Source organism: Schistocerca serialis, chromosome 2 (assembly GCF_023864345.2).
Source record: "Schistocerca serialis cubense isolate TAMUIC-IGC-003099 chromosome 2, iqSchSeri2.2, whole genome shotgun sequence".
Classification (NCBI taxonomy): Eukaryota; Metazoa; Arthropoda; class Insecta; order Orthoptera; family Acrididae; genus Schistocerca; species Schistocerca serialis.
Window position 1 is genome coordinate 484,893,971 of NC_064639.1, and position 139,131 is coordinate 485,033,101.

Here is a 139,131-nt window from a genome sequence, read left to right on the forward strand (position 1 = left end):
TTTATTATTATTTATTATGTAATTTTGTGAATTTTGCTATCAAGCACCTTTGTAACTTACAACAAGTTTGCAAGCCACTTTCAATGTAATATTCACTGAAAGTAAATGAAGACGGCTTTAAATAGGATTATGGATGAACGAGCTAAGATGAGCAATGTAAAAAGCGAGAGTAAAAAAAAAAACAGTAGTTCAAAAGAAGTAGTTTCAAACACACAATGGATCAACGTCTTATGGGAGACTATTGAGATTCACGGCATTGTATGAAGTGTGGACGACAATAGAGCTGAAGTCGAGTGTATGCAGCAAATAAAAAAATTCTAGAAGTGATTTGAACAAAATACATTCTAGATTATAAATTATACTATACTAAGGAGAGGATAACCATGCAAAACTTGTCAAAAGGGGCTTACAGTCGGTCAAAATACATTCTAGATTTTAAATTATGCTATATTAAGGAGAGGATTAACCCTGAAAAACTTGTCAAAAGGGGCTTACAATCGGTCAAAATACATTCTAGATTATAAATTATGCTACACACATCAAAAGAAGTTCTGCATCACACTGGTTCCGAGAGTTCCGGAACCTGTACAGAAAATTGGAATAGAGATCAAAATAAACATAATTTCCGCCATTTCTACGCTTGTGAAAACCACACATTGCATGTTGTACCACCACACAGCGAAAACTTCAGAGGTGATGGCCTAGATTGCTGTACATAGCGGTACCTATATTACCCAGTAGCACGTCATCTTATATTGATGGATGCCCGTATTCGTCGCGACATGCCATCCACAAGTTTATCAAGGCTCTGTTGGTCCCGATTGCGCGCGGGATAAGGCGAGCGGTCTCAGGCGCTGCAGTCATTGACTGTGCGGCTGGTCCCAGTGGAGGTTCGAGTCCTCCCTCGGGCATGGGTGTGTGTGTGTTTGTCCTTAGGATGATTTAGGTTAAATAGTGTGTAAGCTTTGGGACTGATGACCTTAAAGTTAAGTCCCATAAGATTTGACACACATTTAAACATTTGGTTCCGACTGCCCCACTCCTCAACGGGGATTCGGCGTAGGTCCCTCAGAGTGGTTGGTGGTTTACGTGATCCATAAACAGCCCTTTTCAATCTATCCCAGGCGTTAATGTCTGGAGAACATGCTGACAACTTTAGTCGAGTGATGTCGTTATCGCCGGCCAGAGTGGCCGAGCGGTTCTAGGCGCTACATTCTGGAGCCACGCGACCGCAACGGTCGCAGGTTCGAATCCTGCCTCAGGCATGGATGTGTGTGATGTCCTTAGGTTAGTTAGGTTTAAGTAGTTTTAAGTTCTAGGGGACTGATGACCACAGATGTTAAGTCCCATACTGCTCAGAGCCATTTGAACCCTTTTGAACCAATCCTGATCGGTGCATTCGGCATGTTGTTGGACCCATATGTAACGCGCTGCATGATGTCGTGGTCGCAAAGATGAATCTTGCCATGGAGTGAAGTTGCGCATCTTGCAGCCTATTGCGCACAGTCTGAGTCGTAACACGACGTTCTCTGTCTGCACGAAAAGTATTATTCAACATGATGGCGTTGCTGTCAGGGTTCCTCCGAGCAATAATCCGTAGGTATCAGTCATCCACTACGGTAATAGCCCTTGGGCGGCTGAGCGAGGTTTGTCATCGACAGTTTCTGTCTCTCTGTATCTCCTCCATGTCCGAACAACATCGCTTTGGTTCACTCCTAGACGCCTGGACACGTCCCTTGTTGAGAGCCTTTCCCATCACAAAGTAACAATGCGGACTCGTTCGAACTGCGGTATAGAACCGTCTAGGCATGGTTGAACTACGGACAACATGAACCGTGTACCTCCTTCCTGGTGGAATGACTGGAACCGATGAGCTCAAAAAAATGGCTCTGAGCACTATGGGACTTAACTTCTAAGGTCATCAGTCCCCTAGAACTTAGAACTACTTAAACCTAACTAACCTAAGGACATCACACACATCCATGCCGGAGGCAGGATTCGAACCTGCGACCGTAGCAGTATCGCGGTTCCAGACTGTGGCGCCCACAACCGCTCGGCCACCCCGGCCGGCGAGACAGTAATGTTTATCCGGTCACATTTCTTCTATAAATTGTTAAACCGAACAACGAGGCGTTGCATATACACTCCTGGAAATTGAAATAAGAACGCCGTGAATTCATTGTCCCAGGAAGGGGAAACTTTATTGACACATTCCTGGGGTCAGATACATCACATGATCACACTGACAGAACCACAGGCACATAGACACAGGCAACAGAGCATGCACAATGTCGGCACTAGTACAGTGTATATCCACCTTTCGCAGCAATGCAGGCTGCTATTCTCCCATGGAGACGATCGTAGAGATGCTGGATGTAGTCCTGTGGAACGGCTTGCCATGCCATTTCCACCTGGCGCCTCAGTTGGACCAGCGTTCGTGCTGGACGTGCAGACCGCGTGAGACAACGCTTCATCCAGTCCCAAACATGCTCAATGGGGGACAGATCCGGAGATCTTGCTGGCCAGGGTAGTTGACGTACACCTTCTAGAGCACGTTGGGTGGCACGGGATACATGCGGACGTGCATTGTCAAGTTGGAACAGCAAGTTCCCTTGCCGGTCTAGGAATGGTAGATCGATGGGTTCGATGACGGTTAGGATGTACCGTGCACTATTCAGTGTCCCCTCGACGATCACCAGTGGTGTACGGCCAGTGTAGGAGATCACTCCCCACACCATGATGCCGGGTGTTGGCCCTGTGTGCCTCGGTCGTATGCAGTCCTGATTGTGGCGCTCACCTGCACGTCGCCAAACACGTATACGACCATCACTGGCACCAAGGCAGAAGCGACTCTCATCGCTGAAGACGACACGTCTCCATTCATCCCTCCATTCACGACTGTCGCGACACCACTGGAGGCGGGCTGCACGATGTTGGGGCGTGAGCGGAAGACGGCCTAACGGTGTGCGGGACCGTAGCCCAGCTTCATGGAGACGGTTGCGAATGGTCCTCGCCGATACCCCATGAGCAACAGTGTCCCTAATTTGCTGGGAAGTGGCGGTGCGGTCCCCTACGGCACTGTGTAGGATCCTACGGTCTTGGCGTGCATCCGTGCGTCGCTGCGGTCCGGTCCCAGGTCGACGGGCACGTGCACCTTCCGCCGACCACTGGCGACAACATCGATGTACTGTGGAGACCTCACGCCCCACGTGTTGAGCAATTCGGCGGTACGTCCACCCGGCCTCCCGCATGCCCACTATATGCCCTCGCTCAAAGTCCGTCAACTGCACATACGGTTCACGTCCACGCTGTCGCGGCATGCTACCAGTGTTAAAGACCGCGATGGAGCTCCGTATGCCACGGCAAACTGGCTGACACTGACGGCGGCGGTGCACAAATGCTGCGCAGCTAGCGCCATTCGACGGCCAACACCGCGGTTCCTGGTGTGTCCGCTGTGCCGTGCGTGTGATCATTGCTTGTACAGCCCTCTCGCAGTGTCCGGAGCAAGTATGGTGGGTCTGACACACCGGTGTCAATGTGTTCTTTTTTCCATTTCCAGGAGTGTACATTAACGTGATAGTTGTCAGGGCCACAAAGAGCAAGAAAGAGAAATCTAAATGTATCGACAGTTCCAGGCTCTAGAATCACTCTTATTCAAGTTCCCCGATTCGCTCTGAAAAAATGTGCTTCACAGGACTTTTGTAAAGCTATTTCTTTGTTGCTACTTAATTCTTGAAGGCAAAAGTACGCGTAACCTGACTCCAGGACCCAGGCAGGTTTCACGCTGAGCTTAGGCCAACCGACAATTTGCATTTGCTTTTTAAGAGTCGTAATTCGTTCCGATGCATGTCTGGCCCTCCAAGGAAGATGCATGCAACATATATATATATATATATATATATATATATATATATATATATATATATATATATAAAAAGATGAGGTGACTTGCCAAACGAAAGCGCTGGCAGGTCGATAGACACACAAACAAACACAAACATACACACAAAATTCAAGCTTCCGCAACAAACTGTTGTCTCATCAGGAAAGAGGGAAGGAGAGGGGAAGACGAAAGGAAGTGGGTTTTAAGGGAGAGGGTAAGGAGTCATTCCAATCCCGGGAGCGGAAAGACTTACCTTAGGGGGAAAAAAGGACAGGTATACACTCGCACACACGCACATATCCATCCACACATACAGACACAAGCAGACATATTTAAAGACAAAGAGTTTGGGCAGAGATGTCAGTCGAGGCAGAAGTGTAGAGGCAAAGAAGTTGTTGAAAGACAGGTGAGGTATGAGTGGCGGCAACTTGAAATTAGCGGAGATTGAGGCCTGGCAGATGACGAGAAGAGAGGATATACTGAAGGGCAAGTTCCCATCTCCGGAGTTCGGATAGGTTGGTGTTGGTGGGAAGTATCCAGATAACCCGGACGGTGTAACACTGTGCCAAGATGTGCTGGCTGTGCACCAAGGCATGTTTAGCCACAGGGTGATCCTCATTACCAACAAACACTGTCTGCCTGTGTCCATTCATGCGAATGGACAGTTTGTTGCTGGTCATTCCCACATAGAATGCATCACAGTGTAGGCAGGTCAGTTGGTAAATCACGTGGGTGCTTTCACACGTGGCTCTGCCTTTGATTGTGTACACCTTCCGGGTTACAGGACTGGAGTAGGTGGTGGTGGGAGGGTGCATGGGACAGGTTTTGCATCGGGGGCGGTTACAAGGATAGGAGCCAGAGGGTAGGGAAGGTGGTTTGGGGATTTCATAGGGATGAACTAACAGGTTACGAAGGTTAGGTGGACGGCGGAAAGACACTCTTGGCGGAGTGGGGAGGATTTCATGAAGGATGGATCTCATTTCAGGGCAGGATTTGAGGAAGTCGTATCCCTGCTGGAGAGCCACATTCAGAGTCTGGTCCAGTCCCGGGAAGTATCCTGTCACAAGTGGGGCACTTTTGTGGTTCTTCTGTGGGGGATTCTGGGTTTGAGGGGACGAGGAAGTGGCTCTGGTTATTTGCTTCTGTACCAGGTCGGGAGGGAGTTGCAGGATGCGAAAGCTGTTTTCAGGTTGTTGGTGTAATGATTCAGGGATTCCGGACTGGAGCAGATTCGTTTGCCACGAAGACCTAGGCTGTAGGGAAGGGACCGTTTGATGTGGAATGGGTGGCAGCTGTCATAATGGAGGTACTGTTGCTTGTTGGTGGGTTTGATGTGGACGGACGTGTGAAGTTGGCCATTGGACAGGTGGAGGTCAACGTCAAGGAAAGTGGCATGGGATTTGGAGTAGGACTCTTCTAGTCATCCGCCAGGCCTCAATCTCCGCTAATTTCAAGTTGCCGCCACTCATACCTCACCTGTCTTTCAACAACTTCTTTGCCTCTACACTTCTGCCTCGACTGACATCTCTGCCCAAACTCTTTGTCTTTAAATATGTCTGCTTGTGTCTGTATGTGTGGATGGATATGTGCGTGTGTGCGAGTGTATACCTGTCCTTTTTTCCCCCTAAGGTAAGTCTTTCCGCTCCCGGGATTGGAATGACTCCTTACCCTCTCCCTTAAAACCCACTTCCTTTCGTCTTCCCCTCTCCTTCCCTCTTTCCTGATGAGACAACTGTTTGTTGCGGAAGCTTGAATTTTGTGTGTATGTTTGTGTTTGTTTGTGTGTCTTATCGACCTGCCAGCGCTTTCGTTTGGTAAGTCACCTCACCTTTTTTTTATGTAATTTTTCCCACGTGGAATGTTTCCTTCTTATATATATATATATATATAAAGTAGCCTTCTGGACGTGCCCATACAGCCATCTCAAAATGTGTTTCGACAATTCAGAATATTCATTAGGGCCAAACCATACACTGGTACAAGACTACACATGTGTAGAGTTATCATGTGGCACCATGCCGGCAATTTTCGCGTCAGTTAAGACGGTACGAAGATATAGATAACAGAACATCCCGTTCTCGAGTGGAGAAAGTCTCCGATCCGGCAGGGAATCGAACCCGGGCTTCCTTGGTTAGCAGTCTGTTGCGCTCACCCCACAACTGTTGAGGCGCACTTACGTGTAATTTTCATGACTTTTCTTTGTACGTTTTTCGGCCGTAGGACTGGATAGTCTGGTATGCACTTAATATGCCTTTCATAAAACTTCCTGGCACATTAAAACTGTGTGCCCGACCCAGACTCGAACTCGGGACCTTTGCCTTTCGCAGGCAAGTGCTCTACCATCTGAGCTACCGAACCACGACTCCGCCCGGTCCTCACAGCTTTACTTCTGCCAGTACCTCGTCTCCTACCTTCTAACACACAGTTTTAATCTGCCAGGAAGTGTCATATCAGCTCACACTCCGCTGCAGAGTGAAAATCTCATTCTGGATGCCTTTCATAGTCTCAGACTATCCATTGCCTACGTTTTTATACAATCATCGAACCTTCCAGCTCGTCCATGTCAGTTAAAACTAGAACAGCAGTAAACCCCACGATCCCGCAGTACCATTTCAGGCACTGTCTAGAATAAATGCAGTGAGTAGCGATCGTGAAGTGGCAAGTGAACTGTTTACTTATAAAATAAGAAAAACGCTACTGGCAGAATTAATGTTCCGAGGGTCGTAAACTGTACCTCAGTTAGAGCATTCTACATCTGCGTCTACATCCATACTCCGCAAGCCACCTGACGGTGCGTGGCGGAGGGCACCTTGAGTACTTCTATCGGTTCTCCCTTCTATTCTAGTCTCGTATTATTCGTGGAAAGAAAGATTGTCGGTATGACTCTGTGTGGGCTCCAATCTCTCTGATTTTATCCTCATGGTCTCTTCGCGAGATATACGTAGGAGGGAGCAATATACTGCTTCACTCCTCGGTGAAGGTATGTTCTCGAAACTTTAACAAAAGCCCGTACCGATCTACTGAACGTCTCTCTTGCAGAGTCTTCCACTGGAGTTTATCTATCATCTCCGTAACGCTTTCGCGATTCTAAATGATCCTGTAACGAAGCGCGCTGCTCTCCGTTGGATCTTCTCTATCTCTTCTATCAACCGTATCTGGTACGGATCCCACACTGCTGAGCAGTATTCAAGCAGTGGGCGAACAAGTGTACTGTAACCTACTTCCTTTGTTTTCGGATTGCATTTCCTTAGGATTCTTCAAATGAATCTCATTATGGCATCTGCTTTACCAATGATCAACTTTATATGGTCATTCCATTTTAAATCACTCCTAATGCGTATTCCCAGATAATTTATGGAATTAACTGCTTCCAGTTGCTGACCTGCTATATTGTAGCTACATGATAAGGGATCTTTCTTTCTATGTATCCGCAGGACATTACACTTGTCTGCATTGAGATTCAATTGCCATTCCCTGCAGCATTCGTCAATTCGCTGCAGATCCTCCTGCATTTCAGTGCAATTTTCCATTGTTACATCCTCTCGATATACCACGGCATCAACCGCAAAAAGCCTCAGTGAACTTCCGATGTCGTCCACAAGGTCATTTATGTATATTGTGAATAGCTCCCCTGCGGCACACCTGAAATCACTCTTACTTCGGAAGATTTCTCTCCATTGAGAATGACATGCTGCGTTCTGTTATCTAGGAACTCTTCAATCCAGTCACACAATTGGTCTGATAGTCCATATGCTCTTACTTTGTTCATTAAACGACTGTGGAGAACTGTATCGAACGCCTTGCGGAAGTCAAGAAACACGGCATCTACCTGTGAACCCGTGTCTATGGCCCTCTGAGTCTCGTGGACGAATAGCGCGGGCTGGATTTCACACGATCGTCTTTTTCGAAACCCATACTGATTCCTACAGAGCAGATTTCTAGTCTCCAAAAAAGTCATTATACTCGAACATAATACGTGTTCCAAAATTCTACAACTGATCGACGTTAGAGATATAGGTCTATAGTTCTGCACATCTGTTCGACGTCCCTTCTTGAAAACGGGGATGATCTGTGCCCTTTTCCAATCCTTTGGAACGCTACGCTCTTGTAGAGACCTACGGTACACCGCTGCAAGAAGGGGGGCAAGTTCCTTCGCGTACTCTGTGTAAAATCGAACTGGTATCCCATCATGTCCAGCGGCCTTTCCTCTTTTGAACGATTTTAATTGTTTCTCTATCCCTCTGTCGTCTATTTCGATATCTACCATTTTGTCATCTGTACGACAATTTAGAGAAGGAACTACAGTGCAGTCTTCCTCTGTGAAACAGCTTTGGAAAAAGACGTTTAGTAATTCGGCCTTTAGTCTGTCATCCTCTGTTTCAGTACCATTTTGGTCACAGAGTGTCTGGACATATTGTTTTGATCCACCTACCGCTTTGACATAAGACCAAAATTTCTTAGGATTTTCTGCCAAGTCAGTACGTATAATTTTACTTTCGAGTTCGTTGAACGCCTCTCGTATAGCCCCCCTCACACTACATTTCGCTTCGCGTAATTTTTGTTTATCTGCAAGGCTTTGGCTATTTTTATGTTTGCTGTGAAGTTGCCACGAGCCGCAAGATTTCGGCTTCGAGCCCCTTTCTGGCACACTGTTGTAACTGTTGTAACGTGGAGTGGGCTAGAGAAGCGAACAGTTCCCCGCTGGAGAAGAGTCGGCAGTCCTCTGCATGAATGGCAGGGAGGACTTGCAGGGACTTGCGTGAGCCTCTGGCTGCTATCGCGGGTGGCCTGTGGACCCTGCATCGCCGATATCAGAGGAGACGCAGCGCCGTCACGGCGTAGTTCTCTGTGCGCCTCTCGAGCAGACACAAGACATGCTCGGAATCGTCGGGGCCCTCTGGGTGAGTAGGCTATGCAGTCTCGACATCTATTTCTCCGCTCTGCACCGTCTGCTGTTTCAGACTTAAGACCCCACGCCTAAAAGTCACCGTTCATCTACCAGGAGCTGTGTTGTCGTCTGTTTATTGCGCCCTTTGCACTACAGCTCCTACAAGCGGAAATCGAAATGTGCCATGTTTTCTTCACAAAAAAATGGTTCAAATGGCTCTGAGCACTATGGGACTTAACATCTGAGGTCATCAGTCCCCTAGAACTTAGAACTACTTAAACCTAACTAACCTAAGGACATCAACACATCCATACCCGAGGCAGGATTCGAACCTGCGACCGTAGCGGTCGCGCGGTTCCAGACTGACGCGCCTGGAACCGCTCGGCCACACCGGCCGGCTTTTCTTCACAAAACGCGTCTTCAGTGTTGTGTTCTTGGTAATCTTGTAAGCCACTAGACTTGACGCAGGTGTCAAACCACCGAGAAAGTCTTTCAAACATGCGTTAGTAGATGGTGCAAGGTATTGGTGTGAAGCTATGCTTCCCTATGCAATGGCAAACTTTAAAAGATATGAGAACTGGTTTTTGTTGACTACAGTTCTACTAGTTAAAAGCCTGTACTATATTTCTGTACTTGTATTATCATAGAAAAAACGTAATGCATGAGTATTAATGGCATTTGGAACGAAAACTTTCTTCCTGCTATTATTATTATTAACTGACGAGGAGGTATTGAATAGAATTGGGGAGAAGAGGAGTTTGTGGCACAACTTGACTAGAAGAAGGGATCGGTTGGTAGGACATGTTCTGAGGCATCAAGGGATCACCAATTTAGTACTGGAGGGCAGCGTGGAGGGTAAAAATCGTAGAGGGAGACCAAGAGATGAGTACACTAAGCAGATTCAGAAGGATGTAGGCTGCAGTAGGTACTGGGAGATGAAGAAGCTTGCACAGGATAGAGTAGCATGGAGAGATGCATCAAACCAGTCTCAGGACTGAGGACCGCAACAACAACATTATTATCTTCTTTCCTTTCTCAGACCTTAGGTCTGGTTAAAAATGGAAAGTGACGCGGACCTTGATCAAGCGTGACTTCCTTTTAATTGTACGGTATATGTTACATTGCATTTAAGAACTTTCGGGTAATTGAACATGTATCAATAACTACTGATTTCTGTAGTTGTATATACAAGTTTGGATGTAGCTGTATTGCGTTGATGTATTGGTGGATATTGTGTGGTATGACTCCTGTACTTGATAGTATAATTGGTATAATGTCAAATTTATCCTGATGCCACATGTCCTTGACTTCCTCAGCCAGTTGGATGTATTTTTCAATTTTTTCTCCTGTTTTCTTCTGTATATTTGTTGTATTGAGTATGGATATTTCGATTAGTTGTGTTGATTTCTTCTTTTTATTGGTGAGAATGATGTCCGGTTTGTTATGTGGTGTTGTTTTATCTGTTATAATGGTTCTGTTCCATTATTATTATTATTATTATTATTTGAGATCGTGGCCCTGTACAGAATTCTTTCAAAGATGAAAACAGCAATCAACAACTGGTTATAATACATTTATTTATCCTAATAGCACTGTTATCGATGTCGAGCCGGTAGCTTCATTTTCAGGAGGCTGTTCACGTTTAGATTAATTGTTGGAAAAACACACAACAACTAATGTTACCAACAACAGTTGTGGCCGAGAGGTTCTAAGCGCTTCAGTCCAGGACCGCGCGACTGCTACGGTCGCAGGTTCGATTCCTGCCTCGGGCATGAATGTGTGTGATGTCCTTAGGTTAGTTAGGTTTAAGTAGTTGTAAGTTCTGGGCGACTGATGATCTCAGATGTTAAGTCCCATAGAGCTCAGAGCCATCAACCTGCAAAGTCTTTCTTATTGGCAGTTAGATCCAGTTTCCTGAGATGGGATTTAGAGAGTTCTCAATAACGTATTTATTTACTAATTTGTCTCATTATTCCTTGTGGTGATGCAGTGAGCAGCATAGTTCTGTGCCATCATAATAGCTTCTCAGTTTTTTTGATGCAAATCTATTACGTTCAAAGATACATTGTTTTTTTTTCAAAAAAATGGGTCAAATGGCTCTGAGCACTATGGGACTTAAAATCTGAGGTCATCAGTCCCCTAGAACTTAGAACTAGTTAAACCTAACTAACCTAAGGACATCACACACATCCATGCCCGAGGCAGGATTCGAGCCTGCAACCGTAGCGCTCGCGCGGTTCCAGACTGTAGCGCGTAGAACCGCTCGGCCACCTAGGCCGCCATTGTTTTTTCATTCTCCTGGCAAATATCAGCTCTGGCACTTACGAAACAATATCCTTTCTCACTCTAGAATTTTTTTCCCCGCATTTCCAATAACTATGTGGATGCCAGTGTTGTTCGGCCTGCTGCTTGTACTGGTGAATACAGTGTTCGTAAAATTGAGCTACAAACTGCATGTAGCTGTCGCATAGTTGATAGTTATTTGAGCAGGAACTGTTTTCGGAGACGAACCGTTTCTGTGGTTCAGGAAGGGACATAAGGCACAGAAATGAGACTAGATTATACTAGATGAAAGAAAGATAGCCGTTTTACTGTGACTCTTGTAAATGTTACTTCTGCAAACAACTGTCTAACGAGGCAATAGTTCTCAGTGCTAGGGTAGACACGAAACATACAGTACTCATCTACATCTATCTATATTCAGCAAGTTACCTTTACGATGTGTGATGCAGGGTACTTTGTATACCACTATTCTCCTCCTCTTTTCCTGTCCCAGTCGCGAATGGTGGGTAGGAAGACCTCAGAATGAGCTTGAATTGGTGTCACTTCCTAGAGAGGAAGAACTCTTCGGTTTCTTTTACTATTGAGTCTGCTCCTGTTTGGAAGATACGTAAGTCGCTGTTGATCTTTTCATTACTTTCGTTTAAGCCTTGTTCGTCTTCAACGCATTTTCTGTGTGAATTATCCGGACCATTGATTCAGCAAGAAATCTACGTCCGCCCTACTTTCTACCACAATAGCTAGACCGTTTAGAATCCTAAGAATTGCTATCTCTTCCTCATGCACTTTTACTTCTCTTATGAAATTCACTGTCATTTTCTTCATTACCATATCAGTGTACGAACTGAAGAATAGATGTGATAAGTTCCTGTCGCTCCTTGCATCTTTTTTTTAACAGATCCTTGTCTTTCTCCATCTTGCTCTTTTATTAATGTCGCGGCTTTTGGAGGAGCGTAATCCCGGCTCCATTACACTTTCCCTCTTTCCCTGAACCATTAGCGAATACTGCGTACGAGAACGACTGTCGATAAGCCTGTTCACAACCACGAATTTATATGTTTTTTTCGTCCTGGGACTATCACAATAACGTACCTTGAAGGGAGTAATGTTTCTTAACTTCTTGGAACGTACGCTAAGGGGATTTTCACTGTAAAATACATCTCTCCATGACGTACTACACTTTCTTGTAGCCACTAGAAGTTGATGGTGTGTCAGTAACGCACTAGCGCCTTCTAAGTCAGCCACCCTGACGAAACGCTTTGTTCTTCCTTAGATTTTCTCTATTTCCTCGGTGAAACATATGTGGTAAGAATCCCACACTTCAGAGCAATGCTCAAGAGTCGATCGAGCTTTCCAAGCTAATTTCTTCGTGGATGAATTTCATATCTTTCCGATTCTTTCACTGAAGCTCCCTCTGGAAATTGCTTCCCTACAACTATTTTTATGCTTCGGATCCATAAGCATACATATCAAACGACGTCGACTGTTTCCACTTCTTGATTGCCCATCTTATCTCTTCACGCAATCTTCTTTCGCTAATGCTCCACCTACTGTTGCACTACTGCTACAGAGGATAATATTGGCAACAAATGTAATAAACACCACAGTCACAGTAAATTACCATCGCTCTTTCACTCGGCAGATGCAAGACAGGGAAAAACTTTGTATCACTTGTTAGTTCATGTGGTGCGCGATCGGTGCTTTTTAGAATACAGATCTTTTATCAAAATATTTTCCCGGCGATCTTTGCACGTCTCTGTATTTTGTGAGAGGAACTGGGAAACATTCTACACAGCCTTTAACATTTTGATGTTCGGATAATAAGTTGCCGTCTCTTTAATCTAAGAATAGATGATGAATGCAGCTAGCCGCTATCTCTGTGTAATCTCTTGTCTGTATAGACGTGTATCTGTTGTCTTTAAGATCCCTTCACCTCCACTCATAAGTCTATACAGTAAAGTAAGGCCCTCCCAGTTCTTGGCTGATCCGTGATAAGACAGGCGAAAAATTAGACTAATGGAGGATTCTTAGTATTATCTCTATTTTCAACCGCTCTCTCTCTTTCTCTCCTTTATCTATGTATAGTTTTTAATATAAGATTTCATTACGTAATATAGTGATAAAAAGAATCAGCCAAATAGAATTTTTGGTGGAGTCCTTCGTCTTGGTAATCAGCGGCTGGCTTGCTGTAAGAGATCTTTACATTTATTATTACTATTAAACACTGCAGTCAGTCGGGAAAATCAATCGTTTGGACAATTTGTTCCTTTTACGAAAGATTGTGAATTCCATATGTGTACGAAGCCTTTTTGGACGATTTAACAAAGACTCAGTGATTGCAGGCTCTCTTCGACACAGCTGAAACTTCCCCACTAATTACTGGGTCAACGTGATCAACAAATGATTCAGAAAAAACTCATTCGTTCATTCACTCCAGAACAAAAAAGTCACAAACCTTATTTATGGAGGAAATCGTGTATTAAATTCATCTCCATTACATGTCCAGATCTCCGGTGATTCCACGCCTTAATTATTTTCCTTTTACAATCTCTTTCTCTTCAAAACAAATGTTAATTGGCTCGCTTTAGCGAGAAGAAAAGCAGAATACGTATCTCTCAGAAACATGCCAATCCCTCAACAGATACTCCAGAAACTGTCCTAGTTACCCTCTAACAACCATGGAGAATGCATATATGCATCTCTGTTATTTCAAAGAATAAATGCACTAGAAAATACTTTGGCGTCGACGAGTTATCGCCGCATATATTACAAGAAAATCAGATCAGATAACTTTTCCAAAGTGAATGAATGTGTATGGTTTGATTGAAAATGATTAATTGGTGCGTGGTAGAGGGTATTTGCTGTGGGGACATTACAAGCCCTGCGGAATACTTCGATGTGGATACCCGAAAATGTTTCATGAACAGTAGGAGTCATCGATAAAAGGTTTTCGCCATATGAAAAAATGGTTCAAATGGCTCTGAGCACTATGGGACTCAACTTCTGAGGTCATAAGTTCCCTAGAACTTAGAACTACTTAAACCTAACTAACGTAAGGACATCACACACATCTACGCCCGAGGCAGGATTCGAACCTGCGACCGTAGCAGTCTCGCGGTTCCAGACTGCAGCGCCTAGAACCGCACGGCCACTCCGGCCGGCTCGCCATATGATAAACCGCAAATGAGCGAGTATTATTCTTCATGATTAGTACTCCCAGTTTCATTTATCGTGATACTGAAGCAACTGTGACCTGCTTTGTTTATAATGGAATGACGCAGTTTTTTGATCACCTCTCAGTTTCTCGCTGAAATAGGAATACGGCAATGTACAACTGCACCGGCATTACACTCCACATGTCACCCTATGGTGTTCGGTGGAGAGTACTTGGGTAATGCTGTCAGTCTCCCCATGACTACCCGCCTCCCATAACCCCCCTCCACCCCTCTAACTTGTTCCATTTGCGATTGGTGGACGGGAAGGCCGACTGTCGGTGCACCCCCGTAAACTCAAAATTCTGTGATTTTCCTGTCGTGGTCATTTTGCGAGTTCTGTGTCGAATGAAGTAATACACTACGTGATCAAAAGTATCCGGACACCTGGCTGAAAGTGACTTGTGACTTACAAGTTCGTGGCGCCCTCCATCGGTAATGCTGGAATTCAGTATGGTGTTGGTCCACCCTTAGCCTCGAAGACAGCTTCACTCATGCAGGCATACGTTCAATCAGGTGCTGGAAGGTTTCTTGGGAAATGGCAGCCCATTCTTCACGGAGTGCTGCACTGACGAGAGGTATCGATTACGGTCGGTGAGGCCTGGCACAAAGTCGGCGTTCCAAAACATCCCAAAGGTGTTCTATAGGGTTCAGGTCAGGACTCTGTGCAGGTGAGTCCATTACAGCGATGTTATTGTCGTGTAACCACTGTGCCACAGGCCGTGCATTGTGCAATCGCCATTCCCCAATTGCTCTTAAACAGTGGGAAGCAAGAAGGTGCTTAAAGCAGCAATGTAGGCCTGTGCTGTGATAGTGCCGCGCAAAACAACAAGGTATGCGAGCCCCCTCCATTAAAAAACACGATCACACCATAATACCACCGCCTCCGAATTGTGCGGTCGGCACTACACACGCTGGCAGACGACGTTCACCGCATTCGCCATACACACACTCTGCCATCGGATCGCCACACTGTGTACCGTGATTCGTCACTACACACAACGTTTTTCCACTGTTCAATCGTCCAATGTTTACGCTCCTCACACCAAGCGAGGCGTCGTATGGCATTTACCGGCGTGATGTGTGGTTTATGAGCCGCCGCTCGATCAAGTTTTCTCATCTCCCGCCTAACTGTCACAGTACTTGCAGTGGATCCTGATGCAGTTCGGAATTCCTGTGTGATGGTCTGGATAGATTTCTGCCTATTGCACATTACAACCCTCTTCAACTGTCGTCAGTCTCTGACAGTCAACAGACGAGCTTGGCCTGTACGCTTTTGTGCTGTACGTGTCCCTTCACGTCTCCATTTCACTATCACATCGGAAGCAGTGGGCCTAGGGATGTTTAAGAGTGTGGAAATCTCGCGTACAAACATGTGACACAAGTGACAACCAATCACCTGACCACGTTTGAAGTCCGTGAGTTCCGCGGAGTGTCCTATTCTGCTCTCTCACGATATCTAATAACTACTGAGGTCGCTGATATGGAGTACCTGGCAGTAGGTGAAAATGAAAAACGTATGTCTTTGGAAGGTCCGGATACTTTTGATCACATAGTGTATGTTGCTTGACTCTTCTTGAAAAACAATATTTGTTGGTATTCGCTGTCAAATTTTCCCAAATACAGCCAGGAAATGTTCTAAATGTGAGGCTAAATATTTCGATGCTGTACCTGTATAGTTCCAGGCCCGTCCAGCTGTTTAAACCTCCATTTCGGCAGAAATCGATCTCAATTTAGCACAATTGCCGACCATAACCGCGAGAAGCTCTACAGTGAACACTGACGCGTTATATCAAGTTCTTTGAGTATCTGTCTGGATCAAAAGGTACCAGTGTTAAACATACAAGGCAAGAGTTAGTGACCAATTTACCTACCAAATCTCATTTTTATGCTGTGGACCATCATCAGGTCTCGGATAAGCCAAGTATAAATAAAGGAATAACAAAAAAGTAAACCATGGCATAAAATTTTCCCATTTGAATTTAACATAAACCCGCCTTCTATACCATTAGCCAGGAGCACACGTGTAGCTAGAACAGCCATGGATGAACTGAACCGGCATCTGCCTGGAGAGATTTAGGAACACTGGGGCATACTTCCGTACATGCGGCTGCTCACGAGCTCTAGCCGTTACTTTTGCTGCGGCATCTTTGTCAATACTTCAACATGAAACAAACAGATGAAAGCAGTGTCTACAAAGAGGAATGACGCACTATCAAGTATTTTGACACAGATGCTAGTGAGAAACTCGTTTATTCGTTTATAATTCGTTTTTATGATACACGGTATGGGGAATGGACTAAAGTTTCGTTAACAGTTATATGTAAACAAATACAGTGCCCCTGACGATGTTATTCTTTGCATCAGTAACACGAAGGGGGTCAGAGTTTTGATCTTACTTGGCTACACACTTACGGTACTCTGAAACTAACTAGGTCGTGCACAATGTACACTGACAGAAGCTCTTAAATTCTGAAATATTTTACGCACCTGTAATACTTAAAAGGCATCATGATCATGATCTCACTGATTCAGAAAGGGTCCTTCCAGTTATCTTCATGTTACACGGTCACCTCCTTGTTGTCTTACCAGTTTAATGGTTCAAATGGCTCTGAGCACTATGGGACTCAACTGCTGTGGTCATCAGTCCCCTAGAACTTAGAACTAATTAAACCTAACTAACCTAAAGACACCACACACATCCATGCCCGAGGCAGGATTCGAACCTGCGACCGTAACAGTCGCACGGTTCCGGATTGCGCGCCTAGAGCCGCGAGACCACCGCGGCCGGCTACCAGTTTAATGATATCGTCTACTGGGTGTTGTGTGATGTCGTTAGGCTTAAGTAGTTCTAAGTTCTAGGGGGACTGATGACCATAGATGTTAAGTCCCATAGAGCTCAGAGCCATTTTTTGATATCGTCTACCCATACTTATTTAACATATTGTCAGACACCATCGTATCACATGGAATCCAGAAAAAGATCCTGTATTACAATTTCGGCAGGTATGTCTAATTACATACCGTACACTTCCCCATTTCAAGTTATTTATTACAAAGCGTAAATATTACCGAATATTTATTTTAGGAGGTCATGGTTGCAAAAAGCTAACATGAATTATTTATGGGAGAACGGACGATTTCCTTGCAAGTATCACGTTCAAGATCTTGTGCAGAAGCTGGGTATTGGTGTCTTCACTACGAAAAGCTTATGTTCTCCACTGCGTCTGACAATGAAATCGTAGGTTTGTTTGCTTTGCTTAATTTCGCTATATTGTCTCCTACGATTTCATACTTCGTATCAACTCTCTGCGTTAGTCAATCAGAGCGATGCGCGGTTCCAGTTCGCGGGTTTCATGCACGTCGTTGTTCAGATGTCTCGGAATTCTGACGAGGCCGATCTGTACGGGAATGCAGATTCTCTCGGGGAATTTCTTTCATTAAATCTTCTCGGGTTATCAGCCGAGTCGTGGTGTCACAACGTTTCGACGAATTACCTAAACGTCTAGTAGGAAATTCGTCGAAACCTTACGGCAACACGACTGACTCGACTGATAACCCGAGAAGATTTAATCTGCCATTCTTGTACATATGTTTCATTGCGGGATTTGTTGTTGACAATATTGACTCCTTGAGAAAATAATGACACATTCGTTCAGTGGATACTAGACGGAAAAAATAGTTGCACCTGGATAACGTTCTTTAAGTTGAGATGCTTCCTTGTGGCGCACTGCTTCTAGTTTGTACAGGAGCTCACAATAGTTGAGAACTTCTCTCTATAATGTGCTGTTTACTCGTAAATTATCTCAGAAATGTTGTTTGCGTTTATTACAATGGGCGATCAAAAAGTTTCTGTTTGAGGGCGGTGCTGAAGGGTATACGTAACACAGTGCGATTCCGACACAGGTATATACGCATTGATATGCAGGCATGTGGTTAGTGTGACCTTCGAACGGAAACTTTTTAATCACCACTTAGATTTCTTTAGCTTACGAATTTTCTAATCGGCGTTGTTCAAACTATATACTGATCAGTGTCACGTTCAAAGAGCTTTGGCTCGCAATGATTCTACGGAACCCGATACTCCAAAAATATTATTAATATATATGTATGTGTGTATATGTGTGTGTTTGTTCCATATCTCCCACTAAACCAATGGATGGATTCCAGTCAAACTTGGAATAGAAATCCTTTGCTGTCAGGCAACATCGCTGTGGGGTAAGAAACACCTAGTTGTAGTTCAGGAAATATGACGTCATAAACACTGAGATGCGTGAAAAAAACAATGAAGCATCATACAGGAAGTTTTAATAGAGTTATTCTTTACTACTAAGACATTCATACACTTGAGTCAACTTAAGGAAATCCCTGACAGCCTGCAGCGCTTTAGATACCTTTCAACTGTGAAGCGCAAACGGTTGCAGGCGAAAACAATCGCCAATACAGCCATGAAGATGTGTTGCCGTAGAGAGATTTACGAAACGCCGTTGTAGACACGCGAAGCAGCTGCGCCAAGTGTACAGAAACTGTACGGGATGTTACACTAGAAACATACTTATTTTTTTGTTTTCGTTTCTAATAGAAAATTGGCAAAAGGAATATCTGGATAATGCCGGGTTTGTCAGCTAATTAGCTAATAATGTCGACCTCGGGGAAGATCGGTTCCGGAGAAATGTAAAATACGAGAGAGAATATTGGCCATAAAAATTATCTTTGAAACTAGGCCGAAGAAAGACAAGCCTACATTTACAGCATTTGTAGATTTATAGGGAGCAGTTAGAGCGACTGGCGCATCCACAACGGGTCAAACACCATCACCGTCATCCAGATGGTGCAAACTCTGATGATGATCCGTAATTAAAAGGCCGAAACCTGTCAGAAGTTAATACCGGATGCGATCAAAACTGCTTTTAAGTAATTTTTGACGATCTTGACTGGAATATACTTTTCGACATTCTGAAGGAAGCACGGGAAAATACAGGTTACGAATGGTTATTTACAACAGGCTGCACTTGTGAAAGTGAAAGGCCATGAAACGGAAGCAGGAGTTGTGATGAGGTGTAACAGGGTTTAGCCTATTCTCCTATGTCATTCAACCTATCCTCCACAGAAATGAATATTCGATGCTGACTGCTCAGTTGGCTTCGAATGTACGACTCTGTCGTAATTGGCAAGGTGCCAGGGCGTTTTAAAATCATTCATCCGATTTCTCAGATTATTACTTCTAAATGAATTACGATATAAACTTGGAGTAAAATTCAACTTTAACGAAGAACTAGGAATGATTTATTTTCAAAAGAACTATTGGACCTTACACGGGTATATCTTTTACAGGCCTTTTTAATATTTTATGCAACTACGTTTAGGATCAAAGTTTTCATTTACCTTTCTCCAAATGTTTGACATACCCATGTTTAACCGGACGCACGGCAAAATTCAAATTATAATCAAACACTTTCCACACTTTTGCGATTAGGTTGCAACGTGTGTGTTTCGTCGCCTAGAAAAGAACTGATTAAAGCACGGAAGCTACAGGCCAATGAAAGTCACTATCGTCCAGTAATGGAACTATCTGTTCAGTAATGGAGACATAAATGAGAGGCAGAAGTTTCCTAACTTATCATTCACAATAAAGCAGCCCCTAGACGAGCAAAGGACTTGCTGTAGGGCACGTCAAAAGAACAAACGTTCACACAAATAATAATGTCTTCAGCATAAAGACCACTTCCTAAACGAATTAACATGAATCACTGTAACAAAGAAGCTAAGCATGGGTTAAGAATGCAGTCACAGTAACAGACGTGAGACAATAGAGCTTACCACACTACACGTCGATCTGCAGCGCCGATATCTCGTGGTGCAAATATAAAGACGGCACAGACGCAACCATCGTAGTTGCAGCGTTTTCCGTAATTATAAACATCGGAATAACCAATGACTGGTTACCACAAAAGACTGATCCCAGGGTAATTGAAGGCAACACTTGCCATAAAATGGTGGTAACTGGTGCACGATGAACCTCGCGACGTTGACGCCTTTAGTAACTGCAACGGAATGGTGCCGAGAGCTACTCTCCGGACTATATAAAGACCCGGTCGACGAACTACAGTGCATATCCACGGTATACGAAAAGGTCGTTGTAGCCAACCTAACAGAATTTGGAGGTTTAACCGTTTGCGCTGTTCTGGCCGACTGGAGCGGCCGAGTTCTTGCCTTCAAGTTGGTCACCCCGAACTGCCACGCTCAGAACGCGAGAGACATGCCTCCATCACCGCCTGGCCTCAACAACGATTCGAAAGGCCAGAGAAATAAGCTGGGTTCGTCACGTTGAGCATTACTATACTAAATAAACGAGGAATGTTAAAAATTATCCTGTCACCTCCAACGTATGAACGTCTATGTAGACAATATCTAGGTAGTGTCTGTGGACTTGGGAAAAATTGGTTTATTAGTATAAACTGAGTAATTAAGATTGACGACTTTTTAATTAATTGACGGACCTGTCTCTGTTTGATATCAGTTTACTCGGATTTTTATTGGCAGTTCGAATCTATGATAAGAATTTAAGGATAAATTTTATTACTCTCTGTTCCTTTGTGGTAGGTACTGGACTGGATAGGCGCTGTGGCCTCTTCATGTGACAAAGTCACTGCGTTACAATGTTTTGCGAATTATTCTTGTTACGTGGCGTCGCAGTACAGTCTAAATTGCTGGAAGAGGAGACATAATGATAGAGTATTTCACAAACGTATGCGAAACAAAATCACATGTCTTGAGATCAAGCGGCTTGGAGGCAAGTGCGTAGCGCGGGATCCGTCCTCTGTCCTCACATGGGACGAGAAAGCGTTCCTGGATGAGTAACACGCCGAGTTTTGTAACACCACAACGTGCAGTTTCACATCCGACAGCCTTTGACGAGCGGATGAAAAAGACAAGTCATATTATAGCTTCGAGGAAAGGAACCTGGTCAATGAGACATAAGATATACTCGTAGTTCTACGTCAAAGCATAACTTGGGAGATGCCATACCATATTTCATCGTTTTCAGATGAAGCCCGTATTTGGTAGGTTTAAGTTATGTGGTTAAAGAATATTCGTATTTAGTTATTCTGGCGTCACTGTTTGCGTGTTATGAAAGTATGATGTCTCAAGGTAACGACACGTTGAAGATTTCTCAAAAAAGGTTTTTAGTGATTAAATGTCAATAAAATATTGACGATTAAACCTTACAGAGATTGTTATACAAAAGAATTGTTAATATGTTACATAACTGCAGTGCAGTGTAGAGCATAAATGCGCGGAATTTGACATCATGTGTGGCTGGTTCGTGTTCTGCTTTACCCAGTTTTTTTTCATTCACCTTCACGTTTTCCACAAGTTTCTGGGAGTTTCTTATTGATTTAATGTAAGTATGTTCTGTAAAACTGGTTGTTATGAAAATATAAGAGCGCTCCCTTCAGGAGTAGAATACTCACGCTAATGGCGCCATTGGCACAGGATAATAGGGTGCCGGCCGGTGTGGCCGAGCGGTTCTAGGCGCTACAGTCTGGGACCTCGCTACCGCTACGGTCGCAGTTTCCAATCCTGCCTCGGGCATGCATGTGTGTGATGTCCTTAGGTCAGTTAGGTTTAAGTAGTTCTAAGTTCTAGGGGACTGATGACCTCAGTAGTTAAGTCCCATAGTGCCCAGTGCCATTTGAACCATTTGATAATACGGTGACCGATTGGTACAGAATGGCTCGACAGCGCCAGTAGACGGAGCATTAACTTTCTCCCTCAGGAGTTCGTTCGATGTTGTGAACATGTAAGGGAAAATGGACCGATGAATTTCAAGACTGCTTTGTAGATCACTGCATGATTCTATCATAGTTTAGCATTTATTTAGTCATTCAAAAACTGTTTTAGATGTTAGGATAGGTAATTCGTTTATAAATATTGTGCCCAATCTTTCTCTCTGTCTCTGTCTGTTTTTCTCGCACATTCAACTGAATTACAGAAAATGTAACAGTAATATTACAGCAAATACACTCCTGGAAATGGAAAAAAGAACACATTGACACCGGTGTGTCAGACCCACCATACTTGCTCCGGACACTGCGAGAGGGCTGTACAAGCAATGATCACACGCACGGCACAGCGGACACACCAGGAACCGCGGTGTTGGCCGTCGAATGGCGCTAGCTGCGCAGCATTTGTGCACCGCCGCCGTCAGTGTCAGCCAGTTTGCCGTGGCATACGGAGCTCCATCGCGGTCTTTAACACTGGTAGCATGCCGCGACAGCGTGGACGTGAACCGTATGTGCAGTTGACGGACTTTGAGCGAGGGCGTATAGTGGGCATGCGGGAGGCCGGGTGGACGTACCGCCGAATTGCTCAACACGTGGGGCGTGAAGTCTCCACAGTACATCGATGTTGTCGCCAGTGGTCGGCGGAAGGTGCACGTGCCCGTCGACCTGGGACCGGACCGCAGCGACGCACGGATGCACGCCAAGACCGTAGGATCCTACGCAGTGCCGTAGGGGACCGCACCGCCACTTCCCAGCAAATTAGGGACACTGTTGCTCCTGGGGTATCGGCGAGGACCATTCGCAACCGTCTCCATGAAGCTGGGCTACGGTCCCGCACACCGTTAGGCCGTCTTCCGCTCACGCCCCAACATCGTGCAGCCCGCCTCCAGTGGTGTCGCGACAGGCGTGAATGGAGGGACGAATGGAGACGTGTCGTCTTCAGCGATGAGAGTCGCTTCTGCCTTGGTGCCAATGATGGTCGTATGCGTGTTTGGCGCCGTGCAGGTGAGCGCCACAATCAGGACTGCATACGACCGAGGCACACAGGGCCAATACCTGGCATCATGGTGTGGGGAGCGATCTCCTACACTGGCCGTACACCACTGGTGATCGTCGAGGGGACACTGAATAGTGCACGGTACATCCAAACCGTCATCGAACCCATCGTTCTACCATTCCTAGACCGGCAAGGGAACTTGCTGTTCCAACAGGACAATGCACGTCCGCATGTATCCCGTGCCACCCAACGTGCTCTAGAAGGTGTAAGTCAACTACCCTGGCCAGCAAGATCTCCGGATCTGTCCCCCATTGAGCATGTTTGGGACTGGATGAAGCGTCGTCTCACGCGGTCTGCACGTCCAGCACGAACGCTGGTCCAACTGAGGCGCCAGGTGGAAATGGCATGGCAAGCCGTTCCACAGGACTACATCCAGCATCTCTACGATCGTCTCCATGGGAGAATAGCAGCCTGCATTGCTGCGAAAGGTGGATATACACTGTACTAGTGCCGATATTGTGCATGCTCTGTTGCCTGTGTCTATGTGCCTGTGGTTCTGTCAGTGTGATCATGTGATGTATCTGACCCCAGGAATGTGTCAATAAAGTTTCCCCTTCCTGGGACAATGAATTCACGGTGTTCTGATTTCAATTTCCAGGAGTGTAAATGATTTTGCTGGCTTTATCTAGAAGAGGGCGCGCACCAGTTGCAATAGGATATTTTGCACTTTATTGTTTAAATTATTGTATTTCACACGATGTAAAAATTGTACTACTGAATAGAAGTAGTGATCAAGTAAGAATGACCTTACGAGTTTTACTAAAAAGTAAGAAGGACCAACTAATTTTTATGTGGAAGACTATCTAAAATATGAATCGCACTATTTGTAATGGAGCGTTTATGATCTTGCGTCCTTACTGACTGGATATGGAACTTTCTTTTTGAATTATAACATATTCATAGATATTGAAGTTTTTATTCATACATACTGCGGACACAGCAAGATGAACAGCAGATGGACAAGCGAAGAAATGTGTCTTTTAGTAGAACAAACGCAGAAACGCCGGAGAATGCCGCGGTTACAAATCACGATGGGGAGCAAGTTCCGTGTCATGCACTAGCTCGTTTCTGAGCGTGCGCCGATCACGATGCAAACCTCGTCTGGCGTGCTTAAAGAAGAGATACACGTCCCGTGTGATCCATCGCTGAGGCAGTGAGGAGGTTCTGTGACGTACTCTCGACGAAAATCACGCTGCTCTATTGTTACTGAACTGAACCTGTTGAAACCAGGAATGCAGAGTGCATTTTTCTGCTGTGTTTTTGCCATTTCGACTCTGCACATACTGGGTAATAAATGAGCAGCTGAACTTGCTATACGAGGACGGCCCCTACCGGGAATCACATGAACTGGCAACTTAAAACTGACGCCAATGTAAATTTTTATTTTCGATGCGTGAGCTAAATTTTACTGAACGATTCTGTCTCCATTTATGTATACGATTCATTCATGCGAAATCAGACGACTCTTTTTGAAATAACTTGAACATCTCTGTTCCTTTCTCAACTCCTCGTTCGACACCAATGGTCACCACCACTACAATAGCCTTGTGGTTGCTGACTCCGACCTCCACGTTCACTAAATCGAAAAATTCGAGTGTGTTCACTGCCAGCATATCCAATACGTTTCCTTCGCGGATTGGCTGTCTCTCTATGCTCTAAATAATTATAGGAAGATACACAGGCATGCAGAACTTAAGTACACAAGACTTCTTCCTGCCAAGTAACATAGCTCTATGAAACTTGGACCATATATAGGAAGAGCTTTACAGTATAGTACACAAGGTTACTGAAACATAAACGTAATGAGACGAACAGAAATGATACTGTCATTCAAAGACAATAATTACACTGAAGTCACTGCAGTTAATGATGGTCCCCTGAACATTACATAAGGCGGAACACAGTTATTAATAGGGTGTGTGAACACCACGGATGGCAATGCATGCTCTGCAATGTACTCCCATGCTGGTCACAAGGTAGGTACGGAGTTACTGGGTTGGGTGTTCGATTTGTCCATCAGTATGGTTGACAACTGCTGAGTGGTCGTGGGTCGTGTGAATGGCTTGCAGTTCGTCTTCCCAATGCATCCCACACGTTTTCCATAACATTTCAGCCGGTGGAACTGACAGGCCAGTCCAATAGCCGAATATCCTCTAATTACGGCAACTCCTCCACTTGCGCTGTTCAGTGCGGTTGCGTATTCTCAGCCTTAGAACCGAAGCCTGGGCCGAGTTCACCCCTAACCAGACGCATAAACAAAATGAGTACTAAAAAAGACTCCGCCCGAGAAGGTAACAAAGGCTCAACGGCACCGACCGGCCGCCGCGCCATCCTCAGTCCATAGGTGTCACTGGATGCGGATATGGAGAGGCATGTGGTGAGCACATCGCTCTTCCGGCCGAATGTCAACACAAGACCGAAGCCGCTACTTCTCAATCAGGTAGCTCCTTAGTTTGCCTCACAGGGGCTGAGTGCACCCCGCTTGCCATCAGCGCTTGGCAGACCGGATCGTTCACACATCCAAGTGCTAGCCCAGCCCGACAGCTCTTAACTTCGGTGATCTGAAGGGAACTGGTGTTCCCACTGCGGCAAAGCCGTTACTGGAAAATGAGTACGGTGTCACAATAATGCTGACCGATGAGTGAACAGTGTTCAAAGGTTAATTCAGTACATCTGTGCAACATAGTGCCACCTGACACCATAACACTGGGACCATCAAAACTATTATGTTCGACAACGTTGGAGGTACCCTCCTACAACGAGAGGTGGGTACATCTAAAGCATCCAAAAAATGTCGAACATGATCGTTTTGGTCGTCCAGGTGTTACAGTATAGGAAGGCATAATTCTTCATTTGCATACTGACCTTCAAATCTTGAACAGATACATTCACAACCCATTGTTGCCACTATTGTATATCGTCTGGTTCCTTAAATCGACTGCAAACCTTAATGAATGGAAAAGGTTTGTACACAGTAAATACTGTCGACATTTGCACCATTGTGCACTATTTTCAGAGCAGTACAGATAAAAAGCTAACTGGGACTCACAAAGTAATTATCTGAATGGGACGGAAATAGGTAGATTTGATGTACATATAGAGACAGACAAATAATCTAAATTTCAGAAAGTTTGGTTGATTTATTCAAGAGGAAGAACTTCACAAGTTGGGCAAGTCAGTAATGTGTTGGTCCACCTCTGGCGTTATGCAAGCAGTTATCAGTTTGACATACAGTTGTTGGATGTCCTCGTGAGGGATACTGTGCCAAATTCTGTCCAACTGGTGCGTTAGGTCGTCAAAATCCCGAGATGTTTAGAGCCCTGCACACTGTCAAAGGCTTTCTCCATTCAAGGTGCAAGGTACCCTCTGCCATGCACCGTATAGTGGCTTGCGGAGAACGTATGTAGGTAATACAATGTAAGCTTTCACGGCTGCCATTCCTCTCCGACTGTGTGAAACATCTTCAACCTTCCTCTTTTCTGTTAAAATTATTACGTTATTTATAAATCTCAATAGCCTCTCTATGCGTAACCGCAGATAATGCGATGATTTTGGCATGACACTCGTCTCAGAGAATTTTATGAGGTTCAGTCAAATGAAACCTGGTCAGCGCGTCTAACTTTCACCAACTTTTTGCCACATGGAGTAACCAGTGGTTCCCGAAAATCAATCCTTTCCAGACCCAGGCAATCATTGTAGGTCGTACCACTCGCTCCTTCCGGCTCCTTGATTTCTCCCTTACCATCTGCCCCCGTCCTATCCGCCTCTCACTCACCCTCACCTACCTTGGCCTCACCATTGACCATCACCTCACCTGTATCCCTCATCTCCGTACTATCCAATCCAAAGCCCACTCCTCTCTGGTCGGACATGGGGGTTGAACCCGTCTACCATCCTCCACACCTACAAATCCTTAATCCGCCCCATCCTCTGTTATGCCAGTTCAAAAATGGTTCAAATGGCTCTGAGTACTATGGGACTTAACATCTGTGGTCATCAGTCCCCTAGAACTTAGAACTACTTAAACCTAACTAACCTATGGACATCACACACGTCCATGCCCGAGGCAGGATTCGAACCTGCGACCGTAGCAGTCGCGCGGTTCCGGACTGAGCGCCTAGAACCGCTAGACCACCGCGGCCGGCTGTTATGCCAGTCCCGCCTGGATATCCACCCCCCCCCCCAAATTCCATAAGTCCCTCCAGATCCTCGAGTGCCATGCACTCCGCCTCGTCTTCCGTATCTTCCGTCCCCCGCGTGGATCCTCTATGACCTGACTCCTTTCCCCCATATGCTCCTGTTCCTCGAACATATTCGCATACTCTACACCTCCCGCCACCTTGATCCCCCTCATCCCCTGGTTGCTCCTCACCTCTCCAACACCTGTCCTCTTCCGCACCTTCTCTACACCCTTCATCTCCTTTCCCAAGCTGGCTTCTGCCAACTCTCCCTCCCAGATGATGCCCTCTCTCCCTCCATTTATCCCTCCTATCAACTCTGATCCTCATCTCCCCCTCCTTTTCTCTGTCCTTTCCCTGGGCTCCCTCTCCCCCCTTCCATCCTGTTTTTTCCCCACCTACCATCTCTCTGCCTCTCTTCTCGCCCCCCCGGCCCCGAGTCCTTTCGCATTCCCCTCCTCTGCCTGTCCCCACTCCCTCTCGCGCCTGCCCAACCCCCCCCCCCTCTTGTGAGTCCTCGTCCTCCGTCGGCTCCTTCCCCCCTCCCCCCACTTCGTTTTTCCTCACCTTCCCCCTTTTCTTACCCATCATCTGTCGAGGTTCCCCCCATGTGCCCTCGGCTGTGGTGTGTCATATTTGTGGCAACTTTTTAGAGCAGTGTTCAAGTGAGTGTTCAGTGTTGTGTATCTCTACAAAGTGTTGCGAACAGAAATCATGCTGTCGCTGGGTGTGATTTTTATATCTCTTGTGAACAGAAACCAGGCTGTCACCGTGTTTTTTAATTGTCTGTCTATTATTTTACCTGTCTGCTTCCTGTGTATTTTATTAACATCGCCAACCCTTTGTTCTATGTTTTAAGTTCCACAATTTTCCCGCATTTTACCATGTAAGTCACCGATTTTATCGCCTGCTTTAATTATTTATTATCTTCATTTTTAAAAAAACAAATTCTTATGGCTGAAGAGCGGCGTACTAAGCTGCTGGCAGTCTGCCCCCTTCGGGGGGAATCGAATCTTAATAAAGGAAAAAAAGAATGCATCTAACTTTGCCTTTCACGTAAGGTGGCACCATGTAACTGCGGGTGTCATGGCGCCATCTATTGGTAGAGAGACTGACGCGTGTGCACCGTTTAATGTTGCATAGCGCCAGTGTGGTTTCACGCCGAAGAGTAGGTGGTTACAAAAGTTATCGTCCACTATCGAACATGCAGGAGAGTAAGCAGGGACAACGAGCAGTGATTCGATTCATAGCATGTAAGCTTTCACGGCCGGCGTCTTCATTATTCGATTTTTGTCGGCGGAGGGAGTTGGGGGCAGTGCAATGTATCGATGGACGAGCTTCACAAGATCTTAGACGAGCCATGAAGTCGAAACGCCGAGGCATGTTGTCCAATGGCGTGATCCTCCTTCATGATAATGACCACCCATACACGGCCAATGCCGTGAAGACGACATTGCAGCAGTTTCGGTGGGAAACTTTGGAAGATCCACCGTAGAGTCCCGACCTTTCACCGTGTGACTTTCATGTGTTTGGACCTCTAAAGCAAACTATTCGCCGACATCGATTCGCAATGGACGACGAAGTGTGTGACTGTGTCCAGGCCTGGATCCGACAGCAGCCTACTAGCTTCTTCAAGAATGGAATCGACCGGCTAGTGTCGCAATGGGATAAATGTGCCAACAGTTTTGGCGACTATTTTTGAGTTTGTGTACTGTCTATAACTACATTTTTGAATTAATAAAATCACTACCGTTACTTTACACTAGTGACCGGGTTTCATTTGAATGCCCCTTATATTTCATGATCACCCTGTTGGTAAAGATGTTTCGCTGCGGCCGATTTAACCTTATGTCCCAGGCGGCAATTCTTCTTGTGTTAGCTAGGCGGCTGCTAACACTTCTTTTTGTGATACCAACACAAACCAGCCAGCAACTACAAGGAATTTTATACACAACCCGTATTTGGTGTAGAAACTACCTTCAGACCCACCAGGAAGACAAAGGAATGTTTAATATCGGTAAAAGATAACATGACATCCTTTGGTTACACCTTTCAATCGAGAATGTTGGCGTTACCAGAGATAATCTCGTAGCCGACGTCACTTGATGGACTGTGGTGCCCTCTACACTGCCCATGTATTCGAGGCTCTCTCGAGTCGTGATTGCAGTTAGCCACTTTACCTCTGAAGATATCTCTCGCAGTTGGAAAGTTTTAAGTGATGTACTTCTGTATATGCAGGCGTACATATCGATGTAGTCATCTAAATATCTGTAAAATTGTTTAGAGTAGGATTAAAAAGCGGAAACCTCCCACTTCAAGAGGTTATTGGGTGACCCATTGCGATAACTGAGGTAACGTGAGCTCTTAGCTCGGGTTAAGGACATCGTACGATAGTTTGTAGCCCGAGGGGTGGTGACCCTAGAGCTGGAGGTATGGACTGTTTTAATATTCTGGAAGACAAATGGCGACTTGTAAGAATCTATAAAAAAGATCCAGTGCCGACCCTAGTTACAACCTGCTTAACATCAACTTTTAAATCATTATCCATATACAGTATATTTTTTTCCTTTCCCTGTGAGTTAGGGGGGAGGAAGGGAGGGGGGCGCCCTTGCCTCCGGGTGTGAGGGCCCCTGTCGCCACTGTCTCCTCTGCCCGAGAAGTGTCCCGTGGCAGATGCGTCAGGCGCTAAAGCTCAGCCACCGTGGCAGTTGCGATAACCCCACCCTTGCTGACTGAAGCTCCAGGGCTCGGTCGCCGTCTGCCTCCGTCTCAGAAACACTTGATCGGTCCAACTGCTTAGGCTATGAGGCACGAAGTCCATCAAGTGCTTGCTTCGAAACAGTTTTCAGTAAACAAGCAATGAAGGTTGTCTTTTCGGACGTACTCATAGGGAGTGTTTCGCAGATGAACCCAAACATTATGATCACTGTCCACCGGCAGATATAACGGTGCCTCGTGCGATTGCGGGTACATGACACGATAAAGAAAGCACACAAGTGGAACAGAGATGAACGGGGAAACATTCTAGCGGCAAAACGGTCCGCAAACAGGGAAAATGATATCAGTGACTTTGACAGATGGCAAAGTGCCACGGTCCGGACTACAGGAACGAGCGTTTCAACAACGGCGAAGCGAGTCGACTGTTCGCGTGCTGCTCTGGTGCGCATCTGTGAAACGTATTTGAAGGTCGGAATCCACGCCTGAGTACCGAATGTGGATGTCCGAGGCTTGCCTGCTGTGTAAAGCAGAATAGGTGGTCAGCTGTGGCAGGTCGACGGTACATTACAGTGCTGGTGCAGGCACTAGGGTTTCAGAGCACGCCTTTCAGCGAACGCTGCTGAATATGGGACACCGCAGCAGGCGACCCTTAACTGTTCCCATGCTGAACTGACAACATCGTCAGTTACGATTGCAGTGGTCACGGGGTCATCGAAAAACGACTTCCCTTGTTGTGCCAGGTCAATGGTCGTGTCCGAATACGCCCTCATCTAGACGGACACGGACGCAGGCCAGTGGGGGTAGTACGATGCTATGGGGAACATTCACCTGGCGTTTCCCGACGGACTGGCCTCTTTCAGCAGGATAACTGCCCTTGTCACGAGGCGAGAATCGTTCTACAGTTGCTTGAGAAGCGTGCTAGTGAAATGACGCTGATGTCTTGATCACCAAATTCGGCTGATCTTTACCCGACTGACAACATCTGGGACACCATCGGGCACCAGCTTCGCGCCCACAAACCATCGGCCACATACCTGTAGAAACCTACCAGGAACTTCTCGAATGCAAGCTTGCAGATTCACGACTGTCCTGCGTTCCACAAATGGACCGACACGTTGTTGAGCAGGTGCTCGTAATGTTTTGACTCATCGCTGTATAGGGTCGTTAGTGTGAATAACGTCGCAAGCACCATGAAGCTGTTGTCAGATGATGCCGTTGTATACAGGGTCAACGCGAGTCAATGGCAGAACTTCTCTGGTTTTTCTGGCATGTTTTCTGTGTATTTTCGTACAAGCGACCCTAGTCTCGGATGGCTTGTTGCAGATTAATAATATTTTCATGATTTATATGCTTAGATACTGAAGTTTGCTTCTGTGAAAATACCTCCACAACAGTTAAAAGTCTGTAATGATATGTAATCATCAAAACGTACAGCGCAAAACACAGAGTATTCCAACAATCTCAGGCGCATAAGTAGTATCATGTGGTTGTCGTCACTGTTGTAAGAGCTCACCATCGCATCTTTGTGCAGCTTTTCTATTGCATTCAGTGAACCCTTACGCGAGGTGCACATCGGCCAGTTCTTCACTTTAATGGCCGGCCGCGGTGGTCTAGCGGTTCTAGGCGCGCAGTCCGGCACCGCGCGACTGCTACGGTCGCAGGTTCGAATCCTGCCTCGGGCATGGATGTGTGTGGTGTCCTTAGGTTAGTTAGGTTTAAGTAGTTCTAAGTTCTAGGGGACTGATGACCTCATATGTTAAGTCCCATAGTGCTCAGAGCCATTTTTATGCACCTTATACATACATAAAAAATAAGCAAGCACTGTAAATGACCATCTTGATATTTTCAACAAACAGGAATTATCTACAGAAAAATTCTTTTATTCTGTAGAACATCGGTATGCGCTGATTATACAGGACAAGCTGAAACTGCATAACGGGTTGTGATTCGAACATGGTCTCTAAGAGTTTCCTCTGTTTCACTGTGGATGTGAAGATCTCTGCTTCCAAAAATAGCTCAATGATCGAGACTATACGTCATTTCACTCTACACTTCAATTTTGAAGCTAATCTGCACGTTGCCCGAACAACGCATGTACGCCGAAAAACACATATTTTCCGAAATCTGACTTTGTTGAAGAACGTGTTGTTTGACAGCATAACATAGAGTATGCCACAGTGCTTCAACAATCCACATGCATTGTTGTATGCAATGGCTGCTCTGTTGGTAGCAGCTTCTTCTAAATATGCACTTCAACGTCTACATGTATACCCATACTCCGTAAACACTGCGAAGCGCATGGCGTAGGTTACTTGCCAACGTACCATGCATTAGGTATCTTCCCGTTCATTTGTGTCTGGAGCGCGCCAAGAATGCCGCTGTGTAATTACCTCTGTGTGCATTGTAATTAGTCTCCGTGCTCCCAACCGAAACCATGAGGGTATACAGTGAATAAAATTCTTCTGGGTTTTTTAGGGCGCATTGTCATCTGTAAAATTCCGACGTTTCGGCGACTGTTACAAGGCGCCTTTTCGTAGCAACAACAAAATAAAAGACATTCTGTGCTCGACGAAAGACACAATTGACAATTTTCATGCTGCCGGAGTTATGAGATCGGGTGCGAATGTGGACGTGTATGTGGGTGAGACTGGGCGTCCAATAAGCACAAGGTAAACTGAACACGAGAAATATATCCGCCTCAAAAAATACAACAAATCAGCGGTGGCAGAACATCAGGAACAGTGCAGGATGAAGATCAAATTTCGAGAAGCCCGCGCACTGGCGAAACAGCCGTTTAGTTCGAGGAGGAAGATTCGAGTGACTATAGAAATAGCCAAGCGACCCGGCAATATGAATAGAGAAGATGGGTACCGACTTCCAGCGTCTTGGCTGCCAGCTGTGACAGGTTTGCGGAAGGACAGCTCTCGCAAAGCAACGGGCGCGCGGTTGGCCACAGCGGTGGAGGGTACACAGAGTGCTGACGCGCCCTAGTCGATACTAGGCAGTTAGTAAACATCGCTACGCTGCAGTCGCCGCTCAGTCTTATTCGCAGATTTCCACCAATGGCAAGCTATAAAGGAAACTCCAATGGAAAATGCCCATTTCCGCTGAACTCCTAATACCATTCCTCCTCACCCTCACATCCAATGACAGCATTCCTCCATAGCATATAAATATCCAAACTAGTGCTCATTCAGCAGTTAGCTATACACCCTGATGAAGGCGCCCTGCAACAGTCGCCGAAACGTCGGAAATTTACAGATGACAATGCGGCCTCAAACACAGAAGAATTTTATTGACTTTGACAACGGTCGCGGAAGCCTACGTTTACATTACCGGTCTAGTCCTAGATTCCCTAAGTACTACTGGTTCGGAAAAATTTGTACGTAGGCTCTCTGGGGATACCTGTCAATCTTCGAAGGTCCACCATTTCAGGTTTTTGAGTATTTTCGTACAGCTTTCCCGTAGCTCAAACAAACCTGTGAACTTTTGTGTTGCCCTTCGTAGTTTACGTTCAGTATCTTCTATGCGTCGCATACATTTGACATTTGACACATTTGACATAAGACATCAGCGTGAGTGCACTATCGTGCTCTTCAAACCAAGCCCGCATCTCGTGGTCGTGCGGTAGCGTTCTCGCTTCCCACGCCCGGGTTCCCGGGTTAGATTCCCGGCGGGGTCAGGGATTTTCTCTGCTTCGTAATGGCTGGGTGTTGTGTGCTGTCCTTAGGTTAGTTAGGTTTAAGTAGTTCTAAGTTCTAGGGGACTGATGACCATAGATGTTAAGTCCCATAGTGATCAGAGCCTTTTGAACCATTTTTTCTTCAAACCAATATAACAGGGTTCTGGCCTTATAACAGTTACAATTATCCTGCTGGAAAATGCCACTGCCGTCGGAGAAGACGTCAGGTGGTCAACAATAAAGTTTACATAATCCTGAGCTGGCGTGGTGCCACCGATTACCACCACAGGTCTCATGCAGCCCCAGATAGATGTCTCCAGTATTACCCTCACCAGTCTGAGTCCGTGACAATGAGTTTTTCGAGCAGCTGTTTGCATGACAACAACCACGACCTGGTGCAACATGAAATGTGATGTATCCGACCAAGCGACTCGTTTACATTGATCTACAGCCCAATTGATCCCACGCCCGATGCAGTCGCAGTTGACGAAGTCGCTGAGTCAGCGTGGTAACACAAAGGGCTCGTTTGCTGTGGGGCCCCATATTCAACAATGTAGGCTGAACGATGTGCTCTGAAACACTTGTAAGCATGTATGAGTATTGTACTCTGTCGTCACACCTGCCACAGACCGCCGCGTATCCTGTTCTACAGCGTGGACAAGCGTCCGATCTCCACACTTTGTCGTGAGGTGCGGACGTCCAACACATTGTCGCCTGCTCGTGGTGTCACCATTCTCCAAGCACTGCAGGGTTACGACAGTAGCACGTAAACAGCAGATCAGACTGAAAGTTTCAGATATGTTTGTACGCAGACCCTATGCCACAGCAGTCTGCTCTTTGACAGAGTCGATTGTGTTCCGCCGGCCCAAGTGGCCGTGCGGTTCTAGGCGCTGCAGTCTGGAATTGCGAGACCTCTACGGTCGCAGGTTCGAATCCTGCCTCAGGCATAGATGTGTGTGATGTCCTTAGGTTAGTTAGGTCTAACTAGTTCTAAGTTCTAGGAGACTAATGACCTCAGAAGTTAAGTCCCATAGCGCTCAGAGCCATTTGAACCATTTTGATTGTGTTCCGGCGTAACGACCAGTGCCGGCAGGACGATCAAGAACGGAAGAGCAGAGAGGGTTGTGAGACGATGTCAGCCAATAGTACGCTGACGAACCCCTCTCTAGGACGACACCGAGACAGGAGCGGCCTCAACACGAAGAGAATACAAGTGCCGCGCCGCCTAGCCGCAGCGGAGTGGAAGACGAACCGTCATACAAACGCTACAGCAGTGACTTATGAACTGTATTACTTTGGTTGCATTGAAATTGTATATACCGAAGGACACTGATTATTTGCATGTCGCCATTTGCTTACGATCCACCTTTGTGAGTAAGCAAAGTTAAGTATTGTCAATTTAACTTACTGCAATAAACTCCATTAATACGATTTGCTTGAATAGTTGTCTAGCGATCCGAGAAAACAGCTTCCTAAGCACCCTACATTAGACGAGTGGGCACATCTCAATAGATTGTGTCAGTCGAATACGCTATTTGCGACCCATATCGCCGCTGGCTTGATTCACCGTTCATCTCTGCTCCACTTGCATGTTTTCCTTACCGCGTCACGTGCCCGCAACTCCACGAGGCGGCATTCAGTCCCACGATGGGCAGTAGTCATAAAGGTTTAGCATGTCAGTGTACCTCTGCACATGAGTGGATTTTTAGAAGTATGTTTCACATGTCGTCCCACGCTATGAACAATGCGCAACAGCGAATTGTCAGAAGAGAGTACATGTTCTGAGTTTCCTGGAGGTACACTCGAGTTGCGGTAAAATTAAGAGCCCGGCCAGGAGAAGTCCACTAGGATCAGCCATATGTAATTTCAGAAAGAAATTTCTGAGAATGTACGTTTGCAGTACAACACTGTACGGTAGTGAAACATAAACTTAGGGAAAACCGGAACAGAAGAGAGTCGAAGCGTTTGAGATGTCGTGCCACAGAAGAATGTCGAATGGTAGGTGTATTAATAAGGTACCGGTAAGGAATGAAGAGGTTCTCCGCCGGACCGAGGGGGAAAGGAATATATGGAAAACACTGGCAAGAAGAAGGGACAGGATCGGATGACGTCTGTTTAAGGTATCAGGGGATAACTTCCATGGTACTAGAGGAACTTGTAGAGGTTGAAAACTGTAGAGGAAGACAGAGATTGGAATACGTCCAGCAAATAATTGAGGATGTAGATTTCAAGTGCTACTGAGACGAAAAGGTTGGCACAGGAGAGAAATTCGTGACGGGCCACATGACTCAAAAAAATTAACAAGTGCATCACAGTGTGAGAATGAAATGATGCGGTACTTAGAAAAGTACTCCAAAGTTGAAGTATGCGAAGGAGTAGGATTATTATAGGCAAATAGTCTAAGCTGTGCGCTGTTTCGTCGTGAAAATCTGACGATATATGGAGCAAATGCAGTGTCCCTTCCAATCAAACTAAACTCCGTCGGAACAGGCCTTGGAAGGCTCAACGGTACCGACCGGCCGCCGTGTCATCCTCAGCCCACAGGCGTCACTGGATGCGGATATTGAGGGGCATGTGGTCAGCACACCACTCTCCCGGCCGTATGTCAGTTTACGAGACGGGAGCCCCTATTCCTCAATCAAGTAGCTCCTTAGTTTGCCTCACAAGGACTGAGTGCACCGTGCTTGCCATCAGCGCTCAGCAGACCGGATGGTCACCCATCCAAGGGGTCGCCCTGCCCGACAACGCTTAAATTCGGTAATCTGATGGGAACTGGTGTTACCACTTCGGCAAGGCCATAATGTCCCGTCCAGCCGTAGTGAAATGGTTTCAACAATTCGACCAAGGTCACACAGACATGGGTCATGCTCATAAGGAAGGAAGGCCATCGGCATCGACCAACGACGACAATATCAAGGGGATCGAGGAGGTGATTCAGACTTTCCGACATGACGACGTTCACACGTCGGTTCTTGAATGGCTCCTCTGTCCAGGCACTGTCGTTCACTTAGGTGAGACAGGTACTTGGCCCAACCATCCTCAATCCGATAGCAACCCAACCGACAGACCGTCAGCAGACCAATGCTCAAGGTGATTTCCGCTCCACACTTGCACCAAGGTTCCGCTCCGCACTTGCACCAAAATTCCAACGATGGTTACAGCAGAGACTGAGGGACCAAACAAGAACGGATCCCAGACAACCCATAAGGCGTGGACGACCCGAAAACCCACGTCGTTTAACCAAACGACCGACTAACTGAGAAGCAGTACGCCGACAACACTTAAATAAATTTGTTCGTGAAAATCACATGAACTACACACAGCCCCACGAACATCTGCACGAGGACTAGACGATGCTCACGGCAATGACTGTGCAATAACGGGGACAAACCACGAGTCGGCGCACACAGCCAACCCTGAAGCAATCGCCGGCCAAATACACGTCGTCTAACAAGACGACCGACCAACGGTGAACCATGATTAGTAATGTGGAATACATTTCGGCGGGATAATTTTTACTGTGCAGGCTGCAGGTACATGGTTGTCTTTCACCTACTAAGATGTGATTGCAAAGTGTCTGATCAGTCTGCCTTCCCCACGACTCAACAACGTAAAGAATTTTTTTCTTTCCCTGTGTACGGCAGAATGATATATTTTAAAAACTCTTCGTGCAGCACTGTAATGAACTTCTCTAATTTCGCCCAGGTCTCTTTAATTTATGAGTCAAGTCGTCAAATCTTTTTTGAAAAATCCAGCCAAATTAGTCGTATGGTTATTGCATCCATATGAAAAAGTAATGAAATATCTTTCCTCAAACTGTTATAATACAGTGTGCTGTGAAGGAATATCAATCTTGTTCGAATCAGTTTTCACTTCTTGTTCCTTAACGGATTTATTATACATTGATTGGTATTGGCAATCGGTTAGATAGGTATTAATTACATAATCGAGGTTAAAATTAGAGATGAGTACTTTTGTGTGTGTCTGTTATCCTTCCATAGGTGCTAATATTTCGTCCATCGTCGAATTTCTGAGCTGTCCAAATATTTCTGGTTTTAACTACGAACCTCAAACAGAATACATATTTGGAGAAAGTGTGATGTATCGACTTTTTTGTTAATGAAATTGTTACGACGAAAATATCTTTCCACTCCCTTAAGTATCTGAATAATTACTTTTATCTCATCATACATTTCTTCAATATCTTCGTCATCTGCAGAGCTAGTTGGCACATAAACTTATACTACTTTGGTGGGAGGGGGCTTCGTGTCTGTCTTGGCTACGATGATGCGTCTAGTATGCTGTTCATAGTAGCTTACCAGCATTCCTATTTTCTAATTCATTATTAAGCCTACTCCTGCAATACACCTTTTTGATTTTGTGTTTGTAGTCTCTATTCACCTGACCAGAAGTCCTGTTCCTCCTGCCGTGGAACTTCAGTAAGTCCCCCTATATCTGATTTCAACCTGTCCATTTCTCTTTTTGAATTTTCTAACCTAGCGGCCCGATGAAGGGAAGCCACATTCCGCACTCCGATCCGTAGAACCGCAGTTTTGTTTCTCCTGACACCGACATCCTCCTGAGTATGAAACTTCCTGGCAGATTAAAACTGTGTGCCCGACCGAGACTCGAGCTCGGGACCTTTGCCTTTCGCGGGCAAGTGCCCTTCCAACTGAGCTACCGAAGCACGACTCACGCCCGTTACTCACAGCTTTACTTCTGCCAATACCTCGTCTCACACCTTCCAAGCTCTACAGAAGCTCTTCTGCGAACCATGTCTCCGCAATATCCTTTCTTTCAGGAGTGCTAGTTCTGCATGGTTCGCAGGAGAGCTTCTGTAAAGTTTGGAAGGTAGGAGACGAGGTACTGGCAGAAGTAAAGCTGTGAGTACCGGGCGTGAGTCGTGCTTCGGTAGCTCAGTTGGAAGGGCACTTGCCCGCGAAAGGCAAAGGTCCCGAGTTCGAGTCTCGGTCGGGCCCACAGTTATAATCTGCCAGGAATTTTCATATCAGCGCACACTCCGCTGCAGAGTAAAAATCTCATTCTGGAAACATCCTCCTGAGTAGTCCCCGCCCGGAGACGCGAATAGGGGACTGTTTCACCTTCCGAATATTTTACCGAAGAGGAAGTCATTAACATTTAACCATACAGTAGAGCTGCATGCCCTCAGGAAAAATTACGTCTGTTGTTTCCCCGTGCTTTCAGCCGTTCGCAGTACGAATACAGCAAGGCCCTTTGCGTTGATGCTGCAGGGCCAGATCAGTCAATGACCCAGACTGTTACCGCTGCAACTACTGAAAAGGCTCCTGCCTATTTTCAGGAACCATACGTTTGACTGACCTCTTCACAGACTCCCCGCCGTTGTGTTTGCACCTACGGTACGGTTATCTGTATCGCTGAGGCACGCAAACCTTCTCACCATCGGCATCATATTTAATGATATTCACTACGATGAAATGAAAAAAAGGTAAACAGGTATGAGTTAAATCCGTTCTGCCAGCTTGGTAGCCGAGATCCTTAGCCTCCACATTACACTAGCTCGATCTGAACGTATTTACCGTTATACTTACAGGAGGTACACGTAAAACTTCAACGTCGATTTTCTCGGAAACTGGGGGCTGTCGTATGAACAGCCACTAGCAAGCACTCGGGACAGGTCCCTCTCCAACATATCTAAGACTCGTCATAATCCGTGATAAACTGGTCTGATAATCCCCTTGCGAGCCCCACACATTCGTAGTTACATTGGCGACTTTCTGCTCTATTCCATTCGGGTGCTGAGGGGGTTTCTGGAGAATACCATCGCTAGTGTTCCAAAGTTTCTCGTTTAAGATTCCTTAATATCTCTGTTACAATTTCGTAACGTTTTACGATCCTCGTAGTGCATCTCTGAATTCGTTCCATGTCTGACGTCATTCTTACTTGATAGAGGCTACGAACGCTGAGACAGCAAAAGCAGGAAGAGACAAATGTGGGACGCCAAGGGCAACTACGCAGTCATGTGAACTTTTATCTCGGAATAGAACGACGACGAGCGTCGGGTCGGGAGCTGTGTCCGCGCTCCGATTACGCTACAAGTTTGAGTTAGCTGACGTCCGCCAACTGCGGCCTTTCGGCCATCTGTCTGCGTGTGCCATGATAGCGCCTTATAGAAACAGAGACACTGCGTGTGAGACTGCAGTACGTGTAGCTAGGAGGAAGAGGTTGAAGGAGAATCAAGTTTACGAACGAAGAATGAAGAACTGAAACTGCCGTGGTGTTGTCAAAGGTATCTTCCATTCAGATGTCACACTACGTATAATTTACCACGAAAATCCCTCATCATACTTTCCTGGAGTATGCAAGCACGCTTAGACGTCTATTTACACTAGACCTCACGGAAAGGAATGTTACGTTAAAACATGTCACAATGAATTTGAAAGCCGGCCGATGTGGCCAAGCGGTTCTAGGCGCTTCATTCTGGAACCGCGCTGCTGCTACGGCCGCAGGTTCGAATCCTGCCTCAGGCATGGATGTGTGTGATGTCCTTAGGTTAGTTAGGTTTAAGTAGTTCTAAGTCTAGGGGACTGATGGCAGATGTTAAGTCCCATAGTGCTCAGAGACATTTGAACCATTTGAATTTGAAATGGCTGCATGCACACAGACCATGAACGGAACGGGAAGGAAGAGCGCTGAACTTTAACATAAAAGAATCTCGGGAAGAAAGTTTTCACGCTGAGTTCGGTTGGGGTGAAAATAACATCTGCTAACACAGCAAGTTAAGCTTTTTTCGCTACACTCACTTACGTCGTACTAGTGGATTTTGTGCTTTTGTATCTCCCTAATCTCTATTTTATTGTTGGCTTTGTTTTCGTGTCACTTTGTGCGAAGGTTCCGCGAGAGTTTTGTAAATCTTTGCCGTTAGCGTTATTCCTCAAAAGACCGAGCGAGGTGTCGCTCACTGGATTCACAATCGGGAGGACGACAATTCAAAGCCATGTCTGGACATCGAGATTAATATTTTCCGTGATTTTCCTAAATCGCTCCAGGCAAATGTCAGGATGGTTCCTTTGAAAGGGCACGGCCGATTTCCTTCTCCGTTCTTGAAACATTCAGAGCTTGTGCTGGGTCTCTAATGACACCGATGCCGGCGGGACGTTAAACCACAATTTCCCTTTCTTCTTCTTTAAAAGAAGCTAAATTTCTGAAATCAAAACGCTATTGAGATTTTACAATACCTGGACAAAGAGAAAACCCAAATAGTACAGAAATAAGAACATAAATTAATGAAACAATTTTCTTTAAAAACGTTTTTAACGATGAAAAATCAGCTCTACTGATGGAGAAAAACGCAGTTGTTTGCGGCTTTAATACTCAGAATAAACACAATGGACAGAGTAAAAAGGGTGCATGTAATGCCTTTTAAATATTAAATTATGTTGGGGAAGGCGGGGCAAGATGGGGAAGCTAACTTTAAACCATTACAAAAGGATCAAAAATGAACAAATTCAAGTAGGTTTGATTATCATTTCTTTACTTAATCATTGAATTACAATAGCATGCAAAGAAACCTGCAAACTTGTTACGTTTAGTTAGAAATATCTCTATTTGAAACATAAACTACCAATTCCCCGTCTTGCACCATATGCGGGGTAAGATGGGGAACTAACATGAATTCATCTCTAAAGCTTAAATAAGGACTGGAATAACGATATCATGTGACGATAAGGTTTCGAAACATGGTTCTGCTAATTGTAGAATCAGCTTTACGTTTTATTTAGGCCTCTTACATTTACGTAGTACACAAGTGTGGACAGCCTCGTCATCATCACTTTCTATCCCTGCACAAGTGTCGTGGGCCCAGCGTCCGCAGCTAATACACTGTAACCAGCCTCCTCCAGAGAAGTCATAGCAGTATAAACATTCTTCACTCTCTTTCTCGTTGTTATTCGACCTCAGTTTATTATCCCTTGAGCATGAAGGGGTGGTTAAGACGTCAGTAACGTTCGTCACTTTTTCGTTGTCATTATGTCCTTTTGGTGGTATTCCAGGTTTATTAAACGTCTTTGAGAAGAGTTTTCGTTTACATGCAGCACGTTTGGGGACTCCTTTTCGTTTAATTTCTTCAGATATTTCACTCCTATAAGGAGATTCGGTTAAAACAATGGGTTTTCCACGCCTGTTAGATGGTTTCCTTTAGGTTTTTTTATCCACCTTTGGAATAGCTAACACCATTTCAGGGCTGGTAACCTGAAAGTTAGACGAAACAGAGGCTTGATCGTCAGTTGTTAATTGTTCAGGTGTTTTACGTCTTGACAACATCTCTGGTATTTGGTCTTTCGTTTCTGTAACTTCAGAAGTGTGAGCTTGTTGAATGTCTGTAGTTGAACAGGGAAGGTAATCACTTTCCTGAAACACATTTCTGTTTACGGGCCAAATGCCTGTTTTCCGAAACCCGTTCACTGCTGTGGACATTGTAGCTGAATGAATGAAGGCTTTGCCGAATAAACTTCAACGTATAATTTACGTGTTCAAAACCCGCAGCGAGGTAAACACATGAGACGATAAGAAAGTAATGGTTGGACAAATAGTAGGGGCAAGACGGGGAAGCTCCCCATCTTGCCCCACCCCGTCTTGCCCCCTACCATGCTGTCAGGTTATGTTACGCCTACATGAACACTATTTAGTGAACATAGACTACTGACACAGCAGTTCACTGTTAATAAGACGTACTGTTCAGTGTTATATATACAGTCTGGACAAATGTTCACTAAACACATGTTTTAGGACCTCGAAAGGTGTAAGGTATATAGATCAGGAACAGCAGAGGTCCCAGGACGCTTCCCTGGGGAACACCTGATATCACTTCAGTTTTACTCGATGATTTGCCGTCTATTACTACGAACTGCGACCTTCCTGACAGGAAATAACGAATCCAGTCGCACAACTGAGACGATACCCCATAGGCCCGCAGCTTGATTAGAAGTCGCTTGTGAGGAACGGTGTCAAAAGCTTTCCGGAAATCTAGAAATACGGAATCAACTTGAGATCCCATGTCGATAGCGGCCATTAATTCGTGCGAATAAAGAGCTAGCTGCGTTGCACAAGAACGATGTTTTCTGAAACCATGCTGATTACGTATCAATAGATCGTTCCCTTCGAGGTGATTCATAATGTTTGAATACGGTATATGCTCCAAAACCCTACTGCAAACCGACGTCAATGATATAGGTCTGTAGTTCGATGGATTACTCCTACTACCCTTCTTAAACACTGGTGCGACCTGCGCAATTTTCCAATCTGTAGGTACAGATCTATCGGTGAGCGAGCGGTTGTATACGATTACTAAGTAGGGAGCTATTGTATCAGCGTACTCTGAAAGGAACCTAGTCGGTATACTATCTGGACCTGAAGACTGGCCCGTATCAAGCGATTTGAGTTGCTTCGCAACCCCTAATGTATCTACTTCTAAGAAACTCATGCTAGCAGCTGTTCGTGTTTCAAATACTGAAGTATTCCATTCGTCTTCCCTGGTGAAGGAATTTCGGAAAACTGCGTTCAATAACTCCGCTTTAGCGGCACAGTCGTCGGTAACAATACCATCGGCACTGCGCAGCGAAGGTATTGACTGCGTCTTGCCGCTTGTGTACTTTACATACGACCAGAATTTCTTCGGATTTTCTACCAAATTTGGAGACAATGTTTCGTTGTGGAACCTATTAAAGGCATCTCGCATTGAAGTCCGTGCCAAATTTCGCGCGTCTGTAAATTTTAGCCAATCTTCGGGATTTCTTGTTCTTCTGAACTTCGCATGCTTTTTCCGTTGCCTCTGCAACAGCGTTCGGACCTGTTTTGTGTACCATGGGGGATCAGTTCCATCTCTTACCAGTTTATGAGGTATGAATCTCTCAATTGCTGTTGCTACTATATCTTTGAATTTGAGCCACATCTCGTCTACATTTGCATAGTCAGTTCGGAAGGAATGGAGATTGTCTCTTTGGAAGGCTTATAGTGACACTTTATCCGCTTTTTTAAATAAAATTAGTTTGCGTTTGTTTCTGGTGGATTTGGAAGAAACGGTATTGAGCCTAGCTACAACGACCTTGTGATCACTAACCCCTGTATCAGTCATGATTCTCTCTATCAGCTCTGGATTGTTTGTGGCTAAAAGGTCAAGTGTGTTTGCGCAACCATTTACAATTCGCGTGGGTTCGTGGACTAACTGTTCGAAATAATTTTCGGAAAAAGCATTTAGGACAATCTCGGAAGATGTTTGATGCCTACCACCGGTTTTGAACAAGTATTTTTGCCAACATATCGAGGGAAGGTTGAAGTCCCCACCAACTATAACCGTATGAGTGGGGTATTTATTTGTTACGAGACTCAAATTTTCTCTGAACTGTTCAGCAACTATATCATCGGAGTCTGGGGGTCGGTAGAAGGAGCCAATTATTAACTTAGTTAGGCTGTTAAGTATAACCTCCACCCATACCAATTCGCATGGAGTATCTACTTCGACTTCACTACAAGATAAACCACTACTGACAGACACAAACACTCCACCACCAATTCTGCCTAATCTATCTTTCCTGAACACCGTCTGAGACTTCGTAAAAATTTCTGCAGAACTTATTTCAGGCTTTAGCCAGCTTTCTGTACCTATAACGACTTCAGCTTCTGTGCTTTCTATTAGCGCTTGAAGCTCAGGGACTTTCCCAGCACAACTACAACAATTTACAACCACAATTCCGACTGTTCCTTGATCCAAGCACGTCCTGTATTTGTCATGCACCCTTTGAGATTGCAATCCACCCCGTACCTTCCCGAGGCCTTCTAACCTAAAAAACCGCCCAGTCTACGCCACACAGCCTCCGCTACCTGTGTAGCCGCCAGCTGAGAGTGGTGAACCCCTGGCCTATTCAGCGGAACCCGAAACCCCACCACCCTACGCCGCAAGTCAAGGAATCTGCAGCCAACACGGTCGCAAAACCGTCTGAGCCTCTGATTCAGACCCTCCACCCGGCTCTGTACCAAAGGTCCGCAGTCGGTTCTGTCAACGATGCTGCAGATGGTGAGCTCTGCCTTCATCTCGTAAGCAAGACCGGCAGCCTTCACCAAATCAGATAGCCGCTGGAATCCAGAGAGAATTTCCTCAGATCCAAAGCGACACACGTCATTAGTGCCGACATGTGCCACCACCTGCAGCTGGCTGCACCCTGTGCTCTTCATGGCATCCGGAAGGACCCTTTCCACATCAGGAATGACTCCATCCGGAATGCTCACGGAGTGCACACTGGATTTCTTCCCCTCCTTAGCCGCCATATCCCTAAGGGGCCCCACTACGCGCCTAACATTGGAGCTCCCAACTACCAATAAGCCCACCCTCTGTGATTGCCCGGACCTTGAAGGCTGAGAATCATCCTCTGAAACAGGGCAGGCAGCTGCATCTGGCTCAGCCAGAGACAGTGGCTGAAACCTGTTTGTCAGACGCACCGGGGAGGCTTTCTGATCAGCCTCCGGGGACGTCTTTCGCTACCTGCCACACCTTGGAACGACCTCCCAATCAACCACAGGCGAGGGCTCAGCCCCACTGCGGGCAGCAACCGGGGCAACCACAGCGGCAGACTGATCTGGGGACAGATGGGACGAGGTTGACATCCCCGTGATACCCAAGTCCGCCTCCCCACAGTGGTGCCCATTGGCAACAGCCTCAAGCTGCGCGACCGAAGTCAGCGCCGCTTGCAGCTGTGAGCGAAGGGATGCCAACTCAGCCCTCACCCGAACACAGCAATCACAGTCCCTGTCCATTCTAATCGATGTTGAACAACAGTTACTGAAACACGAGTCCGTGCCTAGATAATGCAAGGGAAACACGCAATGAATGTATTAACTAACCGGTGCAAATGCCTAAGTGCAGCACTCTCTAAAGAATGGGCTGGCATTCCCCAGGAAACCTTCCAGCACCTGATTGAATGTATGCCTGCGAGAGTGGAAGCTGTCATTAAGGATAAGGGTGGGCCAACACCATATCGAATTCCAGCATTACCGATCGAGGGCGCCACGAACTTGTAAGTCATTTTCAGCCAGGTGTCGGGATACTTTTGATCAAGTAAGGAGGAAACTGAAAATTTAACAGTCCATTCGTAATTTACAATAAAAATGGAGTAGCTGATCTGTTACCTTAGTCTACATAATATCCCTTTATTTGCTTGTAGCTTTTGGAACGGACAAATTAGCAAGAAAGGTAGAGTTCTTCAATCTGTTTTCACCCTTTAGGACTGACTGTTCGCAATGCCACAATAGTGGTACAATCCTTGATTACAGCTTGTTTTTTGAACAGAGTTTCAGAAAATTAGTTACAGTAGGAGAGTACTGGTGTTTTTTGTGGTATTCAACTGCTTATGACTTTTCTAGAAAATCTGCTAACGGTGGACGGACTAAGTTTTCTGTTAATTACTCCCCTTTTATGAGAGCGATTGGACTTGAATTCACGATTTTATTTTTGATGTTTTCTCTCTTCCTCCTCCAGAAACTCTTCATCCTCTCAGAATGTTCTCTCTTCCGTTCGTCTGTCTATTTTTTACCATGTTGTTCCGTTGTTCTTTGCTCGAACTTCACATTCATCATTTTACTCCTGCACTCGTTGCTGTTTTCGAGATTTTCTATGTTGATCTGTTGCGTGCCCCTCTGGGTCTGGACCTCTTTTAGCCAATCCGTGCTGCTTTTACTCTTTGTTATGCTGTCGTGTAGTTTCTTTGCTCTCCTGGTGTTCTGCATCCGGTAGATGTGTGTGTAGAACTTTATTCGGCGTTTCCTGATTTCTTCGGTTATTTTGTTGGTCCTTTGATAGAGTTAGTACCGAGGTCTTTCATCCAAATGCCGTTTTTGTTGATTGCTCCGTAAATTTTTCTAAAAATTTTTCGTTCCTGTTTTTCCATTTTCGCTAATTTTGGAGTGACTGCCAATTACCATTGTTTCAGCTGCGTATGTTGCTTCTGGAAGAATCACAGTTTTGTAGTGTCTCTATTTTGCGTCTGTCGAAATGTATTGCTTGTTCTAGTAACCCCATGTTAATTTATATGCCTTTCGCGGCTTGCTGATCCTTTGTTCATTGGCGATTCTGTTTAGCCCTCATGATCGTATAGTTTCGCCAAGGTATTTAAAGTGGCTGACTTGCACCGTGTTTCGTGATTATCGGGGTTTTCTCATACGAAATTTGCAATCCAGTTTTCTGTGAAATTTCGTGTAGTTTTTCAACTGCGTGAATCGCTTCTGTCCTGTTGTTTGTGATAATCACAGTATCGTCCGCGAAGGCAAGGCATTGTATTTTAGTACTGCTTTTTATTGGTTTTATTACCCGTTTCCTATTATTTGCCTATTTAATTTAATATTTAGATTGTCTTTTTAAACTGAGGGGTCAAACTTTTTCAGTCTTTGTCCGATTTCTACGATTATTATAGGAAATAAATTGCTTTTATTACCCGTTTCCTATTATTTGCCTATTTAATTTAATATTTCGATTCTATATGTCTTTAAACTGAGGGAGTCAAACTTTTTCAGTCTTTGTCCGATTTCTACGTTTATTACAGGAAATAACAGCAATAAAAATCCGAAAATCGGTCATTTCCAAAACTGGTTATTTCGAGTGCTTTTAGCACTCAGATTAAACTGGCGTTGAAAAAAAAATCGAAGACTGATTGTTTCAGCCATAACCGCCATCCCTAAGGGGATCGTCTTGCATTCGCGGCATACGATGTGGAGTTTATCTTTTCTCTTCCGAACAGAACCACGAGCTTCCATACAGCTCTCTGCCACGCCTACCGCTTTAAGCTTGAGCGTCCGCATGCGCTTTGGACATTGTTGTACGATAGCAAGAAGTGTTGTTGTGGCAACTTGTTTGGCTATGGAGATCCCACTTCTAAATTGCCTGCTAAAGTGTGTAATGAATCATGCTGTGGAACAACCTGGTTCAACATCGTTTTTTTTTTTTTACCATCAGGAAAACTTCAAAATTATGTTTGTTCGGCATGCAGAAGCGACAAATAATTAACCAGCTTCGAGAAAATAAGACGTCACTGAAGCCAATGTGGGAGGTGTTGAAAGGACAAAGGACGTCTGACAAATGGGAAGTCGACTAGAAAAGCTTTCCGTGGTCCACTGGACATTTCCAAAATACTGAGAAGGAAGTAGTAGCATTTTTGCGCGAGAAACGTAAAGAAGGAATAGCAGTTTCCCGCGATGTCATACGAAATAAACCACGTGATTTGGCACAGGAACGCGGTGCCTATTTAAAGCCAGCTCTACTTGGTGTACAAGGATGATGCAACGCAATGGACTAGTGCTGCCATGTCGAATGTCCCTTGCTTAGAGTCTTCCGGCATCGTCCACATACGAGGTCGTTGGTCGAGTATAAACGACACGTGTATAAACTACACGTGTATAAACGGCATGTTATAAGACTGAGAAAAGAGCGTGCTTACCTTAAGAGGCATTCGGAAACGCTGACGAGACTCCTGTTTACTGACTCCTGTGATCCTACATCATCGTCAATAGTAAAATTATACCAAAGGCAAAGCTACCACCTGGTATCGATTTCGTTGCAACGGAAAAGGATGGCCATCCAATGAGTTGGTTATAGATTGGCTCCTTACAGTCTGGAGGAGGGGGCCAGGTGCTCTTCTTAAGAATGGTGCGATGTTGATCCCTGATGCTCTCAATAGGCGTCTGACAACCGGCACTGAAGGCAGAAATTTTGAAATTAAACACAAATCTTGTCGTCATTTCGGGAAGCATGGCTTCGCAACTACAAAGGGGTTGGGGGTTGTTTGGAGGAGGAGACCAGACAGCGAGGTCATCGGTCTCATCGGATTAGGGAAGGATGGGGAAGGAAGTCAGCCGTGCCCTTTCAAAGGAACCATCCCGGCATTTACCTGGAGGCATTTAGGGAAATCACAGAAAACCTAGATCAGGATGGCCGGACGCGGGATTGAACCGCCGTCCTTCCGAATCCGAGTCCAGTGACTACAAGGGTTAGATATGGTGGTGAATAAGCTAAGTAAAGGCCATCTGAATCAGCTGTACGGCAATTGGTTACTTCATTGCCATCAAACCCTGACCCCTGGCGGAAAGCTGATGAAGGCTTCGGTATCTCTAATTGCGGAATGGATCAACACTGCTTGGACACACATATACAGTGCATCAGTTGTGAACAGCTTAAAGAGGTACTGTTTGGAAAATGAGTTAGATAGGAGCGAAGACGCTCTGCCGGCCGGGTTGGCCGAGTGGTTCTAGGCGCTACAATATGGAACCGCGTGACCGCTACGGTCGCCGGTTCGAATCCTGCCTCGGGCATAGATGTGCATGACGTCCTTAAGTTAGTTAGGTTTAAGTAGTTCTAAGTTATAGGGGACTGATGACCTCAGCAGTTAAGTCCCATAGTGCTCAGAGCCATTTGAACAATCTAAAGACGATCTATTATGGGAAGAAACGACAGATAAGTGTGACAGAGGCAGTGACATTGCAGTTTCTGTGGACCATTCTCGTGAGGAGGACTAAGTGGCATCTGTACCTTTATCTGATTTTATTTTATGCGCACTGGAACTTTTAATGTCTCCGTCAGGTACCTGTAGTGTGGTAACCATCTTTATATTTTCAAAATAAACCTAGTATATGTATACATGTTTTTCTGTAATCTCTTGTTGAACAGTGGAAGGGGTGGAGTGGGGGTTCGTCTTGTATTCGGAGTCATCTTAGATTCGGAGGTATACGGTACTTGACTTACCGCGTCACATGGCCGTAAAGCCACTAGGCGTCATACAATATAGAGGTGAGTAGCTGTCATAAAGTGGTTTATGTTTCATAGTACATGTAGTTCCTACATAAAGTGTTTTTGCGCGAATCCTGAAACACAATTAATATCGCAATAAATTTTTGGAGACTCGCTCTGGACTAAACTTCAGCATCAGCTGGTGGCACTAAGGCAGGTATCGCACCCTGGTCCCTGGTGACAGATAGGTAAGGACCATATCTGGGTGGCACAGGAATTCCATGCAATAAAACAGTTTTGGCGATTTGTCCATAGGAAAGAAGATTTCTACTTCCGTGCCTCACGCTGGTTGTTAGTGAGGACATCCACAGGGCTGTGTGAATCTGACCGACATGTGGGAGCCTATCAGCTGCCTACTCGACCTCACTAGCCTTAAGACGCAGTAATCATCTTTGACAGGGCATGAAATTTTTCGCAGAGGCTATGAAATACGACGAGCCATATCGCAGCTAGCGGATAACTGTGGCAGTAGCCGCTAGACACATGACTTGAAGGCCGCCCAAATGATAAGCAAAAGGCCGCTTCGTAAACATCTCCAATGTTTGTGCTTGTTATTCGTCTCTGTGTCAACGTGACGAAAATATTTATCACTTTAATTTCCCCGAATTTTCAGTGAACGCTGTTCAGATACACTATGTGATTAAAAGTATCCGGACACCTGGCTGAAAATGATTTACAAGTTCGTGGCACACTCCATCAGTAAGATGTTGGCTCAAATGGTTCAAATGGCTCTGAGCACTATGCGACTTAACTTCTGAGGGCATAAGTCTCCTAGAACTTAGAACTAATTAAACCTAACTAACCTAAGGACATCACACACATCCATGCCCGAGGCAGGGTTCGAACCTGCGATCGTAGCGGTCGCTCAGCTCCAGGCTGCAGCGCCTAGAACCGCACGGCCACTCCGGCCGGATGTTGGCTCACCCGTAGCCATGATGACAACTTCCACTCTCACAGACATACATTCAATCAGGTGCTGGAAGGTTTCTTGGGGAATGGCAGCCCATTCTTTACGGAGTGCTGCACTGAGGAGAGGTACCGATGTCGGTCGGTGAGGCCTGGCACAAAGTCGGCGTTCCAAATCATTCCAAAGGTGTTCTGTAGGATTCAGATCAGGACTCTGTGCAGGCCAGTCCATTACAGAGATGTTATTGTCGCGTAACCAGTCCGCCACAGGCCGTGCATTACGAACAAGTAATCGATCGTGTTGAAAGATCCAGTCGCTATCCCCAAATTGCTCTTCAACAGTGGGAAGAAAGAAAGTGCTTAAGACAGCAAGTAGGCCTGTGCTGTGATAGTACCACGCAAAACAAGAAGGGGTGCAAGCCCCCTCCATCAAAAACACGACCACACCATAACACCAACGCCTCCAAATTTTATTGTTGGCACTACACACTCTGGCAGATGACGTTCAACGGGCATTCGCCATACACACACTCTGCCGATCGCCACACTGTGTACCGTGATTCGTCACTACACACAACGTTTTTCCACTGTTGAATCGCCAATGTTTACGCTTCTTACACTAAGCGAGGCGTCGTTTGGCATTTACCGACGTGATGAGTGGTTTATGAGCAGCCGCTTGACCATAAAATCCAAGTTTTCTCATCTTCCGCCTAACTGTCGTAGTACTTGCAGTGGATTCTGATGCAGTTCGGAATTCCTGTGTGATGGTCTGGATAGATGTCCACCTATTACACATTACAACCCTCTTCAACTGCCAGCGGTCTGTGTCAGTCATCAGACGAGTTGGATCTGTACGCTATTGTGCTGTACGTGTCCCTTCATGTTTCCACTTGACTATCACATCGGAAACAGTGGACCTAGGGATGTTTAGGAGTGTGGAAATCTGGCGTACAGACGTATGACACAAGTGCCCCAATCACCTGACCGTTTTCGAAGTCCGTGAGTTCTCCGGAGCACCATATTCTGCTCTCTCACGATATGTAATGATGACTGATGTCTCTGATATGGAGTACCTGGTGGTAGGCGGCACAATGCACCTAATATGAAAAACGTATGTTTTTGGGGGTGTCCGGTTACTTTAGATCACACAATGTACTTCGATTGATCCAAAGGTTCTGCTTTACTGCTCCACAGATTTCTCACCAATCACAGCGATGCGATCAACATTGAGTTAAACGAACATTACTTGTGTGCACGATGCTAGAAATTCCAGATACTTTTTCGTCGTTGGAGATGCCTCGCTAATTACGAAGCAATAGAGATGAAATTCCGGTATTTATCAAACTAAACTCACCAAACAACAGTATGTTTTCAGAAGCTGTTCTTTTATTTACACGACTAGTTTTGGCATCTCATTAATGCCATCTTTAGGCCCCTATGCCCTCCATGTATAGAGAATCGGATACATCAATGCATCCATAACCAGAGCCATCAATACCTGGATTCCGTGAATTTTTTGTGGAGTGTGTACTTCGAAGTTGTTGTCGAGTCTTCGAAGTATACACTCCACAAAAAACTGACAGAATCCAGATATTGATGGCTCCAGCTATGCATGCATCATGCAACGATGGCTTTATGATACGTATATATCTTTACTTGGTTAACCTAGTAACTTATTCCTAAATTTTTGAAATCACCGTAATACAACTAAAAGTTTTTTTCTGAAATGGAGTAGTTTCTCCCCATGTTTTTTAAATGTCCTACTTGTGAAGGCAACTGAATGGTGCACTTTAACCCTGTCTATTTCTTTTTCTTGTAATACGTGGACTCCCAATCCAAAATCACTGCTATCAGTTGTAGGAAAAAAGGGGTGGATGTGTCAGATCCGTGTAATTTGTCACTGTTAACTAACTGTGTTTTGATGTCATCAAATGCAGAACGACATTCGTCGTCCCATTTCCAGACACCATTCTTTTTAAGCAATCTATTGAGACATAGTGCATTTAATGCTTAATTCTTTAGCCTTCTCTACTTTGCTCTTAACTTGTCCATACTAAGAGTATCTACCAAAAGGATCATCATAGCACTCTTTCTCTTCCTCATAATAACCTGAAGCACAAGCTTCTTCCATCCCCTAGATCTGGTTACTGGTAGCATTACTTAACATTAACATTTCTAGAGCAATTGCCCGTGAAAGGCAAAGGTCCCGAGTTCGAGTCTCGGTCTGGCACACAGTTTTAATCTGCCAGGAAGTTTCATTAACATTTCTGTTTCCCCTGAAATTCCAGTTTTTGCGTCAGTAAATGTAATCCTTTACGACCCATTTAAATTGAACCTTAGCTTTTGTTATCCAGTTTCTTTCTTTCTTTCTCTCTCGGGCCTTTGTCCCGCTCCAACGCAGGGCCGGCTTTGTTATGACGGATTTGGCAGTGTTAATTGCAGAGGGTGGCCGGATGCCTTTCCTGCCGCTGCCCCAAACCCCCCACGACAGAAGTAGTGTACCCCAGCTGTCTGCATCTAGTGTAAGTCATGAAATAGTGCAAACGTTTTCAAATGTCTGTGAGTCTGTAACTGAGGCGGAACTGGGGGACCAGCCCGGTGTTCACCTAGCGGGATGTGGAAAACTGCCTAAAAACCACATCCAGGCTGGCCGGCATACCGGCCCTCGTCTTTAATCCGCCGACGGATTCAATCCGGGTCCGGCGCGCCTACCCAAGTCCAGGAAGGAGCGCGTTAGTGCTCTCGGCTACCCTGGTGGGTTAACTTTTGTTATCCAGTCTATACCTAATATTAGATATTCATTCAGGTCTTGCAACAATAGGCACCCTTGTGTGAACTCTATCCCATTAATTATTTTAAATCATAGAAGAACCTGTTTGGTAATTATAGTTTACTGTTTCTCCCTGTCACACCCTTTGGCTTAACCCCAGTTACAGGGAATTCAGTAAAATTGACAATCTCTTTTGTTTTATCTCTCAGTTTCCTAGAGATCCCAAAAGTCGGACTCCCAATATCTGTCAGGCAGTTACGTTTAAAGTTATACAATTGGACATGTATATATGGGCTCCCTTGAATTTCATTGTTATGTATATTTTACCTTTTATATAATAAGACCTCCTCAATCTCCCTGAAACACATATCTTCCTCATTTTCAATGGGGGCACTACTTTCAATACAGTTTCAACTCTGATATTGCAGTTGAATTTAACATATGCTTTACAATTATCTTTACTTTCTGGTCTAAACTCCTGATGAATTACATCCACTATCCCTTCTTCCTCACTATGTTTTACAGATTTATCAAAATACTCTGTAGCAAGCTTCTCTGATCTGTCCTTAACTAATTCCTCTCTTTTGACTTTATCTGAACACTTGGACACTATCTGGAACGATTGGATTATTATGTACATTCCTATCAGTACCTACATCATCATCATCACCAACATTATCAAGACCAATAATGGCACTCCCATTATCATACATATCACTACCTTTTATTTCCTCCTAAATCATCCTATCTAATTTTTCATCTAGCAAATCATCATCACTAACAGCTTCAAAAACATACGTACATATCACTAACTTTTATTACCAATCAAATCATTCCATCTAATTTTTCATATAGCAAATCATCGTCATCACTAATAGCTTCAAAAACATCACCGTCTTTATACACATCATGAGTGTCACTAAACATATAATTAATATCATAAATTTTATGCTAATTAAGTACATGACGTACTTTTTCATCACAATTTATGTCAGCTAACAAAGGTTCACAAAAATTCTTAAAATTTACATCATTTAATAAATTCTTAAGACTATATTCATAACATTGAGTACTTTCAGAGCTATCATTATTCAAAACACTTTTTCTGTTGCTTTCATCATGGTGGCTGCTTAGCCACTCTATTATGATTGCGCCTGGGTTCCCTATACTCTTTTCTCTGCCTATCATTCGTTTCACAGGCCGTATCCTGTTTGTCAACACAACTAAGAAATTGGTCTGTTGAATCGTCTGGCTAATAGACTAGACCCCATTGAACTTTTTGTGGTAAATGTCTTTTTAAAGCATCAATATGTATTAATTCATCTAGAGGTTTGTCCAGATGTACCACTGTTCTAATGGCTCTTCATATAAGTTTTTCTCAGTATCATTGCCTTCCCTAAAACATGAACCATCTAAAAACACTGTCTTAATTCTTACCTGTTTTGTGTCAGATTAGAATTTGCTTAAAAAAGCTTTTTCAAAAGTCATATCTTTTTGGACGTGTTGATTTGTCCAGGAAAGTGCTCTACCATCCAGAATTTTTTTGACGTGATATTTTCAATCCACAGCATGGATCGTGTTCTCACTAGGTTTATTTTTCTTCAGCCTGTCTTGAGGGTAGGTCGTAGAGACAGTGTTACCTGGCGTGTTCTTATATTTCTTGGGAACTCAAGCTAAACTACCTCGAGGCCAGCTTCTAATTTTTTTTTTTTTGTTCTGCTGTAAATAATTCGTGTCAATATTTTCCAGCAAAGTCTTATTAAAGTTATGGTTCAGTACTATTCATACCTGTCAACAGCTGCCTTATTGGAACTGGAATTATTACATTATTCCTGATGTATGTTACACACCAAGTGGAATAATTTTATCATGGTTGGGTGTCCCAAGGATCTCAATAACACTGAAGGAATGTCGTCTTCAGTCCAGGGGCCTTTTTCAGCTTGGGACTCTCAGCGCTCTATCAAATTTTTCTAACAAACTCATATCTCAAATCTCATTTTAACCTATTTGCTCTTCTCTTTGTACAATATTGTTCCTCATGGTTGTTCCCCTTATACTGACCCTCCACATATTTTCTTTCCACCATTCAACTTTCCCTTCTTTAATTTGTATTGACTTGCCGCCACCTGAGCTCTTGATATTTATACTGCTGCTTCTCTTTCCACCAAAGCTCTACTTAATTTTCCTGTAGGCTACATCTATCTTTCTTTTAGTTATATATGCTTCTGCAGCGTTGCATTTGCCCTCTAGCTTTTCCTGGTTACCCATTTTGCACTTTCAGTCAATCTCATGTTTTAGACGTCTGATTTCCTTTCGTCTGCTTCATATGCTGCACTTTTCATTTTCTTCTTTCGTCTATTACATTCAGTATCTCCTGTGTTATCCAAGAATTTCTAATAGGTCTTATCTTTTCCCTATTTGAACCTTTGGTGTTATTCCTATTTTATCTCTCAAAGCTAATCATTCGTCTTCCGCTGAATGCCTTTCCCTGTTTCAGTCCAACTTTGCTTAATGCTCCCTCTGAAACTCGTAACAACCTCTGGTTCCTTCAGATCCCATCTCCTTAAATTCCTACCTTGCTGCAATTTCTTCCCTTAATATGCAGTTTTTCACCAATCCTTCATGGTTAGACCCATGTCTGACCATGGAATCGTTTTGTTATTCAAGATCTGGTTCCGAAATCTCTATCTTACCACTGTTTAATCAATCTGGAGCCTTCTCGAGTCTCCAGGCCTCTTCTACGTATACAACCTTCTTTCATGAGTCTTAAATCAAGTATTAGCCATGATTAAATTGTGCTCTAAGCAAAACTCTACCAGGTGGCTTCCTCATTCGTTCCTTTCCCCAGCCTATGTTCACCTATTGTTTTTTTCCTTCTCTTCTTTCTGCAAATACGGAATCCCAGTCGCTCATAAAAATTACATTTTCGTCTCCCTTTGCTGACTAATCATTTCTTTTACCTCATCATACAGTTTTCCAGTGTTTTCATCATCTACGTAGCTGTTTGCTATATAAACTCGTACTTCTGTGGTGAGTGTCGGCCTCATGTCTATCGTGGCCACAATATACCACTCGCTATGCTGTTACAGTAGCTTACCTACATCTTGTTTTCTTATTCATTATTAGGTCTAATCTTGCATTACTTCTATTTCATTCTGTGCTGATAACTCTGTACTGACCTGACTAGAAGTCCTGTTCTTCCTGCATTGCATTTCACTATTTACCACTATATCTAACTTTAACCTATCCATTTCTCTTGTTAAATTTCTAACCTACCCACTTGATTGAGAAATCTAACATTCTGCGCTCGATCCGTAGAACACCAGTTTTGTGTTTCCTGATGATGACATCCTCGTCAACAGTCCCACCGGAGATCTGAATGGAGACTACTTTACCTCCAGAATATTTTAGACAAGAGGATATCATCAGTAAGCCATACATTAGAGCTAAAAGCTCTTGGGGAAAAGTAACGCCTGCAGAGGTCGTTTCCGGCCGTTTGCGGTACCAGCACTGCGAGCCCATGCTGCCTAATCTTATAAGACCAGATCAGTCAATCATCCAGACTGTTCCCTTACAACTGTTAAAGAAGCTGCTGCCCCTCTTCTAAACACAGGATAGTCTGGCACCTCCACAGATATCCCTCCGTTGTGGCTGCACTTAAGGTACTGTTATCTGTATTGAGATACACAAGCTCAGCAAGATCAATGGTTGCTGGGGAGGAACCCTTGTTAAACTATGCGATATTCGATGCGAACAGACTGGTACTTTTTATTCTTACATAATGTAAAAATCACCGCAGTTCCCTGCTACCAAAGTTCTAATATCCCATCACTCCATCTCCAGCGATGTGGAGGGAGACGCAGTGAGTGGTAGTGATATTGTACGTGTGATAGTTTGTTCCACTTCTCGCAGTTGCAACACCTTTCATGGGGACCGCCTTTGGCATGCTACAGGAAATAAATTCCCACCCTGGTAGCTGGGTCGGTACTTCGCATCTTGCTGAGACCTCTGTCTGCAAACCTATAATACACCTCTGCTTACTTTCTACACCTGGACTTTCTATTCGCACCCTGAATGTGTTTAAGACGGCTTAGGCTATGTTCATTGGTACTGGCTTGAGTTCACATTAGTTGCAGTCGTAACGTTCGCTCTCTACTACGTTTCCAGCCATCCATTTAGCGTCGAACTTTGTTTCCATACGATACACGCTTCACTGAAGTGACCTATCTGGTCTGTTTCAAGGTACTGCACAAAATAGTCTCCTGTCATTAAAGTTTGGGTGCTGGGTTACGTGGAGCAAAACAGTGCTTCAGCTTTTGTTAATTACACAAAGGGGATGTGATTATCTCAAAGAGCACAGATGTGCTTCATGTCCAGCTTGTTAGCAATAGGTCGAAGAAAGCAATAAAGAAAGCAAGTGCGACACAAGAGTTGTTTATTTTCTCACCTTCCTTTGTTCTGTTCATAGTAGCCATCTCAGTAACCAGGAGCGGTGAACAACTCGCAAAAGAAGGAAGCCAGTTCCCTGTGGATCGAGTGCCTGGTATTACACTTTGTCATTATTTTTTTTTGCGGAGAATATAGTATTCTTTTTGCCGTGAATTGAAATTTGTGCGTATGAAACTCGTTTTTCTTACATTCATACTTGTAACATGTCCACTTTCAATAAAAGATCAAACTATTATTGAGAAATCTGACTGCAGAAGTATTTCAATTTGCAGAATTTTAACAGTGGACATTCTCACATTAATTAGTTTCTGTAGGTGGTACTTAGCTGGTAAACGTTGACTTCGTTATCTTCAGAGTTCGATTGTTGTCCCCTTTCCTATACGAGGAAACCTGAAACTTAACAGGATTGTAGTAGTTCGTGGATCAATAATTACGAAATGATCATAGATGTTCAATTTTTATCTTCCATGTACTTAAACTCTTCAAACAACTGGCTGGAAAAAATAACTTACCACTGCTCCCATGAGCTAGAAACTCCAACTAAATGCAAAACATGCCTACTCTTTACAAACAACTTCACACGACTCGTCTTCTGCCACTGTTCTTCGAATCAAGTGTGAAAGAGGTGAGAATGATTATATTTTTAGCCAAAGAATCTAATTAAATAAATACTTCGGTTAACTGAAACAAATTATTTACATAAACATAAAAAAGAGTGGAAATAAAATTTATATTGTTTCATGCCAAATAATATCAAAATTATTCTAATCACATAAAACGTAAGCAGTGAAACACGAAATATGACGTTTATGTACAAACAGTTTTGTATGAACTTATTATCTTATAAATGAAATTATCGATACCCACCAGCATATGCGAATCCATACTGTACATTACGCTTGATTACGTTAACAAAATGTTAACACCTGTCAGATGGGAATCTTGCTAGATGTCTGAATGTCTTAATTTCCATAGGTAGAACAAAAGAGGTAGAGTACTCTGTGAACTAGAGATGGGCAAACCGAAACACGTAAATGTTTCGAAACAAATGAAACAGTGCAATGTAATGTTTCGATACGCTGTTTCGAAACAGTGAAACAGTTTGTGTTTTGTAATCTAATAAACACATTTTATCATCTTGAATGCCTGCTGTATAAGTATGTTCATATAAACACAAATGAGGTGCGAGAGCGCTAATCATGTCGCAGAAAGTATGAAACTATCACTTAGGCGTCTTGGCAGTTTCGTATTTCCTGCAGCAAATGCGCTGCTTTCGTGTGGTGTGACTTTCATACTTTTCAATTGGTTGGGGACAGCCATAGCTGAAGACAGAAGAACCAACACGAACGGAACTGGGGGTGGGAGCAAACTGCAGAACCAACGGATATGCTACTGGGATTCCCACATTCCGTTAGTATGGGTAATATACCCATCCTGCTAATTTTCATGCACACAAAGGGAATCATTGTGGATAATACGCACAGTGAGTATAGACTCACAAATAACGCCAAATAATTCGAATATATAACAAAATATAACATAAAAAAAATTGTCTTTCAAGGTGTTTCGAATCGTTAATATAAATTCACCATGCTTCCCAGCCCTTCCCGTTTACCATTACACTGTCAGTGATATGTCAAAGAGATTGCTTGGAATTATACCTGCATCAAATTTATGTATATGTCTAATAACGGTCACTCTACGCCTTTTCTTATTCAAAATGTTGTGGGCTTACTTGCGTTTCTTAATATGATTACTGTAACTGAACAGAGAAGCGTATGTTATAAAAAAGTGTAATTTAACTGAATGATTTTCACATATTTATTATTTTGAATGTGAATAGTATGCGTTGTTTTATTGTTTGGTTAGTGTTTATAAAGCAGATGTTACGCCATTTCGGAGTAGGACAGTCAGCTAGAAACGAAGCTTTATTTTCGGATATCTTAAACTTCATTCTATTGCTTGTCAAAAAGATTTCGACACTCTTGAATGTGTTTCTTGAAGTGGTATGTTGTGTTGCAGTACCTGTGCCGAGCTCGAATTTCGTCGGACACAGAGCGGAATGAAACATCACTGTTTCGATACAATTAGTCCGTTCCAAGCACAGGTGGACTGAAACAGCCTTATTTTGAAACAACGATACAGTTTCTGTGTCTGGCTCGAGATCGAATCTGGTCCGGTTATCTGAGACAGGAGAGGAATGAAACATCACTGTTTCGAAACAGTGAACCACAGCAGTTCCGAAACACTGAAACTGTTCCACGTATCGATACACTGTATCGAAACATAGAAACAGTGGCCAAGTCTACTGTGCACTCACCTACCGCCACTTCGCCCGCCCGGCTCGCGTCTCCTCGCGACTAGCCCCAAGGCCTGAATGTGATGCGCTCCATTAACATAATAAGCCTATCTTTCCTTTTTAACAAGACACCTTACTGTTTGTAGAACGTCATTAGTCTGATTGTGTCACGAATATAGACATAAAATGTGGTAACACTGTCTGTATGAAAGTCGCCAATAAACAGTGCTACCAATCGTGTGTTCAAACTTTTTTTCAGGCGGCGGTGGCGCTGCTGGTGACCCCTGGTGACTGCTCGTGGTACTACCGCGACTGCCCATGTAGCCGCGGGCTGTTGACAGCCAACTGCTCGGGGCGCGGGCTTTTCAGAATCCCTGACTGCGTAAGTCAGCACATCACGGAGCTGGACTTCAGTGGAAACAAGCTCAAGTCTGTCGGCCCCAACACCTTCAGTCAGGTCAGTGTTTTATTTTCTTGTTCACTTTTTGTTATTGAGTGGACGGGGGGGGGGGGGGGGGGGGAACTTTCAAACGAGATTTATTTTGACATTAGTTTAGCTGAACAAGTGGTTTTTTACACTGTTCTTAAAATTCATGTAGTTACCTGTATGAGACTATGTCATCATTGATCAACAATAATAGTAATACAAATAAATATTTAATGTTTGAGGTCAATACGTACTGATTTGAGGCTTCCAGGATCTGCACGTTACAGCGTTTATGAGATATTGTTTTACTTTGGCCTTGCATTAGATCAGTGGTTCCCAATAGGGTTCTCATTAGTGTTTCAGAGGACTAGGTAGCCAAAATGGAAATGTCTTATTTGAATGCCTAATGATACTGTTTTCACTTGAACAACACTTTTCAAATTTAACGTTTTTTGTTTAATGAAAGTCACAAGAAAATTTCAGAACGTTAATGAAACAGTTAAAACGGGTTTTCTGTAAGCAGCTATTCAATATTTGTTTTCAAACCACTTAAAGCACATTGAGTGCCACTCTCTACGTTCAGGCAACTGTGATATTTGGTTTTCATGATGGCTAGTGTCGAGAATCCTGTCTCATATAGGTAAGTAGATGGGAACTGTACGAGAACTTTTAAGGTTTCCTTTGCCACAGGAACAGGAAGTGAATTGGCCCAAAATTCTTCCAACCTCATTTGTTGAAACTGTTGTCTGGTACATGAATCATATTTCAATTGCAGCCTCTTTTATTTCATCAGGAGGTGCACGCATATCAGTTGTGAAGGGCGATCTTGCTAGATTTTCACTGCCAGTCAGTAAGCGTGAACCCATACTTAATATATTCTCGATTATACAACCTTCGTTTAGCAGAAATGTTCACTCATTGTACAAAACCGATAAAAATGCTAGTTACTTATACAGAGCACAGCAGGCGTACTACTGAGTTAAGAATGGGCAGACTGAAGAATGCGTTGTCACCAGTAATCTGGTGACTTGCCAGGCAGTGCCGATGATGCAAACTCTACAAAAAATGCATTCGCTACTGTTATAAGAATATAAAGTTTTTGACCTGCCTGACCGCATGTTTCTGTTTTGTTCAGAGTTCTTTGGGCCCCCCTCCCTTCCCTTCTCCCTTTCTATAAATCGAATCGCTCAGCCGCCCCCCCCCCCCCCCCCCCCCCCCCCCCGTCCTTCCACACCCAGGTCGGCGCGCTCCACAGATTGGTAACCATTGTTGCAAGTGATATTGCTAAAACCTAATAATATTCGTGTGATACTGTTGACTGTTACTGAATGACTACAGCAGGGAGCTAATTCTCACAGGAGATAAACGTAGTGCGTCGGTTCGGGCCCCACATCCATATTTATTCAGACGTCAGCTAATGTAATCATACATCGACAGGTGCAGCATATATTTAGGCTTGTTGACACTGCAACTTGGCGTTGGGGACCTGTCACGTTTTCCCCTCCTGTGCCAACCTCTTCCCTCAGAGTAACACTTAACTCCCATTTTCTTCGATCATTTCTTGAATATATTCCAATCTCTGTCTAACACATGTCCTACCATCCGGCCGCTTCTTCTTATCAGTCTTTCCCGCAAATTTCTTTCCTCGTCGATTCTGTAGGGAACTGCTGGATTGTTGTCTCATCAGTCAACTTAATCTTCAGTAATATCACATTTCAAACGCCTGGATTCTCTTTTTTTCTGGTTATTCTGCAGTTCCTGATTCGCTTTGATACTTTGCTCTACTCCAGAAGTATGAACTCAATTTTTTAATCTCAGATTAGGATGAGTGATACTCATTCATTTTCATTTAGCGAGAAAAACTCTCTTTACCATTATTAGTTCACTTATTATAACCACCTTGTTTCAACCATCATCCGTTAAGTAGATACAGTAAATATTCCAGATCTCGAATCAAGAGAAGCTGCTGAAAGCAAATACCTCTGGTGTGTCGAAGCATATTAAATCATTAAGGGATAATCTTCCGGTCCAGATTATATGTCAGTTGGGTTCTATTCAGAGAATGCTGATGATATATACAGACAGAAAAAATGCATCCGCCTCAGCGACTCTGTTCAGTGGTACCAGGGTGTAAGATGTGCATACTGATGGCTTGTAGAGTTAGTGATGCATTTATCACGGTCATCGGCGATTGGATGGCGTTTTGGAAGCCTAGTGCGCACCTTGTTTTTTTATTCTATAGGCAGTTACTGTGTTGATTTTAGAGCTGAACAGTCGTTGTAGCATTCATTCTAGGAAATAGTCACGCCCACCGACGGGTACGACCTGCTGTTGAACAGATTCAACCATTTGAAGGGAGTCGCGTTGTGGGCCTATAGGAAGCTGGATGGACTTACCGACGGATTGGTGCATTTGTTGAGCAATATATTATTGGCGTGTCGCTGCTTTCAGCAGTGGTCTTTGGAACATTCCCACACATGTGGGCGAAGTTGTGGACGTCCGCATAGTACAGACGCACGTCAAGTTCGACATATTGTGAGAGAAACGGTGACCGACCGAACATCATTCACGAACGAAATCCAAACATATGTTGCTGCAGCTGTGCCGTTAGTGACCATTGGGAACCGTCTGCTTGCAGTGGGATTAAGGTCACATGTGCCTTTGACCAGGCTACCATTGACACCATGACACTAGTTGTGAAAGAACTGACTGTAAAGTGGAAGGGCGGTCTGAGAAAGTGTGAGGAGGTCCTGGGAATGGAACACGAGTCCTTCCGCACAGAAGGTAGCAACGCTAACCATTCAACTACAGATGTTGTCTTACAAGAATTCTTAAATTCTGTTAACCATGTGAAGTGGAAATGCTTAAGCGGTTCTGTGGCATAAGCACCCGACTCACTGGATCTCTACCTAGCGACTTTTTCTTGTGAGGACACATCAACTGTTTTGGTTACGCAACATCAGAGAACAGTGTGGAGTATCTATGACATCTGGCATCGCATACATTGGTCAGAATTCGTGATTTCCCCCTGAAATTCTTTTCAAGATTATGGTAGTAAGTGCTTCACTGTTGCGGATCTATCCTTGGAATAGATGGAATGTCTTTGAACTATACACCTCAAAATGATTGCAGTAGTATAAGAATTGCATTTTTTGTATATTTTAAGTGTGATTTCTCCAGTTAAAACTGTTTTGTTCCATATGTTAATAAGAGTTTTCCTCAGCAACACCATCCCGAGATTTGTCAATAATATACACTACGGCCATTAAAATTGCTACAACAAGAAGAAACGCAGATGATAAACGGGTATTCATTGGACAAATATATTATACTAGAACTGACATGAGATTACATTTTCACGCAATTTGGGTGCATAGATCCTGAGAAATCAGTACCCAGAACAACCACCTCTGGTCATAATAACGGCCTTCATACGCCTGAGCATTGAGTCAAACAGACCTTAGATGGCGTGTACAGGTACAGCTGCCCATGCAGCTTCAACACGATACCACAGTTCATCAAGTGTAGTGACTGGCGTATTGTGACGAGCCATGCTCGGCCACCATTGACCAGACGTTTTCATTTGGTGAGAGATCTGGAGAATGTGCTGGCCAGGGCAGCAGCCGAACATTGTCTGCGTCCAGAAAGACCAGTACAGGACCTGCAACATGCGGTCGTGCATTATCCTGCTGAAACGTAGGGTTTCGCAGGAATCGAATGAAGGGTAGAGCCAAGGGTTGTAACACATCTGTAATGTAACGTCCACTGTTCAAAGACGTGACCGAGACGTGTAACCAATGGCACCCCATACCGTCACGCCGGGTGATTCGCCAGTATGGCGATGACGAATACACGCTTCCAATGTGCGTTCACCGCGATGTCGCCTAACACGGATGTAACCACCATGATGCTGTAAACAGAACCTGGACTCATGACGTTTTGCCATTCGTGCAGGCGCTCCTGTCTGTGATGCAGCGTCAAGGGTAACCGCAGTCATGGTCTCCGAGCTGATAGCCAATGCTGCTGCAAACGTCGTCAAACTGTTTGTGAAGGTGGTTGTTGTCTTGCAAACGTCCCCATCTGTTGACTCAGGGATCGAGACGTGGCTGCACGATCCGTTACAGCCATGCGGATAAGATGCCTGTCATCTCGTCTGCTAGCGATACGAGGCCATTGGGATCCAACACGGCGTTCCGTATTACCCTCCTGAACCCACCGATTCCATATTCTGCTAACAGTCATTGGATCCCGACCAACGCCAGCAGCAATGTCGCGATACGAGAAACCGCAGTCGCGATAGGTTACAATCCAGCCTTTATCAAAGTCGAAAACGTGATGCCTCCTTACACGAGGCATCACAACAGCGTTTCAACAGGCAACGCCGGTCAACTGCTGTTTGTGTATGAGAAATCGTTTGGAAACCTTCCTCATGTCAGCAAGTTGTAGGTGTCGCCCCTGGCGCCAACCTTGTGTGAATGCTCTGAAATGCTAATCATCTGCATATCACAACATCTTCTTCCTGTCGGTTAAATTTCGCGTCTGTAGCACGTCATCTTCGTGGTGCAGCAATTTTAATGGCCAGCAGTGTATGTGACATCCTGAATGAATGTAAGTGCTGACATGTCACAGAGTATCAGCTGATGTTAGCTGTGCTATAGAAAGCGCTAAAGATAAATAAATGAAAGTAGGATCTAAGGTAAGAGATTAACGCCCTGGCTAAGACCAGATAATTAGAGATGGGGCTCAAGTCCGAAATCGACAAGAAGGGGGAAGGAAATCGGTCTTAAGAGATTTAGGTACATCACGCAAAACTTAAATTTAGGTGATTAGACGGTGATTTGAATCTCGCTCCTTTAGAATGCGATTCCAATGCCTAGCTACTGATCCACCACGCTCGGTTAGGGTTATGAAATAGAACCCACAATGGGTGCAAATATTTTATGTCTTCCATCGTATCTACAGGATGAGTGTTTCTAAACTGAATGTAAAAAATGATAAGGCTGGTAGAATGGATTATAACAAGCAACGCATGTCCGCATCCCTTATCATTCGACTGTAGGCCGCACTTAACAGCGTCGCGCCCCGCCGGAAAGGTAGGCATACAGCCCGCCGTGCGAGTTGAAATGGTAGCAGGCGGGACAACACCGTGGAGTTTGTTCCGGCATTTGCTGGGACGCGAACGCGTTGTGTTTTGCAGTTCAGACGCCTGGTTCAAATGATGTCGCACAAAGGGCGGCACCTGTGCACATTGCACAGTCTGGTTCACCCTCCGTTAGTGTATCAACAAATGGGGACACTCTTGTGTCTGGTACTGCGCGGAGCGGACGGGAAATGGAGCGCTTTTCTTGCAGTGAAAGCGTAGACATGCATTGTGGTGACGAGCGGTGGACGGAAATACTCACGCTGCTCAGCAGTTGAACGTTCAGCAGTTTCCGAACTGTCGAGTGTCACATCCACTCCCGTTCACCGCCATCCACAGGTCCCTAAGAGAGACAAGTGCACTTAAGGAGAGTTGTCCACTAACAAGGCATCATACGGTTCAAATGGCTCTGAGCACTATGCGACTTAACTTCTGAGGTCATCAGTCGCCTAGAACTTAGAAGTAATTAAACCTAACTAACCTAAGAACATCACACACATCCATGCCCGAGACAGGATTCGAACCTGCGACCGTAGCGGTCGCTCGGCTCCAGACTGTAGCGCCTAGAACCGCACGACCACTCCGGCCGGCAACAACCATCATAATGGCGCATGTGCATTTAGGGCCTATATCGAAACGTGATGCAGCCATTTTGTGATATAGGTGCGAAGGCACTCACAGTGCGTACACCAGAATTTGAAGAGGAGGCGTTAGCACTGCTGCAAAACACGCTCTCAACAAACTTGCGGAGTGCTGCTCGAGAAATGAATGTGTGGTGTCACCGCCAGACACCACACTTGCTAGGTGGTAGCTTAAATCGGCCGCGGTCCACTTAATACATGTCGGACCCGCGTGTCGCCACTGTGATCGCAGACCTAGCGCCACCACCAAGGCAGGTCTCGTGATACGAGAGTGGACTCACCCCAGTTGTACGAGAACCTAGCTACCGCCCAGTTGGACGAGAACCTAGCTACAGCCCAGTTGTACGAGAACCTAGCTACCGCCCAGTTGTACGAAGCCTTTCTCTCTCATTAGCCGAGAGACAGAATAGCCATCAGCTAAGTTAATGGCTACGAACTAGCAAGGCGCCATTTGTATCCGTGCCTATAGCTTACGAGTATTCAAGAGAGATGTATTCCAAGGACTAAATAAAAAGATAAGTAATAAGCATCTACATACTTTTCTTCTTATTCATTTATAAGTTCTCATGTTCCAGACTTCACGCCCGTCTGCTTTAGCCGTGCGTGCACTATCGGCTACAGCGTTAGTCTAGAGTTCATTTTCAGCAATCTCAACTTCACGGTGTCGGCCCAGCTACCGACACAACAGAATGTAAACCATTTCACGCTCTGGCGTGTGTCGAATGAAAATGATTTGCACCCTCACCGCCTTCAGAAAGGTCAAGCGATTAATCCAGAACATTTTCTATGTCACATCAACTTCTGCCAGTGGTTTTGGAAGAAGGGTGTTATTCAGCCTGACTTCCCACACGTTGTACTTTTTACGGATGAGGCATCCCTTACAAAGAAAGGTATGCCCAAAAGCCACAATCAACACGTGTGGGCACGGGAAAATCCCCACGTCGTTTTTGTTTGTGGCCACCAAGAGCGTTTCGCCATCAACTTTTGGGCTGGTCTGATAGGCAATAATCTGTGTGGTCCATACATGGTCTCCTGACGACTGAAGCCAAACTGTTACTTAATCTTATTAACCCTCCATTACTCGCGCGGTAATTCCTGACATGGTTACTCGCACGGGTGACAAGTGTCATCCAGAACATCAACGGTGCATCTGGACTCTCTGAACGGTGTATATGAATGATTTTAGAAGTATTTTATTTAAATACGATACATTTAATACTAAAACGTAATGCGGTAAACTCGAGGTGATAAATATTTTGGCAAGTTTTCGTAAGCAGTTCCAGTGCCTCTAGATAGCAGCCAATTTGTCATTCTTTCTGTCAACACCTCTATCAAGAATACTATCAAACCTGGGATATCTCAAGTAAAATCTGAATCGGGTTTTACTCATGCATAAGTAGCATGATTCATGCCCGTTGCCTTTGAGATATCCCACAGCTTTGCTAAATCTTTCTAGAACATTCCCGAGATCCACGCAGAAGTTGCAAACCAATAAAAGCTCTGATCTCTATAACATCTTTTTTTATCATCCATTCCCCTAGACACGTTACACGAACTTTATTAAATAAAATATTAGTACATGTTGCAATAACGGATGTTATATTTTCATTCAAGAATAACTTCGTAATATCTATTTCCGTCTTTGTTGTAAGAATTTCATTTTTGGATACAGGTAAATGTGTAATAATATTATAAGATCTTATTCTAACAATGGTAGCACGTTTTCTTTCCTCCATTTAGCTATTCGAGTTTTTCCTAAAAGAAATACATCCTCTTGAATTACTTCTTCCTGTGATTCAAATTCATCGTTTTCCGACACTTCTTGTCCCGTTCCTGAAACGTAACCGCTGTCATGTACACAGTCCTCGTTGTCTGAGTCACGATATTCATAACTCAGCTCATGCAGCTATTTCAACCATACGTCAGGATCTCGGATAAATTCTCATCTAGGTATTTTTAGCGCTTCACATTTACTGCACAAACTAAATGTATAGCGAATATTTGCTTTTTTCATTGGTAAGTATTCTAGTAAAAAGCAAATAATCTATTATTGGTTTACATATGTCTAAAATTACGCACATGAAAGTTGTACTGAAGCTAGGAAAGCAATAAAGTAATGTACACTAGTGCTCGTCCGGATGACATTATAATAATGCTTCATAACCAGTGCAATTTGAGTAACTGAAAGCCAATGATGGCTGAAACCAACGGATAGAGAGATAACAGAAAGGTACTGAAAATGGCGCGAAGTCAGTCCGCCCATTCTGACAAAATAAAGCGGGAAAATCATGTGCGTGTCGAGTGTCGCGAGCAATGTAGGGTTAAGGGAAACGCTCCCAGAGTTATTGGAACATGCCCCGCTCAGCGCATGTAGTACCAACATGATGGTGCATCTTTGCACGTCGCTCAGTCGGTGCGAAATCATTTGGATGAGACCTTTGGTGAGAACTGCGAGTAGATAGGTTGCATTGGGCCGGTGGCGTGGCCTGGAGATTGCCCCGTTTTGACACCATTGGGGACACCTGAAAACTGTTTATTACCAAACACGTATCGAGACGGATGAAGAGCTGATAGCGCGAATTATGGTAGCCCTTGATGCAATCCCCCCTTTGCCAGAGGTGTTTGAAAGTGTGCGACAGTCACTCAGATACCGTTGCACGACGTGCATTCAAGCGGGAGGACGTAATTTGGAGCAGTTTTTGTAACTGTTTCCAAATAACGGCCATGAAATACCTACCCCACCTCTCTTTTACCTAGATGTCACAAAGAAATTGAAAACGTTGCCCAGCAGACCTGCTTCCATGTTGACTCGGATGGCAGGCTGTATGCCTATCTACTCGGCGGCGCGAGACGCTGTTGAATGACACCTTGCACTGAAAGCCAAGGGATGCGGACATGAGTTGCTATGTGGAAGTTGCTTGTTAGGACTCACTGTACCAGCCCTCTCATTTTTTACGTTCATTTGAGAAATACTCTGTATGAGTGTAATTTACGGCTACACGTTGAGTATTTAGTCTAAAACATTCTCGGATTTCTTGCCGCGTCAATTCAGAGTAAGACCTCGAGCTTTCGACGATTTCCACCATCGACGTCGTCAGAAGCAACGACTGTCAGAACGGCTACTGAGATGGCTTATAGAGCTCAAAGACGGCTTCTAATTGGTCGGTAGTTACGTCATGATGTAGCAGATGGTGTCAATATCTGCGCTGGTGGCGCCACCAATCCCGCCGTAGCTTGAAAATTGCAATAAATATCTATGACTCTTTTCTGCATCCAGAGATCGCTTCCATGCACAGCCACAGTTACATCCACCGTCAATGTTGAAGGTTTCCTCACACATTCTTATTTCCACAACCGTTTGAATTATAAGAGTCCCTGAAACAAAACATCTGTTTTGTCAAACAGTAATTTATGTCTGTTTGTGTGGCTGTGCTAGGAAGCTGCAGCTTTCTCCAGTTCTCGATTTTTAATATGCCGTTGATGTTCTGCACAGTGATCGGAAACTGTGCAAATTGACTGACCATTGTAACTTCTTCCGCACTCACATGGGATGTTGCAAATCCCAAGAATCCTGAGGCCGAAACTGTCCTTAACAGGGGTTAGCATCTGCTTTTCCAACATCCCATATGAGTGTGGAAGCAGTTACATCAGTCAGTCCATCCGTACCGTTTCCGATCACTGTGCAGAACATCACCAGCGTATTAAAAATCGAGAACTGGAAAAATTTGCAGTTGCTGAGCACAGCCTCACAAACAAACAAAAAATACTGTTTGACGAAACGAAAATTTTGTTCCGGGTTACCACATAATGGGACTCGTATAATTAAAGAAATTGCAGAAATAAGAATGTGTGAGAAAACTTTCAACCATGACGGTGGATATAATCGTAGCTGTGCATGGAAGCGAGCTCTGGATGCAGAGAAGAGCCACTGATATTCGTCGCAATTTTTACTCTACGATGGGAGCGGTGGTTCCATCAGCACTGACGTTGACACCATCCGCGACAGCATGACGAAGTACCGACGAATCAGATTCCGTCTTTGGACTATATAAGGCTACCACAGCACCAGCTCTTACAGTCAGTTGCTCATGGCGATGGCGATGGTGGAAATCGTCGAAAGCTCGAAGTTCTGTCGCGATAGACTTCGTTCTCACCTTCATTATTTGTTCACAGTCCACGCTTTCGTTTTGCAACCATTTGTGTTCCTTTAAATGCGAATATTTTAGGTTAGGCTTTACCGTGGCTGTTACTGACATTAAATGAAACAACAAGTTTACTGTTAACAGTTACTGTTTATTTATCTCCACGACGCGTTTCAAAGATTTAAACCTCCATCATCAGGTGGATTTACATTTATTAATATGGAATTTGTGTGTGTGTTGTGTAACGATTTGGGGGGGGGGGGGGGGGACTTGTGGCACTGTCTAGTGGAGAAAACAAAACACTATTTCAGAACACCGTTTTGGATTTCTTTGGGCAAAAAATTAAACGTATATCTAACGGTAAACATAAAATAAGTAAAATAGAGTGCCTCCAGTGGTGACTGGTTCCTTTCACTGTCGTAACACATCAAATGGTTCAAATGGCTCTGAGCACTATGGGACTTAACATCTGAGGTCATCAGTCCCCTAGAACTTAGAACTACTTAAACCTAACTAACCTAAGGACGTCACACACATCCATGCCCGAGGCAGGATTCGAACCTGCGACCGTAGCGATCTCGCGGTTCCAGACTGAAGCGCCTAGAACCGCTCGTCCACACAGGCCAGCGTAACACATCACATGTATACTGTCATACTTAGTAAACAAATATGGTGCCTGGAAACTATTGGATGCAAGGATCGTATAGCAGAAGGGAAAACACTATCGCAAAGTACAAAGAATATTCATCGTAACATTATTACAGAATTTTTTTAGGGATTTGGAGGTGTTTGTTTTGAGGTGTCGAATACATGTGTTGGAATAAATACTTCAGGTGGTATATAAACCCGATTTCGACAAGTTAAAATAGCTTTTTAAACTTCACACTCGTTTATACAATCAGGTGAAATGTTACAAACTTTAAGTACAGTAATCATATTGGCTACAGCGGTAAAATTATACATAAATTACAGTTTTGATCGGGATTAATAGATAGATTTGAAAGGCTGGAGGCAGAGGGAGAGAAAGAGAAAGTGAGAGGGAGAGAGAGGGTGGCAAGATTGATTGTATGAGAGCAAACTTTACTTGGCAACGGTTCTTAAGATTACATCTGTTACATGTAATAACTGCCTAAAGGCTGATTAATGCTTTAAAATATGAAGATGAATGTACAATTTGTGCCAGTAGTTGATGTACATATATGTTCAAGCTGATAAGGGGTACAAGCTGTTGTTGTGATGATATATATGTGAATGAGGTCAATATCTTGTACTCTTGGCAGCTGTCATGGTGGCATAACGAAATATTTATGGTAAATACCAAGGGTGTGTGTGTGGGGGGGTGGGGCGCAATTTTAATGATTTAGGCAGTTGCTTAAAACAGAGATGATACTCTGGGTAAATATTATCATTTTTGTCGTTTAACATGGATTCAGGTTATTTTGTTTGGTGTTTGTGTATTTGGAGTGTTTCAAGGCTGTCTAGTTTTCTACCTTTTGGTTGGATGTGTAGGATACTGATACTTGTGTTGTTAACATGGTGTTTTGTTTCATGCAGGTGGGTGGCTATTGCTGATATATGGTATTTTTTTGTTTTGTTTTTAGTGCTACCATGTGTTCTTTGAACCTAATCTGAAATTATCTGCCTGTCTGGCCTATGTAGAAGCAGTCACAGTCCAAATATTAAATTTTGTACAGACGTGTGTGATGAAGTGTGTTTCATGTGCTGACGTTGTGGGGTAGCTTCTGTCCAAACTTGTTGTCTCTGGTAAAGGATATGCTTACGCCTTTTTAATTGGAGACATTATCAGTCTGACATGAAATGTTACCTAGAAAGGGGATTGTATGGAAGATGATATTTTCTTTTTGTTTTTTTGTGTTGTGATTGCTTTGCCATTATTGAGTGTTTTAGGGTGTCTACCATGGAGTTGTTATAACCATTTTCAATAGCTGTTTGTTTTATTATTTCAATTTCTTGATCACATTTGTCTTCAGAGAGTGGTAGGTGGATAGCTCTGTTGATCATGTACCGGAATGCTGTCATTTTATTTGCTGTGGGGTGACAAGAGGAGTTGTGGATTGTCGTGTGTGTTGTGGCAGGCTTCCGATAAATTTCAAACTGACGTCTGTTATTCTTTATTTTAATGGTAAAGTTCAAGAAATTTATGCTGTCATCTGTTTGGTGTTCAACTGTGAATTTTATGTTTTCATGAGAGTTGTTGAATAACTGATTCAACTCACTGATGTCATCTTTAGTGCCTTTGATTAAAATGATGGTATCATCTACATATCTGTAGTAGTAGATGATATTTTTGAGAAGGTGGTGATTGAAATTCAGGATTTTGTCGTCTAGGTTACTTATAAATATTTCTGCTAGAAATCCAGAAAGATTGAAGCCCATTGCCAGACCATCTGTTTGTTTGTAGATTTTATTGTTAAATTTAAAATAGTTTTGCGAAAGTGTGAATTCAAGTAGGTCCATTAGTTCAGTAATGTGAGTTGAAGGGATTTTTTTTGTGCTTTTGCAGGTTGTCATTGATTATCTGTAGTGTGTGATCTATTGGCACAGAGGAATAAAGGTTTTGTATGTCAAATGAGGCAAGTGTGGCTCCATTAGGTACGTCTATGTTTTTGACATGTTGTGTAAATTCTGTTGTGTTTTTAAGTGTTCTCTCATTATTGAATATGTGTGCTTCTTTGAGAATTCTGAAGAGCATTTTGTTGAGTTTGAATGTTGGGCTGTTCCTACAGTTCACTATAGGCCTCATGGGGGTCCCATATTTTGTGTATCTTTGGTTGTGATCTAAGGCAAGATGCTCGTGGGCTCATTGTTACAATCTTTCTTGCTTCTTGGATGGTGACTAGAAAGTTGATGTTTCTGGAATGAAATTTCACTCTACAGCGGAGTGTGCGCTGATATGAAACTTCCTGGCAGATTAAAACTGTGTGCCGGACCGAGAGTCGAACTCGGGACTTTTGCCTTTCGCGGGCAAGTGCTCTATCAACTGAGCTACCCAAGTACGACTCACGCCCCGTCCTCACAGCTTTAATTCCGCCAGTACCTCATCTCCTACCCTCAAAACTTCACAGAAGCTCTCCTGTGAACCATGCAGAACTAGCTCTCCTGGAAGACAGGATATTGCGGAGACATGGCTTAGCCACAGATTCGCAGGAGAGCTTCTGTGAAGTTTGGAGGGTAGGAGACAAGGTACTGGCGGAATGAAAGCTGTGAGGACGGGGCGTGAGTCGTGCTTTGGTAGCTCAGTTGTCGTTTAATATGGATTCAGGTTGTCTTTTTGTGTTTGTATATTTGGAGTTTCAAGGATGTCTAGTTTTCTACCTGTTGGTTCGATGTGTAGGATGCTGATACTTGTGTTGTTAACATGTTTTGTTTCATGCAGGTGAGTGGCTATTGCTGATGTATGGTATTTTTTGTTTAGTAGAGCACTTGCCCGCGAAAGACAAAGGTCCCGAGTTCGAGTCTCGGTCCGGCACACAGTTTTAATCTGCCAGGAAGTTTCGGAAAGTTGATGTTGTTTGAAATGTGTTTAATCTCTTTTTGTATTCTGGCTGTGTGATGTTTATGTATTTCTATTACGTCGCTTGTGTTCCACTGTAATCGACAACTATGTCTGTATTGCCCAACAGATGAATGAACTGGAGACCCTGCTGCTGAAGAACAACGAGATCTCGATTGTGGAGGCCCACGCCTTCCACCGGCTACCCAAGCTGGAGAGGCTGTACCTGACGGCCAACCGGCTGACGCAAGCGTCCGACCTCATGCTGAGCGACGTGCCCGAGCTGCGGGTGCTGTGTATCGCCAACAACTCCCTGCAGTCGCTGCCGACGGACCTGCTCCAACACTGCCGCCACCTGAACGCGCTCAGCATCGGCTTCAACCCGCTCAAGTGGCTCGACCCGCAGATATTCCTGTTCACTCCCGAGCTGCGCTCGCTCTTCCTGCCCGGTCTCAGACTGGGCAAGCTGCGCTCTGATCTCTTCCAACACCTCCAGAACCTCGAGACGCTCAACATGCCCCACAATGACATCCCGTTTCTGGATGGAACCATGTTTACCAGCACACCCAACCTCAAAGTGCTCTACGTCGACAACAATATCATAGAAACTGTGGCAGTAGATACTTTCCAGCCGCTACTGCAACTGAATTTTCTCGACCTGGGGCGCAATAAGCTGGCTACTCTGAGCGAGCGCCTCCTCGAGGCTAACAAGAACCTGCTGAAGGTCAACTTTAGCCACAACCCTCTGCGCCAGCTCCCGTCGGAACTGTTTGCCAACAATTCGCTCCTCGAGGAAGTCTACCTGACCAACTGTTCACTGAAGAGCGTACACCACTACACTTTCCGCTACAACCATCATCTTAAAGTCGTCACACTCAGTGATAATTCTCTCACGTACCTGCACGAGGAAACCTTCCGATTCAACCCCTACCTAGAGAGTGTGTATCTGTACAACAACCAGCTGACATATTTGGACGAGAGACTTTTCCTGCACAAGGACAAGTTGGCCGTTGTGGCACTGTTCAACAACCGTCTCGAGTTCATCCCACAGAACACATTCTCGGACGTGCCCAACCTACACTACTTGTTCCTCGCTAACAACAAGCTGCAGACATTGGAACTGCCAACGGATATTTCGGATCTTATCACAGTGGAGTTGTACGGGAATCCGTGGACGTGTGACTGCCGTCTCTTGTCACTCTCGAAGTTGCTGTCCATGGGTGTTGTCACTCTAGGAAGCGAGCGGCCACGCTGCCACGAACCGGCTCGCTATTCGGGGATCGACCTCTATGCTGTCACCAGAAGCCTCCACTGTTCAGCAGATGGCACCGAGGTCGACCCTTATGGTAAGAAGAACCTTCCCCTTATCTTTACACTGAATGTCCGTTTAGCTCATAAAGAAATACCCTAATTGGCAATGCATTGTTTATTGCCTTATGAGGTTCATTCCTTGTGGGTTGTTACTTGCCCGTCCGAAAGTGCGGCGACTGTTACATCATAGTCCTTACCTCTTCCAAGAGATCTACAGTCTTGAGTCTTCTCCTATATTAAGCGTCCTCAAAGTTTATTTTCATACAGAAAAGTTAAGGCACTGTTTTGTAGAACTTTATTCATATTTATTTTCCTCTTTTTTTTCCCATGTCCGACAAAAATTTGTTTTTGTCGTAGTAGAGATCACTGTTGACATTTAAATTGCGTCCAAGATAATTTAATTCTGCTAGTTGCTAGAGGTTATGATCTTGGAGCTGTCTTTTGGAACTGGGAATGTGTTCAATTTGTGTAGCATTTAACTTATTTCAAGTGTATACTTATAAACCACCTTTTGTGTTTAGTTTTTGCTTGCAAAGACGAATACATTTCTTGATCATCCACCACGCGAAAAGACAGAGTACAGTTGTCTGTGGGTAAAACACGGTTCTTTTAAATTTACTCCGCAACATTGGAATGTTTGCCTTGTGCTTTACCGATGGACGTACTGTACGCTAATCTCACGAAAAATTGGAGATTTTTAAACCTGTGACTTTCCGGTTCTGTGCTGTTGCTTACAAGTTTTTTTCGGGGGACCTTGTCGGGAACATTCAGCAAATTTAGGACTCCTGTTGGGAAGTTCCCTACTTGGTTCATTATTGTACCAATCAAATTAAATATTTTTTCTTCCTCTAGTATGATATTCCGTATTCACTGATTTGTTTGTCGAACTACGTCACTTTTTGTTGCTAAAATTGTCCACACAGCCATTCTTTGTTTACGTGGATTCTCCCTATAAGACGATACACTTTTGCGATGGGTTGAGTTGTTCTTCTGTCTGTACTACGATGTATGACTCATCTGTTAAGACGATTTTGCCGGAGTGCAGATAAAGCGATATGTGCCGTTCCCAGATTGTATTCTGGAATATTCTAGAACATTCAAAAACGTTCTTTAACACTACCACTTTCAAACACATTCGTTCGTAATGTTTACAGATTGAGTCTAATCTTTGTATTGCTCATAGCAAGTCTTTTTCATTTCTTATAAAATAACCATGGCTAATGGCAGTAAAGCATGTATTCAGTATTAAACCAGATTTAAAATTAATTATCTTTGCGGCTGTCGGACTCGAGTATTGGAGCCACACAGAAAGAACACGCTTTCTTAGTAAAACAACATGAGCAAGTGCGTAGTACGAACACGCGTATTTCATGCTTTCCAAATGTTAAAGTCTCTACATCAAAAGATGGAAAATATAACTTTAAAATTGTAACAGTACAGACTAATATCACTTTGTTTTATTAGCGTTTTGCCATGTAACACATTTCCTAACAATTGTATTTATAGTTAACCTCATTATTCATGCTAAAGTATCCATTGCTACGTTGCGTTTCTATATTAGTCAAACAGGTAATCACTGTCAACGGAAGCCTTTTCATATGTTTTCAAACCGCAATACGTTCCAGTAATGACATTACTAACCAACAACCACGATGCTGTTTCGACCGCAATTCCCATAGATAAATCCGCTCGCCTTTCCGCGAATAAACCCAATCACTGAAATACTTTTACTCTACGAATCCAACGTAATACTTTGAAACTTATAATCGTACCTTCTAGCAGGTACTTTCGACCATTTATACGTGACGCTGCGCGTAAGTACCCGCAGCAACGACTCCCTTCTACGCGATCGACTTTATCATCCCAACTGACAACCAACATCACATTTGCAGCACATTGTTCTTGGGGTTCCTTTGCAGTTTTCCGCCGCACAGCGTTTTTTTTTCTGTGGCACCATGGCTACCAGATGATTTGTTTCATCATATCATGCAGCACTCTGCCTTGGTTTGAATTACCCGCAGGGCGTCCAGGACCTCTTGGTACTGCAACATTGGAAGTCAGGTAACATTTCACAATGTAGCGCCGGAAGTGCAGCTGAGGCATATTTATGCCAGTCTTTCTATGAAGAAGCCACCCATTATGTATAGAGATATCTCGAAGCCTCCCATATTTTTGTGGTATTCTCCAATTACATTAGGTCCAGGTACAAGTATTCTTTTCTTCTCTTGTCTAGAGTATCGGGCAACGGTGCTGACTGGACTGATACCATGGCTTCTGGAAGCAATTGTTACTGTAGAATTATCTAGCCATCTGGCAAAGATTATTCCACTTTCCTTGGTGCTCTTGTAATTAAAATCTCCTCTCTTATTCCTTTTGGACATAGGGTTAGAAGGTATGAGATGACACTCTTTAGGCACACAATTTTCACGAATAGTCCCAGTTGCACCAAAACCTCGTTGCTTCACGTAGATCAACAATGTTTGTGATGTAAACAAGTTGTCAAAATAAAACCTGTAGGGAAGGTGTTTGTTCTTTTCAGGAAGAAAATCGATCATTTGAATCAAAGGAGCAGCACATTTTCCAAATGCTTTCTCATATTTTTCATTGCTCTGAGGATCAGCTCCTTGGTATATTTGAAATTCCACTATACAACCCATGGTTGTGTTTAGACACCATACTTTGTACCCAGACCTAATGGGCTTACCTTTCAGAAACTGTTTACATCCATGTCTGCCAAAATACTTTATCATGCTCTCATCGTAAGACAAATCTTGCTCAGGCTGAAAGTGAAGAGCAAACTTTTTTCTTAGCATATTTATTAATAGACGAAGTTTCCACATTCTATCATTAGCATCTATTTTTGTGTTGTCACACAGACAAGTTTCTGTATTTACTATAATCACTCTCAGGAAATACAGAACTAACACTACGCAGATCTTTTTTTTTCCAATCTCTGGTTATAGTTTTTAAGATCTGTGACTTTTCCTGTTCATCTGGTTTATCATCAGGAGAGAAATTAATCTCATGTTCACTACCTAACCTGTTTTTACTTGATAAAACCACTTCTGCACCAGTCTGGAGTTGCCTTGGTCCAAGATTATCGACGTTTCCTCTCCCATCTTCTTCCTCAGAATCTTCATCCGAATCCACATTAGCTTCAGGAGGTTCAATTAATATATCTGTTGCAGCTTCTTCCTCCCCTTCAAGAATAGCCAGGAGCTCATGGAGAGATAGAACTCTAAAGAGAACGAATCGTTATTTTCACTGTTTTGCCTAGTGTGACATATACGCAACACAAAATTAAATCTGTATTTGGAGCCACAAAAATAAGAATTGCATTTTGTAGATAACCATTAACATAAATTTCAGTACTTTTAGCATTATAATCAACCAACATTTAAACAAACTGTATTATAATTTGCGATAAAAAATGATACTTACTTCTTATTCCAAGACATAATCTCACTCAGAGAAGTCTTCTGTACTTGAAGCACCAGTCACTGAACACTTAATGCTTGCAACTGACTGAAACCTACCTAAACATGAACAACAAAGCCTCCTTATCTGAAAGCCATACAACAATAGCCACTCCAAAGCAGGCATTGTTGCCAACGAGAGAAAACAATGACAGGTTGTTACCTAGGCAGAAATGGATTAACGGTGAAAGTGGAGTTAAGAGGGACTATCCTTTTTACAAAAAATGGAAGTATAGTTACAAAATGTAGGAACAAGCAATGATAATAGAGTTTATTAATGACCAGAGTAGAATTCATAGAGGATGTTCTTATCAAACTTCGTGTGACAAATTCCTTACAATCCTGAGAACTGAAAAAATTGCGATAGTGTCATCTAGACTTTACAGAACGTATACGTTTATTTGCACGAGAAAATATATACTTGAAAACACACCAAACAATATCTTGTTTTCTTGCTAAGTGTCAAATACATCAAAACTATTTTTCTTGTCAAATAATTCTGTCCTTTTCACTGCTGAAATGATTTTTCATTGAAACATTACTTTCTTATTCATGCATAGTGTAGGGGTTTTTCTCTGTAACACCTAGATACAACTTGCGTTCTAGATATTTCGTCTCTCTTGTAGGAGAAGACTATTAGGAAAAATAGCAAGACCTTGTGTAACTTTTCATTGTGTCACGAAAACAAAGCAAACAATACAATAAAGATTAAGAAGACAGGTAAGCACAAAAGCCGTTTCTGTAACAGGTGTGAGCTCGGCCAGTACAGGTTAACATCCGATCTTAGCAGACGTCGCCACAGTCACTTGTTTCTACGCATTCGCAGTGTATGGTTTACTCGAAAATTTACAACTCCACACTTAGCGCTATCTATAGATCACTGACATCATAGACACACACGCGTCGTGCTTGGTTGCTGATTTACACGCAAGCACGGAAAGTGCACGAGCCTCACGTAGTCGATTTTGACCAAAAATTCGTTCGTGTGAAAATGTCCTAAAACTACGCGTGACCAGTTGCGCTTGGGCATTGTTGACGTTATATAGCAAGACAATACCACCGTCAGAGAAAAAGTGTGCTCAGCTTTGAAAATTTCAGAACCCAGCGATTAGTAAGGAGTAAGACACCACTAAGTCATAACACCACAAATAGCATTACTCGTTACACACCCCATACCATGACGTCAGATGCTGAGCCAGTATGACGATGACGAATGCGGCATGGCAACGAGCGTTTTCCTCGGAGCCTTCGCAGGCGGATACGTCCATCGTAATTCCATACCCAGAACCAGGACTCGTCCGGAAAGGACACGTGGTGCCTCTCCTATGTCCATTGCTGTCGCTGGGCGCACTATTGTTGTCGCACCTCACTGCTGCCTGGTTATGGAAAGCCGCAACAATGATGGCAGTACTGACAGTTGGTCTTACTTCAGACGCCGTTGCACACACTGTGTAGATACTTACTTGTCTTGATGCGCGCAAACAAGTGCCAGCTGGGTATAATTTAACTGACCGTGTTCGGTGTCATGTAGTGCAGGCTGCATACATCTCAGGACGTTGAAACATCGTAGGTATGTTCGTTAATCGGTATGCTCAGACAGTAGGCTGAAAAAATAATGATTACATTTTCTGCTACCAGTGGACAATATGGCGCTGTAAGCAGCCAGAATGTGGTGTGCGTACAGGAAAAGGAGAGGAACAATCACGCGAGAATAGTGGTTCTGGCACGTTTATCAGGATAGGGTCACATGTTACAAGACGTGTCCAATGTGGTCTCCCGATTCAGTAACATGATGCTGAAACTGTGACACGGCATGGTCGACAGTTTCTCGCAGAATATCCGTTGTAATCAGATCTGTATGTCATTGTATGGTATCCTTCAGATCAGGAATAGTCTGGACAAGTCCGTGACAGACACAATCTTTCGGATATTCCCACAACTAAAAGTTACATGGATTTAGGTCAGGGGAGCCAGACATCTTGAAGTTGCCTCGAGCTGATGCAGTCGAAATTGCCTAGAGATGACGCAGTCTTTATCGAAGACTTCTCGAAGCAAATCCTTCACCTGGAACGCGACATGTGGTGTCGCAGGATCGTGCATGAAAATAGTGTAGCGGACACAGTTGGGTTCTTGCAAAGCTGGAATCACGTGTTGCACAAGGTATGCCTCATAAGGTGCAGATGTCAGTGGATACCTAACAGGACTGTGAGATGTCATCTCTTTTGAGAAAAACGAATCGGGAATGAAGGAGCTTGTGAAACCACTCTACAATCACATAAGCAGAGTGCAGTGGACGCTCCTGCACATGTGGTGAACTAGAACGCCGTATATGAGAGTTCTGTGCATTCACGGCACCGCGCAGACTAAAATGTACCTCGACCGCCCAAACAATATTCCCCAGCCGCATTTCACCGATTTCCATGCGTGCCAAAATCTTAGGGCTTCATTTGATACACTTTCTAAATCTTGTAGGGATACTACTGTAAAATGCACCACGAAAAGTTATTAATTGATGGCCAGGTGACAGCCAGTTCCCGTGATACAGCTTGAGCACTGACTGTAAGGTAAGCTATAGCTACAGTCATGAGAATGGGCTGCCTCCCTCTCCCTGCCTGCACAACCTATTTCATTTGTTTTTTCAGATTTCTTGATCATATTCTTCGGCCCATTAATCGATATGAGGTCTCTTCGAATTGTTTATGTCGGTGATGTTTCCGCAATGCCCGCAATTGCTGCTGTTCTGATGAAACAACTTTACCAGAAGTGTACGCTCCTTCTCTCAATAGCCATTGTGTTTCATACAGGAAACTTCAACCTCCTTCACCCTTTACACCAACAGTCACTTAACAAATGAAATCAACACACGTCCCCAAGCGACAAACAGCATAGTGCCTTCAAAGCAGGAAACACTTCACTTTCTGACTCCTACCGTGCTGCATGTATACAGCCCACATCGCAGCACTCGGAACACCGTCAGTTTAATTATAACCAGCCAATACCTTTCCTGATTCGAGTTCAGGCCTAGTGAACCAAATACCTGTTCTCTGGAGTGCTGGTGGACGAGGTAGTGGGATCTTGCGTGGATTCTATATTCGCATGACTGTCGTGAGACCCCGAAAGCCCGCATCTCGTGGTCGTGCGGTAGCGTTCTCGCTTCCCACGCCCGGGTTCCCGGGTTCGATTCCCGGCGGGGTCAGGGATTTTCTCTGCCTCGTGATGGCTGGGTGTTGTGTGCTGTCCTTAGGTTAGTTAGGTTTAAGTAGTTCTCAGTTCTAGGGGACTGATGACCATAGATGTTAAGTCCCATAGTGCTCAGAGCCATTTGAACCATTTTTAGACCCCGAAAACAAAGAACGATAAACGGCAGTCTTTATAGGTTGCGCTCCTGTTACTGTAAGATTTCTGTCAAATGCTGGTAGACGCTTCTGCTTCTTACACTGTGCATTAACACAACCTCCTCACAAACAACTAATATTCAAGGGATCCAGGCATTCTGGGCGTACTTCGCTGAGGAAATCTCCAGTCATTAGCCGAGGCGTGCCGTCGCGCAGTCGCAACGTTTCAACGAGTTTTCTACTCGCCATCTTCGGGCGAAGGTCGTCGAGGTGTTGCGTCAACAAGATGCCCCGACTCGGCTGATAACCCGAAAAAAAATTCATCAACTAATATTCAGATGAGATTACGGGATGTGACAAAACCTCCGCTTAATCTTTCCTTATTTGTACATCACCTTCATTGTGCTGCAGAATTAACGCCTTCATTGTGTTGCAGGTTTAATGACCAGTGTGGTATTAAAAATTATTTTACTCTCTCGGGGTACTTAATTGTAATAGGCCAAACGGCAAAAGAATGGTGGATATTCAACCAACAACTTACAGTTCATCAATTTTTGCTGCAGCCTCAAGACTCCTTTCGTAATAATCTTACACTAGACGTCAAGCCGCTGTCCAGCTGGTGGCAGCAGTGTGAGAATGAAGATAAGGCCTGCGTCGCGATAACCTGAATATCGGCCGCTAATACAAGGTGCCTTTGCACATGACAGCAGCATATTCAAATTAGGGCTTCAAGCGTAATAGTCGCACGTCTGACGTGAAAAGTTGATATAGAGTGTTTAGATCTGTTTTTCTTGTGCAGAGTATAGGAATCCGTTTATTACACATGAAAACCACACACCGACGCTATTTTCTCTGCGATTCCTAACCTTTATGTGCCTCAGCAGCTGTCGGACTCGAGTATTGGAACTCAAGGAAACACCTTTTGGGACTTGTGGTTCGATGCGTCGTTGTCTATACAGTAAAATGAAACTTCATACAATTGTCTTATGCATTCGTACACGGAGTGTGCCGCGAGAATATATTTAAAAATCCCTGTAGCTTTGGTCCTTTCTGTAGACTGCTTTGCGGTGACTTTGGAGTCAGGATACATTGCGGCATTGAGTTTGACTGTATAGTCAAAAGAACTGAAGGATTGATGATGCCTGACAACTTTATGACCTGTTGCTAGATCTGTAGCACCAACGACCAGTTCTTCCTGGGTATCTTCTTTAATAATGAATGTAGGAAAAAGCTTTGATATCGATGCAGCTGCGAATCTGTTTGCATGATTCTTCGTGGAAATGTGGTGCCGCATATCTGCCTTAACCTCAGTGAGTTACTGAGACGAAACAGCGACAAATCTCACACAACGCTTCCTGATACGTAAGTCCCTTCTTGGCAAAAAAACCACTGTTTTGTGTTATCATACCAAAAGTGACACTTTCTGTTTCCATCATTCTGCATTTTCGTAAATTACGATAAGTTTATTAGGAGGTAAACAGTCGACAATTACACTCCAATCATCGAGGTACCGCCCTGTATATCCGCAGTAAACACTAGAACATTACTAACTTGCACTCGTCCGTATTACGTTTAGAAAGATTCGTATTATTAGATCGCCCTTCAAATGAGAACTGCCCGATTCTTCCGCGAGGTGCTGCTTAAATTGTTCCTGCCCCGAACCACTGGAGAAGTCTGGTATTTTTCCGAATGATAGCGCTCCTGCTCGATCGTCGATACTGGATACGCAACAGACAACGCCATCTGTTGACAAAATAACACTAACTGAGGCTGCATTTACAAATTGTGCTAACCGGCTAACCCGCTAACTGTTGGCGTTACTGCAGTACTTGAGCCCAAGGTCTATAGAAAACAGGTCTGGTCATGCTACCATGATTCTTTGCGATCGCGGCCATGTTGGTTCTAGCCTATGACGCGACTGTAGCAGATTGTTTTTGAACTGGGTGTAGTATTTGTCGCTAGAAAGTGTGTTTATTTGGAAAAGGGTTACTGTGCTGCACGGAATTGTAGTCCAAGTTGCGTGAGGTAAGTAAATTAACGGTTACAAGAATTACAGCTGAAATATCGTATCGATTTTTTTAAAGCTTCACTTTGAGCATTCACTGTTCAAGTAAGGAGAGCTGATGAAAGAAGACAGCTAAAATGGAATCTCATTCCAACGAAATTTGACGTCCCAAATCCACCTAAACTAGTTTCTTTTAAACATCCAAAAGCAGGTACAAACATTTATGAAAGCATACCGTTTTACTCAAACGAAATGAGCAATATTGATCTTACACATAGTCAGTATTTAATTTTTAAACTTAAATATATAATTTCCGACACAAAAGATAGGCAAACTGTTTTCGGAACGGTAATTATTTCTGGAGGCAACCGCTCTGTTCTCGAGCGACATAATACTGTGTCGTCTGCTCTAGCCCTAATATGGCGGCTCCGTAAGGAACACTGGTGTCCAGACCTTCCCTATAGAGACCTTGTTGAGCCAAGCTCGTAATAGTATTTTGCAAAATGGGGACAAAATTGGGTGTTACCGAGGTGTCGGAACAAGAAGGCCCATAATGATGACGATACCGATATATCGGTGCGGATGGCAAGCCTAGGGAAGGGATAGATGGGTCGCTTGACAGCAGCCCCCACCCCACACCCACCCCTTCCCTCCAGATGCGGAGTACTGAGTTTTTATTCATTACACAATTCTCATAAGCTTGCAGAAGTGGTTTCCGTGACTCTGCAAAACTTCTCTGTTAGCCAGGTGTAGCACTGTGTAGCTGGAGAACTGTGTAGCTGGAGAAGTCTGGTATTTTTCCGAATGATAGCGCTCCTGCTCGATCGTCGATACTGGATACGCAACAGACAACGCCATCTTCTCTTGAGATAATGTAACACCAGACATTCGGTTATGGAGCACTCACTAACTGGCTTCATTTGCTAATGAGTCGCTCTGCTTTCCGTAACAGTGAGCACGCTGGTGCTCTACCAATCAAATGGGGGCGGTAAAAAAGCTGCTCTTGTGTGACGTCTCGACTTTCTTTATTCTTCGAGTGTTGTGTGAGGGTGGCTAAGAAACGTTTCCGAACAGTAGAGGAATCAAATTCCCCGTCACAGTCGTCTTAACGTGAGCAACAGATAAGCACAACGCTTCCTAGAGCATTGTTTGTTTCCGCAGAATGGCATTTTCGGTACCGTGTACACTCACCGAAGCATTAAAATTTGTTGTCTACATTATTACTTTCGAGGAAGATTATTCAAAGGCTCCTTATGACTGGTTATTGTTGTTTATAACCAACAGTGTTCTCAGTTCTGATTTCCTACTTCAGACTTGTGAGATTCAGTACTAAATGATGTTAGCATATGAATAAAAATATCTTTTCTAAATATTTTGCAAGTGTATTACCTAGCTTATTAATCATTTTCTTGGAAACATGTCAAATACAGTCGTAAATTAATATAATTAACATTATAATCAGTCATCGTAGTAATTGCTTTCAAGGTCTTTGACCTTCTACTCATTGATTTGCATTAAACTGAATTAGCGAAGTTCACACTCATTACTACAAATAATCAACATATTGGAACGCAAACATCACTATAATATGCCAATCATTTTCATGCTGGCGCAGCGGCAAACTATAGTCACTCCGATATTCAATACACGTATAGCATTTTCAAACTCCAGAGACAGTTGACGTCTACTTGATTTTCGTATTCATAATCTGAAACGTGTTTGTTTCTACATTCGTCTTGCAAAGTTGACTGAAAAACGATTACTTCCGTAGACGAAAATAGTAATCTTACGCTTTTAAGACTACTGATACCATACCATCTCGATAAGAGGTGGGACCAGACAGCAGTGATTTTGCGTATGCAAAGGTACTAAAAACGATCAAGACGCTTCCAAAACCTTATCCGTACAGTTTCCATACTACTGCATTCTGTGGCACTAAATTTAAACTGGTGCCAGTGTAATCTGACTCTTATATATACGAAGCCGCAAAGTCAAATGTGGGGGTATAGCTCAGTGGTAGAGCATTCGACTGCAGATCGAGAGGTCCCCGGTTCAAACCCGGGTGCCCCCTTCATTTTTTTTTTTTACCTTCTTCGTTCTGTCATGTATACAATGTATTATGTACAACTTCAAAGACTGATCACAAAAAAAAGTCAGTTCCGATTGGGACGCGACAGCGATCGGACGTGTCGGTGCTTCCGCGTAGTCGTAGCGCCGCAAGCCGTGTTTATAATAATTCTTGCATTGTGACCTGTGATATTCTCAGTGCTTCTTCACTACCGTCGTACACAAGCTTCTTAATTCACTCACAGCGGTCCCGGCCGCTCATATAGTGCAGTTATGGCTCCCAATGGTCGAGCCGTCACAAACTCCAATGTTATAGTGGGGTTCGCTTAGTTGACATGGCCGTTAAAGCCAATATCCCATCCTATATAATGGTTTGTGGTTATAAGGCTCATGTCATTTACGAGGGGCAAGTAGGCACTTGTTTTATCTGTAACACGAGTGGCCATTTACGAGAGGATTGCCCACGGCGAGTTGTCGTACTTCGAAACAATCTGCAACAACGACAGAGATTAACATCGGCTGATGTCCTAACTCAAAATCAGACGCCTTCTGTGACTGACTCCCAACCGAGTGCATCTGTGTCAGAGGACAACGATCTCGGTAACAGCACCTTCCCACCCTTGCCTCAAAAACCCGTGGCCAGTCACCCCTTAGCCACCGGTGTTGCATTATCTGTCGGTAACAAACAACGACGTACTAGTGACGGTAGTGGTAGGATACAATTCGTGTTGAATCAGAAAAAAAGAGAAAAAAAAGTGGTAGAGCATTCGACTGCAGATCGACGAGAGGTCCCCGGTTCAAACCCGGTGCCCCCTTCATTTTTTTTACCTTCTTCGTTCTGTCATACACAATGTATTATGTACAACTTCAAAAACTGATCACAAAATTACACATTATACTTTATTAGTGTAGTCGCAGTGCTACGATGACTTTTCTACACTGTTTTTGAAGTTCCGTTTTAATTATTACAAGCTTGTAATTACTAATTTTGTACGCTGTTTCTGAAGTTGGCTTTCAGTAATTACATGCTTGTAATTACTACAAAAGAAAATACTCCGTTGGTCAATGCTCAATTTTCTTGTAACACTGGAGAACTCACTTTGTAATACGACACGAATGAACGCGTAAAAGAAGTAGCAGCTGGATTTTACGAGATTTTCCTGTCAGATTTCGAAGTTTGTCATTTATTTCTTCGTTCTGCGTGTGTTTATTGCAGTGAAAAATAATTCGGATGCAAGGACTAGGAGGCACAGTGCGCAGTCACTGGCTACCAATGTACATAGTTCTACACAGTTAACGTCATCAGCTTTACATAGCGACGTACATGCCATCTTTTTTAAAAACACGAGAATTCCAATAAAATTAATAATTGCACTAACATTGTTATTTGTATTGGGATTGTTTATAGTAGGAATCGTATATTTCCGTCCCTTTGATCTCTATTCCACTTTTGCAGGACAAATAATTACTAAAAATTTATTAACTGGACATATAAGAATAAAATCGAAGACAGTATTAGTATCATAATATAATCATGCATTCCACCGATTAGAAAATTTTTATTTCGTGTTGTCTTGAAATTTGTAGAGTAGCTGTAAGTTTTGATTAATGCTACGACTGAATCATGATTTATCTGTTCGTCGTAAAAAAAACTAACAGACAACACTACGATCCAAAACAGCCGCCTCATTCGTATACTATAAAGAGATACGCTTTAGGCATCTGCGTGAAAAAAAAAAATTTCGAATTATGCGACTGAACAAACCCTCGAACTTTCTACGTCTATAATCCAATAAAGTATACGCTGCTCTCTCTGCAAATGTGACATTCTTCCAACAAAGGGCATTGCTTATGTCTACGAAATTAGTCCGTTAACATTAAATCAACCGTTGCAAAACCTATACTATTCCTTAAGACTAATCCCGTCCGTGGTTCATAGTTCATAGTCCCAGTTTCCAGTTGCCTACCTGACATCTTCCAGGGGTAACAAAATTTTACTTTCACTATTTCATTTGATTACTGACGGAATTTGAAAATTTAATATACTGTCATAATATACTCATCAAGAATAAAGTTAAAGATCTTACATAACAAGATAATTATTACTGTTAGAAACAGTGTATATCTCTTGAAGCGGCTTAGCTCACGACGCGCAAGATATCCAGTATATACACTCCTGGAAATGGAAAAAAGAACACATTGACACCGGTGTGTCAGACCCACCATACTTGCTCCGGACACTGCGAGAGGGCTGTACAAGCAATGATCACACGCGCGGAATAGCGGACACACCAGGAACCGCGGTGTTGGCCGTCGAATGGCGCTAGCTGCGCAGCATTTGTGCACCGCCGCCGTCAGTGTCAGCCAGTTTGCCGTGGCATACGGAGCTCCATCGCAGTCTTTAACACTGGTAGCATGCCGCGACAGCGTGGACGTGAACCGTATGTGCAGTTGACGGACTTTGAGCGAGGGCGTATAGTGGGCATGCGGGAGGCCGGATGGACGTACCGCCGAATTGCTCAACACGTGGGGCGTGAGGTCTCCACAGTACATCGATGTTGTCGCCAATGGTCGGCGGAAGGTGCACGTGCCCGTCGACCTGGGACCGGACCGCAGCGACGCACGGATGCACGCCAAGACCGTAGGATCCTACGCAGTGCCGTAGGGGACCGCACCGCCACTTCCCAGCAAATTAGGGACACTGTTGCTCCTGGGGTATCGGCGAGGACCATTCGCAACCGTCTCCATGAAGCTGGGCTACGGTCCCGCACACCGTTAGGCCGTCTTCCGCTCACGCCCCAACATCGTGCAGCCCGCCTCCAGTGGTGTCGCGACAGGCGTGAATGGAGGGACGAATGCAGACGTGTCGTCTCCAGCGATGAGAGTCGCTTCTGCCTTGGTGCCAATGATGGTCGTATGCGTGTTTGGCGCCGTGCAGGTGAGCGCCACAATCAGGACTGCATACGACCGAGGCACACAGGGCCAACACCCGGCATCATGGTGTGGGGAGCGATCTCCTACACTGGCCGTACACCACTGGTGATCGTCGAGGGGACACTGAATAGTGCACGGTACATCCAAATCGTCATCGAACCCATCGTTCTACCATTCCTAGACCGGCAAGGGAACTTGCTGTTCCAACAGGACTATGCACCTCCGCATGTATCCCGTGCCACCCAACGTGCTCTAGAAGGTGTAAGTCAACTACCCTGGTCAGCAAGATCTCCGGATCTGTCCCCCATTGAGCATGTTTGGGACTGGATGAAGCGTCGTCTCACGCGGTCTGCACGTCCAGCACGAACGCTGGTCCAACTGAGGCGCCAGGTGGAAATGGCATGGCAAGCCGTTCCACAGGACTACATCCAGCATCTCTACGATCGTCTCCATGGGAGAATAGCAGCCTGCATTGCTGCAAAAGGTGGATATACACTGTACTAGTGCCGACATTGTACATGCTCTGTTGCCTGTGTCTATGTGCCTGTGGTTCTGTCAGTGTGATCATGTGATGTATCTGACCCCAGGAATGTGTCAATAAAGTTTCCCCTTCCTGGGACAATGAATTCACGGTGTTCTTATTTCAATTTCCAGGAGTGTATTTATCCAGTATTTGAGAGCGAGAGCACGAAAAAACTTTACATATAATTTCAAATAGTTCCGAAACGTTTTATCGCTAACACCCCTCACAGAATGATGAAAGGAAAAATGTTTACCGCTTACTCCATTTTTTCTGTAAGATTTCAGAATCAGGCATGATGTTTTAATTTATTACTTCTTCACTACTAATTACTTACGCAACGCATCTGGCAGGCAGTATACACATATATCACCGAATGTCCCTCCAAAATTGTGTCATTGTACTACACACAGTTCAGAAGAAATTGTGTCATAAACACTGAGATGTGCGAAAACAACAGCGCATATTAGCCAGATTATAATCTTCCAGTGCTTCATAATGACAACATTTAGTGACTTTCAAAAAATTTTAAACTTCATTTCCAACCTTTTCCGAACTTTTTCTCGGTTGTCTGCTTAACATCAAATATTTAACACATTAGCTCATTTGTAAAGAAATCTGACTTTTGAAGCCGTTTTATACGCGGGAGTCCGATTCTTTAAAGAAACGGTGTGGGGATTACAGGTAATACACTGGAGAGAAGTTCCAACAATGAAAAGGACCATCATCGTATCGAAAGTATATAACCAGCCGTAGAGCTAAAGAAACACGTAGAGATGCCTGCAAAATTCTATAGGATCATAAGCGTCGGCAAGTAAGGACTAGAGGGTGACCCCGGTGACCCCCCCCCCCTCCTGAAATCTGAGTACGGAGTTTTTTTATCACATTTATCAGACAACAAATATTGTGGGGATAAACATCAGTTCCATGGATATTCCATGAACTCTTATGGATCTGGATAAATCATTTATATCAGAAATAGCCGTTTCGTAGTTTCACCTGCCGCTGGATAAATTTCTGCGGACGCACTTGCATATGTCAAAAAGAAGGGGAACTAATAAACGTCTTCTTCTAAACCATAACACTCGTTGACTGAGATAAGCAACTGAAAATTTGTATGTGCAGTAAGATGTATGTTTTGCTTTTTAGGAGACTAAAAATTAAAGTACCGGTTTATAGATTCCGCTACGGAAGACGTAGCTTCATCGTAAGCAGGACTCAAGTTATAAAATGAAGAACAGCTACACTTTAGTAATAAATCGTACCGTATTCGATCATGCCACAAAAGAAGCAAGTGACAAAAGACAATGAAACGAACTCTGCGGCAATGTAGGATGACTGGAACAGTTTTATAAAAATATTTTGCATACAGTTAATGAAAAATCTGGCGTTGGAATCGAGTCCGCTTCATCAGTTTATTCAGACTCAGAGAAACGTGGCCGAGGTGTTACAGATATTTCAGGGAGATGTACGGTGTAATAACGCATGTAGGTATCGAAAATTATTCTTGGAAAAGGGTGTCATAAACATGCACATTAATCATACTGTATACACAAGACGTCCCAAGTGGAATGAGAGATGTGTTAGTGTATAACATTACTGGCGATGCGACTAAGCTACTCGTGTTATCTACTTTAGGGTTACACCGAACGACTGTCGTAGTTTAACTGTTTTAACGTAAACTTTGCCAAACTGATGTTGAGCTCTTATTCGAATACAAACGAAGAAGATTTTACAATTTCTTGTTTCACTTCAGATTACGTGACCGAGCAAATTCCGCCAATTCTAAAAATGACTGGCACAGTTAATTTAAAATAGGCGCTTCTTTATCTAACCTACGTTGTAGTTAATCGTCGCTAAAGACCTTGATGTTAAGGGGACGTTCAGCTGTAAGTCCCCTTCTTTCCGTAAATTGATTTCAGAAGTTTAGCTTTCCTGGCACAAGAACTGAATGCTGGTGACCAGTTTCGAGGTAACTGCTCTAGATACATCAAACACACTTGCATCTGCATTACATCCTCAGCTATACTCCGCGAATCGCTGGGAAATGCATGGTCGAGGGTGCATTTCTACTCCTTCCATTCGCGCATGGAGCAAGGCAAGAATGCACATAGGCACTGTACGAACTGGTTTTTGGCTAATTTTATCTGCGCGATCTCTGTGATGACCACGTAGGGGACTGTGGAGTATTCGTGTTTCTTGCCCTGAAAGACGGTTTTCAAGTTTTCTAAGCAGCTTCTAATGCGGAGTGTACGGTGTCTTTCTTATTGTCACCGGTGTTCCTGTTAAGACCTCCGTAGAGATGAAGCAATTAGACAAACTTTTCGTGTTTTTCAAATAATTTGGCAGTGTGCTATGTTGTTTGTCAATGAATGACTTTGTTTGACATGTTTCAGAGAAATTTTAGTTGGTGACTGATTTGACAAATAAGTTTGAACGTGTACGATTGCGTTTGTCAAAAGAAAAGTCAGTTGTCTGTCTGACTTTGAGACCGTACGAATGTTCTGTCTCTCCGCGAGTTTTGATCTAAATCAAATTTTTGTTGCAGTTTATCCCTTTGTAAAGTTAGTTTCCACGATTGTGGAAACTAAAACGATTATGAGGACAAATACAAGAAAGTCGCTGACCAGTACCAAAATGGTAGAGGTGTCCCATCTGAATATTACCCAGGAAGACGTAAAAATAAAAAGAAATCAAAAGTCTACCCACGATATACAAGCGGAAGTGTAACAAACTCGTATCTCTTAATACTTAATATATTGCTTCACATGTTTCCATAATATTGTTACTCACTGTTCTAAATCTGTTCCAGTTGCCAAATATCTGAAAGTTATTCGTTAGGGTACTCCAGTAATTACCTTTACATCTGTCGGCTACTAGAAGAACGGAGAACCGACCTCGGGAATGAAGTTTGGGTTCCAGAGAAATGTAGGTACACGTGAGGCAATATTGACCCTAGACGTTTCTTAGAAGATAGGTTGAAAAAAGGCCTATCTATATTTGTTGCATTTGCAGACTTAGACAAACTTTTGACAATGTAGACTGGAATACACTCTTTGAAATTCTGAATGTATCGGGGGTAAAATACAGGGAGAGAAAGGTTATTTACAACTTACATGGAAACTAGGTGGCAGTTACAAGAGTCGAAAGGGCGTGAAAGGGAAGCATTGGCTGAGAAGTGAGTGAGACGGGGTTGTAGCCTATCTCCAATGTTATTCAGTCTGTTTGTTCATTGAGCGAGCTGTAAAGAAAACGAAAGAAAGAACTGGACAGGGAATTAGTGTTTAGTGAACTTTGAGGTTTTGTGATGACGTCGTAATTCTGTCAGAGACAGCAATGGACTTCGAAGAGCAGTTGAAAGGAATCGACTGTATCTTGAAAGGAGAAAATAACATGAACAACAACAAAAGCAAAACAAGGATAATGGAATATAGTCGAATTAAATTAAGTGATTTTGAGGGTTTGGCTTCGGGGAAGTACAGAAAGCGCTTCAGGCTGAGGGGTACAGGATAAGCACAGGACAAGGGTAGATATAGCAATATTCTGTACTGTAAATTGTAGCTGTTAGGAAAGAACCAGAGCGCCAGGCAGTAAAAGAAAGCACTGACGTTCAAACCGTTATAGGTACCGAAGACTGGCTGAAGCCGGAGGTAAGTTCAGCGGGAAATTTTACAAAGGCTGGTGGCCGTTTGTTTGTTGTTGTCAGAAGTATGTTAGCATGTAGCGAAATTGAAGTATATAGTTCATCTGAATTAGTATAAGTAGAGATTATACTTGACAACCGGAATAGATCAATAATTCGTTCATTTTACCGCCCTCCCCCCCCCCCCCCCCCCCCCCCTCCCCTGCCCAAGACTAAGATGATTCAGTGGCTGAACAGTTGAAAGAAAATTTAAGTCTCATTTCAAATAGATACCCCACCCATACAATTATAGTAGTTGGTGGTGACTTCAGTTTACCTTCGATATGTTGCTGAAAATACATGCTCAAAGACAGTGGTAGGTATAAAACATCGTCAGACGTTGTACTAAATGCTTTCTTCGAAAATTATTTTGAGCAATTAGTTCATAAGCACATTCGGAGTATAAACGGTTGCGAAACATGCTTGACCTCTGAGCGAAAAATCATCCTGAGGAAGTAGGGAGTATCATGACGGATGTAGGGATTAGTGAGCACACGGTCGTTGTAACAAGACTGACCATTGAAAAATCCAAATCCGCCAAACATAACCGCAAGATATATCTGTTTAGCAAAGCAGATAAAAATTCTGTTGATGGCTTTGTAAGAGAAAATCTTTAATCCTTCCAGACACGTAGGTGTAGAACAGATATGGGTTAAATTCAAAGAAATACCATCGAGGGCGATTATGATATTTATACCGAATAAATTAACAAACGATTGCACTCATCCGCACGATACAGAAAATAGTGCAAAAACCGCAAAATTGGCGACGTGTTACTGAACCTCGAAACTTAGTCTGGACTTCAATGTGAGATGATATTAGTAGATTCCACAACGATACCATGGCTCGAAATCTGGTAGAAAATCCAAAGAGACTCTGGTCATATATAAAGTGCACCAGCGGCGAGACACAATCAACACCTTCACTGTGCAGTAGCAACGGTAATGTTACCGATGAAGCGTTACTTAAGCAGAGTCACTAAATATAGTTTTCTGGAATTCTTTCACCAAGGAAGACGAGGTAAATATTCCAGGATTCGAATCAACAACAACAACCAATATGAGTGACTTAGAAGTAGATGTCTTTGGTGTAGTGAAACTGCTTAAATTACAGGCAAGCCTTCCGGTCCAAATAGCATACCAGTCAGGTTCTTTTCAGAATATTCTGATACAATAGCCCCATACTTAGCAATCCTATACAACCAGTGCCACATCGAAAGATCTGTAAGTAAAGACTGGAAGGTTCTACAGGCCACACCAATACTCCAGAATGGAAATAGGAATTTCAGACCCATATCACTGACGTCGATTTATAGACTAATTTTGGAACGTATACTGTAGTCGATCATTGTGAATTACCTCGAAGGAAATGGTCTATTGACACATAGCACGGATTCAGAAAATATCGTTCTTGTGAAACACAACTAGCTCTTTATATGCGCGAAGTAATGAGTGCTATCGGCAGCGATCACAATTTGATTCCATATTTCTGTTTCCCTGAGATTTTTGACACCGCTCCCCACAAGAGACTTCTAATCAAAGTCATCGAGTAAAACAGAAGTGATATCTCACGTTCCCCAAGAAAGTGTTATAGAACCTCTGCCGTTCCTAATCTACATAAACGATTTAGGACACAATCTGAGCAGCCCTCTTAGATTTTTTGCAGATTCTGCTACCATTTACCGTGTAGTAGAGCCTTTAGAATACCGAAACTAAATGCAAAATGACTTAGACACTATATATGTATGGTGCGAAAAGTGTTAATCGACTGTGGATAAGGTAAAGTGTGAGGTCATCCATATGAGTGCGTAAGGAAATCCGTTAAATTTCGGCTACACGGTATATCACACAAATTTAAAGGTTGTCAGTTCAACGAAATATCTAGGAATTACAATCCAACTTAAGTTGGAACGATCACATGAATAATGAATGTTGTTGGGAAGGCAAACTAAAGACTGCGTTTTATTGGTAGAACACAAGTTGCAACAGGTTTTCTAAAGAGACTGTCTTCACTGCGCTTTTCCGTCCTCTGCTGTGCGGTATGGGATCCTTACCAGATAGATTTGATGGAGGAGGTCAAAAAAATTCCAAGAAAGGCAGCTCGTTTTGTATCATCACGAAATAGGGGAGAAAGTGTCAGAGATATGGTAAGGTAGTTGGGGAGGCTATCATTGAAACAAGGTTGTTTTTGGTAGCGATAGGATTTTTTCATAAAATTTCGATCACCAGCTTTGTCCTCTGAATGTGACAATATTTTATTGTCGCCAATCTACAGGAGAAAGCATCGACGTAGCAAAATAAGAGGAGTCAGAGCTCGTAAGGAGTAATTTAAATGCACATTTTTCCCACCCTGCTAGAGTGTGGAACGGCAGAGAAATGTTCTGAACATGGTCCGGAGGACCTTCTGCCCGTCATTTTAAGGGTGAATCACAGATAAGTCACGTAGATTAGGAAATGAAACACTAAAGGTATCAGATGAGTTTTGTTTTGGGTAGCAAAATAAATGATCAAGACTGCTGTAGAGAGGATATAAAATGTCGTTTGTCTGGGGCAAGCAAAACGTTTCTGAAAAAGAGAAATTTGTTAACATCGAATATTAATTTAAGTGTTAGGAAGTCTTTCCTGAAAGTATTTGTCTGGAGTGTCATTTTGTGTGGAAATGATGATAAGCATTTCAGACTAGAAAAGAACAGAAGCTGTGTTGAATTTTATGGGGAAATTTTCGTTCTCCGAAACATTTGTGAGCATACAACATGCTCGATAATTCTAGAATGGATGAACATCCACGACAGAGGCCTATAATTGTATCTATCTAACCACCTTTCTTGGAAACGGGAATGATTTACACTTTTCTTCCAATCACTTGGTAACCTTCGAGGCCCCAGCGATTTACGATGATCTTCTGTTTTGACATAATCTCTGTAGAATCTCATCGATATTTTGTAGGTCCAGATGTCTTTCCATTGTTGAATCAATTTAATTGTATTTATATTCCACGATCACTTAGGTCAATATTTGCCACAATGCCATCAGTACGTCTATCCTGCTAACAATAGACGCACATGAACGGGTAGATACCGTGCACCTTCTTTCTTTTAAGGTCTTCAATCTTTGGAACTGTTCGATGCGGCTCGCCCCGAATTCCTCTCTTGTCTCAACCTCTTCACTCAGATTAGCACTTGCCTCCTACCTCCTCAACTGTTGGTTGGATGTATTCGAGTCTGTCTTTCCCTGCAGTTTTTACCCTTTACAGCTCCTTCTAGTACCATGGAAGTTATTCCCTGATGTCTCAACAGATGTCCTGTCACCCTGTCCCTTCTTCTTGTCAGTTTTTTTCACGTGTTCCTTTCTTCGTTAATTATACAGAGAACCATCTCATGCCGTATCTTATCAGTCCGTCTAATTTTTAACATCCTTCTGTAGCACAACATCTGAAACGCTTCGATTCTCTTCTTTCCTGTTTTTGCCACAGTCCATTTTTCACTACTATAGAATGCTGTGCTCCAAACGTACATTCTCAGAAATTTCTTCCTCATATTAAGGCCTATGTTTGGTACTAGCAGACTACGCTTGAGAAGGAATGCCTTTTTTCCAGTGTTAGTCTGCCTTTTATGTTCTCCTTGCTTCATCCAACATAAGTTTTTTGCTCCACGTGTAGCAGAATTCCTTTACTTCGTCTACTTCATGGTTCTCGATTTTGATTTTAAGTCTGCAGCTAATATCATTTCTGCTGTTCTTCATTAATTTATTTTCTCTATTTTATTCTCAGTCCACATTCTATACTCGTTAGCCTGTTCATTCTACAGCAGCTCCTTTAATTCTTTTCTACTTTCACTGAGGGTAGCATTGGCATCAGCGATTTTTGTCATTGGTATCGTTCATACTGAATTGTAATCCCACTCTTGAAATTTTCTTTATTTTTGTCATTGCTTCTTCATTGTAAAGATTGAACTGTAGGGACGAAATACATTCCTGTGTTACACTCGGTTTAATCCGAGCAATTATTTCTTGGTTTGCCATTACTATTGTTGGTTCTTGTAGATATCGTATATTATCCGTCTTTCCCTATAACTTACTCCTATTTTTCTCAGAATTTCCCACTTCTTGCACCATTTTATACTGTCGAACGACTTTTTTTAAGTAGACAAAACTCTACGAACGCGTCTTCATTATTCTTAAGTCTTGCTTTCGCTATCAATGACGTCAGAACTCTCTGATGCCCTTACCTTTTTCTAAAGCCAAACCGATCGTCATCTAACAGATCACCAATTTTCTTTTCCAATCTTCTGTGTATTACTCTTGTCAGCAAATTGGATGGGTGAGCTATTAAGATGACTACTCGATTGTTCTCGCACTATCTGCACTTGCTACATTCGAGATTGTGCGGATGATATTTTTCGAAAGTCTGATGGTATGCCTCAAGTCTCATAGATTGTAAACACCAATTTGCATAGTCGCGTGCTTACAACGTCACCGAATGATTTTAAAAATTCCGAAGAAGTGTTGTCTATACGTTATCCCTTATTTTATTGAGTCTACCAAAGCTATATTAAACTCTAAGCATAAAACAGGATCACCAACATCTTTCATATCGACTCCCATTTGTTGTTCAGTCACGTTATCAGACAAGTCCTCATGCTCATAGAGGCCTTCAATATACTATTTCCACCTGTTCGCTCTGTCTTCTGCAGTTGATAGTGAATTTTCCATTGCGCTCTTAACCCACGCAATACTAAGGAAGGGATACTTTATGCCCACCTTTTGAAAATAGTGAAATCTACTCAGATACTTTATTTTTTAAAATTTTGCAAATAATATTTATTGTTTTTAATGAAGTCTTCTTCCGGATTCTGTGATTGTTGTTTTACATTTTTCGCTTATGCTTAGTCGGAAAATTTAAGTTTAAGGGAGTTGGTCATTAAGTCTCTCCCCCTCCCCGCGCCCTTGGTACGACTTCCCAAAACGGCCGTCTTACTCCACAAATATAGCATTACGTGACCTTAGAAAGCATGGACATAGTATTTCTCTCGGTTGACAGCAATAATGGTCTCAACAATGATTCATTTCCCTCTGGTCCTTTATTGTTTCCTGTTCAGTGGTACTTAGTCCACTGTTAGATACAACTGTAATTGAAAATGTAACGACAGTCACTTGCTGAAGGAGAAATATCGCAGATTTTGGAAAAATCTACAGATTCTCAAATTGAATGTGATGAAACCGACTATGTAGTGAACGAACCTTAAGAGGAATTTGTTGTGCACGAGGATATGGACCAGGGGCGGATCCAGGATCTCGGTCAGGCGGGGGCAAATTTTTTGATATTTGCCTTCACAAAAATTAATTCCAAATAAAATCTTTAATACTCTATATGCGCACACACACACACACACACACACACACACACACACACACACACACACACACACGCGCGCGCGCGCGCGCGCGCGCATTGTATATATATATATATATATATATATATATATATATATATATATATATATATATATATATATATATATATATATCCCCCCATGAACCATGGACCTTGCCGTTGGTGGGGAGGCTTGCGTGCCTCAGCGATACAGATAGCCGTACCGTAGGTATAACCACAACGGAGGGGTATCTGTTGAGAGGCCAGACAAACGTGTGGTTCCTGAAGAGGGGCAGCAGCCTTTTCAGTAGTTGCAAGGGCAACAGTCTGGATGATTGACTGATCTGGCCTTGTAACAATAACCAAAACGGCCTTGCTGTGCTGGTACTGCGAACGGCTGAAAGCAAGGGGAATCTACGGCCGTAATTTTTCCCGAGGGCATGCAGCTTTACTGTATGATTAAATGATGATGGCGTCCTCTTGGGTAAAATATTCCGGAGGTAAAATAGTCCCCCATTCGGATCTCCGGGCGGGGACTACTCAAGAGGATGTCGTTATCAGGAGAAAGAAAACTGGCGTTCTACGGATCGGAGCGTGGAATGTCAGATCCCTTAATCGGGCAGGTAGGTTAGAAAATTTAAAAAGGGAAATGGATAGGTTAAAGTTAGATATAGTGGGAATTAGTTAAGTTCGGTGGCAGGAGGAACAAGACTTCTGGTCAGGTGAATACAGGGTTATAAACACATAGTCAAATAGGGGTAATGCAGGAGTAAGTTTAATAATGAATAGGAAAATAGGAATGCGGGTAAGCTACTACAAACAGCATAGTGAACGCATTATTGTGGCCAAGATAGATACGAAGCCCACACCTACTACAGTAGTACAAGTTTATATGCCAACTAGCTCTGCAGATGACGAAGAAATTGAAGAAATGTATGATGAAATAAAAGAAATTATTCAGATAGTGAAGGGAGACGAAAATTTAATAGTCATGGGTGACTGGAATTCGAGTGTAGGAAAAGGGAGAGAAGGAAACATAGTAGGTGAATATGGATTGGGGCTAAAAAATGAAAGAGGAAGCCGCCTGATAGAATTTTGCACAGAGCACAACTTAATCATAGCTAACACTTGGTTTAAGAATCATGATAGAAAGTTGTATACATGGAAGAACCCTGGAGATACTAAAAGGTATCAGATAGATTATATAATGGTAAGACAGAGATTTAGGAACCAGGTTTTAAATTGTAAGACATTTCCAGGGGCAGATGTGGACTCTGACCATAATCTGTTGGTTATGACCTGTAGATTAAAACTGAAGAAACTGCAAAAAGGTGGGAATTTAAGGAGATGGGACCTGGATAAACTGAAAGAACCAGAGGTTGTACAGAGTTTCAGGGAGAGCATAAGGGAACAATTGAAAGGAATGGGGGAAAGAAATACAGTAGAAGAAGAATGGGTAGCTCTGAGGGATGAAGTAGTGAAGGCAGCAGACGATCAAGTAGGTAAAAAGAAGAGGGTTAGTAGAAATCCTTGGGTAACAGAAGAAATGTTGAATTTAATTGATGAATGGAGAAAATATGAAAATGCAGTAAATGAAGCAGGCAAAAAGGAATACAAACGTCTCAAAAATGAGATCGACAGGAAGTGCAAAATGGCTAAGCAGGGATGGCTAGAGGACAAATGTAAGGATGTTGAGGCTTATCTCACTAGGGGTAAGATAGATACTGCCTACAGGAAAATTAAAGAGACCTTTGGAGATAAGAGAACCACATGTATGAACATCAAGAGCTCGGATGGAAACCCAGTTCTAAGCAAAGAAGGGAAAGCAGAAAGGTGGAAGGAGTATATAGAGGGTCTATACAAGGGCGATGCACTTGAGGACAATATTATGGAAATGGAAGAGGATGTCGATGAAGATGAAATGGGAGATACGATACTGCGTGAAGAGTTTGACAGAGCACTGAAGGACCTGAGTCGAAACAAGGCCCCCGGAGTAGACAAAATTCGATTGGAACTACTGACGGCCTTGGGAGAGCCAGTCCTGACAAAACTCTACCATCTGGTGAGCAAGATGTACGAAACAGGCGAAATACCCTCAGACTTCAAGAAGAATATAATAATTCCAATCCCAAAGAAAGCAGGTGTTGACAGATGTGAAAATTACCGAATCATCAGTTTAATAAGCCACAGCTGCAAAGTACTAACACGAATTCTTTACAGACGAATGGAAAAACTAGTAGAAGCCGACCTCGGGTAAGATCAGTTTGGATTCCGTAGAAATACTGGAACACGTGAGGCAGTACTGACCTTACGACTTATCTTAGAAGAAAGATTAAGGAAAGGCAAACCTACGTTTTTAGCATTTGTAGACTTAGAGAAAGCTTTTGACAATGTTGACTGGAATACTCTCTTTCAAATTCTAAAGGTGGCAGGGGTAAAATACAGGGAGCGAAAGGCTATTTACAACTTGTACAGAAACCAGATGGCAGTTATAAGAGTTGAGGGACATGAAAGGGAAGCAGTGGTTGGGAAGGGAGTAAGACAGGGTTGTAGCCTCACCCCGATGTTATTCAATCTCTATATTGAGCAAGCAGTAAGGGAAACAAAAGAAAAATTTGGAGTAGGTATTAAAATCCATGGAGAAGAAATAAAAACTTTGAGGTTCGCCGATGACATTGTAATTCTGTCAGAGACAGCAAAGGACTTGCAAGAGCAGGTGAACGGAATGGATGGTGTCTTGAAGGGAGGATATAAGATGAACATCAACAAAATTGAAACGAGGATAATGGAATGTAGTCGAATTAAGTCGGGTGATGCTGAGGGTATTAGATTAGGAAATGAGACACTTAAAGTAGTAAAGGAGTTTTGCTATTTGGGGAGCAAAATAACTGATGATGGACGAAGTAGAGAGGATATAAAATGTAGGCTGGCAATGGCAAGGAAAGCGTTTCTGAAGAAGAGAAATTTGTTAACATCGAGTATAGATTTAAGTGTCAGGAAGTTATTTCTGAAAGTATTTGTATGGAGTGTAGCCATGTATGGAAGTGAAACATGGACGGTAAATAGTTTGGACAAGAAGAGAATAGAAGCTTTTGAAATGTGGTGCTACAGAAGAATGCTGAAGATTAGATGGGTAGATCACATAACTAATGATGAAGTATTGAATAGGATTGGGGAGAAGAGGAGTTTGTGGCACAACTTGACCAGAAGAAGGGATCGGTTGGTAGGACATGTTCTGAGGCATCAAGGGATCACCAATTTAGTATTGGAGGGCAGCGTGGAGGGTAAAAATCATAGGGGGAGACGAAGAGATGAATACACTAAGCAGATTCAGAAGGATGTAGGTTGCAGTAGGTACTGGGAGATGAAGAAGCTTGCACAGGATAGAGTAGCATGGAGAGCTGCATCAAACCAGTCTCAGGACTGAAGACCACAACAACAACAACAACATATATATATATATATATATATATATATATATATATATGTGTGTGTGTGTGTGTGTGTGTGTGTGTGTGTGTTGTTGTTGTTGTTGTGGACTTCAGTCCTGAGACTGGTTTGATGCAGCTCTCCATGCTACTCTATTCTGTGCAGGCTTCTTGATCTCCCTGTACCTACTGCAACCTACATCCTTCTGAATTTGCATAGTGTATTCATCTCTTGGTCTCCCTCTACGATTTTTACCCTCCACACTGCCCTCCATTACTGAATTGGTGATCCCTTGATGCCTCAACACATGTCCTACCAACCGATCCCTTCTTCTAGTTAAGTTGTGCCACAAACTTCTCTCCTCTCCAATCCTATTCAATACTTCCTCATTAGTTATGTGATCTACACATCTAATCTTCAGCATTCTTCTGTAGCACCACATTTCGAAAGCTTCTATTCTCTTCTTGTCCATACTATTATATATATATATATATATATATATATATATATATATATATATACACTTCTTTGTTTAATTGTGTATCGATATGTGTTAAGTGTGTTTAATGAAATGAATTACTTCATTACCTAAAACATATTCTTCAAAGACGACAGGTGTACTTGAAAAACTCTGTTTGTCTGCTAATGTAAAATAATCTATAAAAATGTTCATTTGTTTCCATTCTTAAATCTTCGAAATTAGTTCACCAATTGCTTTCATGTGACAGAATGTTGCCATCGAATTCGCGCACGTGTTTATACGCAGCAATGACGACACGACTGCGAAAAGTTATAATAGGGTATTTGATTGTGTTCAGGAAATCATCTTATATTGTTAATTACGCCATTTTATGCTAATAATAAGCTGTTTTTCCTCATGAATGTAAATACTAAAAATAAGAAATTTCTTTCTTTCTTCGTGTAAAAAAATAAGAAATAAAATGAAAATGGTAAAGTATAAATAAAATGAAATTTAATATTAAATATGTATATTCACGATACTGCTCTTAAATATTAAATTCTAATCTCCTTTTACGGACACTTTTTGAAAATCTTGTAATTACTTTTTCTTCGTCTACAGGAATCTGGTAATGAATATGCACAAGTGCAAGACCAAGGAGGCGATTTTCATTCATCGATGTTCTTAAATAAACAGATTCTTCCTTCTACTCCGGCAATTTCCTTGGCTATTTGCAAACAGCAGCTTGTTTCTTCAAGATTTGACTTCCGAAATAAGCAAACAGTTTAGAGCAAAGCCACAACTCTAACACTGTTAAGAAATTCATGCCTTTTTCAGATTGCGATAGAAGCATACGCTTAGTACCTCAGAATAAATTATATTGATGAGGAAAACGCATCTTCCTCAGTCTTTGGAAGAGTTGCCCTTTGCACTTTGGAGAAAGAGAAATGAATCTGAGTTTTCTAGATTTCAGTATCTGTTTGAATCTGCTGACCGTAACATTTATATTCTTACCGTATGAGAGAATGGGTTGTGAATGAATCCACAGACGTTATTTTCGTGTACATTATTACATTTGGCTAATTATCGTTTGTTCACATACCGCATCAGAAGTGAGAAGAAAGCCAAAATGGGGGAGAAGCGTTCATCCAAATCGAAAACGTGCAGTTGCAGAATAAAAGGGACTGTCGTAAGGTTCACACTATTTGCAACTAATGAGAATATTTTCAAGTATTCCTTCGGTGTTCATCGCTTAATTATCAACACCATCTCTTTGCAAATTGCCACTAGAAACAAAATCTTACATACGCACTGCGGGGAAAGTGCTAAAAAAGGAACACAGATCGCTCATGCCTTAGCGAATATTATCATTTTATTCGTAAGTATAGTTGTTTCTTCTGTAGTTTATTCGCTAAATGGAAGAGGTTTCAATGTCTCTTTTTCAATTGTTACATCAAACTGCGTGTCATTGTTTACATCTTCGACTTCGAGTAAAACATACTAGATAGGCCGACGTAATCAGCCCTTAAAGCAGTCGAAAAAAAAAAGATCGGTCACGCACCAGGGGGGGGGGGGGTGCAATTGCCCCCCCCCCCCTTGGATCCGCCCCTGCCCTGATATGGACAGTGATGGAGTACCTACAAATGCTGAGGATGGAACTTTGGGCACCTGAAACTGATGACGACGCAGCTTGAAGCACTGGAAAAATTTATAGCTTCAAACTTCCTCACATCAGAAGACGAATAGCACAAAACATAGTGACAGAAAGAGAAGGCATAAGAGACGAAGGTACATCTACATCTACATTTATACTCCGCAAGCCACCCAACGGTGGGTGGCGGAGGGCACTGTACGTGCCACTGTCATTACCTCCCTTTCCTGTTCCAGTCGCGTATGGTTCGCGGGAAGAAAGACTGCCGAAAAGCCTCCGTGCGCGCTTGAATCTCTCTAATTTTACATTCGTGATCTCCTCTGGAGGTATAAGCGGGAGGAAGCAATACATTCGATACCTCATCCAGAAACGCACCCTCTCGAAACCTGGACAGCAAGCTACACCGCGATGCAGAGCGCCTCTCTTGCAGAGTCTGCCACTTGAGTTTGCTAAACATCTCGTAACGCTATCACGCTTACCAAATAACCCTGTGACGAAACGCACCGCTCTTATTTGGATCTTCTCTATCTCCTCCGTCAACCTGATCTGGTACGGATCCCACACTGATGAGTAATACTCAAGTATAGGTCGAACGAGTGTTTTGTAAGCCACCTCCTTTGTTGATGGACTACATTTTCTAAGGACTCTCCCAATGAATCTCAACCTCGTACGCACCTTACCAACAATTAATTTTATATGATCATTCCACTTCAAATCGTTGCGCACGCATACTCCCAGATATTTTACAGAAGTAACTGCTGCCAGTGTTTGTTCCGCTGTCGTATAACCATACAATAAAGGATCCTTCTTTCTATGTCTCACTTCCATACATGGCTACACTCCATACAAATACTTTCAGAAACGACTTCCTGACACTTAAATCTATATTCCATGTTAACAAATTTCTCTTCTTCAGAAACGCTTTCCTTGCCATTGCTAGTCTACATTTTATATCCTCTCTACTTCGACCATCATCAGTTATTTTGCTCCCCAAAGAGCAAAACTCATTTACTACTTTAAGTGTCACATTTCCTAATCTAATTCCCTCAGCGTCACCCGACGGAATTCGACTACATTCCCTTATCCTCGTTTTGCTTTTGTTGATGTTCATCTTATATCCTCCTTTCAAGACACTATCCATTCCGTTCGGCTGCTCCTCCAGGTCCCTTGCTGTCTCTGACAGAATTACAATGTCATCGGCGAACCTCAAAGTTTTTATTTCTTCTCCATGGATTTTAATACCTACTCCAAATATTTCTTTTGTTTCCTTCACTGCTTGCTCTATACAGATTGAATAACATCGGGGAGAGGCTACAACCCTGCCTCACTCCCTTCCCAACCTCTGCTTCCCTTTCATGTCCCTCGACTCTTATAACTGCCATCTGGTTCCTGTACAAATTGAAAATAGCCTTTCACTCCCAGTATTTTACTCCTGCCACCTTCAGAATTTGAAAGAGAGTATTCCAGTCAACATTGTCAAAAGCTTTCTCTAAGTCTACAAATTCTAGAAACGTAGGTTTACCTTTCCTTAATCTAGCTTCTAAGGTAAGTCGTAGGGTCAGTATTGCCTCACGTGTTACAACCTTTCTACGGAATCCAAACTGATCTTCCCCGAGTTCGGCTTCTACTAGTTTTTTCCATTCGTCTGTAAAGAATTCGCGTTAGTATTTTGCAGCCGTGACTTATTAAACTGATAGTTCGGTAATTTTCACATCTGTCAACACCTGCTTTCTTAGGGATTGGAATTATTATATTCTTCTTGAAGTCTGAGGGTATTTCGCCTGTCTCATACGTCTTGCTCACCAGATGGTAGAGTTTTGTCGGGACTGGCTCTCCCAAGGCTGTCAGTAGTTCTAATGGAATGTTGTCTACTCCCGGGGCCTTGTTTCTACTTAGATCTTTCAGTGCCCTGTCAAACGCTTCACGCAGTATCGTATCTCCCGTTTCATCTTCATCTACATCCTCTTCCATTTCCATAATACTGTCTTCAAGTACATCGCCCTTGTATAGACCCTCTATATACTCCTTCCACCTTTCTGCTTTCCCTTCTTTGCTTAGAACTGGGTTTCCATCTGAGCTCTTGATATTCATACAAGTGGCTCTCTTTTCTCCAAAGTTCTCTGTAATTTTCCTGTAGGCAGTATCTATCTTACCCCTAGGGAGATAAGACTCTACATCCTTACATTTGTCCTCTAGCCATCCCTGCTTAGCCATTTTGCACTTCCTGTCGTTCTCATTTTTGAGACGTTTGTATTCCTTTTTGCCTGCTTCATTAACTGCGTTTTTATATTTTCTCCTTTCATCAATTAAATTCAATATTTCTTCTGTTACCCACGGATTTCTACTAGCACTCATCTTTTTACCTACTTGATCCTCTGCTGCCTTCACTACTTCATCCCTCAGAGCTACCCATTCTTCTTCTACTGTATTTCTTTCCCCCTTCCTGTCAATTGTTCCCTTATGCTCTCCCTGAAACTCTGTACAACCTCTGGTTTAGTCAGTTTATCCAGGTCCCATCTCCTTAAATTCCCACCTTTTTGCAGTTTCTTCAGTTTTAATCTACAGCTCATAACCAATAGATTGTGGTCAGAGTCCACATCTGCCCCGGGAAATGTCTTACAATTTAAAACCTGGTTCCTAAATCTCTGTCTTACCATTATATAATCTATCTGAATCCTGTCAGTATCTCCAGGCTTCTTCCATGTGTACAACCTTCTTTTATGATTCTTGAACCAAGTGTTAGCTATGATTAAGTTGTGCTCTGTGCAAAATTCTACCAGGTGGCTTCTTCTTTCATTTCTTACCCCCAATCCATATTCACCTACTAGATACTAGGTCTATAGTTTTGTGCATCTGCTCGACGACCCTTCTTGAAGACTGGGACTACCTGTGCTCTTTTCCAATCATTTGGAACCTTCCGTTCCTCTAGAGACTTGCGGTACACAGCTGTTAGAAGAGGGGCAAGTTCTTTCGCGTACTCTGTGTAGAATCGAATTGGTATCGCGTCAGGTCCAGTGGACTTTCCTCCGTTGAGTGATTCCAGTTGCTTTTCTATTCCTTGGACACTTATTTCGAAGTTAGCCATTTTTTCGTTTGTGCGAGGATTTAGAGAAGGGACTGCAGTGCGGTCTTCCTCTGTGAAACAGCTTTGGAAAAAGGTGTTTAGTATTTCAGCTTTACTAGTGTCATCCTCTGTTTCAATGCAATCGTCATCCCGGAGTGTTTGGATATGCTGTTTCGAGCCACTTACTGATTTAACGTAAGACCAGAACTTCCTAGGATTTTCTGTCAAGTAGGTACATAGAATTTTACTTTCGAATTCACTGAACGCTTCACGCATAGCCCTCCTTACGCTAACTTTGACATCGTTTAGCTTCTGTTTGTCTGAGAGGTTTCGGCTGCGTTTAAACTTGCAGTGAAGCTCTCTTTGCTTTCTTAACTTTGTTGTTGAACCACGGTGGGTTTTTCCCGTCCCTCTCAGTTTTACTCGGCACGTACCTTTCTAAAACGCATTTTCCGATTGCCTTGAACTTTTCCCATAAACATTCGACATTGTCAGTGTCGGAACAGAAATTTTCGTTTTAATCTGTTAGGTAGTCTGAAATCTGCCTTCTATTACTCTTGCTAAACAGGTAAACCTTCCGCCTTTTTTTATATTCCTATTTACTTCCATATTCAGGGATGCTGCACGGCCTTATGATCACTGATTCCCTGTTCTGCGCTTACTGTGTCAAAGAGTTCGGGTCTGTTTCTTATCAGTAGGTCCAAGATGTTATCTCCACGAGTCGGTTCTCTGTTTAATTGCTCGAGGTAATTTTCGGATAGTGCACTCAGTATAATGTCACTCGATGCTCTGTCCCTACCACCCGTCCTAAATATCTGAGTGTCCCAGTCTATATCTGGTAAATTGAAATCTCCACCTAAGACTATAACATGCTGAGAAAATTTATGTGAAATATATTCCAGATTTTCTCTCAGTTGTTCTGCCACTAATGCTGCTGAGTCGGGAGGTCGGTAAAAGGAGCCAATTATTAACCTAGCTCGGTTGTTGAGTGTAACCTCCACCCATAATAATTAACAGGAACTATCCACTTCTACTTAACTACAGGATAAATTACTTCTAACAACGACAAACACGCCACCACCGGTTGCATGCAGTCTATCCTTTCTAAACACCGTCTGTGCCTTTGTAAAAATTTCGGCAGAATTTATCTCTGGCTTCAGCCAGCTTTCCGTACCTATAACGATTTCAGCTTCGGTGCTTTCTATCAGCGCTTGAAGTTCCGGTACCTTACCAATGCAGCTTCGACAGTTTACAATTACAATACCGAATGCTGCTTGGTCCCCGCATGCCCTGACTTTGACCCACACACTTTGAGGCTATTGCCCTTTCTGTACTTGCCCGAGGCCATCTAAGCTAAAAAAAAAAAAAAAAAAAAAAAAACGCCCAGTCCACACCACACAACCCCTGCTACCCGTGTAGCCGCCTGCTGCGTGTAGTGGACTCCTGACCTATCCAGCGGAAACCGAAAAAAGTTGGAACAATAACAGAATCATTTGAAAAGCTTCTGTCTCCCGAAATTGTCAGCATCATAATAAAGCATACCAATGAACAGGCACTGAGGCAGAAAATACCCAAGACAGACTTGAATTCATGGCATATATAGGGCTATTTATTATTATGGGGAAGGAAAACGAGAGTAATTCACCTGTTACAGATTTATGGTCCTACACTTGAGAGAGGTTTGTTTATACAGCTACCATGAGCCGAGCCAGATTCCAGCAGCTTACTAAAATACTAAGATTTGATGACCGAGAATCGTGAAGCGATCGCAGGAAACGTGGTAATTTGCTGCAATACGAGAAGTTTTGATAAAATGAATGAATCACTGCCAACCTTGCAGTTGGTTACGGTAGGATAAAAATGTTCCCTATCTGTGCTACATACTGTAGTGATATTTCAATCAAAAGTTGCGGATATTCCACACACAAATAAGACGAAAATGTGCTATGTCTCACAACAGAACACGACAGAGCCCATATTACTGACCAGCATTAACGCACACCAAAAATGAACTCAGAAAAAAGTGACCATTGATGCTTATGTAGTATCGCAACTCACAGATGCTACAAGTACATATCAGTTGTTTACATCAAACGATACAGTTTATCAGTCAGTAATATTTCATGACATTTTCACTGTAGAAATTTTTCAAATTAGAACTAATAGCTATTTAAATAATTATAATAATAGATTTGAATCATTTCAAAAATTTCGTTCATTAAATTGAACACAACTTTTCACGCATTTTAAATATCTTCGGAACATATATTTTAGTATCTTTGTACCTAAGTACAATAATTTTCTATAATATATTTAATGGCCGGCCGTTGTGACCGAGCGGTTGTAGGCGCTTCAGTCCGGAACCGCACTGCTGCTACGGTCGCAGGTTCGAATCCTGCCTCGGTCTTGGTTGTGTGTGATGTCCTTAGGTTAGTTACGTTTAAGTAGTTCTAAGTCTAGGGGACTGATGACCTCAGAAGTTAAGTCCCATAGTGCTCAGAGCCATTTGAAGAAGTTTGTCGTGAAAATAGTATCATTGATTCGTTTCATTACATCTTGGATCCCAGACTTGTTATGTAGTAAGGCATATCACTAACAACTGTTGCATTGGGAGACATCTTGTCGTACTAGGAGGTTATAATTAAAGTGCAGCTATCCATGGAGGTCCAGCATGGGTTGTAATTATCATATGGCAGCGAAACTTGATAGATACACTAATGCGTTAATGTGGAACCGATTTACGCTGGAAAAAAATAGTTACAATTTTGGCCACCAGGTGCAAATCTGGCGCTGCACAGCATCTCGTCGACATCTCCGGTGCTCATATTGAACAAACTGTCCAAGTGACAGTTAGTAATAAAATAAACATTACGCCTTTCTCACTTGTTCGACTTTTCTGCTCACATCCCTTTCCTAATTTATTATGTATCTTAACATTTCCATATGTCCTTTTTGCATTCGCATCGCCAGATTTGCACCTGCCGGTCATAATTGGAACTAATTTTTCACAACATAAATCGGTTCCGCATTAACGCGTTAGAATATGTACCACGTTTCCCTGCCATACGTTAATAACGGCCCACACTGGACGTCTGCCAGTAGCTGCGCTTTAATTGTAACCCCTCGCTACGTTTTTGACAGGCTGTCTTTTGCGTGGAATGGAATACGGGACATATTGAATGAACGCCGCGTCCTCTGCCTCAGGGTCTGCACAGAAGACGGCGGCGGCACTACTGGAGGCGCGCGTGTCTGAGCAGTGCCACGGCTACTACGCGTGGGCGGTGGCGCTGGCGGTGCTGCTGTCTCTGGCCGTGGCGGCGCTCGCCGCACTCGTCTGGCTGCAGAGGTCGCCGCGGCGCTGCTGGCCCGGGGGCGGCGCCGTCGCCGGCGACGCGTCCATCGTGCGCATCAGCAACGGGCCGCGCCGGGCCGCCGGCGGCGGCAGCGACGGGGACCACATCGCCATTCTCAATGAGGAGTGACGGGCGCCTTGCTGGCTCATCTCTGTTCAGTCTCCTGCCGTCCAGATGGCAGCACGAGCGCGGCGCTCTGCACTCAGGCACCAAAGACAGTCTGTTCAGTAGCTCCTAGCGAAAATATGTGTGACGTGAGCGATCTGCTACGTACAGCTGAACATTATTGCGAAATGCGCACTGGACGTCAAACCCACTCTGGTGGAGCATATACCAATTATCTGACAATTTCAAAACAAATGCACGAGTGAACAGCTTAGCCAAGCAAAGTGTGTATGTGGTTAAGATGTGCAACTCTACGCTGTACTGTGCTACTGTGAGTGGGAGAGGAGCTGATGATACATTCTGCACAAACAGAAACTGATAATTGAACAGTCACCATTACTATTCTCCACAAAGAAAGAATACATGTGTATGAGGAATAAAGTTGTCCCAGGAATAGTGAAAATAATTTATTGATGAAATTGGCAAAAAATAAATATGCTATAATACAAATTGTTGTTAATAATTGTCATTGTTTTGTACTCTTTTTTGTTCCTCTGACTGTACGTGTTATACGGGATCAGCAGCATGTTAAGCCTTTAGCCAACCCCACTTTCGTTTCATGCATGTGATGACAATGACGCAAGCTTTCAAGCTCACGGAAAGGTACTAGATACCAGGCATGTACTAAGTTTAAATACTATGAAGGCTATCCAGAAACCACAGCGGAACTCGAAATTGTTTTATTTGCAACAGTTAGCTACAATTACCATCACCTTCTCTGCGTAGTAGTTGCTCTGTCATAGACATCCGTCATAGCATCGTACCAACTTTCCACTACTCACGTCATACAAGATAGCTTCCCATGATTTCCAGCAATTTTCTGTGAGCCAAGTCCGGGCTATATGGAGGGTGATGAAACACTTCCCATTGGAAACGATGCAGGAGCGTCCTCATTACCCCTGCAGTGTGTGACCAATAAGTGTCATGAAGCAGGAATTGCATGACATTTACATTATGTGGGGTTGCATGAAATCAGGTTGCATCAAATTAGTGAGCTTCAAATGAAACAATAAACCAAGCACTCACCACACAGTAAGGAAATAAGTTTCAAGGGGGGGGGGGAGGAGCACTAAGAACATACAATAATCATTAATACATAACCTAAGATATATATATATACATATAATTCATCATAAATATGGATTCAGTCTGCAGAAATTAACTTTTCAAGGGACACGGATATAATACTACACAACAACACTAGTTGGTCATAAAAAAAGAACAATCTAACCAAACATCGTACAGACAATATATGTGATCGACATGTACTGACAGAAAAAGTTAATATACATCAAAATAACTGGACCACACTATAGTCTCAGCATCGTATTTCACTTCAGGCGCCCATACATGGTGGGGGACTGTGCGCTCAGAACTCGGAGGAGCGACATGACGCGATCTATGAACATACTAGACACACTGCCCAACGCAGCTGCGCAAAGTTTCATCGGATTTTCACTGTGGTTTCCATTTCGCGGCCGATAGTTCCTTACTTTTCGAATAGCCCTCGTAGGTAGATGTGCAGTACAGTGTGTTTCACACAGGACGCCAAATGCTGTCTCCAAAGAGACGTGGTAACCACTGTTGCCGCAGACAGGGTGTGATCACAACATACAGGAGCTCCTATCATCAAAATCACCTAGTAATACAGTCACTGACGCATCAGCAGTGCGTCCTATTATATTGTGCTGCAAGAGGCAACTGTAGATCTTTTCTTTAGTTTGTAGTTCCCTGAAAAAAGGTTAGCTATGTTAATCACATCGCTGACAGATATCTTGATTTGTGAAAAAATATAGAGGTAATACCTTGGGTTGTATCACTTAAAGTATGCCGTGTAGCATTAACACGCTTTTACTTTGCACCTGAAAAGTTTACAAAATACACAAGTATACTGGGTGTCTCTCCTACAAGGCGTCAGACGCATTTGCTCTGGTGTTTGAGCAGATATCTGCGTTTCGTTCTTGGAGTATGTAGCTGGAATCGGCTCAAATAAATACTGCTGATTAAGTCTGTCATGCGACGGAAAGTCTCAGTTTCGACAGAAAGTGTCGGTTTCTTTACTGTTACATACAAAATGATTTTTAAATCAGTATTTCACGTTTCCACTCGACAGAGCGGTCCCAAGTTAGTCTAGTGTGATATTCGTTTTTCTCGATATTTATTAACTGGGACAATAAAACACGAAGGATAATCTAGAACTCCAGCAGCGATGGAACAACGCTGTTACATGGCGGTAGCATGCACCGCGTGCCAGGTCCATCCTGCTGGAGTACGGGTTGTTCTTCGTGTTTCTGTTCCTGGTAATACATGTCGATAAAACGAGTATGGCACTTCACTAATTTGAGATCGCTCCGTCGAACTGGCACGTAAAATTCCGATTTAAAAACAATTTTCTTTATAATGGGAAACAAACCGACGCTTTCCGTCGATGCTGGGTATCGCATGAGCGGCATGACTATCAGTCTTCGTTTGGACTAACTCCAGTTGCACTTCGCTAACACGAAACTGCAGATATCTGCTGAAATAACAGAGAAAATGCGCCTGACAGCTCTTAGGCGAGACACCTTGTATACGAAATGAGGCATGTACAAGCAAGAGGTATGGTAATTTCATTAAAAAGGAAAGTGCAGATCCACATACACACACACACACACACACACACACACACACACACACACACACACACACACAAAACCAAAAAAATTACACTGGCAAATGAATACAAAAACGTGCTGCGTAATGAAAAAATCTAATGTCACACAATTATCAGTAAACAGTGATAAAAACTTTATTCTAATGTATTCCACTACTGCCACCACACTCCAGCTTTCGTATCATACGGAATATCGTAATGTAACGTAGACTTTCAGAAATCCAACGACGATTGTTATGGGAGTTGACCACCAAGCAGAGATGGGGGTCAACTATATATTTCGGCTCTGTGGCGTGACATTACAGGTCTTAGGAGTTCCAGCAACAGTCTCCAGTAGGGATTGAGTTATTATGTCAGACGAGTTTAATAATTTAATAATAATACATGTAAGCTGTCGATAACACATGACGAAGCTAACACCCTTAGTGAGTAGGTTTTCATTGACATGCTTATTTCCATGGGCTCCGGACAGACTTGACTGTTCGTGATTTATGTCAGGCAAGGCAACTAGTGTGACATCACCAGTATTTCTCGTTGGCCCCGCCAGGCACAGAATGAAATCTTTTCGATTTTAAACCCAGTTCATTTCCAATAAAATTTTCGAGCTTTCGATAGCTGTTTCCACTATCGTCTAGGTTGCGCAAACTCTCGAAAGCTCGAGGATTTTATTCAAAATGACGTGGGTGGAAATGAGAAGATTTTAGTCAGGCAAGTCACTGTGAAATGTAAGGGGACGCTGCACTACAGTCACTGTTGCCAGTCATTTTTACGTATGACATTTGTACACCATCTGCTTTGTGGGCAGGATTTCAGTGGGAGTGGTATCTGGCTGCGTGTTGTGTAAGCATGAGCTTCTGACCATATACTTCGTTTTATGATCAACAATTAACAATTCCAAAGCGTATAAATAAATAAACATGGCAAACACTTTTGCTTGGTCTTCAAATTAGTGAGCTTCAAATGATACAATAAACCAAGCACTCACCTCACAATAAGAAAATAAGTTTCAAGGGAGGGGGGGGGGGGGGAGGGGCACTAAGAGCATACAGTAATCATTAATACATAACCTAAGATACATGTATACATATCATTCATAATAAATATGGATTCAGTCTGCAGAAATTGACTTTGCAAGGGACACAGATATAAAACTACTCAACAACACTTGCTGGTCATAATATGAAAGAATACTCTAACCACACATCGTACAGACAATATATATGATCAGCATGTAGTGACAGAACAAGTTAACATACAATAAAACAACTAGACCACACTATAGTCTCAGCATTGTGTTTCACCTCAGTCATAATTATAATACAATCAGAGCACACCGTGGCCTTTCTGTGGCTTTTTCAATTGAATCACGTCTTTGTAAACACTGCTCTACCAATACAGGGACAACATGGCCCCACTATGTTCTGACGATTTATTTCCTTGTTGCATACTAATGCCAGCACACATGCAGTTGAAGACGCACTCAGTGGCAATTGTCATAACAGAAGCCCTCTTCTACAATTTCCTCTAGGTTTCAGCTGCAGTATCTTCAGGAGATAAGGGGGAAATACCATGAGCCAAATGATATCCAGTTAACAGCCGGCCACACCCTGTCCTGACCATTGCAGTCCCACTGCTCTGCTGCCTTCACTGGTCTCTTTGACTCCATTGCACTGTACTGCTTCTACAGGGTCTGTCTTATTTCGCCAGCATAAACTCACTGCTCTTCCACTGTAGCACCCTCAGCTGATGATTGCAGGTCCACCCCTTGGCCAGCCACACCAATAGCAAAGACAAACACGGCCGAGGCGCCATGCCAGGCCCACTGACGACTTGTCCATCACTGCCCACAGCGGCTGCTTGCACTGGCTAAGTTGATGTCACTCCTTCTGTAGTATGCTGAAACATGCAAGTCCAGCCGCTGCTGACTGCTATCAGCCAACATCCTCCTGCCTGCTCAGGCTCCATTGTTCCGCAGCTAACTTTCAGAGCCAGTGGCTCTGAGAAGTGAACATGACCCTGTGGTATGCCCTGCATGGCCTGGTACCTCAGACAAGGTCTTGTATGCCGTTGCTGCCCAAGGCACCCGGAGCTGGTTTCAAGATGTCGCTGCTTTGACGTCGAAGCACAAGACTGTCAATCAATGTGTCACATGGCCACCACAGGGCTCGGCGTGGTGCTGCCTCGATCAAAATAGACAGATGCCAGCGCCCACTGGCGAGGCTAGAGCGTCTAACCCACACTGGCGCGATCAGCTGGCAAAAAGGAATACAAGATGCTGCGAAATTTCTATTTCAGTTTCGCAGTTTGTTACAGTGTGCTCTTCCTATTCAATAATCGTTTTGACTCGAACGTATTTTACAGGAGACTACAGGCAGCAGGAATGCTATCAACTGAAATCTTACCAACTGTTTGCAGACCTTAATCAAGTGTAGTAGTCAAAGTATAATGTCTTATTAGAAAATTATTATTTACAAGTAATACTTTCTAGTATCACGTAGTCACTTCTGTCCAGATACATTTTCTTCTGTAGGAAGATTGATTTTGACAGGTTCACTGTTAGCATCAACATCGTGATTTACTGGTGACTATGTCTTTAACTCATTCTGATATATTTGTGTTCAGTTGCCAGTTGCGATCCCAAACTCTTTGATGACAAATGTAATGGCTGGAACATTAGAGCACTTCTTGGTTAATTGATTTCTGCTGCAGGATCCTCTGACCCTCTTCAGAATGGTAGCAGATAATAACAACAATAAAAGTAATAGCTACATCGATCAATTTCCCTAATAAGAAAGAAGTGGTACAATCTCCAGACACACTCTTCATTATATTACGATAATCGTATTCCATGGCTGCCATGAGAGTGGATTCAGGGCTGTGGAAAGAAGATACAGATGTACAATTAGTTTAAGTGGAAAGCAATGGATTGACATTACATTATACATTACAGTGCTACAGAATCCAGTCAAATTAATGTTACCAGCGCTTATATTCTACGTTAAAGTGCAATAACCACTCAGAGACGGCAAGTGGCTGCACTAGGAGCGGAAGGCATATAAAGCGTGTTGGGCAGAGGCAGAAAACAGTTCAGCTGTTGTCACTGTGCAGCAATGGTGCGATTTATCTCACATCAGAAAGGGCATGATCATTGGCTTTCAGACCAAGGATGGAAGCATTTCCGAAATGGCTAAGTCTGTAAACTGTCTGCTTGTCACCATGGTTAAAGTATAGAGTGCATGGCAAAATGGCACAATCCAAAACCATTGCCTAGGCAACGGTGGTGCACTACAGGTCATAGAAGACATCGTGAATGACAGCTGTGGGGATGCATCTGAGCGAATAGACATGCAACTGCTGAGCACGTAACTGGCTAGATGAACCAAAGGGCTACCAGCACTCACCTCAACAACCATTCAGTGCTAGTTCCCTTGTATGGGACTCTGCAGCACAGGCCTGGTTCATGCACCCACAGTAATTGCTGTTCATCGGCGATGAAGACTAGGATCTACACACCAATACCGCAACCGGGCGTCCATTGAGTGCCGTCAGGTGGCCTTTTCAGATTAAACATATTTTATGCTTCATTGGACTGTAACATTCGACAGAAGAATCCGGGCCAGAGGAGCATTGGGGTTTTCATGGCATTCTCGAGGTGGTCTCGTCATTTTGAAGATGCAATGGATCAACACAAGTATGCATCTATCCTTGGGGACAATGTCCACCCTTACATACAGTTTGTTTTTCCTTGGCACAACGATATGCACCAAAAGGACAACACAACATGTCATACAGCTTGCAGAGCATCTGTGTGGTTCAGTGAGCACCAGTTTGAGTTTAATGTACTCCCATACCACCAGAATCACCGGATCTAAACCCAGTCAAGAATATGTGGGACCATTTCGATCAGGCTGGCATGGATCCTCAACTGAGAAACCTAGTGCAGCTAGTCATGGCACTGGAAACAGCACGGCTTCAAATCAGTGCCTTACAGAGCATCGTTAACTCTCTTTTTGCATGTCTGAAACATCAGAAGGCTGTTTTTCAGATTATTGATAGATTGTTACATTAATGTGACTGGATTCTACACTCCTGGAAATGGAAAAAAGAACACATTGACACCGGTGTGTCAGACCCACCATACTTGCTCCGGACACTGCGAGAGGGCTGTACAAGCAATGATCACACGCACGGCACAGCGGACACACCAGGAACCGCGGTGTTGGCCGTCGAATGGCGCTAGCTGCGCAGCATTTGTGCACCGCCGCCGTCAGTGTCAGTCAGTTTGCCGGGGCATACGGAGCTCCATCGCAGTCTTTAACACTGGTAGCATGCCGCGACAGCGTGGACGTGAACCGTATGTGCAGTTGACGGACTTTGAGCGAGGGCGTATAGTGGGCATGCGGGAGGCCGGGTGGACGTACCGCCGAATTGCTCAACACGTGGGGCGTGAGGTCTCCACAGTACATCGATGTTGTCGCCAGTGGTCGGCGGAAGGTGCACGTGCCCGTCGACCTGGGACCGGACCGCAGCGACGCACGGATGCACGCCAAGACCGTAGGATCCTACGCAGTGCCGTAGGGGACCGCACCGCCACTTCCCAGCAAATTAGGGACACTGTTGCTCCTGGGGTATCGGCGAGGACCATTCGCAACCGTCTCCATGAAGCTGGGCTACGGTCCCGCACACCGTTAGGCCGTCTTCCGCTCACGCCCCAACATCGTGCAGCCCGCCTCCAGTGGTGTCGCGACAGGCGTGAATGGAGGGACGAATGGAGACGTGTCGTCTTCAGCGATGAGAGTCGCTTCTGCCTTGGTGCCAATGATGGTCGTATGCGTGTTTGGCGCCGTGCAGGTGAGCGCCACAATCAGGACTGCATACGACCGAGGCACACAGGGCCAACACCCGGCATCATGGTGTGGGGAGCGATCTCCTACACTGGCCGTACACCACTGGTGATCGTCGAGGGGACACTGAATAGTGCACGGTACATCCAAACCGTCATCGAACCCATCGTTCTACCATTCCTAGACCGGCAAGGGAACTTGCTGTTCCAACAGGACAATGCACGACCGCATGTATCCCGTGCCACCCAACGTGCTCTAGAAGGTGTAAGTCAACTACCCTGGCCAGCAAGATCTCCGGATCTGTCCCCCATTGAGCATGTTTGGGACTGGATGAAGCGTCGTCTCACGCGGTCTGCACGTCCAGCACGAACGCTGGTCCAACTGAGGCGCCAGGTGGAAATGGCATGGCAAGCCGTTCCACAGGACTACATCCAGCATCTCTACGATCGTCTCCATGGGAAAATAGCAGCCTGCATTGCTGCGAAAGGTGGATATACACTGTACTAGTGCCGACATTGTGCATTCTCTGTTGCCTGTGTCTATGAGCCTGTGGTTCTGTCAGTGTGATCATGTGATGTATCTGACCCCAGGAATGTGTCAATAAAGTTTCCCCTTCCTGGGACAATGAATTCACGGTGTTCTTATTTCAATTTCCAGGAGTGTAGTTCTAATGCCAAACCGATAATGGCTGTGACTCTCACCAAACTACTGAAAACTGTAAGTTAAGAATGGTGGAAGTCTGAAAATCTTTAAACAGACTCCATTTGCTTTAAAGGAATACAAAATCGTATCGAGTCATTGCATGCAATATCTATTTCTTTCACACTACATATCTTACAGGACAGTATCACGTTACTTTGTTTTCATTCCCACACAAGTAAACAAACACACAAAGCCTGTGTCAAGTGCGAAGAAGGAACTGTACAACAATTTCAATGTAACTTTGCTGTCAAATATGTCCTCAGAGAATACACACAATCACTAGTTATAAAATAAATTTTTATTGCCTATCTTGATAGCTTTATTTTTTTTAAATGGTCAGTATCTGTTTAAAAAATTAAAGCAATAAAGACGAAAAAACTTGCTATAATATACTGGATACTTAGGTTTTGCAAATGTGCCTTAATGATTCTTTGCTAACTCTACCATTTCATCACAATCTCTTCGATGTTTTTTTGAGATAACTGAAATGGCAAGAAACAGTTGTAATCTGCAACTGTGAGGAATAAAAATATCAGTTGTATGAGCCAAATTATTCAGCGTTTCTGCAGCCACAGCATGGTGTATCATGAAAATCATCCTGTGGCATTGATAACAGGTAACTACACTGAACAGGTGTGCCTTTCAAGACTTAAAAGTGACATCAATACAGAGAATTTATTTCTATATGTGCTAAGAACATGCTGTTATTTATCATATGGAGAAAAATACATGGTGCAAAGTTAAAATCATACTACTTAGTATATTTTTGTACAGTAAGGTTATTCAATTGTTTGATTATATACATACATTTGATTGTGTATTGACAAATGCGGCTCCTAATATACAATTCGTATAACATATCTGTTTATAGAAGAGATTTGTTAAATGAAGCAAAATTTTATTTTACTGATGCTGTAGCGTTTTTTGTCTTCAAAGTGGTAAGAAAAGTACATGCATGAATAAAACTTTATTTACAATAGTGAACAATTTGTTCACTATTGTTTACTATTGTTCACATAAAGATCTTAAAGGGTAGAAATCTGTGGGAATAAAATCGAGAGAATAACGTATACATGAAAGCAGAACCTCCTAAATATTTTCGAAATCTTGGCAAACAGCGACTACTAATCACTTATGATCTAGGAAATACTGTCATGTTGTCTAGGATGAAGGCTATGGTTGATCCACCCTTTCAACAGTTTTATTACATGACACATAGATCAAAACTAGTCAAGGTTGAACGAATGAAAGTAATTTCGTTGAGAAATAAAATTATTAAAACTTCCAATATTGCCTAAGAGCAGTTCACAGAGACAGAAATTGTTTTAGGAAGTGATGTCACACCAGACAACTAACTTGGGTTCTATAAATGGTTGTAAGCTTTGGCACTGGGAGTTCTTCTTCCTAACTGTCATGACAGAACTATCAACTGTGTGGATTTGCTAAAATTTTCAATTCCTTTCACTGACTGTGTAACTGGAATCTTAAAATATCACTTCACATAAAATATCCTGGTGCATGAACAACAACATTTCTTTACATTCAGGTCAGTTGACACCAAATCTAGAAATGCTTGGTAATTTTTTAACCTTGATGTTCCAGATCTCTCATTTTTGGCATTTGAGAGTACTTCGTAGTTAACAAATATTGCAGGTTATAACACCTTTTGACCATTCCAGTTATTTTGTTTTATAAATAGTCCAACTTTCTAAAAATATTGAAGTTCTAGAGTTTTCTCTGGTGTCATTTTAAAGCTCTTTACTTGTTCTTTGATTTGATATGCAACATCACAATCTTGAGAGATTAACTCAATTTTGCAAAAACTTTAAAAATCTACAAAAGACCCCTTTTATTTTTATTTCAGAAGCAATGTATAACCATTTATTTAAATTTTTAGGAGGGCATAGAACTGTGTATCAGTTCCATTCTGATAACACAAACTTACATCTTACTTTTTGCATATACTCATATTACACTTAACTAGCAATCACAGTTTATAAAATAAATAATTCAGAACAACTTGATTGTTTGTCCTCTAAATGCATAAAACCAGGGAGAAAATAACAATTTTAATTAGAGAAGATTAAAATATAATCCATTTTATATTTCCCAGATGAAAAACGGAAATATTAGGAAACGCCTAACATTTTCATCTTGTAATAACACTTGAAATACGTAATTTGCTATACAAAGTAACATATGAAAAAGTTATTACAGTAAGACAAAAAACACAGAAAGATTATGTGAGAGGGATACATTGAAAGAACCTCATCATTGTCCATATCTGTCCTGGAGCACTGAACGATATTTTCATAAAATCTGTCTGTGGAAATCCTACAGTGCATAGTCAGACATTTATTTCACATCCTACAACCTTTCATTATTCACTGGAACAGCCCCTGAAGGGTAACATATGAACCAGGGAAGTCTGATGTGTTGAGATTACCATAGCTTTGTGAGCCAGACCAAGTGATACAGTAAATCTATTAATAAACAGGTTTGCAGTCTTGTCTTAACCATATTGAAATTCTGTGGAGAAGTATGTACTAATCATAAACACCCTTTGCTGCTTTGGATCACATTGAAACATTTAGAATGGTTTTGAATGGTCTCTAAAGATTTCTCTGTGTACACTACAGCAAAAATTGCAGTTGTATGACGCTCCAAAAGGGAGCTGTCATGATCAGTGTGGTTGCAGGCCCACGATATCCTTGGATAAGGGATGAATCATCCAGGGGTGTCAACAGTGTCTAATATGAACTATCGGTTTCAACTGAGAAGTGTGTGGCAATCAGTGCACTAAAGGAAGGGGTCGTTTCATTGAAGCCATTTTCGGTAATTGTCACCTTACTGACATATATATTGGATTTTGTCAAGCTCGTATTTTGTTTATTTTATATTATAACTTGTGTGCTAAAAATACGCTGTTCTGAATCGCTAACACAAGCAACATCTCTAGAAATGTACGTTTTGTTGCAGTTAAATGTCAAGCAATGAGTTACCAGTATTTAAAGACTGCAGGTGCCGTATGATATGGGAAAAGGTCACAATTTGTACACGATCACTGTGATGTAGTGGATGCAGATGTGGCGTAGCGAATTAATAAACTCTCATTCACATTCTGCCTTCTGCAAAAATTTTATTTTCCCCTTTCATATTTCTGAAAGATTCTAGGACTTTTCTTATTAATTTAGTAGAAGTATGTTCTGTAGTATTTGATGTTATGTACATATAAGAGCACTCTCTCAGGAGTGAGCTGTCATTGTCAATAATTTACAAATCAAGCATGAAACATGGAATTGCGAGTAAATATTCAGAAGATGTTGATTATCTGATAAAACAAACTACCACTCAAACAAAAAGAACATAGAAAAGCTTGTAACATGAAAAACGAAAGGTGGCATGGTCTCAACCATCTATGAAGAATAAAAGAAAATTTACAAGCTAGTTATTTTAGGAGACTCCAAACAATAAAGTCTTCAAATAAAGTAAATATACATACAAAATATATTCTGGTACTGGAACAAGAATGTGCCTGCCGGTGTTTTCTCACTTTGTTTCAGTTACTATCAAGTGCACAGGAAAAGGTTCCCTTTTCTGGTAGTGAACTGTAATTTTTTGCACAAATTAGAACATATTTATCATAACCAGCAGATTTGTTTAGCGTTGGGGAAGCTTCTTCTTAAGTACTTTTACATCCTGATATGTAAATAATCAGTATGAAGTTGACAGATTCTCACTTTCCAGGAAAGAAAAAATTGCAGTAGTTTCCAGACATCCAGTGAATGACCCAGCTGACTATATAATGAGCTGCTGCTTTAATTCATCTGCCTGCAAGAATAACTACCAAAGGAATGGTGATACTTCTCTGTGGCGTCAAAATGAAGTGTATGTGCCCAGTAACGAAAGTCTGGGATGTATTAGACTTCCTTGGTAGTATCGAGTTCTAAGAAGAAGGAGAAGCGATAATGGATTTCATCATTTTAGTTGAAGATCATGTTTGATGGTCTTTAAATACAATGTGTTTCACATGAATATATGTTGCTCCAAATTTTAAGGCTGTCTCAAAAACATATTGCTACTGGTATGATATGTTATAATTCAATATAAGGTAAAGGCATATCAACTATTAAAGTCTTGAGGAGGTATAAGTGAAAAATAATTGAAAAACCGAGTCACAAATTGTATGCATTCATGATGGTGTACCATGTATGGATTTTGGGTAACAAAGTGTATTGTAGCAAGTTCATATCCTGCTACTTCTAATTTTTTACCTCTATTTTTCTAAAAGTTGCTGGGGGCTTTATTGGTTTAATAAACGTCTTTTCTGTAACATTAGATGTTACACAAATACAAGAGCACTCCCTACCAGGAGTGAATTGTCATTGTCAATTATTTAAATGTTAAGGATGAAATACAGAAATGCCAGTCAATATTTAAAACACAGTTATCATCTAGTAACACGAACTCGGTACCACTCAGAACAAGAAGCACAGAAAAGATTGATACATTTGAAAAACAATTTAAAAAGTAACTTACTGTGAGCCGTCTATAAAGTAAAAAAGAAAATTTGCAAACTACAGAGTTATCTTAATAATTTCTTTTCCAGAAAAGAACATCTTCAATTAAACTATGTATGCAGATGAAATGTAGTTCACTGCAGTGAACCTAACGTCTCCTGCATATTAATACCTTGAGAACAAAGACATCTATCAATGCCTTTGAGAAAGCAAAATTATATCTTTGAAAGGAGAGGAGCAACAGTATCTCTCAGAACTTATGTTACTGGTGGAGGAACGTTTCTGTTGTTGTTTCTTCTCGCTGTTTCCGTTATTTTCAACTGTAGAGGGAGAAGTTTCACTTAACCAGTACATTTTTACCACTGGGGAGCATATTGTCAATTACTTATCGTAACACATATGTAAATAACGAGCATGAAGTTGGCAGGTTTTCATTTTTAAGGAAAGGAAAGACAGTAATAGTTTTCAAAATTGCAGTGAGTGTACCAAGCGAAGATATGAGTTGGTGCTTTAGTTTGGGTGCAAGAATGGCTACCACAATCAAATAATACTTCATATTTATAATCTTTTTATGTTTTCAGAAGAGTGTTATAGTAACACTGCATTTATTACTCTGGTGTACAAAGTACATATAGTGTTTTATACATAACTAGATGACACTACATCATGTTATAGTCTTCAAATGAATAAACAGATAAATTAAAATGAAGTCAACAAACATTTCCAATCGAATAAGATGACGCCAGATATGGCTTATCCAGTGGTGTGTAATATTTTACTAATAGGGCACACACAGTGATTGTGCGTTTGAGGGCTGCAGTTCCGAAATAAATATAATTTGGTTAGCCACACACTACATTCATTCCTCGAAATAATTATGTATTGAAAACAGTAATCAGTCACATTATTTCTTGGAGTCATTAAGCCATGGCAGCAAGTATACCAGATGTGAGCTATATGCCATGGGAGGTTCATCGCACTCAGACTCAATATGACCACGAAGCTCAACAGCCACCAAAAATAGTCGAAACTGGAGTCAAATAAGTCGTAATGATGTCACTGAGAGGTATCACTGCAGTGAACCTAACGTCTCCTGCATGATAATATCTTGAGAAAAAAGATGTCTATCAGTGTCATCGTGAAAGCGAAAGTATATCTTTGAAAGGAGAGAAGCCACAGTATCTCTCATAACATATATTGTTGTTGTTGTAATCTTCTGTCCAAAGACTGGTTTGATGTAGCTCTCCACACTACTCTACACTGCACAAGTCTCTTCATCTTCAAGTAACTACTGTGGCCTACATCCTTCTGAATCTGCTTAGAGTATTCATCTCTTGATCTCCCTCTGCAATTTGTACCCTCCACGTTTCTCTTCAATACTAAATTGGTGATCCCCTGATGCCTCAGAACTTGTCCTACCGACCAATACCTTTTTTCTGGTCACATTGGCCACAAATTCCTCTTCTCCCCAAATCCATTCAGTATCTCCTCTTTAGTTACATGATCTACCCATCCAGTCTTCAGTATTCTTCTGTAGCACAACATTTCAAAAGCTTCTAGTGAGCTAGCTCTCCCAAGGCTATCAGTAGTTCTAGTGGAATGTTTTCTGCTCCTGGGGCTTTGTTTCGACTTAGGTCTTTCAGTGCTCTGTCAAATTCTTCATACAGTATCAAATCTCCCGTTTCATCTGCATTATATATATTATCCACACATACATCGCTCTTATATAGACCTTCTATATACTCCCTCCACCTTTCTGCTTTCCCTTCTTTGCTTAGAACTGGTTTCCTAACTGAGCTCTTGATACTCATACAGGTAGTTCTTTTTTCTCAAACACTGCTTCCCTATTGTACCCCTCGACTCTTACAACTGTCATCTGGTTTCTGCACAAATATCTCAAAAATGAGACTGACAAGAACTGTAAAATGGCCAAGTGAAATTGGCTAGAGGACAAATCTAACGATGTAGAAGCATGTAACCCTAGGTGTTCTCTCAACCATGAATTTCTATTAGCTCTCGTCTTTTTACATACTTCATCCTCTGCTACCTTCACTATTTCACATTTCAAAGTTACTTATTTTCCTTCTACTGGCTTCCTTTCTCCTGTTCTGGTCAATCGGTCCCTAATGCTCCCTCTGAAACTCTATGCAGCATCTGGTCCCTTCATGTTTATCCAGGTCCCATCTCCTTAAATTCCTATCTTTTTGCAGTTTTGAAAGAGAGTAGTTGATTACTCTTAGTGATACGTGCTTCTACATCGTTAGATTTGTCCTCTAGCCATTCCTGCTTATCCATTTTGCATTTCCCATCAGTCTCATTTTTGAGATATTTGTATTCCTTTTTGGCTGCTTCATTTGCTGGATTTTTATATTTTCTCCTTTCGTCAATTAAATTCAAAATATCTTGTGTTGCCCATGGATTTCTACTAGCCCTCGTCTTCTTATGTAGTTCATCCTCTGCTGCTTTCACTATTTCATCTCTCCAAGCTATTCATTCTTCTTCCACTATATTCCTTTCTCCTGTTCTGGTCAATCATTCCCTAGTACTTCCTCTGAATCTCTCCACAACCTCTGGTCTTTTCAGTTTATCCAGGTCCCATCTCCTTGAATTCCTACCTTTTTGCAGTTTCTTCAGTTTTAATCTACAGTTCATAAGCAATAAATTGTGGTCAGAGTCCACATCTGCCCCTGGAAATGTCTTACAGTTTAAAATCTAGTTCCTAAATCTCTGTCTTACCATTATGTAACCAATCTGAGACTTTCTGATGTCTCCAGGTCTTTTCCACATATACAACCTTCTTTTATGATTCTTAAGTCAAGTGTTAGCGATGACTGAGTTATGCTCTGTGTTAAATTTTACCATGTGGGTTCCTCTTACATTCCTTAACTGCAGTCCATATTCACCTACTACTTTCCCTTCTCTTCCTTTTCCTACTATTAAATTCCAGTCTACCATGATTATTACATTTTCGTCTCCCTTAACTGTCTGAATAATTTATTTTATCTCATCATACATTTCTTCAATCTCTTTATCATCTGTGGAGCTAGTTAGCATATAAACTTCTACTACTGTGGTAGGTGGAGGCTTCGTGTCTATCTTGGCTACCATAATGCATTCCCTTGCTGTTTGTAGTAGCTTATCTACGTTCTTATTTTTTATTCATTATTACACCTACTCCTGCATTACCCCTATTTGATTTTGCATTTATAACCCTGTTTCACCTGACCAGAAGTCCTGTTCATCCTGCCACCCAACTGCACTAATTCCCACTATATCTAACTTTAGCCTATCACTTTCCATTTTTAAATTTTCTAACCTACCTACCGTATTAAGGGATCTGATATTCCACATTCTGATCCATAGAACGCCAGTTTTGTTTCTCCTGATAACAACATCCTCCTGAATAGTCCCCATCCAGAAATCTAAATGGGGGGCTATTTTATCTCTTGAATATTTTACCTAAGAGGTCGCCATCATCATTTAGCGATTCAGTAAAGCTGCATGCCCTGAGGAAAAATTACCACTGTAATTTCCCGTTGCTTTCACCCATTCGCAGTACCAACACAGCAGTGCTGTTTAGGTTCATGTTACAAAGCCAGCTCACTCAATCATTCAGACGGTTGCCTCTGCAAGTTTTGCAAAAGTTGCTGCCCCTCTTCAGGAACCACATGTTTGTATGGCCTCTCAACAGATACCTAGCCATTGTGGCTGAATCTATGGTATGGCTATCTGTATCACTGAGGCCCCCCTGTACCATGGATATACATATTACATATAAATAAAGGCATATGAGTCGTCTTATATGTGAATTAAGATGTAGTTAATGAATGTTTTATCTATTGAGGAATGAGATGTCATTAAATTTTGCTTTTTCGAATACCAGAACATTGAGGCCAATTCACACTGACTGTCACAGCACAGAACCATCATGTCAAGGTGTATTCACACTGTCAGTCACATCAAGTCATTTTACTTAGACAGTACCGAATGGTGAAAATGAGATTATTAGTTACCATCTGTGATGCATAAACTCAGAATCTATTATTGGAATTGAGGAACTAACAATGATAAATTTTCTTAATGGCCAAAGCAAAATTCACAAGGTGTGTTCTTGGTCAATTTTGTTTTGTAATTTGCTAAGAAATGAAACAACATTTCAAAACATTGACATTTATTTGTTAGCGAAAATACATACAAGCAAAAACATCAAACAATATTTATAAGGGAGTAAATAGAGCCTGTTTACTTTATCCATTATGCTTTTTATTTACATAATTAATAACACCATAAACAACTGTACTTTTCTCCTTCATTAGAAGTGATCTTTTCACTTAAAATGTTATTTAATAAAAATTACTTCACCAACTTATGTTCTTACCTGTAAACAGCGGGGGGATCGGCTCAGTTATTATCGTCAAACTTATATAATTTTTCGCTATCAGGTGTCTGATATCAGTTGTGGAAGAATACGTCATGGAACATTTGAAATTTGCCACAAAAACAGAGCACAGTAATAAAGATTAGAAAGAAACAAAAGCACGAACTCTACTACAATAATATGAATTGGTTCGGTGAAAGTAGGTTAACTTACGATGTTAGCAGAGGACGACACTGTCAAAACTTCTTTCCTAGAAACCTTGAGGTCAAGTGATGTGACATGGCAGTCTGTTGACAGCCAGTGAAATACCGCCTTTTGAAATGCATTGTAGGATGTTTTGATGTGATGTGATGGGCAGTGTGTATTTATATTTAAAAGAAGACAGTTTTCTGAAAGGTACCCAACGGCATTTGTCATAAAATTGCCAGATAAGTTGATTAATTTAATGCAATTTAGGATTACATATACACTCCGCTAACCACTATGACATGCGTGGCAGTGGGAACTTAGAATCGTGCACTGTATTAGAGTTCTTCCCATACCGATAGCATATGGAGTGTCAGGAAAATGACTGTTTAAACGCCTCTCTATATGATGTAATTAGTCTTAGGTTTGTCTGCATGGTACCACATGGGAGTGCTGTGTACAATATCATGAGCGGTTCAAACTAAAGAAATATAACATGTGTATATACTTGCATATTCAAGTTTACAGTGTCTAAAGCCAGATTTACACATGCAACAAAAGTGACACCACAGCAAGTAAGATGACCCTTACACGTCAGTGGTGCTGTGTGCTGCTGTTTCCATGCTCCTGTCAAAATCGTTGTGGCACTTGTTTCAGTATGGTGTCAGCTGGGATTATTCGTATGGACATTCAGGTTCTGGTAATAGAACTGAGCCAAGAATCCAGGAGAAATAAGAGAAAGTATCAATATTGGTTCTGAATGTGGAATTTATGCACAAAGAACACAGAGGTATCAAACAAAGCACTCGTAAATGAAGACTCATATGTGAAACACCTTCAGTCAACGAGAGCAAATTTTGAGTACTTGTAGGGGTGTGATTCGAGATCTATAACAAAACTCGATACTCGTATTAAGGATGAAGTTCTGTCTCAAGTAAAATTAAATGTGACGCTTCGATATTTGACGTCTCATGATTACATCTATCTAGTACTTTGGGCCATACCACATTCTCAAAGTTCTGTGTGATATGTTCGATGCAATTTATGATGCTCTAAAGACTAGTTTAAAAGCTAATATTTTCAATCTTACACCACACATCAGTTAAATTCTACGAAATATTAAATTTATTCTACACTAAATTTTGGTGCTATTCTTTGTGCAAGTGCATTAAAAGACACTGTAATAATATAGTTCCTTTCCTTTATTAAAAGGAACAAAATTCGGAACAATATGTTTTAGAGAGATTCTTAATGCAGTGTGGCCTTTGAAACTACTTATTTTCATAATACACACACACACACACACACACACATACACACACACACACACACACACACATACACATATATATATATATATATATATATATATATATATATATATATATATATATGAAAAAACTCAAATTTGCCATGTTAGCGTATAACAGTGCAACTGGATTTACGTAGCTTATCTAATCAAATGCCAAGTTTGGTTTATTACGTACCATGCCCCAACAGAACAAATAGTCCTGTCACGGAAAAGCTACGTATAACACTACTGTCCGCTACTGCTATACCATAACCTCAAAGTTGGAAACAGGTCATGAAATAAAACTATCTTGTTAAAATAACTATGGTATAAAGCAACAAAGCAGTGTTGCCCTCTGAGAGGAACTTTGTTATATTGAGCTAACGGAGGTGGCTTATCAGAAGTGAAAGTCAGAATTACGTAAATATTCAAACAGTAACAAATAATATTTTTGTCTATCTACACTGTTTGAAGAATAAAGTAAACGGTCGCCAGCCTAATTAGGCAAGAGGATGATTGACATTCTTGTTCAAGAAATTAAGTATGAGTAACCTTAATGGCCAAACACAACATATATTTTGCCACATGCGAGTACAACGAACTCTGACACCTGCATATGTTCATGGTTAAGATTGGAAGCTAACAGAGCAGAACAAACTATTTGCATAAATATGACAGATAACGAAACACACTATTGCTTTCAGGGCTTATTCAGACTAAATAGTCTTTATAACATTACTATTAATATTCACTGCAGAATCATTAATTAGACATAGGTTCAGTATTATTGTTCAAATATTTTCCTAGCTGACATAAAATTATAAATGCAGTTCACTGCAAAATTATGAACTGGTCACAGGTTAAATATCTCTCAACTAAATACTATTCTATTTAGAGTGAAAGTTAAATGGAATTCACTAACAGGTTACTTCTCACTGTCTTTTCAATACAGAAATTATTGTTTTCATAAATAGTGGTAAAGGATAACCTGTGAATCTTATTACACTATTAATATGCACTTTCAATACCCAAAAAAACAAGTGCTTAGCAAGCATCCAACTTTTCACAACTGCAATTCACGACTTGTACTGCAGTGAGACACAGTGTTGGCAAATTTACAAGAAACTGACTCACCTTTTAAAGTTTACTACAGGCAGCACTATGATCATTAAGTAAGCAAAACTTTATAAGCCTCAGTTTTAAGAATTTCAATTTTTAAGAGAAACAGCAAATTGTCTTTATTACCACAGTCTTCAACCTTTAAGTACATGATTAAATAGGTGACTTTGAAACTCTAAAAAACTTTAAATTGGACTGTTTCCATCACTGAGAGGCTTTCACAAGACTGTATTTACTACCTCCCACAATTTCACTAAATCCACAGTAAATCTGAATACTCTCTTCTTACCAAAGATCAAACAACATTATTTGATTAAATATTTGGCTTTGAAGCTTTCATTTTTCCACATCTAGGACACTTGATAATCATAGTTCAAATGGAGAGGAACCTGAGAGGTGTTGTGATACGCAAAAAATCAAGGTAGGTACATGAATTCAGTTGTAAGTTACCTTATACACTCCTGGAAATGGAAAAAAGAACACATTGACACCGGTGTGTCAGACCCACCATACCTGCTCCGGACACTGTGAGAGGGCTGTACAAGCAATGATCACACGCACGGCGCAGCGGACACACCAGGAACCGTGGTGTTGGCCGTCGAATGGCGCTAGCTGCGCAGCATTTGTGCACCGCCGCCGTCAGTGTCAGCCAGTTTGCCGTGGCATACGGAGCTCCATCGCAGTCTTTAACACTGGTAGCATGCCACGACAGCGTGGACGTAAACCGTATGAGCAGTTGACGGACTTTGAGCGAGGGCGTGTAGTGGGCATGCGGGAGGCCGGGTGGACGTACCGCCGAATTGCTCAATACGTGGGGCGTGAGGTCTCCACAGTACATCGATGTTGTCGCCAGTGGTCGGCGGAAGTTGCACGTGCCCGTCGACCTGGGACCGGACCGCAGCGACGCACGGATGCACCCCAAGACCGTAGGATCCTACGCAGTGCCGTAGGGGACCGCACCGCCACTTCCCAGCAAATTAGGGACACTGTTGCTCCTGGGGTATCGGCGAGGACCATTCGTAACCGTCTCCATGAAGCTGGGCTACGGTCCCGCACACCGTTAGGCCGTCTTCCGCTCACGCCCCAACATCGTGCAGCCCGCCTCCAGTGGTGTCGCGACAGGCGTGAATGGAGGGACGAATGGAGACATGTCGTCTTCAGCGATGAGAGTCGCTTCTGCCTTGGTGCCAATGATGGTCGTATGCGTGTTTGGCGCCGTGCAGGTGAGCGCCACAATCAGGACTGCATATGACCGAGGCACACAGGGCCAACACCCGGCATCATGGTGTGGGGAGCGATCTCCTACACTGGCCGTACACCACTGGTGATCGTCGAGGGGACACTGAATAGTGCACGGTACATCCAAACCGTCATCGAACCCATCGTTCTACCATTCCTAGACCGGCAAGGGAACTTGCTGTTCCAACAGGACAATGCACGTCCGCATGTATCCCGTGCCACCCAACGTGCTCTAGAAGGTGTAAGTCAACTACCCTGGCCAGCAAGATCTCTGGATCTGTCCCCCATTGAGCATGTTTGGGACTGGATGAAGCGTCGTCTCACGCGGTCTGCACGTCCAGCACGAACGCTGGTCCAACTGAGGCGCCAGGTGGAAATGGCATGGCAAGCCATTCCACAGGACTACATCCAGCATCTCTACTATCGTCTCCATGGGAGAATAGCAGCCTGCATTGCTGCGAAAGGTGGATATACACTGTACTAGTGCCGACATTGTGCATGCTCTGTTGCCTGTGTCTATGTGCCTGTGGTTCTGTCAGTGTGATCATGTGATGTATCTGACCCCAGGAATGTGTCAATAAAGTTTCCCCTTCCTGGGACAATGAATTCACGGTGTTCTTATTTCAATTTCCAGGAGTGTATTTGTGCACACTAAAACATCCAATGAGCTGATCCTTCACTGTACATTACTATAGTGCTCCATTATAATGATTGTGCGATGTGGTGGCAGCTGCATGCTGGTAGGCGAATTTGTAGGCAGAATTGCAGGACTCCGTCCTTTCTTCGTGGCGATGATAGATACCAATTCCAGAATAGTTTAAGCTATTTATCCATCCATCCAAGGCATTGGTAAGTGGCAGGAAAAGCCTCTCTCGAAACCAGCACAATATACAACTTTTACATGGGCAGTGCACGGTTTGGTAGCTCGTCCCCAACTGACTCTTGTTCCACCTTTTCTACCTAGGCCAACCATAATTTGTGCGCATTGCACAGTTCCGTTCCCAAGGGGAACCAAAACTACTTTTACATACGATATGAATAAGAACCCTAAGTAAAGGTCAGCAGTTTACATAACAACAAACAAACATTTTAAATAAAACAGAACCTTTGCACACATTAACATTTCTATAAAAAATTATTTAAACAAAATTATTCAATCTCAAAGATAATCAAAGACATTAAGTGAGAAAGATAAACATATCATTTGCTCATATCGTACATATTACATAAGTCAAACTTCCCACATTATAAAAGACATTAAGTTTATAATAGAGAAAAGAATAAACATTCTCATGGTATCTATTCAATCAAACACATTTACATAAGCTCAACAATGTAACATTAAATAAAACAACAGGCAAAATAAATCAGTAGAGCATTAGAGCTATGGTGTTACGAGCTTCAAAGACGACATCACCAAAGCTGCACTCGAGTGACGCCACTTTTATCCATTCCTCAGAAGTTAAAGTCGCTTTAAAGACCGCTGTAACCAATCAAACAATTTGTCATACCATAGCATAAACAAAAACAGAAACAATAGTGTTGCTGGCCGGGCTTTGGAGATGACGGATCTTGCTTGTGATGTTTTCCAGATATTCTGAGTGAGAAAGAGTGCGTTTTACAACTTACCTCGCATTATCGAGAGTTCCCACAGTTGTAAAAACTATGATCAATTGATTAGATACGCAAAAAATGAGAATTGTAGCACTTTACAAAATGATAGAGGTGTTACAGCTTTCACAGCCAAACATCACACAGGAAGTAGTGAAGAAGAAAACAAATATCCTACAGATGAATACAGTGGGAGAGCAATAAAACAAGAAAATCCACAGACAATGTGTAGGTGTAGGTCTATATCATGATATTAACATCAACTTTCATTTTTAGAGGACCAAGTGAAACAGGACATTGGTAGTAGCACAAACGAAAATCAGGTAATTAATATTTTATATATATCTTTATTTTATTAAATCTTGTCACATGTTTTATAATTTCACAATTGATGTAGTAGTATCTGTAGCACAGTCTACATTGTCTACTTCTCCATGCTGAATATCTTGATGTTTTGTAATTCATAAATTGTGCAGATGGCAACAGGTCAATATGGCAATTTTTGCTTTCTCTATTGATACATTGATTTTTTTTTAAATTTTTTTTGAATTTCTCTAAAGATAACAACTAACAAATACTTTAAATATTCTTGAATTAACTTAACTGCTTGACTTCGATTAACGATGCCAGCACAGTGAACCAGTGACTGTGATGCGATGCGTAACGATTTAATGTAGGCAGCAGCAGCAGCTGTGGCAGTGAGGATGGCTGCAGGTATCGCCTACTGCAGTAACTCCAGGACATGGGCTAGGCATGGTGAGAGCTCACAGCACCTAGCAGGTGTCTTGCAGGCTCACACAGCTCTGTGATGATGCACCTTCTTCTTTTGACCTCAGGGCCTGTGGCAGCTGTGATCTAGTGTCGTCTTCTTCTCACCTTCCGTCACGATCCAGATTACTGTGGTTCACATCCACTGTTTATTCACCACACTCGCGAGTAAATCATAGCATTGTTCTTGCACTGGTCTCTGCCTATTTCACTTAAGTATCCTGTTAGTGCCTACGAGTTCATTGTTTACTACCAATACTTTCACTATTCAGTTTCCTTTCCCAGCTGATACACACCATGTGTGGAGTGGCAGGTTTAATTTGACAGTCATTGTCTTGTTGAGTTGTATGGTGTCTTTCTCACGTGAGCCTGGCAACTGTTTCTGCAGTCAGCCAGAAAGCGATGGAGAACATACTGACCATAGTTTGCAGTATGCACAGCCACATTATGGTCCGGCCCACTGAGAAAAATGTTTCTCTTCTCTTTCTTCTTAGTGCGATCAGGACTATGATTATACATGAAAGTGTAAAGTTCTAGTTCATACATATATTTAGTAAAGTATCTGTGCCACAACACTTGAAAGTCACTATGTTCAACTGACAGTAAATTTATCTATTCTAAACATTACAAGTAGCAGTTCAGAGGTGACCTCTTGGTACGTTCTAACCAAATTGTCTTTCCCGCTGACTACTAGTACTCAAATAAATGTTCGAAATAAATGCTCGCCACAAAAGTGGAAATAATAGTCTCCACTTGCCACACGGATTTGTAATTATCAAGGACGTCACACTAACAGTTATTTAAGCAAAATATAATCGATCCAGGATGGGGTACAGTCCTCATGAGTTCACTATCAGTTATTACAGAAAATACGCGTTTTGACACAGCCCATCTCTGACGTCATCTGAGTCAGAGCATAATCCAACGTTTAACAGACGTGGATCATACTGTGACTGAGTGCGAAGTGAACCTTTTTCCTACCTCTCAGGCCGCAGCTGACGGCCAAGGGAACATCAGCTGTTATCTGCCTTATGCACACCGCAGCAGCTTCTGAACAACCACTTTCTTGGGCACATAATCTTTAATAACAAAGTTATGAATTAATTTAGAATCTTCTTATTTTTTTACATACATTCTGGTAGGTTGTTTGAAATCACAGAAAAGGTTTCAGATCGCTTGAATAAAAACTTTGCCTTCTAGAATTTTTATAGTGGTACTAATGGTAGATCGTTACCTCTGAACTATAACTTTAATATATCTTGTATTGTTTGTTACTAATACTATGATTCTAAAATTTGTTATAGCTCTATTATTTAGTAGGTTTTATCATATTTAGTAACCAAAATTTTTCTATCATTAAAATTAGAGGCACTTAATCTACTACAAATGGGTATATTTTAGCTACAAATTTGGTTTTCATTAAATTACTCAAAAACTATGAGAGGTAGCTTAACGTGGTCTCTTAGTCATTATTTTTAGGTTGATCTGAAGCATCATAGAAATTTTTTCATTTCTAAGTGTAATATTTAGCACCTTCAATTTTTCTTAAAAATATGGATTCTGAAAGTAATTTTTATTCTGTTAGTTTGAAACTTGCACCACTTATTTATGACTTTCTAGCTTTATTATTTAGCGCCACTTATTTTTCGTTAAAACTGTATTTTATTGAAAACTATTGATTTACTTACTTTAAGACTTGACATTTAAAATGTTATTACATTAAAGTATATGTTGACAAAGTATGAATATAAAATCATGACTTTAAATTTTATACTTAATTATAGTGTAATACTTGTGCACTACACTCAGATATGTTAAGGTGCCATGGCGCTACTAGCAGGATCTGGGGTAAGTTCCAGCACACTCACTCACCTCTGTATTTCACACGATACAGCTCTTCTCCTGCTTCAACTTCCTAACACTTAAATCTGTATTCACTATTTACAAATTTCTCTTCTTCAGAAACTCTTTTGTTACCACTGCCAGTCTATATTTTGCATCCTCTGTTCTTTGGCTATCAGTTATTTTACTGCACAAATAGCTAAACTCATCTGCTACTTTAAGTTTCTCGTTTTCTAATCTAAATCCCTCAGCATCACCTGATCAAATGGACTACATTCCATTATTCTTGTCTTATTTTCGTTGATGTTCATCTTATATCCCCTTTTAAGACACTGTCCCTTCCACTTAATTGCTCTTCCAAGTGCTTTGCTGTCTCTGGCAGAATTGCAAAGTCATCAGCAAAGCTCAAAGTTTTTATTTCTTCTCCCTGAACTTTAATTCCTTCTCCATTGATTTCTTTTATTTCCCTTTCTGCTTGCTCAGTGTACAGACTGAAACTCTGTCTCACTCCCTTCTCAATCACTGCTTCCTTTTCATGCCCCTTAACTCCTACAACCACTGTCTGTTTTCTGTATGAGTCGTAAATAGTCTTTTTTCCCTATATACATCTGTAAATAAATTATAATATAGAGGAATATTTTAGATAAGTAGATATTCAGCTATCACAGGCCCTGGAGACCATGTGCTGCTTCCACAAATTGCCTCAATTTCTTCCTGTTTTGTGCCCAGTTCTTCCAGGTGTCTTCAGTTCCCAGGGCTGCTAGGTCCTTCGCCAGACGTGGATCAGCGGTGCCTTGGTCGTTCAGTGGGGCGTTTGGTTTCCCCACTAGTGCCATCTTCGCCTGTCTTCCATCTAGCAAACGAGCTACATGGCCCACACATTGTATTCTTTTACTCTTTATCTTCTGTAGGATAGTTGGTTGTCGCATCAGAAGGTAGATTTCCTCGTTTTTCTCCTCCTCCATTCTCTGTTATCTAAAACTGGTCCCCATATCTTCTTCATTACACTTATTTCAAATATTGATAGCTTTTCCCTTTCTCACGTAGTCATGCTCCATGTTTCTCAACCATACATTACTGCTGGGCATATCTCTGTGTTGTAGATTTTCATCTTAGTGTTCTCTGAGATCGATTTAAAGGCGAGCGTCTCTGTGAGGGAATGCATGCATTTCATTCTTACTCCTATTCTTTCCTTGATGTCCATTTTTATGTTTTGTACGTGGTAAGCCAAGATCCCAAGTATTTGAAGTGGTGTACTATCTTGAACCTCTTGCCATCTACCTCAAGATGTTCTTTCTGCTCTTGTCTTCTTCCTAATTGCATGGACTCTGTTTTGTCTCGATTCATTTTGAACCCTACCTTCTGTGCATAGTTGTCCATTTTCTGCTACATTTCTTGCAACTTGTGCTTTGATTCACTTATTAGTACTATGTCATCTGCATATGTGAGACAATTGAAGTTACCGTCCACCTCTGCTCCAGCCCACTCCTGTTGCCTACACTCTTTTATTACTTTCTCTAAGATGATACTGAACAGAACACATGACAGAGCATCCCCTTGTCTGAGGCATGACTCATTCTTGAATGTTTGCGATGTGGCTCCTTGGAAATGTACTGCTGCCTTTCACCCTTCCATACAAGTTTGCACCATTCTCACTAGAGTCTCAGAGATTCTGAAATCACGCATTGCATTTTATATGCTATTCCTGTGGATGCTGTAATATGCATGTTGAAAATCGACAAACAGGCTTTTTCATATTCCCAGTGTTTTTCAAACAATTGTCGGTTTGGTTGAAAGGCAGCTTGGTAGTCCTGTATATTGTTCTCTATGAATGGTTGCAATTTTCTGAGGATAATTATGGACAGCACCTTGTATGTTACATTCACAAGCTGGTTCCCCTGTAGTTACTGGATTCTATTTTGCTTCCCTTCTTGTATCTTGGGTGTATTATAGCCAGTTTCCATTTTTCTGGCAGTCTCCTTCTCCCATATCAACCGGGTCAGTTTATATATGTCTAAGTGTAAGCTCTCACCTCCTTCCTTGATTAATTGTGATGTTGTTCTGTCCTCCCTGGGGGCTTTGTTGTTTCTGAGTCCTTTGATTGCGATCTTCACATCTTCTTCACAAACTTCCCATTCTTTTTCATCTTTCCTTTCCTCTGTAGTGTTTGTGGGTAATATCTCATCTTGGTCTGGGCGATTCAACAGTTCTGAGAGGTATTCTTTCCATCTTTCTACAATTCTTTCCTTGTCATTTATAAAGTTTCCACCCTTATCTGTGATGCAAAAAGTTGGCCTCTGAAATCGACATTTCAGATTTTTTATGTATTGGAAGAATTGCCTTGAGTTCTTGTTTTGGCTCTCTGCTTCAACTTGTTCTAGCAAACTGGTTAGATATATTCTCTTCTCTGCTCTTAGGATTCGCTTTGTCTCCCTTCTGATGTTAATAAAATGTTCCCTTTGCTGCTCAATCTCCCTGTCAGCTAGCCACTTCTCCCTCATCTTCCTTCTCTTTTCTGTAGCCTTCTGGCATGTCTCATTGAACTATTTACTCCTCTTAATTATCTTCTTTCTTCCCAATATATCCTCCTTTCCTCCACATTCACTCTTGATTCCAGTGTCTCTAAGACCACAAAATGGTTTTTGATTTCTATAGCATATTGTTCTTTAATGGCACTTTCTCATAGTTTCTCAACATTCAAAGCAGGTTCTAGTGTCCCCTTCTTCTTATGCATGTAGGTGAATATGAATTTAAGCCTGCACACAATGAGGAAGTGGTCTGATGCACAGTCGGCTCCTCTATACGACCTGACGTCCATGACTCTATGGCTATAGTGCTGGTCCAACAAGATGTGATTTATCTGGTTGGTGGTTCTTCCATCTGGTGAACACCATGTTCCCTTATGCATTCTCTTGTGTTTGAAGTAAGTTGGTCTTACTCTCAGGTTCTTTGAGATAGCTTAGTTGATCATCCTCTGACCATTCTCATTGGTCTCATCATGCAAACTGTGCCTTCCTATGGTTGGTATGTAGAATTTTTCTTTTCCTACTTTTCCATTTAAATCTCCCAGCATTATCCTGATATTTCTAGTTGGTGTGCTCTCAACTGTTTGTTCTAGTTGGTCATAGAACTCTTCCTTTTCCTCATCTGTTTTACCCTCAGTTGGGGCATGAATACTGATGAATGTGATGTCTGACACTTGGATTCCAAGTACTGTGTAGGATATTCTCTTGTTAACAGCTTTGAATTCATTCACTGAATTTGCTGCTTCGTTGTGTATTACAAAAACAGTGCCAATTCGTGTTTATCTACACATCCTCTGTAGAATAGTGTGTATACATTATCTTTGTGAGTTCCTTCTCCTAGCCATCTTGTCTC

The 139,131-nt window shown here is 42.8% G+C and overlaps 1 protein-coding gene and 1 non-coding gene across 2 annotated transcripts; both read left to right on the forward strand.

The window, feature by feature from the left end:
• Window positions 1-8,644: 8,644 nt before the first annotated feature.
• On the forward strand, window positions 8,645-111,050 carry LOC126457410 (platelet glycoprotein V-like). Its single transcript, XM_050093679.1, has 4 exons — window positions 8,645-8,784; window positions 60,174-60,371; window positions 73,909-75,124; window positions 110,287-111,050. The coding sequence occupies exons 1-4, from the start codon at window positions 8,758-8,760 to the stop codon at window positions 110,562-110,564; spliced, it is 1,719 nt and encodes a 572-aa protein (XP_049949636.1). The 5' UTR covers window positions 8,645-8,757; the 3' UTR covers window positions 110,565-111,050.
• Trnac-gca (transfer RNA cysteine (anticodon GCA)) lies at window positions 85,905-85,976 on the forward strand. Its single transcript has one exon. It is a non-coding gene; the product is annotated as a tRNA-Cys (tRNA).
• Window positions 111,051-139,131: the final 28,081 nt, after the last annotated feature.

Excerpts from the sequence above, each read along its gene's own strand:
- LOC126457410 (XM_050093679.1), top strand. The coding sequence starts at position 8,758 with ATGCTCGGAATCGTCGGGGCCCTCTGG. Across the intron at positions 8,785-60,173 it reads GAATCGTCGGGGCCCTCTGG|GCGGCGGTGGCGCTGCTGGT; the intron begins GTGAGTAGGCTA and ends ACTTTTTTTCAG. Across the intron at positions 60,372-73,908 it reads GCCCCAACACCTTCAGTCAG|ATGAATGAACTGGAGACCCT; the intron begins GTCAGTGTTTTA and ends ATTGCCCAACAG.